Source organism: Taudactylus pleione, unplaced genomic scaffold (assembly GCF_031769625.1).
Source record: "Taudactylus pleione unplaced genomic scaffold, aTauple2 ptg000179l, whole genome shotgun sequence".
Classification (NCBI taxonomy): Eukaryota; Metazoa; Chordata; class Amphibia; order Anura; family Myobatrachidae; genus Taudactylus; species Taudactylus pleione.
The window spans coordinates 3791957-3936135 of record NW_028284581.1 but is presented as its reverse complement, the minus strand read 5'-3'; the positions used below and the strand labels follow the sequence as shown (position 1 = coordinate 3936135).

The 144179-nt window shown below is 43.5% G+C and overlaps 1 protein-coding gene across 2 annotated transcripts; it reads right to left on the bottom strand.

Annotated features, from left to right (window-relative positions):
* Positions 1–61121: 61121 nt before the first annotated feature.
* RNF144B (ring finger protein 144B) lies at positions 61122–126286 on the bottom strand. Of its 2 annotated transcripts, XM_088475955.1 has the most exons (9): positions 126010–126286; positions 113700–113767; positions 110167–110368; positions 97649–97753; positions 92725–92785; positions 86126–86330; positions 83383–83527; positions 69354–69443; positions 61122–62231 (listed from the first exon to the last, which is right to left on the bottom strand). In XM_088475955.1, exons 3-9 carry the CDS (start codon positions 110329–110331, stop codon positions 62097–62099), a joined length of 906 nt encoding a protein of 301 aa, XP_088332081.1. In that variant the 5' UTR covers positions 110332–110368; positions 113700–113767; positions 126010–126286; the 3' UTR covers positions 61122–62096. The 2 variants fall into 2 exon arrangements, with proteins under 2 accessions (XP_088332081.1, XP_088332079.1); XM_088475953.1 differs by lacking the exon at positions 113700–113767.
* Between the last annotated feature and the right edge of the window lie 17893 nt (positions 126287–144179).

The following is a 144179-nucleotide window of genomic DNA, read 5'->3' as shown; positions in this document are numbered from 1 at the left end:
CTCCCCCTTTCCTTCACCATTTTTGGTTAATTTTTACCCTCTTATTTTTTTATATATTTTTATGTGTTGTTTTTTGTTATCTCAATTATCGTAAAAATATTTTGGAGATATTTTAGTTTATTTTGTAAATTTATATCTGTAATTTTACATCAATATGCTGGATCTGGAATTTGAAAATGTTATATTTTAAATTTTTTATATGTGCAGTAAATTTTTGATGTATATTTCGGCTGTTTCAATTATTATTTTTGTAACCAATATTGTATATTGCTTTTTTTGGTTGTTTGATTTACTATCTTAATAATTAATAAAAATGTAAAGATTTTTAAAAAAAAATAACTAACTCTGGATTTAATATGAACCAGCATGAGTCATAAAGTTTAACACATATCTAACTTATAAGTGACAGTAAAATTAAGACTGTGAGCGGCCAACATTGTGACCAATCACAGAACATGTGTTAGAAACCATACATTTTAAAATAATACATTTAAAATAATCAGCACCAATATCTATGTAAAAAACATAAATACAACTACAAATATAAACATATAAAAATATCTAAAAATATCAATATTTGATGAGCAGCACATGGAATATTTAATATATGTTATGTAATGAATAAAAAAATCAAAGTGGATATAAGCTAATTTATACGTGAATAGCACTAACCAATGGCTATAACCACACTACCAATACTGACATCTAGTGGCAAAATACAACATTATATCAAGAAACAGAGCCACGAGTATTGGCTAAAACCATGCCAACTAGAAAACCAGTGATGGTAGAAGATATAGAAAAATATTAAACTAATTATAAATAGCACATTTTCACTGCAATATGACAAAATGAGTATAATATTCTAAGTGTATATTTGGATATAACCAAACCAAGATCACTATAAAACAACAACAAGAACTGAGACAACTAAAAAAATATATAAATGTAAGATTTTTTAAGTATTAAAGCAAATGACAAAAAAATTTTTTACAAAAAATTGATAAGGCCCAAGTTCTCATTAAGCCCTCTAGGAGATAAGGTGTCAAGGCGATAAATCCATTGGGATTCTAGCTGTAAAAGTCATCTACCCCTATCACCCCCTCTCAAAGTGAGTGGTACGAAGTCAATAATTTTGTAGTGTAATGTGGCCAAATTATGTTTTAACAGACTAAAGTGTCGTGTGACCGGCTGCTCACTAGAGCCTGTAGTCAATGCTGATCTAATAGCCGATCGATGTTGAGTCATACGGATTTTGAAGGTACATTACATTTTGCCTATATAATAAAGCCCACATGGGCAAATAATGACATAGACAACAAAGCTTGAATTACAAGAAAGAGGCCAAACGATTTTAAACTGTTTGCCAGAATGTGGATGTTTGATGGAATCACCTACTAATAAGTAGGAACATGTAGTACACCCCAAGCAACGAAAACAACCATTTTTACGACTTAAAAAGTGTTTAGTTTTAGCTTTGGAGAACCCTGTAATGTCTGTTTTCACAACCATGTCTCTGATGTTTCTGCTTCTAGTATAGCATGGCATCAGACGTACCTTGGAAAGGCATTTTAAATCAGGGTCAGTACTGACTATAGGCCACTATTTTTTTGCCTCCTTACGAGTGTGATTACTACTGGTATTATATTCATTGACCCGTGGGATGATAGACTTATCATTTTTCTTTTTAGTAATTGATTTCAGTAGAGACAACCTATTTTTAGCCATCGCCTTGTCTTTAGACTTCATAAGAATATCTTGGGGGTACCCACGTGCCAAAAATTTGTTAAACATAATGTCTAATTGTTTCAATGTTGTTTCATTATTACTATTACATTTAACCACTCTCAGAAACTGAGAGTATGGTAAGCCATAAATTGAAGACCTTGGATGAAAACTGTCAAAATGTAGAAAAGTATTGCAGTCAGTTGGCTTAGTATACAGCGCTGTTTGAATCATACCCTCATTGACCGTAATAAGAATGTCAAGAAAACAGATTTTTTGTTTGTCTGTCGTAATCGATAATTTAATGGGATTAGTTGATAAATTCTGTATTGAAATAACCTCCAATAAAATATCAAGATCACCCTGCCAAAATAATAGAATATCGTCAATATAACGAAAATAAAGAATAATATGACTGGCAATGTTAGAATCTTCAAAAAATAGACATTTCTCAACAAACCACATGTAGGTGTTCGCAAATGACGGAGCAACAGGTGACCCCATAGCACAACCCGTGCGCTGTCTAAAGAGCTGGCCGTTAAATAAAAAATAATTGTGTTTTAAAGTAAATTCCAAAAGATCAAGGAATAAATTGATATCTGGACCTGTATAATTACTGTTGGCTGTTATGAGATCATTAACAGCCATCAGACCTGCTTGATGGGGGATACAGGTATATAAGCTTGTAACATCTAATGTCACCAATGTTGTATCTGCAGATATCCTTTCTAACTCATTTAATTTAGACAAGAGTATATTAGAATCTTAAATAAGTAAATGTATTCTGCACACAAGGTTGGAGACATGCATCCAAGTAAATTGCCACTGACTCACACAGAGACCCACGGGCAGAGATGATAGGTCTGCCCGGTGGGTTCTGTGGGTCCTTATGCACCTTGGGTAAGATGTAAAACAACGGTATGATAGGATATTTCACTAATAATTTTGACGACAATTCAGCTGTTATAAATCCATCGACAACTGCTTGTTGTAAGATAAGGTTTAAATCATTTTTATAACTGATAGAGGGATCAAGATCTAACAATTCATAAGTATCTGAATCATTGAGTAATCTAACACATTCTTCTAAATATTTATCAGTGTCTTGTACTATGATGGAACCCCCTTTATCAGCTGCACGGATGATAATGTCCTGACGTTTGCTTAGTGATTTAAGAGCCTCTCGCTCTTCCAAAGGAAGATTGTGATGGTAAATACCGCGATAAGATTTGGCAGAGTCCTCCATCAATCGATGAAAGGTTTTTAAAGATGCATTATTCGATGAAGGATCAAAACAGGATTTATTGCCCAATTTCTGCAATTTAGCCGGTAGGGGATTGATGATTTCTGAAGATGGATTTTTAGCAAAGTGTTCCTTAAGTTTAAGGGATCTATGTAATTTATACATGTCAACCTTCCATCTAAAAGGGTTCACTTTATTGGTGGGGACAAAGGATAGACCTCTACTTAAAACATTTTGTTCCGCTACAGAGAGAGTCTTAGAAGACAAATTAAAGATTATGTCCTCCTGTATTTCAATGTTTGTTTTGCACTTTTTCCTTTTATTCTGCCCTCCTCTCCTGGTGTAGTGGTGCCTCGGAATGCTCCTCCAGTCCGGGTGCTGACCCCTAAAGGGATAATAGGTCGTTTAGGGCGAACATCTATTGAGCCAATTGAGGAAGCTGCAACAAATTGATTTGTCTTCAGATTCACTAGCAGATGTGCTAGTGAAACGTACTCTGTGCGGATGTTTTTTATAAAGCTAGAAGCTCTTTGTACATTGTTATTACCACCCAACCAAGTGTACACTCTGTGCTGTGCATAATCTGCTTGTACTTTTTTTAATTTATCCTTTTTATATTTCAGAAGGTCAGTCTTATATTGTTCAATCTGTTCAGTAAGTTTAGTAAGCCAATCAGTCTCCTTATCCGCTATTAATTTAGGCAAAACTTCCTTTTCTAATGCAATGATTTTATCCCTCGAGTTGTTTAGTTCCCGGGTAGACTCCTCTACTACAAGTAGAATAAGGTCCATAGAACATTTATTTAATATGGACACCCATCGTTTGCAAAAAGCCATGTTATAGCGCCCGATGGTAGGTGTATTATGAATCCGGAATCCCCGTGGTATTTGTTTGGAACGATGATAATCTGACAGGGTTCTGGCATGTAAAAGAAAATCTAATTCCCTTTTCTTTAATTTGAAAAGATCTCTGTAACTTTCAAAATTAGATTCAACAATTTCATCAATCGTAGTGGATTCTTTGTGTAGTATTAACTCAGCATCCTGGTCAGAAAAACTCAAAGTCTCATAATTATCACACTGTAGTAAAAAAGATGAAAAATCCCCTTCAGTATCAATTGTAGCCATGGTAGAAAAAAATGCTTTAACTAGTGCAGTTCAAACAAAATATGCAAAAAATGTGCAAGATATAAAGACTTAGTATGTGTATTGCATCAATACACTGACGGTGCAATATATAATTGTGCAAAAAAACAGTTCCTGTGCAAAATCCACACTTGTGCAAATTTCCAGAGAAAAATAATCACATCAAAAATTAAACAACTGGGTATGTTGCATGAGGTAATGCAAAAAATTCTTTATATATAGGAGTAGGTGCCTTGGATAAACACTCAGACTCACCAGAGTAACTGAGGTAAATATTGCAAGCTGAAACCCGGCACTCACCAGTCCTTTTAGATAATGAACTTGCTCTGGTGCCCTCCAATAGGGTGATATTTCCCCACAAATAATCCAATGTATCCAAAAAGCGTCACTCAGAGACTTGAATATAGCAAAGAAAGGACCCCCTCCGGGGTAACTTTATTCAGTCATGGTCGACGTTTCGGGGAGCTTGTCCCCTTTCTCAAGACAACAACAAAGTGAACAAGACAAACACCAAATATAAATATGCAATACACTCACCAATACCTCTAATCAGGTGTGCAGAGCTCCATCCACCGCCAGAAACACGCGTCACTTATAAGTTAGATATATGTATGCCATTTGATGTATGCATAAATTTATATGTTGTTTCTTGCCGTATGATCGGCAAGCTCCACGCTTTGTTGTTTACTAATGTTACTATGGTGATCTGGTTGTCATAGCTCCAGACGCCGGGAAGCGCGACGTCATGTCCGGTTCATGCTGTTTTGCTCTTCCGGGTGGTGACTCGTGTTTCTGGCGGTGGATGGAGCTCTGCACACCTGATTAGAGGTATTGGTGAGTGTTTTGTATATTTATATTTGGTGTTTGTCCTGTTCACTTTATTGTTGTCTTGAGAAAGGGGACAAGCTCCCCGAAACGTCGACCATGACTGAATAAAGTTACCCCGGAGGGGGTCCTTTCTTTGCTATATTCAAGTCTCTGAGTGCCGCTTTTTGGATACATTGGATTATTTGTGGGGAATTATCACCCTATTGGAGGGCACCAGAGCAAGTTCATTATCTAAAAGGACTGGTGAGTGCCGGGTTTCAGCTTGCTATATATATATATATGTATAATGCATCAAATGGCTGCACTCCGCCACTTGTATAATGCAGAAAAAGTTTTATTCCGACGACCGTTTTGGGCCCATCATCATTATATATATATATATATATATATATATATATATATAAGCGAATAAGCGTGTCTGTCTGTCTGTCCTTTAAGCATGGCCAGAGTTTTGGACCTATCTTCACCAAATTTGTCAGAGTGGTGTAGTTTGAGCAGGATTAGATTTTTGCCTAGGTTTGAACTTCGTCAGGGCCACACACTGTCACACAATCCCTAAAAATGGGGACAGTCTTAAATGACACAGGTTACGGGGCTGGCTTAAGTGGAAATTGGAATTCTGCCAAAAACCTGTGTGAAAGCTACAAAAGCATTCTTTTAACCTCACAGTCTGAGCAAGTGTTAAACTTTATGACTCATGCTGGTTCATATTAAATCCAGAGTTAGTTATTTTTTTTAAAAAATCTTTAAATTTTTATTAATTATTAAGATAGTAAATCAAACAACCAAAAAAAGCAATATACAATATTGGCTACAAAAATAATAATAGAAACAGCCGAAATATACATAAAAAATTTGCTGCACATATAAAAAATAAAAAATATAACATTTTCAAATTACAGATCCAGCATATTGATGCAACATCAGATATAAAATTACAAAATAAACTAAAATATCTCCAAAATATTTGACGATAATTGAGATAACAAAAAACAACACATAAAAATATATAAAAAAATAAGAGGGTAAAAATTAACCAAAAATGGTGAAGGAAAGGGGGAGGGAATGGAGGGTGTAAAACTCAACTGAGACCGGGAATGGGTAGAGACTGAGGACCTCATTCAGAGTCGGTCGTTGCGGCCGTACGGTCGTGCGGCCAACGACCGCAAATTGCGATCGTACGGCAGAACGATCGTAAACAAAGTGCTGCCCATTCATTAGCACTGCACCTCCTCTAGCTACCGACTGATCTGATCGAACGAACGAAACAATCGTAGTCAGGCGCTGTCTTTCGTTGTATGCTAATTATTTTCTGATGTTTGCGGCCGTATGTGTTGTATTGATGGTCACATGTCATGTTTTCATGGACTATCGATCAGCTTGTTATGAGCTTGTTGTCAATTATCTAATTAATAGTGTTTAACTCTTGCTGTTCTTTAAAACAAGTTTTTTATCATGTGTCAATAAACTTTATTGTTCATTTCGTTGTTGTTTTCTCTGTTCTCTTTTTTTCCACACAATTTAAAAAACAAAGTAAGGTTTATTATCTGTGAATGTACTGTTGATAAGTGTGTTATCTTTAAAAATACATGTGCATTTTGCGTTAGGATCATTTGCACTCTTATTTTTGCAATTGCACACTGTGTGTTGTAGCCAATCAAATGTGAGCTTATTTTTCGGGACACATGATTAAAGGATTGGCCAATAGTGGTTTTTTGGAGGAAACTGTAAATATTTTAGCCAATCATCTTTTTTGTACCCCATGTATATTTCATGTTTTCTGAAAAATCGGCAATTGCCATCATGAGACCCGCGGCCTTTATCAGGAGAGAGTTGCTTGTCCTGGTAAATATCCTGGACAGGCGGATTACGCACGCTGTTCCACCCATTTCCAACCGCATAAAGCGGGCGGCCTATGCGGAGGTGAGGCGAGCCCTCCGATCTGCGGGTTACAGGCGCAATTTTGCGCAATTAGAAAGGCGCTGGTCTGACCTGCGCCGCCGGTCACCTGCACTCCTGATGAATTTGCGGGCGCAACTACGCAGACGTAAGTATACGTTTGTTTAAAAGTAATAATTAGTGGACTGTTAAAAATGTATGTTCCGTTGCCAATTATTTTAGTCAATGTTAAAAAACCCTCCTGTATGTTGTCCCTATTGTTCTGAATGTGTAAAGTGTACTTGTATTGTGTAGCCAAAATTCAAAACTAATATTTCTTTTTTTTTATGTTTACATTTTAGAATCACAGCGGAGATGGAGAAGGGCACGCAGAATGCAAAGAAATGTAAGTGGCAACCTGCAGCCCTCACCTTTACCATCTCCTCAACCCAGCCCTCCCTCCCCACCACCATACTCCCCCAGTAACCCTCCCTCCCTCTTCCAATCCTCCCCGAGTATTCCTCCCTCCCCTGCCCACTCATCCCAAATTTCACAAATATCCCCTCCCTTGGATCTTTCCTGCTCCATTTCCCCTTCCACCATTCCCCCAACACCAGAATATTCCCCTTCTCCGGAAGCATCTCCGCCAACATCTGTGGTTGTGTCCGACCACTCTGAGGGTATGGGGTTTTTTTGTTTTTTTTGGGTGTTGTTGTTATCCATGTATTTGTACAAATTTGTTATGGGTTTTTTTTTTTTTTTTATTTCAGTATGGGGGTCCAAATCATTGCGCAGTAATGCTGTTTTTCACAATTACGACCTTAGGTTTTGTGCCTGGGCCTTTTTTTTTATTGTGGACCACAAAAATATAGGTTTGGTGGTTTTTTAAAAATGTTTTGTATTTTTAGGAAATAATGATTACATTCGGATTAGTATTTTACAATGTCAAAAAACATGTCACACAACTTGGCAAGGTGCTAGGAACCAGACTACCCTTGTTGATGTTGTGTACACTGTGTTTAAAATGTACTAATGTACTTAGGAAAAGTGATGTTTGCCATAGCAAAGAAACACATTGTATTTTAGGATTATCAAGAACATTCTAGAAGTGAATACGTGCATTGTGTTTTAAGGATATGGCCATCATGACTTAAGAATACACCTCCCATTATTTTTAACATCATCATAGTGGTTTTGGGCTTATGCCACATAGTTAGTGTTTCATATTATTTTTACAACATCAAAGTATAAACCTATTAATAATGTGTGGCTGATACTTTCAAACACACCGTAACATCATTGTGTTTAACCACTTTTTGGTACATTGAATAATGTATAATGTTCAACTGTTTGGATTTTTAATGAAGTATTTAATCCAAATTCAAATTTTTCTGTCCACAGATCTGACCCACATCCTTAGGCAAATCAGGGAGGAGCTACGAGACACAAGTGGCTAATTTAATGCAGGCCTACTGCTGCCTCCAAAGAATTGTGGGGAGTTTGGAGGATGTATAGTTTATTTGCTTTCCAATTTTTCCATTTTTCAAAAAAAATAAAAAATAAAGTTTTTGTGGTTCAAACATTTGTTCTCTTTTTTTGCCAAACATTAAAGGGTGTATTTCTGCATTTTAAAAACTTGGTGAACAAAGGTGGGTGCCTTTCCATAGTGTAAGAACTGCACAAATGTCTTAGTAAATGTTAAGACCATTTGCAGTAATGTTGTATATTTATTTTATTAGGGGTTGGCATACATTATCCACCTCAAAATGGATTTATTTTTTTTTTTTTTAAAACACCATTTGTATTTAATCGAAAAAAAATTTAAAATAACAAACATGTTGCCAACAGGCTTTTACTAGTAAAAATTATTTCATAACAGATTCACACATAACAAATGACCTCAGGGTTTTGCAAAAGAAAACATCTGGCTTAGTCAGACATAAACAACTATAGTAAAAAACAAACAGATTTTTGAATGGAAAACATACAAATTAATTTCCACAAAAGGCAAATTAACTAAACATGTTGGGGTATATCCGTGCAAAATGTGTTAGTTGTCCAAAAACATACAGGGTATTGCCAATGGGTTCCATTATTTTTGCAGGTTTTGGAAAGTGTTGTGATTTGATTGGTAGGAAAAGAAAACAAAAGAAAAAGGTACACATTAAAATACATTTGCAATAAGTGTTTTGCTAAAAAAAAAGAAAATATTCCTACCTAAAAAAACCTGAAACAACATAATCACGTCTGGCCCCCCCCGAAAGCATCACAACACCTTCCTCTGGGGGGCCATCCTCTGTCAAGGCCTCCTCTGGCTGCATGGGTACTCAAAACCATATCCAGCGAGTACATGAGTACACCACCAGAGTGATGGGGACACCGGAACCTGCCCTTTAAAAGGCCGATACAGCGCTCCACCACCTGCCTGGTGGCAGTAAATGTGGCATTATAGTGAGTTTGGGGCCCTGGTGTGGGAGTCAAATAAGGAGTCAGCAGCCAGGGCGTGCAAGGATATCCACTGTCACCTGATGGAAATGGGACACCAAAAGATACATACATTTACCATGAAAACATGTTTACACTATTACTAGAGCTACATACTGGATTTTTACTTACCAAGAAGCCACGTGACACCAGCTTGCAGTGTGCTTAATTTTGGATCACATACGCATCATGGCTGCAGCCTGGGAATTTGGCATTCAGGGAGAGGATCTGGAGGGAGGCATCACATATCACCATTACATTTAGGGAATGGAAATGTTTTTGGTTCCTATATATTTGTTCCCTGCATGCAGGGGGCTGAAGTGCTATGTGAGTGCCATCCACTACCCCTATGACATGTGGAAAGCCTGCAATTTCAAAAAACTTCTGCTTTACCACATCAAGGGCTTCCGTATCCAAAGGCATACTAATAAAATGTGCTAGATGAGTGAAAAATGCATCTAGCACACGCCTCAGGATCCATGAAAATGAGGGCTGGGAGAGGCCACCCACCAGCCCCACAGTGGTTTGGAAGGACCCTGAGGCGCAGAATTGTAACACCGCCAACAACTGTGTAAGTGGTGAGATTGCTGTTGGAATGTGAATCTGACTTTCTAGATCATTCTTTATTATTGAAAGAGTGTCTAGGATAATATTTGGAGGCAGGCGATAAGTGGTTACAACCACATCATCAGGCATTCCAAAAAGGGTGACACATGTTCTATATATCTTGGCCCTTGCACGCCTCCTATGCCTACACCCAGGAGGAGGCTGAGGAAGGTTGGTGGGGGTCAACTTGGCCACTATTAGCTGTCCAACATCGGTCTGTAAAGTTACATTTATATTTTAAAATGGTTCTACAGAGTGTTTTTTGATTATTTGTTCAAAAATACTTATGGAGCGTACACACGGTCAGATTTGTCAGATTTGTCAGATGAACGACTGAACGATTAAACGATTTGAACGATTTTACCAAAGTTTTGAACGATTTGAACGATTTTTGACTGCATTAAAATGAATGGAATCATCCAAGTCTGACTGCAAACCCATCAGATGTCAGATATCGTTATCTGACAAACGGGAACGTGCATCGTTGATCGTCCATCGTTCAGGCATGTCAGATATGAACGATTTTCCTTCAGATATGAACGACTGAACGATTTTTAAATCGTTATCGTTCATATCTGAAGGAAAAATCTGATTGTGTGTATGCACCATTAGCTTTATAATAATGGTGCATATTCTTACAGGGTCGGGCAGTGCCATCTTCGGAAATCCCTACATGTGTATTTGTTGTACGTTTGTTTTTTTTTGGGAAGAAAAAAAATTATAAGATTTTTTTAGTCCAAACCAATATTACTACTATTATTGTTAAAACAAAGCTTAACTTTTAAATTGGACAATATGAATTGTTGTTAAATGTACGAATTTACATTTACCAAATAGATAAAAAAAACATTATTAAAAGAAAAAAATATTAAAAAATAAAAAAACACATAATTGTAGGTTGGAATAAATAGACACTTACCTGATTCAAGTACAAAATGGACTGTTAAACACCTTTAATAAATTTTAAAATACATAAAAAAGAGTACAAAAAAAATTAATTTTTTTAGGATTGTAGAACAAAAATAAAATAAACAAAAAATGCAGTAGGCTGGCACACTTACTTGAGTCTTTTAATAACATTGCTTTTTTAAGGCTACAAAAGCCCGGGCACCCAAACAGAACAAGTAATCGGCACAAACACAACAATTAACGGGGTTTGGTAAATGTCTGCACCAAACAAATTTGAAAATAAAAAACCACCACCAAAACATAAAAAAAACACCTCCCAAAATAAAGCAACAAAAAAAACACCCACCAAAAATAAAGGAACACAAAAAACACCCACCAAAAATAAAGGAACACAAAAAACAACCACCAAAAATAAAGGAACTTAAAAAAAAAAAAGGAACAAAAAAAACACCCACAACCAAAAAAAAAACCCCACAAACAACACACACAAGCACCTCTCAAACAACTCACACAAGCACCTCTCAAACAACTCACACAAGCACCTCTCAGACAACTCACACAAGCACCTCTCAGACAACTCACACAAGCACCTCTCAAAAAACTCACACAAGCACCTCTCAAACAACTAACACAAGCACCTCTCAAACAACTTCAAACAATGTAACTACTATCAAACACTTCGTGCACCACAAATCACTCCAACTACAACCCACAAGTAAGGGAACATTTGGCTTTGCCTTAAAGAAAGAAAGCAAACCCCAATTATTGAAACATGCAGGAAAGGTGTGCATTTGTAGTTAGGTAAATAAGGATGCACGGGTAACCAATCCAGAGATGCGCTCACATCTAGCACAACCCACGCAGTGATTACGGAATGCAGGAAAGGTGTGCATTTGTAGTTAGGTAAATAAGGATGCACGGGTAACCAATCCAGAGATGTGCTCACATCTAGCACAACCCACGCAGTGATTACGGAATGCAGGAAAGGTGTGCATTTGTAGTTAGGCAAATAAGGATGCACGGGTAACCAATCCAGAGATGCGCTCACATCTCTTAAAAAGTCTGCACAAGCAGTATTCTTCATGCTCTCTCACAGGTTAGCAAAATGACAAGCGAGGAGCATGGTGAGCAGAGGCCAACTGAGGCAGGTAAGTGCGAATCACATTTTGTCAACAACACAAGAACTGTTCATATTTGCACAAAAAATTTTTTTTGTTTTAATCTAATTTCAACAATGTTGTAGGTGCTGGGAATCCAATTCCACCAGTAGAGGAGGAGGAGGCGGGCCCAAGCAGGCCAAGGCCAAGAAACCCTCTGTTTTCACGGATCGAGCTTGAGACATTGGTGACCATGACAATGGAGAACCTTGTCAATGCCCCAAGAAATATGGGGGCTGGAGCCAAAGACAGGATTTGGGAGGAGATATTCAGGGCTGTTAATGCTGTGGGGACAACCTACAGAACCATGAAAGTCGTTAAAAAACGGTAAGAAAATTATATTGTGAGTGTACTGAAGTCAAAAGCTTGATCTATTTAAATAAACTAACCCTTAAAATTTCAAATAACACATTGACAGATGGACGGATTTCAAGTACCAACTGAAGAGGAAGCTACGGAGTAGGGTGGACCATGCTGCAGGGACAGGTGGTGGTCCCATCCCTGAGGAGCCGGCCTTGACGAGGTTGGAGACGTTGGCTCAGGGATGTTTGACGGAAGAGGAGATAGTCGGCGTGTCCACTATGGACACTGACATGGCCGACTTCAACGCTCCACATGTGCAAGAAGGTAATTTTTTTGGGGTAGCCAAAAAGTATAAAGCTCAAACGTCTATGCGTTTTTTTTATGAAAACAAATAAAACATTTTTTATTTATATTCCAGAATCAGAGGACGTAGTGTCTGCTCCTGAGGTCAGGTCTGGATCCAGCACAGATGGGGACTCTGCAGGGGAGGATCCAAGTACTCCATCTGGGGACCCTGTGGAGTCTACTCCAGGGCAACCATCAGACCGAGCAGTGCCTCTCCTCACCAGGTTGGTTTCCCAAACTCAGGAGAACAGGTGTGTTCTTCTGAGGATGGAGACCACTATGGTGAGGGTGGCGGTGGCCTTGGAGACCATTGCTGGGGCCCTAGATCGTTTGGCCAATACCCAGGAGCAGGCCAACCCACCTGCCATGATGGAGCAAGACTCCCTTCCTACCAGGACCACCACCTCTGGTAGCCCAACAGCCACCCCCGCAAGTATGGAGAGCCCTATGCCTAGGCCAGAGGAAATCCCATCTACTTCTGGCCAGCCAGTCGGCTGTCCGTAGCTTACCTCTTCTTCCGAGCCGGCCCAAACGACGAAAGTAGCCCTGGATATCTCCTCCCTCACCTGTTGTCCAGTCCCCATATTTCTTGTCACCAATGTCTCAAGCTCTTTTTTTTTTTTACCAAAAAAAAAAAAATTGGTTTGTTTATATTTTTGTTTTAATTATATGCAAATGTTGCGGTCACAATTAATATTTTACTTGTGCTGAAAGGCAAATTTTAAATAAAAAAAAAATAATAACAACAAAAATGTCTATCTTTAACTATATCAATGTATACAAGGTTTAAAAAGTATGGTATCTGAAAAGGCTGCTACGCAAAACACAATGCTAGATGTTTTCCAAACTGTTTTCCAAAAAAAATGTTTAAAAAGCACAAAGAAACATTTTTGTTACAAATTCACTAATGCACACGCAAGTGAAATCAGTTACAAGGTAATTAGCAGTGTTAATAGTTACAATGCAGCAATCTTGCTTGGTTTGTGTGGTTCAAAATAGAAACATCGCAGGTAACATCAGATTAACGATTGTACTGTTGTGGCTTACGGACGTTTCTTGCCTACCTTAGCCTGGACGATCATCCTGTTCGTAGAGTGACGTTGTCATGCATCCGCAATTCATGGTCGTACGAAGCAGGTAATTTATGCACTCCCCTAAAACACCTGGAAACGCTGAAGAACGCCTCCGTTTGCAGACCACCACCCCCGTATACTCCCACAAACTGTCTTACCTGTCAATCAACTTTAGCAATCCACTTCCGTGTCGGAAGCCCTACGACCGTCAGTATTTTTCATCGGTAGAGCTCGTACGCACATGCGCACTGCTAGCCGTGCGCAGGCGCAGAAAGAAAAACATCGGATGCGTATGACCGTGCGGCCACAACGACCGACTCTGAATGAGGTCTTGAGATTGGAACCATGGGGACCAAATTGTCTGAAATTTAACAACCCCATTATTTTGCAAACTAGTGATGTACTCCATTGAGGCTATGAAATTAATCTTTGCCACAAGAGCAGATATTGGTGGTGGGTATTGGTCCTTCCAAAATTTGGCTATCAAAGACTTAGCTGCATTGCAAATGTGTAACTGCAGTTTGTCCTGAGATTTGGAAATGCCTGGCATAGGAGCATTTAACAGGGCAACTACGGGTTCCAATGTCACTCCAAAACCAAGTACATGACCTATCAAGGAACAAACCAGATCCCAAAATGGGACTATCGCAGGACAGGTCCACCATGTGTGGAAAAAAGTGCCTTCTGTCCCACATGACCTCCAACACAAATTAGTTGTTGCTGGAAAAATGGCGTGAAGCTTAGTAGGAACTAAATACCATTGGGAATAGACTTTATAACATGTTTCTCTGATAGATACATTAATGGAAGCCTTGGCTGTACGCAATCTGATCTCCTCCCACTGCTCATCTTCCATGGATACCGATAGGTCAGTTTCCCAAGCTCATTCGTGGGGTTCATGAGTTGGGGGATCGGGGGATAAAACTGAATGATATATTGTTGAAATATTACCCTTCCTAGTAGTTGAATAAAGATATAACTGTTGAAATGGGGTGGGCATACGTAGTGAGGAAGATTTGGTTTGAGAGCGGATAAAACGAAGGATCTGAAGATACTGGAATTGGCACGAGGAATGTAGATTGTATTGAGCCTGAATATCTATAAATGAGGAGGGGGCAAATAGACCTTTAATGTGAGTGAATCGATCTATACCCTTTTTATGCCACATAGTCGCAATTGTGTTGTCACATCCCGTAAAAAACAGAGGATGATTCCAAATCGGAGTCAGTGGAGAAGGGTAAGAGGATATGTTACGAGTATTGCAAAGTCTATCCCACAATCGTAAAGTAAAATTGATAGTAGGGGCCGAAAGAGCCGAGGCTGGTCTGCACGACTTGGGGAGCCATATCATAAAACCTAAACTCCCTTCTTTGATGAAAGAGTTTTCAATGTCCACCCTCTTTTTAAGTCCAGAGTTAGTTATTTTTAGTGACCATATGTATTAATCAGCCCTCTGTGTTTGCATGCAAGGGCGTACTGTAACTAGAACTTTGGGGTCCACATAGCAAGATCTTAAAAGGCCCCCTACACAGAGCCCATTCATGTTATGCTACACAGAACCCATTCAGGTTATGCCACACAGTAGTACCCCTTATACACATTATACAACGCAGTAGTAGTGACCCTTATACATTATGCCACACAATTATGCCCCTTACACATTACATCACACTTTAATGCCCTTTACAGATTATTCCACAGTAGTGCCACACATAACACATTATTCTACACAATAATAGTGCCCCTTACATATTATGCCGCACATTAATACCTCTTCTAACATTATGCCACACAGTAATGCCCCTTGCACATTATACCCCCCCAATTACTCACCTCCCCATCTTCCTCCAGCAGCCTCTTGGCTCCCCCTGTGTACCATCAGCAGCCAGCAGGTGTGGATTTGGAGCTAGGTCGCCAGCTAATTACAGCTGGTGCACCTGCAGGCAGAGGCAGACATGGACAGAAAGCACCAGCGTAATTTGAATCTGGTGCTGATCGCAAGCCACTCAGAGCTCACAGACCAACAGCCAATCAGGAGCTACCACTGCTGAGTGACTGCCGGTCTGGAAGCTCTGATTGCCTCACGGCTGGCGGCACTATGGGAGAATAGGCACAATGTGTCTTTCAGCTATGTCTGTCTGCCAGTGCGCCAGCTTTAATCAGCTGACGGGCCAGCACCGAATCAACACCGCAGACACCCGGGTCCCCCTCGGCAGCCCTGACTGGACCAGCCCACCTTGTATGTGTGATGGGTGCAGGGGGAATGGCAGGTCACAGAATGCAGCTCGGGCACCATAGCAGCTGCACCCCTTGCACCCACGGTAGTTACGCCACTGTTTGCATGCATGTTAGCAAAAAGTGGGGTCCTTTTCATGATCAATGGAATGGGGTTATAGGCAAGGACAAATAAAAGCTGCAGGTGTATGTCAGGGTCCAGTGTTCAACCCGGGTAACATCGGGTATCCCAGCTAGTATATATTATACAGTACTATGCAAAAGTTTTTGGCAGGTGTGGAAAAAATGCTTCAAAGTAAAAATGCTTCAAAATAGAAGTGTTATTTTTTTATTTTTTTATCAATTAACAAAATGCAAAGTGAATGTACAGAAGTGAAATCTAAATCAAATCAATATTTGGTGTGATCACCCTTTGCTTTCAAAATAGCATCAATTCTTCTTTGTACACTTGCACATAGTTTTTGAAAGATCTCGGCAGGGAGGTTGTTTCAAACATCTTGGAGAACTAACCACAGATCTTCTCTGTATGTAGTCTTGCTCAAATCCTTCTGTCTCTTCATGCAATCCCAGACAGACTCGATGATCATGAGATCAGGGCTCTATGGGGGCCATATCATCACTTCCAGGACTCCTTGTTCTTTACGCCGAAGATAGTTCTTAGTTACATTGGCTGTATGCTTGGGGTCGTCGTCCTGCTGCAGAATAAATTTGGAGACAATCAGGTGCCTCCCTGATGGTATTGCATGATGGATAAGTACCTGCCTTTATTTCTCAGCATTGAGGACACCATTAATCCTGACCAATCCCCAGCACAATTTGCTGAAATGCAGCCCCAAACTTGCAAGTAACCTCCACCATGCTTCACTGTTGCCTGCAGACACTCGTTATTGTACTGCTCTCCAACACTTTGGCAAACATTTTGTCCAGAGCACCGGCTGCCATTTTTCTGCACCCCAGGTCCTATGTTTTCGTGCATAGTTGAGTCACTTTACCTTCTTTCCATGTCGAAGGTATGGCTTTTTGCTGCAATTCTTCCATGAAGACCACTTCTGGCCAGACATCTCCGTATAGTAGATAGTTTTACCTTGGTCCCACTGGTTTCTGCCAGCTCTGAGCTGATGGCACTACTGGACATCATCTGATTTCGAAGGGAAGTAAGCACAATGTGTCTTTCATCTGATGCAGTTTCCTTGGTCGACCACTACATATATGGTCCTCAGCGTTGCCCCTTTCAGTTAATGACTGTGTTTCAACCTACATATGAAAATGAGCAATATCACCTATTTGTTATGATTGGTTAATCATACACCTGACTATATCATAGAAAATCCCTGACTTTGTGCAAGTGCACATAGAAGAATTCATGCTGTTTTGAAGACAAAGGGTGGTCAAACCAAATACTGATTTGATATAGATTTCTCTTCGGTTCATTCACTTTTCACTTGTGTTAATAGTTAATTTTCATCAATTAACATTCTATTTTTGAAAGCATTCTTACTTTGCAGCATTTTTTCCACTATGAAAATCCCTATGGATTCTACTGGAGAAGAGGATTTATGGGCTACAGAGATACTAGGTGACTATGTGAGATAGTGTGTGTACATGTGTGTGAGCGTGTATGTGTCAATAAACGGTGTGTGGGTCCTGTCTGTTTTTTATATTTTGTTTGCAGTGGAACTACAGGTACCAGCGGGCCCATAATGCCCTACATGCTGGTACTTATAGTTCTCCAAGTACCAGCATGCAGGGGAGGCTTGCTGGGACCTGCAGTTCCACAGCAAAAGACAATATTTTCAACACTTTCAAATGCACTACACTACATAATCAACCCGGCACCCACCGCTCAGGGGTGCCGGGATAGCCCCGGGCTATCAGCCTAGGCCTGGGGTGCCCTGGAGAGAGGGACCCCTTTATTTGGGGGGGTCCCCAGCTCCCCAGCGATCCCCAGCCTGGGCTGACTAGTGGTCAGGGTTGATGCTTCGGCTGGGGGTGAAAGGGCTCCCCTGCTGTCGCATTAGCCCCCCTCTAGGAAAAGTCTGGTGTTGGTTCTGGATAAAACAGGGAGACCCTATGCATTTTTTCCCCTGTACTTACATGCCCAGTGCTGGTTGCACTGAATACGTGGGACCCCTGTCTCCCGTATTTTGGCAACCAGGACTGGTTCTGATTAGCCCAGTGCTGGTAGTGCTTAATACGGGGGACCCCTATGTCATTTGTCCCCTGTATTTAGCACCACCAGGACTGGGTCTGCAAAGCCCGTGCTGGTTGTTCATTTTTTGGGGGGGGATGCCCTTTTTCTTTCATTAGACATAGGTTTTGATTTTTTAGGCATAGATGCATACATCTGTGTCTTGATACTTGCAGCGCGTATTTTGCCGATCCATTCCTACAAGCATAGTATGGAGATCTAAACAACATATATCGTTCAGGCATAAACATTGAACGATATGCCGCTGGATCATGTACGAGATTGGGAGATCTTGTCTGCTGTAGGAAAGTTCTGAAGATGCGATGTATGACCCGCGGGGAAGCGCATCATGATCGTGAGTGGACACTCACGATTTGGACATATTTTAAACGATTTGTCGTTCCGATGCATCGGAAAAGGGTGAATTGTGGAATATATTGTCTAGTGTGTATGTAGTGACAGTACTACCTGAATGACAGTTTATCAGCAGGATTTCACTATAGAAATCTTGGTGCTAAGTGCTCCCTGGCTGAGAGAGGTGAGCCTTCTGCCTCTCAGCCAATAAAGCCGGTCCCTCCATTCACTTCAAAGATGGCCGCTGCAATCCCATTTACGGCTCACAACGTAACCCCCCCCAATAAAGGGGTCCCCAGGGATCCCCAGCCTGGGTTGAATAGTGTCCAGGGGTAATGCTTTAACTGGGGGACCCAGTGAAAGGCCTCCCCTGGCTGTGGCATTACCCCCTTCCCTGCTAGAAAGGGTCAAGTGCTGGTTATGGTAAATACAGGGGAACCCTACTATTTTTTTCCCCTGTATTTCCAGAACCAGGAAAGGCTCAGAGCCCAGTGCTGGTTGTGCTGAACACAGGGGACTCCTATGTCGTTTGTCCCCTGTATTTTGGCAACCAGGACTAGCTCTGATTAGCATGGTGCTGGTTGTGCTTAATACGGGGGACCCCTACATCATTTGTCCCTTGTATTTAGCACAACCAGCACTGAGACTCCAAAGCCCGGGGCTGTGGGGGCAAGTCATTTTTTTTTATATTACATAAATGAATTTTTTAACAGATGCATGGATGGATCTCACTGATACATCCATGCATCTGTATCTTATTGATTTGATTTTCTCAGGTGCATGCCCAGTGCCAGTCAGCTCCTCTGTTGCCCGCTGATGCTCCTGTGCATGGCTCCATTGCTGCCACTGCTCTGCACCCCTGCTGCTGCCACTGCCCCACAAACCTGCAACCTGCCCCGCAGCTGTCTCTCCCTCTGCACCCCCAAAACACCTCCTGTGTGCTGTCTGCTCCTCCACCCACGCTAATGTACCTATTTGTTGTCCTTCTGCCTTGCAGGTGACCCAGTTTGCTCCTCAAAACCCTGATGGAAAATAAATTATAAAAAAGCAATGAAATTCCATAGACAATAAACCTTATGGTTTCACATGTCCCACTAAGGCTTCTTAGACATGATTTTCCTTGCGCAATACAGATATGGTATGCCATCATACCCTGTGGTTAACTGCAGATTCAGCCATCTCACAGAGTGAGATTGCTGTCACTCACAAAATGGTAAAGCTGCTAATTCACAGAATTGTGTGCTCATTGGAATACACACATGCAGTCTATGCAACTGAGGTCTGAGCAGTTATGTGGCACACACATCCCACTCAGTGCCAACACTCAGAAGCCTTAATGGGATATGTGAAACCATAAGGTTTTTGCCTATGGAATATACATATATAGATAGATAGATAGATATAAAGAAATATGTGGGTACGGCACCAATAATAAAGGTGAACAGTGTTATACAATTTAGTGTTTAAAATTGTAGCAAACTTAGCCATAAAATATTGTGGCATCAGCTCTAAGTCAATAATAAAATACTGGTAAAAGTATTGATAGACAATGGATTTAAACAGAATTGACTAAATAGCGACTAGTTTGCTCAGTAGAGGTGTAATCTATTAACTTTTACTACTGAATATGTCAGGAGGTATACATAAACCATTTGAGTAAAAAAGTGTATGTGCAACAAATAAATAAATATATATATATATATATATATATATGAGACAAATCAGCGGCACTTGGAGTCTGAAAAAATACTCATTTAATGTGTACAAAAACAGATGTCACCATCACCAATGTTTCGGGGCGATAAACCCCTTTGTCAAGGTGTAATAAGAAAAAAAGAGAAGAAGAAGAAGAAAGAAAAACAGCTTACCTTATACCAAGAGAAGCCCGCCAAAAGTGACAGGACGGACGCCGCCCGGGACCCCTCGCGTCGCTGCCGGAGTCCCGCACAACTGACGTCATCGCAACGAGCATCCCTGGTAACCTAGGCAACCAGATAGCAAGCGCTCTGATGCGGCTGGCCGTCCTGCACAAGGAAAACAAGGAAATGAGTGTAACAAAGCTGGAACATACACATAGATAAGATCTCAAGTGACACAAAAAATATTAAGAAACAAAGACAATGACAGCACCACCAATGACTGTTACTGAAAATAATAGCATATGAAATCCCCCTAAAGGGTAAATCAAGAAAAAAGAAAAAAATGCAAAAAAAGAGAAAGAAAAACGGGCCAATCCATTCAGCCATGTCCTAGTAAGACATCTGGGCCAGTGTATCCGATTTGATAACAGCCAGTCCCATAAATTTCATAGGGTGAGGGGACACGTAATGTACAGCAAAATAGTGCCCAATATTACCACCCGGCTGGTGTAAGAGATTCCTATATTAATTGAACATGCTCCAATTAATTCTTTCGTTAAGGCCTGAAGGACTGATTGTCCGTAAATTATGAATCCATCTTGCTTCTACCTGTAAAAGGCGAGCCGCCCTGTCACCTCCTCTGATATTTTTAACCACATGATCTATGGCCATATGTCTTAAATCACTTAAGGCATGTTTCATCTCGTGGAAGTGCCTGGCCACCGGTTGATCTGTGGTCTAGCCTGCTAAAGCTGCTTTAATTGCAGAGAGATGCAACGCCATACGCTCTCTCATTGTTCTGGTGGTCTTCCCGATGTAAAGAGGGTCACAAGGGCACCTTATTACATAAATGATAAAAGCGGAAGTGCATGTTAAGACATGTTTGATATGGTAAGTCCGTTGTGATTGAGGGTGGATAAATGAACTGCCTGTAAGCATGTGTTGACAAGTGGTACACTTTAAACACTTGTAGCAGCCCGGTTTTTTGTGCAGAAACGTCCCTTCAGAGTCACCTCTAGTCTTGTCGAAATCAGAGATGTCATTGTGGACCACCATATCTTTAATATTACGGCCTCTGGTGAAGCACGCCAGTGGTCTTTTATTCTTCAACACTGCAAGTTCTCTATCCGTGGTGACAATGGGCCAGAGGGCTTGACTGGCACGACGAATAACAGGGCTGCTGGTACTGTATTGGCTCTTCCACGGGTGGTTGATGATGGGTCCCTTACTTTAGGGACCAATAAGGTACTCCTGGGAATATTTAGAACCTCTTGTTTTTGACGGATGAGGTCGGACAAATCGTACCCCCTTTGTACAAATTTCTCCATGATACGATTTAGACCGATCTCAAATCATCTGGGATTTTGGAAGGCCCTTTTTCAAGGCTGGAAGATGGTGACTGCTGGCCTGTAATAAGGTGTTTTTATCGGTGGGTTTAGAAAAAACACTAGTACTAATACGTCCACTGTTGATGGAAACTTGAACATCCAGGTAGTTTAAGGTATGGAAGCTGTACTGGAACATGAGTCCAAGGAACTCTCTACTCCACCTGTCCATAGCATTAAAAGATCGTCAATATATCTAGCAAAAAGTAGAATATGTTTAGACACTTCTGAATCGTTGTAAAACAGACGTTCCTCTCTGAACATGAAAATGTTCGCGTAGGAGGGGGCGACATTACACCCCATTGCACAACCTGTGCGTTGTAGGAAGTAACATCCATCAAAGAGGAAATAGCTCCTAGTGAGCGTCAGTTCTAGGAGTCTCAAAAACAGAGTGTGATTGATATTAGGAACTTTCTCAGCTTGTAGGAACTCCTTCATAGCCTCCAGTCCATCCTTGTGGGGGATGGAAGTGTAGAGACTACAAATGTCCATGACGCAAATTAACGTATTGTTGGGGATTGTACCTAATCCCTCCAATAATTTCAAAAAGCTGGATGTGTCCTTAATATAAGTGGTTTGTTTCATTACAAAAGGCTGAATAATGTTGTCCAAGAATTGTGAGATGGGCTGATATAGAGAATCTCTGGCCTATATTATCGGGCGCCCCGGCGGTTTTTCTATTCGTTTGTGGATCTATGGAATGGTGAACAGAATGGGGGGTAGTAGGATGATCAGTAGTTAAAACTTTCACCAATGTGCTAGACAAAAGTCTGTCCACGTATGCCCGTGATAGCACTTCATCCAATTCCTTTTTGTAAATTGTTGTCGTATCTTCACTGAGCGACTGGTACTTGTCAACCACTGCCAATTGTTGATAAATTTCAGCCCTATAGTCCGATAAATCCTGAATAACAATCCCACCCCCCTTATCGGTGGGGCGGATGATGATGTCACGGTAGTCGCCCAAATTCCTCAGTGCTTCCCATTCAGCCTTAGAAAGATTGTAGTGTTTAGTGGAGGTAGCATTAGTATATCTATTCACAGAGTCATCCAATAGACGAGTAAATGTTCTAATCGAGGCGTTGGACGATTGAGGATCAAAGGAGGATCTAGATTTACTTTTAATAAATTCAGCATGCGGATCAGAGGAAGGTAACTCATGTTTATTACCAAAAAATTCCTGTAAACGCAACTTGCGAGCAAAACGGTGTAGAGCTATCTTCCACGTTAGTTCATCGTGGTGGCTGGTTGGAACGAATGAGAGTCCTTTGTTTAAAACCCATGTCTCCAACTCGGATAGTTGCCGGGAGGGGAGATTGAAGACTAAGTCTTCTTTTTGATCGTGGAGCCGGCTGAGCCTCTTGTGTTGACCCCCCTATGGGTGGGCGCCCCCTGTTTTTTGGTACCTTGGGGGTGTCTCGGGAATTACCGTGGGAACTCGAGGGACCTTCTGCCAGATCCTCTGAGTCAACCTAATTGAGATCGCGTCACACTAAAATATAGAAGCACCACACCCACTACAACATTCTCATCCACACAGACAAACACCACGTATAAAATTAAAGAACACATTTCATGCAACACTAACTACGTAATCTAACTCATACAATGCCCATGCAATCAACAATACATAGGCAGGACCACCAGACCACTAAAAACCAGAATTGCCGAACATCTGAGAAACATCACCAAACAAACAGAGAACCATAACATACCCGTACACTACAAAGAATACCACCATAGCAGCACACAAGGCACCATTTTCATAGGAATCAAACACATGCAAAAAAACTGGAGAGGCAGAGACCATAACAAAATCCTCAACAAGGAGGAACTTAGATGGATATTCACGCTGAAAACATTAACCCCCAGGGGACTCAACATTGACAACGAAGTCAAATCCATTATTACGAAGTAATCTCCAACCAGCCCACCCACGCTCTCCTCCAGCCCCAACCCCTATCACCTCACCTTTTATCACTCCTGTTAGTCCCTGCACACACCTGCACTGCATCACCATTCAGCAATTCTTTGCACACACCTACACCGCATTACCTTTCAAACACACCATTGGCCCAATATGATTACACGTATCACTCCAGCTAGTCCCTGCACACAACTGAACCGCATCACCATTCAGCAAGTACCTGCACACACCTGCACCGCATTACCTTTCAAAAAAAAAAACACCATTGGCCTAACCTGATTACACTTATCACTCCAGCTACTTCCTGCACACACCTGCACCGCATCACCATTCAGCAAGTCCCTGCACACACCTGCACTGCATTACCTTTGACAAAAAAAAAAAAACAGCAAGCCCCTACACACACCTGCATCACATTACCTCTCAAACACACCATTGACCTAATATGATTACAAGTATCACTCCAACTAGTCCCTGCACACGCCTGCACCGCATCATCAATCAGCAAGTCCCTGCACACACCTGCACCGCATTACCTCTCAAACACACCATTGGCCTAATATGGTTACACTTACCACTCCAGCTAGCTCCTGCACACACCTGCACCGCATCACCATTCAGCAAGTCCCTGCACACACCTGCACCATATTACCTATCAAACACACCAGTGGCCTAATCTGATTAAATTCATCACTCCAGCTAGTTCCGCACACACCTGCACCGCATCACCATTCAGCAAGTCCCTGCACACACCTGCACCACATTACCTATCAAACACACCAGTGGCCTAATCTGATTAAATTCATCACTCCAGCTAGTTCCCGCACACACCTGCACCGCATCACCATTCAGCAAGTCCCTGCACACACCTGCACCACATTACCTTTCAAACACACCATTGGCCCCATGAGTCACCTGATCACACCCCCACCCCTGGAAGTGACCTACATAAGAACCTCAGAAGCATTGATCCTCTCACACCTCCTTGAAGAAGGCACCTGTGCCGAAACGCGTTGGAGACCCTCACATCTAACCCGACACCGATCCAGGCTGACCTCCACTAAAGATCCCCATCCCCACCAGGGACCACCAGTGCAGAAAGCTCTCAGCCCACCCGCCTGCTGGTCCGCACCGCTCACACCTCCAGTGACCGGCTCCACCCCGGACCAGCCCCTCTCCCCCCCTGCTCCCAGGCGTGCTCAGCAACTCACTCCTGGCCAGGGGTGTCTCCACCGTCGATCCCCATTTCCACAAGGGACCGTCAGTGATAAGAGCATCCCGCACATCCGGCCGCAAGTCCGCCCAGATAACATCGCCAGTGACCAGCTCCATCCCGGTCACACTTTCCACATCCCCCCTCCTCCCTGGCTTTTTTTTAATCAGTATCCCAGGCAGACCACCCCCCAGGGGTGGTCCCAGCACACACACTGCAATCCAGCCTCCCAGCAGCTCACCCATCCACACCTCTTGCTCCGCACCACCAGCGGCACGACCAAGAGCCAATTTCAGCTGCATACTCCGGTCGCTGACCTCCGCAGAACAATCAGAACAGCCGTGCACTTGCAGCACACCAGCAACACGCTGATCCAGCTCACTAACAAACCTGCAGCTTCCAACCTATCTGCAACGGCCGCAACGTCGACCTACATCACCATAACAAAAAACCTACCGGTAGGTAAGTACTGCCAAGACTCACACCAACACGCGGGACGCCGCACAGGTGTTCCAACCCACTCTGCAAATCCCCCCACCCCCCGAGACTTCCTAGACTGTCGACCATAGGTCCAGCAGGGGTGACTTGCAAGGTCACTGAACCGCACGGGAAGGAGCCCCCTAAAAGGGTCCACCTACCTCCCCAGTCTCATCACCACTCATCACTGAACCCCACCCACCTGCCCGGGATCTTAACAGAGCAGCATTGTGACTACTCAATAAAAGATTTTGCCCAAAATTACTGTGTCTCGCTGGCCTCATTTTGATCCTATTCCATTCCCCTTTTCACATTACTCTAAACTACACTCCATACCCAATCACACCCTCCTCACTCCCAAAACATCACCACCACCAGAAGAAACATTCTAATTAACACCACTAACAAACACACACAAGTCATCACCATCACCATTACTAGCAGGAAGAGCGCACCTTACCCCCCCTACCCCCATACGTTTTCAGTGCGGGAAAGGTACTCCCACACAAAGGTGCAGCACCCCAAAACCACAACACACCACCCCCTGGTCAACGAGAGCGCAGTTCTACCGCCCATCTTCATTTGTCCAAGAATTGTGAGATGGGCTGATATAGAGAATCTCTGGCCGATATTATCGGGCGCCCCGGCGGTTTTTCTATTCGTTTGTGGATCTTTGGAACAGTGAACAGAATGGGGGTAGTAGGATGATCAGTAGTTAAAACTTTCACCAATGTGCTAGACAAAAGTCCGTCCACGTATGCCCCTGATAGCACTTCATCCAATTCCTTTTTGTAAATCGTTGTCTGATCTTTGACCGAGCGACTGGTACGTGTCAACCGCTGCCAATTGTTGATAAATTTCACAGTGCGAGAGTTATTGCAGGGACTTAACTAAATTTAAAAAGAACAAGTACTAGATCGTTAAAGGTGATTATGATGACAATCGCGTCTACCGGTGGCTGATGGGCGGGGAGACCAGAGCACAATCCCCAAAGACCATTTAGACCAAAAACAGGCTGGCATCAGCGGAAAGAGGGATTTAATCGCATCACCACATCTTCTAATAGTGAAAGCGATCTCAATCAGGTTGACTCAGAGGATCTGGCAGAAGGTCCCTCGAGTTCCCATGGTAATTCCCGAGACACCCCCAAGGTACCAAAAAACAGGGGGCGCCCACCCGTAGGGGGGTCAACACAAGAGGCTCAGCCGGCTCCACGATCAAAAAGAAGACTTAGTCTTCAATCTCCCCTCATGGCAACTATCCGAGTTGGAGACACGGGTTTTAAACAAAGGACTCTCATTCGTTCCAACCAGCCACCACGATGAACTAACGTGGAAGATAGCTCTACACTGTTTTGCTTGTAAATTGCGTTTACAGGAATTTTTTGGTAATAAACATGAGTTACCTTCCTCTGATCCGCATGCTGAATTTATTAAAAGTAAATCTAGATCCTCCTTTGATCCTCAATCGTCCAACGCCTCGATTAGAACATTTACTCGTCTATTGGATGACTCTGTGAATAGATATACTAATGCTACCTCCACTAAACACTACAATCTTTCTAAGGCTGAATGGGAAGCACTGAGGAATTTGGACGACTACCGTGACATCATCATCCGCCCCACCGATAAGGGGGGCGGGATTGTTATTCAGGATTTATCGGACTATAGGGCTGAAATTTATCAACAATTGGCAGTGGTTGACACGTACCAGTCGCTCAGTGAAGATTACGACAACAATTTACAAAAAGGAATTGGATGAAGTGCTATCACGGGCATACGTAGACAGACTTTTGTCTAGCACATTGGTGAAAGTTTTAACTACTGATCATCCTACTACCCCCATTCTGTTCACCGTTCCAAAGATCCACAAATGAATAGAAAAACCGCCGGGGCACCCGATAATATAGGCCAGAGATTCTCTATATCAGCCCATCTCACAATTCTTGGACAACATTATTCAGCCTTTTGTAATGAAACAAACCACTTATATTAAGGACACATCCAGCTTTTTAAAATTATTGGAGGGATTAGGTACAATCCCCAACAATACGTTAATTTGCGTCATGGACATTTGTAGTCTCTACACTTCCATCCCCCACAAGGATGGACTGGAGGCTATGAAGGAGTTCCTACAAGCTGAGAAAGTTCCTAATATCAATCGTACTCTGTTTTTGAGACTCCTAGAACTGACGCTCACTAGGAACTATTTCCTCTTTGATGGACGTTACTTCCTATAACGCACAAATTGTGCAATGGGGAGTAACGTCGCCCCCTCCTACGCGAACATTTTCATGTTCAGAGAGGAACATCTAATGTTTTACAACGATTCAGAAGTGTCTAAACATATTCTACTTTTTGCTAGATATATTGATATATTGACGATCTTTTCATGCTATGGACAGGTGGAGTAGAGAGTTTCTTGGTCCTCATGACACATATTAATTCAAGAATATCAACAATAAGACTCACGTTCCAGTACAGCTTCCATACCTTAAACTACCTGGATGTTCAAGTTTCCATCAACAGTGGACGTATTAGAACTAGTGTTTTTTCTAAACCCACCGATAAAAACACCTTATTACAGGCCAGCAGTCACCATCCTCCAGCCTTGAAAAAGGGCCTTCCAAAATCCGAGATGATCAGGGTGGCCAGAATCACCAGTGAGCCTGGAGAGGTTGAGATCGGTCTAAATCGTATCGTGGAGAAATTTGTACAAAGGGGGTACGATTTGGCCGACCTCATCCGTCAAAAACAAGAGGTTCTAAATATTCCCAGGAGTACCTTATTGGTCCCTAAAGTAAGGGACCCATCATCAACCATCCTGTGGAAGAGCCAATACAGTACCAGCAGCCCTGTTATTCGTCATGCCAGTCAAGCCCTCTGGCCCATTGTCACCACGGATAGAGAACTTGCAGTGTTGAAGAATAAGAGACCACTGGCGTGCTTCACCAGAGGCCGTAATACTAAAGATATGGTGGTCCACAATGACATCTCTGATTTCGACAAGACTAGAAGTGACGCTGAAGAGACGTTTCTGCACAAAAAACTGGGCTGCTACAAGTGTTTAAAGTGTACCACTTGTCAACACATGCTTACAGGCAGTTCATTTATCCACCCTCAATCACAACGGACTTACCATATCAAACATGTCTTAATATGCACTTCCGCTTTTATCATTTATGTAATAAGGTGCCCTTGTGACCTTCTTTACATAGGGAAGACCACCAGAACAATGAGAGAGCATATGGCGTTGCATCGCTCTGCAATTAAAGCAGCTTTAGCAGGCAAGACCACAGATCAACCGGTGGCCAGGCACTTCCACGAGATGAAACATGCCTTAAGTGATTTAAGACATATGGCCATAGATCATGTGGTTAAAAATATCAGAGGAGGTGACAGGGCGGCTCGCCTTTTACAGGTAGAAGCAAGATGGATTCATAATTTACGGACAATCAGTCCTTCAGGCCTTAACGAAAGAATTAATTGGAGCGTGTTCAATTAATATAGGAATCTCTTACACCAGCCGGGTGGTAATATTGGGCACTATTTTGCTGTACATTACGTGTCCCCTCACCCTATGAAATTTATGGGACTGGCTGTTATCAAATCGGATACACTGGCCCAGGTGTCTTACTAGGACATGGCTGAATGGATTGGCCCGTTTCCCTTTCTCTTTTTTTGCATTTTTTTCTTTTTTCTTGATTTACCCTTTAGGGGGATTTCATATGCTATTATTTTCAGTAACAGTAATGATGCATGTTTTTTTCATTGGTGGTGCTGTCATTGTCTTTGTTTCTTAATATTTTTTGTGTCACTTGAGATCTTATCTATGTGCATGTTCCAGCTTTGTAACACTCATTTCCTTGTTTTCCTTGTGCAGGACTGCCAGCCGCGTCAGAGCGCTTGCTATCTTGTTGCCTAGGTTACCAGGGATGCTCGTCGCGATGACGTCAGTTGTGCGGGACTCCGGCAGTGATGCGAGGGGTCCCGGGCGGCGTCCGTCCTGTCACTTCTGGTGGGCTTCTCTTGGTATAAGGTAAGCTGTTTTTCTTTCTTCTTCTTCTCTTTTTTTCTTATTACACCATGACAAAGGGGTTTATCGCCCCGAAACATTGGTGATGGTGACATGTGTTTTTGTACACATTAAATGAGTATTTTTTCAGACTCCAAGTGCCGCTGATTTGTCCCATATACCTTTCTACTATGGAGGGCACTGGAGCATTAATTTACTAAGGATAGCAGAGTGCCGGTCCGTTGGTCTCGTATATACATATATATAGTGAAGAAAACAGCGGCACTCCGGGATTTGTAGCAGTTAAATAAATATATTTGTATATGTCCAACGTTTCGGGGCCGTAACACCCCTTTATCAAGGTATACCTTGATAAAGGGGTGTTACGGCCCCGAAACGTTGGACATATACAAATATATTTATTTAACTGCTACAAATCCCGGAATGCCGCTGTTTTCTTCACTATATAACCTTCATGCACGGAGGGCACCCGGGTCTCGTTCACTCATTTGGTGGAGTACCGGTCTATTGGTACAATATATATATATATAAAAATCACAAATTATTTAGGAACAAAAATTAAAGCAAGTATATAGGTAAGCATCTAAAAAATAAACAGGTTTCCTTTAAAATATATTTCAAAAGATAATAAAGCATATAACTAAAACCCAGAGGCAATCAATAGCACACTTAAAAAACAAAAACATATATGTTATAAAAAATGGCAGCTTATCTGAATGTATGGAAAAGAGTATTTCTCTGCGAAGTTCATGAGGTAATGGACAACCACTTCCAACGCGTTTCGTCCTGGGACTTTATCAAGGGTCGCTATTTAGTCAATTCAGTTTACATCCATACATATATATATATATATATATATATATTTAAAAGGTCCGGCACTCTCAATATAAATGGGTTCATAGTACTGGGGTGCCTTTTAAGGAAACTTGCAGAGAAATTTCCATAAACATCAATTGTATTTCTTAATGAAAAGAAAAAAAGCACTCTCCAGATTTTCAGCAACATTAATCAGCTTTTAATTAAAAGCTGATTAATGTTGCTGAATATCTGGAGAGTGCTTTTTTAATGTTGCTGAAAATCTGGAGAGGGCTTTTTTTATTTTCATTAAGAAATACAATTGATATATATATATATATATATATATATATACAAAAAACAAATGTGAGCAAATGCGCTCTATACCCCTTACAAATATATAAGTACGTATGATTGCATATGGTGCATACAAAATGACCCAATTGGCTAAAAGATATATATTTACTGAAGAAAAACATACATGAATAAAGAGCAAACAATATTATCAAAGTATTGTAGTGGATGGTGAATGAATCGTCAGATTATACACATGCAGGTGAGTATGCAGTGTACAGCTGTATGGGGCAAGTCTCGAGGTGCGTGCCTCTCTGTAAGAGAATGAGTCCCCCACTGTTACAAAGTGGGATATGATGTGATAAAACAACACAATGCTGGGATCTGGAGATAATTTGGCTGGGAAGAGTTAATGTGTAAGGGGGGGAATAAGTTGTCCACGGCCCGGACTCGGTGTTAGTGTCCTACGCCTCCCACTGCTATCCAGGTATATACCCATACTGCTTACCCCAGAACATCACCCCGGGCATCTATACTCATCCTACATGCCGCTGTCCACTGACTTTATCGTGCGGGACGCTGCACCAACTTATTCCCCCCCCTTACACATTAACTCTTCCCAGCCAAATTATCTCCAGATCCCAGCAGTGTGTTGTTTTATCACATCATATCCCACTTTGTAACAGTGGGGGACTCATTCTCTTACAGAGAGGCACGCACCTCGAGACTTGCCCCATACAGCTGTACACTGCATACTCACCTGCATGTGTATAATCTGACGATTCATTCACCATCCACTACAATACTTTGATAATATTGTTTGCTCTTTATTCATGTATGTTTTTCTTCAGTAAATATATATCTTTTAGCCAATTGGGTCATTTTGTATGCACCATATGCAATCATACGTACTTATATATTTGTAAGGGGTATAGAGCGCATTTGCTCACATTTGTTTTTCTCTATATTAGAAAGGCTGGACACCCTTTCATTAGTGCAGCCATACCTCTTACCTTTGCACTAGTCCAGTGCGCAATAGATCTCCACTTGTACTGTATTGCTTGAGTGTCCAATTCTCTATTGCAGCAAAGACTACCTTACATATACCAACATTGATGGGACCCCTGACCAATAGAGACATAAGGGAAGGGAAGGCCGCCACATTATTCTCACAAGTAGGCCACAAGAACGTACACAATAACAATATAGATGATTTCTTTACTACCTTTACTAAATTAGAGAAAGTAGTCACGATAGAAAACAAGGTATGGTGGGACCTACAGACTTTGAATTGGTACTCAGAAAATAAGATTATACCCAAAGGGTTGAAAATCACAAAGGAACCATCCGTTCACCGTAATAATTTGACGTTTACAGAGGCATGGAATAATATACTCAAAGAATGCTCACACAGGTTATTATCATTATTGATCAAGACACACACGGACCACTTGAACAAACTTAAGCAAGATATACAACAATGGAGTGCACTCCTTACTCCGTATGAACAAGATGCTGAGTTTCTGACTCTGATCAAACTAACCACAGACAAACTTAATAAAAAAGAGGACAAAATTATCTCCATCAAAAAGAAGAAAATCCTTAGGGATAAATACGGTATTAGCCACACAACACTGAAACCTAAGAATTACCCCTCCACATATAAAAAGAAAAATAAAGATCAGAAGAAATCCACAGACAAAAACCACCAACACACACCTAGGATTGGCAAACCTCCCACTCTCAGAACTCCAATCTATAAAAAGTTGAACCTCACATATCAAGAATTTCAAACACAAATCCACAGCCACAAAACCAACACACAGGCATTAAAGAATAAGACCAACTCTAAGTCTCCGAGCATCACAATAGACTCAGAAGATAGTCTATCTAGCGAAGATTCATTCACAGTACATGATATAGATGAAGACCCAGAATACCAACTAGCTAGACTATCACTAGAACGTGGCTGGTTAGATACTGAACCCGAACTTCTAAATCTTACCATACACGACACATTTCAATCAAACCAATTGGACAGCACGTGCAAACCTCAGACTACAAATACAGAAGTACAAAGTACTTCGGATACGGCATCTGATACACCATGTGTAAACCCTCTTCTTTTTTTAGACCTACAATCCCAAGTACACATGATCCCCCCACAACCGAAATCTACAAAAAGAAAACTAGAAGAGGATGCAGGGGAGGCGAGACGAGCAAAAAAACCCGGACAACCACCAATACCACTAAAGGACAGGGTATTTTCAATCTGAGTAGTTTCCCGTTAACAGTTCATCACATTTCAGCATTAGACAAGGGACTTAAATTTGCGCCCACTAATCAACCAGACAAATTTAATACATATTTAGATATACACAAATTTGCAAGAAAACTGACTCTAAAAAAAATTTTTCACCAAAAACCATTACCCCAACACATACCAGCGGAAGATAACATCCGGCATACAGATTTAAAACCACCATCCAGATTCTATCCCATCCAAAGTACCGACAATCATATCACAACATTCACAAACATGTTAACTACAGATGTGGAGCAATTATGTGACCATACCGCCAAACGTAAACAACAATACAGGAATATGACTTTGAATGAAATAAAAGCTCTCAAAGAACTGAGCACCAACTCCAATATCTTAATCAAACCAGCGGATAAAGGGGGGGTATAGTAATCCTAGATAAAATACAGTATATCCAAGAGGCCCAGAGGATCTTGAATGATACCACAACATATAAAATATTACCTAAAGATCCCACAATGCAGTACCGACATGAACTCAAATCATTACTACAGGAAGGTTTAGAGAAAGGCATACTGACACAAAAGGAATACCAATACCTAGACATACCACATCCCATCATCCCAGTTTTTTACTATCTGCCTAAGGTACACAAGAACTCCAAGAAACCACCCGGCCGTCCCATTGTATCAGGTATCAACTCATTAACTTCCAACCTTTCCCAATACCTAGATATTTATTTGCAACCCTTTGTTAAAAAACAAAGGTCTTATCTACAAGACACCACGAATATTCTAAATATACTTAATACAATACATTGGGACAAAGAGCTTTGGCTAGCTACTAGCGACGTAACATCCCTCTATTCGGTTATAAGACACACACAAGGCCTACAAAGTATTAAATACTTTTTGGAACATGACTCATTGATGCCTATGGAACAGACTGATTTCATTTTGAACAGTATTGCATTCATCTTATCACACAATTACCTGTGGTTTGATGATCAATTTTATCTACAAACCACAGGGACAGCTATGGGGACGAGGTTTGCGCCTAGTTATGCCAACCTCTTTATGAGCCACTGGGAGGACAATAACATCTGGTCCGGGCATGACTTTGGCGCAAACCTCGTCCTCTGGAAACGCTATATAGACGATATATTCTTCATTTGGAGGGGAGACGAAACATCACTTTTATCATTTATTGACCACATTAACATCAATGACTGTAACTTAGAATTTACCACCAAATACAGTAAAACCAATGTGGAATTTCTCGACTTAAACATACTTATAGACAACAACTGTATCCACACAAACACCTATCACAAGCAGGTAGATGTTAATAGTTATATCTTAGCCACCAGCAACCACCACCCCAGCTGGCTTAATAGTATACCCACAGGACAATTCAAGCGATTGAGACGCAATTGCTCAAGAATTGCAGATTACGAAACACAAGGACAACATTTAAAATCACAATTACTATCCAAGAAGTATAATACCAACTTAGTAGAAGCAGCCTTTACAAATGTCAAGAAGACCGATAGGGAACCCCTCCTAGAATACAAAACACAAAACACAATAATGAGGATAATGATATATACTTTATTACCCAATATAGCAACCAAGCCAAACGCATTAAACAATTAATCTACAAACACTGGCCAATCCTCCTAGGAGATGAAACGCTGCAAAAGGCCTTACCATATAAACCGAAAGTAGTGTTCCGCAAAACATCTGACATTAGAAGCACTATCACTAGGAATCACATTCCCCCGAACAAGGAGGGAAATACGCAGAACACACTAACTAGAATGTGGAGCCAAAACATAGGGGCTATTTTAGGGGGATTTTTTTACTGTGGCACATGCAAAGCTTGCATTACGACCAAGCAAAGGAGCACCCAACCCATCAGGACCATAAATTCAACAAGTAACAATATGGTCTGGCACATCAAAGATAACATAAACTGCAACAGCAAAGGGGTTATTTATCTATTACAATGCCCCTGCCATAAGCAATATATTGGCAGAACAATTCGCTCACTTAAAATAAGGGTGAACGAACATCTTTACAACATAAAGAAAGGTTGTGAGGATCATCCCCTCTCGTTACATTTCAAGAGATTTCATGACTCAGATCCAACATGTCTGATGTTCACTGCACTTAAGTTAGTCAAACACAACTGGCGGGGGGGGTGATTATCTCAAAAAAATAAATAAGGAAGAACTTAGGACCATCATTAACATGGGCACTCTTCACCCTAGGGGTCTTAACCTGGACAACGAAATCAGGTCGATTGTATGCGATAATTGACCCAGACTATTATCACCATCCCCTTATGTTGTAAGGGTCTTGTTTTTCCACATGATTAAATAGTAAGCATAAGATTCCTTCTTTGCTTATATATATATATATATATATATACATATATATATATATATATATGTATTGAGTTGTTTTATTTTCTAGGCAATATTGGACCAATCACTTTATGCAGTGATAACCTTATATTTTTTAGATTATACTCAGTTAGTGTCTATGGGAGATTCACCTTAGATTGCTCTCTGCTATTCTTTATTCAGTCCCTATTCAGTGTTCATTACTTCACATGCGACACAGGCCATATATATACTATACATCCGTTATGTCTGTGATTTGCTTTGCAATCATGGTATATTGTCAATTCTACCAAGTGACGCTCATACACACTTAAGAGAACAGATTCAATTAGCAATCAAGTTACCACGCCCCATTACACCAGCACCAATCAATGGAGCTTGTGACTGGGACTGCATGTTTAAAAACACACCCTTGAGACTGGACATTAACCACATTGCCTTGAAGAAGACCCTCTGTGGGTCGAAACGCATTGGCACCAGAACCATAAACCTATTTAACCCACAAGCGAGGACTGGAGAGAAACACTGAATCCACAGTGTCGGCTGACACTTACTGCCAGGACACGTAACAAGGGGACACCAGACCAGAGAGGAGGATCCCAGAGATCATCGAGCCGGCAGGGGTAAGAGCGGAGTCCTGTCGAGGCAGGAGGAGGTGAGTGCCTTAGCAGGTCTGGAGAACGGGGACTGTTCCCACCAGAGCCATCTCCGTTCATCCGTCTCTGTTACACCACGCAGTCCCGCCCGACTGGACGCGCCGGTGGTCAAGGAGTCAGCCCGGTGCTCTCCGGTGAGGTCCACGGCCCGGACTCGGTGTTAGTGTCCTACGCCTCCCACTGCTATCCAGGTATATACCCATACTGCTTACCCCAGAACATCACCCCGGGCATCTATACTCATCCTACACGCCGCTGTCCACTGACTTTATCGTGCGGGACGCTGCACCAACTTATTCCCCCCCCTTACACATTAACTCTTCCCAGCCAAATTATCTCCAGATCCCAGCAGTGTGTTGTTTTATCACATCATATCCCACTTTGTAACAGTGGGGGACTCATTCTCTTACAGAGAGGCACGCACCTCGAGACTTGCCCCATACAGCTGTACACTGCATACTCACCTGCATGTGTATAATCTGACGATTCATTCACCATCCACTACAATACTTTGATAATATTGTTTGCTCTTTATTAATGTATGTTTTTCTTCAGTAAATATATATCTTTTAGCCAATTGGGTCATTTTGTATGCACCATATGCAATCATACGTACTTATATATTTGTAAGGGGTATAGAGCGCATTTGCTCACATTTGTTTTTCTCTATATTAGAAAGGCTGGACACCCTTTCATTAGTGCAGCCATACCTCTTACCTTTGCACTAGTCCAGTGCGCAATAGATCTCCACTTGTACTATATATATATATACAAGCAAAAAAATGAATGCACACAACCTTCTTTTTTCACCTTCAAGGTGCTCACTCTAAATGCTGCACAAAAAAATGCAGCCATCAATATAAATCCAGAATAAGGGGGCACACTTTCTCAAACAATTTATGAAGAAAACAGTTTCTTTTTAATATTAATCAAGGCTTAACATCTTCATCACCACCCAGTGTGAACAAAGTTTAACTCATGGCACATGTTGGTATTGTGCCACTAAGACAGCTTCAAAGCAGATGAATAATCATTCAATAATTTAACATGATAACATGGAATCAACATCATAAATCAGCAAAGTGATGATATGCATAAATATGTGATCCACAGTGCTTGTTCAAAAAGAGTCACTGATACTCATTTAGTCAGTCGACTTTGGTCCCCTTGGCATTGGGCCGTTAAAGACACACAACACAGCATCTCCACAGTCAGCTTCTAGAGTAAACCAAAGGTTACTTACCCCAAACAGCTACCTTTATGTGCTCCATGTTGCAATCAATCACACACACCTGTATGTGTTTTCATCAAGCCAACACCCGGCATGTGTTCCAGCCAAATGGCGCTAAAAGCCCTGCACTTCCGGGTGCCGGACAATTACATCATGCATTCCATTGCAGTCCACAGATGCGGACATGGAAGCAAACACACCAGCGTGACTAATAGCTTAGAACATGCATGCGCACTCTCCAAAGTTAGAATACCAGCTTAACATATGCAGCTAAATGTACTTTAAACATAACGTCTGTATACTCAAAACAGCCTGGAAAGTGCCATACATAAACCCATAGAGCATTTAGATGATGCCAGATCGTAGAGCACACAATTACTTTGCCTCTTGGGTAAGTAATCTTAAACAAGGTGCCAGATATACACAAACATATACGAACAAAATATCTGAAAAATAAATTAATTAATGAATAAATGAAGTGAAAACGGAAAAGCGAAATGTAAATACTCCACCGTATATTCCATAAAACAAATGAAATCAAAAAATTGTGTTTTTTGTTTTTTTTTTAAAAGGGATACTGCAAAAGTATGTGAACCACTTATCAAAAAAAATATTCTTGCAAAAAAAAACTTTTTTGCCACTCAAGTGGCCATAACTCAAAGAAAACACTTAAAGTTAATAATCTCGTTTAAGCCCCTTGGCAGGGCCGAATTAAGGCCCACATGGGCCTGGAGCTGATAATGTTCAAGGGCCTATACTGAGAAGGGAAAGAGCTGTGGCTATGGTCAGAGTCACCTTGGTGTATACACCCGCTAAACTGTGACCACAATGTCTCCCTAACTACATAGAAATAGATAAATTGCATAATTTCATTTTTTTTTGGGGGGGGGACAAGAAAAACTATTTAAATACTTAAAATTTATGGCCAGTTAGGCAGCTGGTAATCATTCTGTCATGTTGATGGGCCTATTTTTATTTGGAGGCCTGGAGCTGTAGCTCCATCCGCCCCATTGTTAATCTGGCCCTGCCCCTGGGGCAATCATGTCCAGTTTAAAGATCCAACGTGCCTCTCTTTGTAGCAACTTTTTGTCCCTATCTCAACCACTATCAGACTTAGGAACTTGGTCGATGAGCATAGATTTTAACATAGCCCCCTAATGCCCTCTTTGTAAGAAATGGCATGCAACTGGTTTGTCACTCTGGCCTTATTGCAGTGCCTGTCTAATTGAGCTCCTATGATTGGCCATCCGTTCACGGAAACCCCTAGATGTTTTGCCAATGTAATAGAGTCCACAGGGGCACATCAACAGATAGATGACAAATGATGATGTGCATGTGAGCCAGTGCTTTATACCAATCTTTGCTCCTGTATGTGGGTGGGCAAATTCCTTGCCTATAAGCATACACCCACAGGTGGTACAATCAAGACAATGGAAACATCCAACTTTTTTATGTTTCAACCAGTAGGAACCATCCTCTTTCTTGAAATTTTTAATGGGTTGCATTAATAACTGCTTTAATTTCGGCCCTCTTTTGAAAGCAACAAGAGGTGGTCTTCTCAGATTTTTCAACTGTGGATCACTTCCGATTATCTTCCAGTGTTTTTTAACAGCTCTAGTGAAGACGGGGGCTTTAGTGTTATACTGGGTGTTGACAATCATCCGACCATCCATCTTCTCACCTGTTAAAATTTGGGCTCTTCTACAAATTTTTCTAGCCCTTTGCAAGCATTTAGCAATCACTCTATGTCAGTATCCCCTCCGTAAAGCGTGTTGCCATTTCTTCAAGTTGAATCTCGGCTCTATCATCAAGAGTGTTATTGCGTATCATACACACAAATTGTGAAATGGGCAACCCTTCTTTTAGCGCCTTGGGGTGGTGACTAATTGCAAACAAAAAAGTGTTCTGGTTAGTTGACTTACGGAACAAGGTGGTACCCAGAGAATGTTCATGCTTGAAAATTGACACATCCAAAAACTCTATATTATTATTCTCAACCCTACTGGTGAATCTAATAGGGGTATCAAGAGAATTTAACTTGTCTACCAGTTGTGTGAGATGAAGCTGGGCCGCATTTGTCGAATGGTCTCAGGCCTAGAGATGATTAAGGCCTTCCCTTCCCTCTCTAAAGTAAATAAACGTGTCTCTGTTGCATCAGTCATTTTGTTTAATATTTTATCCAAAGGTATATTAAATGAAGTATTAATAAGTATATAGAGATTAATGTTTATTTTCTATGTAGGTGTGATTAACTGCGGAAATATGTATAGGTTAGAACTGTTGTAGTCATTTTGTTCTAGCAATAAGAGTCATGGTTTAAAATGTGTCAGTTTTAGCGTGAGCAGACTAGTGGACAGTAAGTCTCAGTAATTATAAACAAATGATCTGAGATAGCCTTTGTCTTCAATAGTCAGAGGTGAAGGCTAGATGACACCAATTATGACATGAGAACAGAAAGATAACACCAATAGTGTCAATATGTTGGTTAGGACATATAAACAATTAAAGCTTAGCATTTACAAATATTAAATAACTTAATATTCCCCATTGGATTAACTTGAGGAATAGATAGAAGAATAGTATAAAAACTCCCCAGAGAGAGAGGGAGGGGGGAGCACTCGGATGAAGGAGGAGAGAGCACACAAGGGTGCCATTGCCGTACATACGTATGAAATTGGCTGACTGGTATTTCTGCACTGGGTGTCAGTAAATTCATTTTACAAGTATTCCCTACTGCTGCTAATATAAACTATGTATTTTGTTGTAAGTCTGCGCTGGCAAAATTCATGTATGAGACTGGTGTCTTTAAGTAAAAGCATTTGTCATTTATTTTAGAATCTGTATTTGTGTGAATTATTTCATTATCCTTTATAACAAGTAAGGTTTGTAAGTAATCTAGAACACATCACGTTATCAATTTTGGAGGCCCTAGCGAGATGCACCAGTTAAAGCCCGCTATAGGTTGGTGAGTGAGGGAGGGAGAGGGAGAGTCTGCACGAGCAGTAAGTTGTTTTACTCAAAAATTTATTTTTTAAGTGCGATATTGTTTTTTCCGCTCCTCTTCCTCCCTTGGTCTTTGATGTAGGGTAAGTTAAACTGTGCTGTATTAAATTGCATTTGTTTATTCTTGTTAGAAGTTTTTTCCCTGTTATTTTAATAGTATAATAAAAAGTGTAGTTTTTCAGCCTGTTAGAAAATGGCACTGGAAGCAGAAGATTCTCCACTACTTCACAGTCTGGGCAGTGCGCCAGTAGATAAGAGAAAGTTATTATGTCCTGCGCAACACTTTCCACTGAAATCTGTTAAGTGTAAAATATTGCTATTTTTTAAAAATTTACTAACTGAGTGATTGTTTTTGCATTATTTTTTTGTTGGTGATATATCGATTTCTGAAATTATTATTAGGATTGCTGTGTTTAAGGAATTGCATTGATATCTTCTATTTCTTTTTCTGCTCACTCTGAAAAAAAAAATTGTGCAAACCAGTTTTTATTTTTTTACCCTCCCTGTTTTGTATGAGAAAGTGGTGTATGTTTGGTTGAGTGGTGTATGTTTGGTTGAGTGGCTGATCTTTACGACAGCAGAATTTGGTCAGAATTCTACTCAAATATCGCTTATGGCTTCTGTTTGGAGTTAGAATTAGCATAGGATTCTTTGTCACTAGTGAAAACACACACTGTAAGGCCGTAGACAGCAGTGTATGTAACATGGGTGAGTGATCCATTAAAATAAGGTTGCGCATACTGTCTCTTATCTTTCCTCATTCTCCCGCCTTTCTCTCTGTTGGTAGTGTCCCCTAATTAAGTGGTTAAGGTAGATGTGTTTTAATTGTTTGTATTTTGCTGTGTTATATTTAGCAGATAGTTTGATTAATATAGATCACTTAAGGTGTTTATTCCTGAATTTGAAATATTATTTTAAGATTTGTTTTGTGTCAGATACATGTTTAGGTTTTTTGTTGTTATTAAGTAATTATTTAGGGGTTGAGGTAATAGGCATTGGTGACATAGATGTTATTTTTTTATTTTCGTTATTGTCTTTTCTGAAAGGTATATAGTGATGTGAATCTGGTTATGTGAGCTTGCAGGAGTATTATCATTGGCAAAGGGAGAAGTCCACGTGGCTAGATTGTGTAAAATAAATCTGCAGACATTTAAAAAAAAACAACAAGATAATATTGATGTGAAGGTGCTAAACCCTAATAACGAAGACAGGGGGGCACAAGGTAGACGTGTATTTACAGGTGGTGTAACTGAAGTACTAAATCTAATAAACGAAGACAGTACGTAAAAGGTGTTTGACCTGATAACGAAGACAGTCAACACGAATAGGGTAGTTTTTTGTGTTTTTTATTTTGACAGATGTGTCACAATTTTAAAGTGGAAAAAAAAAAGGTTAGTCTCAATTGTTTTTTTAAAGGGCAACACCATCTAAGTATTTGTATGGGATTGAAGAAAGTTCATGTAAGTGATATAGAGTGTATGAGCAAGTGATTTGAATGTGCAGAGGTTGATTGTAGCCTGCAATAATGCTACAGAGTATAGGGGTAGAGCGTGTTAAGCACCTGGATGGTAATGGTTGTTTGAATGAAGGTGAGAAGGAATTGGTTTGGTGAAACTGTTAATGAAACGATGATAGTTTACCATAGATTGTATTGCATCCCACTAACAAAACTTATACTTAAGAGAGAATTAAAGTTTCTCATTGCAATTGTAAAGCTTATTTGAGGTGCTGGAAAGAAAGATAACACCGAATAGTGTCAATATTTTGGTTAGAACATATAAACAATTAAAGTTTAGCATGTACGAATATTAAATAAATTAATATTCCCCATTGGATTAACTGGAGGAATAGACGGAAGAATAGTATAAAAACTCCCCAGAGAGAGAGGGAGGGGGGAGCACTAGGAGGAAGGAGGAGAGAGCACACAACGAGGGTGCTGGTGCCATTGCTGTACATATGTATGAAATTGGCTGACTGGTATTTCTGCACTGGGTGTCACAAATTAATTTTACAAGATTTCCTACTGCTGCTAATATAATCTATGTCTTTTGTTGTAAGTCTGCACTGGCAAAATACATGTATGAGACTGCTGTCTTTAAGTAAAAGCATTGTCATTTATTTTAAAATCTGTATTTGTGTGAATTATTTCATTATCCTTTATAACAAGTAAGGTTTGTAAGTAATCTAGAAAACATTGCATGCAGAATGCCGGGACCATACTAGGGATAAATGTACTTGTGTTCATACTGCATCATGTACAAATTAACGTAAACCTGCGCCAAATTTGAACCCATAACGGTCCCAGCATTCTGCACACAAAATGAGTCGCAATATTGGAAGTGGTTATTTACCAAAATACACTCAATAACATCACAGATATTTTCAACTGGTGGACCCACAAATTCTGTTGCAGTCAAGATATCCCATACTGCTTGGATCCCTTGTTGATGAGTAATCACAGTATATAAGGACATCACGTCCATGGTTGCCAGATATAAATTATTTGTAATTTCAACTATTTCTCTTAACTTTTGTAAGAGATGTGGTGTATCTTTGATGTAACTTTCACTTTGAACTACCACTGGTTGTAACACCAAATCCACAAACTGTGCGAGTGGCTGCAAGACAGAATTACGAGCTGACACTATAGGGCGGCCCGGTTGTGCTGTTAAGGACTTATGTATTTTCAGTATACTGTAGAACATGGGACATACAGGGTGGTCGAAAAACAGAAACCTGACCAGATTCTCATCTATCCACCCCTGGGTCAATCCTACATCCAACAGTCTATCCACTTTGGTCTTAATAGAATACATAGGACTATGAACAACTTGTTGGTAAGTGACAGTATCAGCCAACTGCGTTCTAATGTCCAAATCATATTGATCCCAGTCCAAAACCACCACCGCGCCGCCCTTATCTGCTGCCCGGATCACGATCTCATCATTTTTCCATAATGACTCAATTGCATCACATTGTTTTAGTGTCAAATTGTGATAAACGTGAAGTTTTTTACTCTCATTCTTATAATCCTGCTCCACCATTCGTAAAAATTTCTTTGTGCTCGCATTAGAAGAAAAAGGGTCAAAGCTACTAGGATGTTTGGGTAATTGTAACAAATTTGTGGTATCGCTGGGAACAATGGCCCTCATTCAGAGCCGCACGCTATTTGCGGTCGTTCGTTTAAAAACAAGGGGTGGCTATTTAAATGATCCGTACGCACATTGCAGTGTGTTCACACCTCTAAGTCTGAACGAACGAGCAAAACATACGCTCGTTTATTTGTTAAAAACGCCCCCTGGCCGCACGCATCCTACGTCATGTCCGCTATTTATTAGATTAATCGAGTACATCGACCAGCGTATGAACTGCTCGCTATTCTTGTGGTTGGTGTTTGCTACCACAAATTTGCGTGCAGTTCTGGCTATAAAATAACCCAGTGACGTGGTCAATGACGCTGCTGTTTTAAATATACACACCCATAAAACGCCCGTTTTGACCTTTAAGCACGCCTGCGTTCGGATCTCCACTCCCCATTTTCAAGCACCTTCCCCTGTTACCACCCACATACGCCTCATTCTGTCACTCAAAATAGCAGGCACTCGCTATATAGCGTACAAAGGATTTTCGACCGCACTGACTGGTTCGCGCATGCGTACTAAAAAGCGTACGCATGCGCAGATGTGCAAACATCGCTCGGAACGAGCGTACTGCCGCTAACGAGCGGCTCTGAATGAGGACCAATGTCTTTAAAATCCTCTTTCAACCTTAATTTTCTACCCATTTTAAACAGGTCTACTAACAAAGTCAAATGCATTACCAATAAAGGTCGGAACAAATGTAAGTCCCAAGGCTAACAATGACTCTTCTGCCTGTGAGATTGTGTATTTTGTTAATTTTAAAACATTATTTCTCACCTTCTCCTTCTTCCTCTTTTTGAGCCCCCTCCTTGTGCGTGACCTCTTTCTCCCGTGTTCCAATTCTTCTGGGGCATCCACAGTCACCCCTAAAAAAGAATTGGGATCCCTAGGGGGCAATTGACTATTGCACTCTGCATCAGAGGAGTCTATAGAGAATGGTAATCTACGTCTATTCACCCTAAATCTTGGTTTGTACGATCTTGAACCATCCCCAGTTAGCCAAGGGTAAACCTTGTGGGTCACATAATCATTTTGAACCACCTCCAATTTATTCCTTTTAAAGGCCACCAGCTCCTTTCTATATCTATCAATGCTTACTGACAGCTTTTCTAACCACTTCTCCGACTAATCATCTATTAATTTTGATTGTGACTCATTTCTAAATTGTCCCAAATCAGACCTAGTTTTCTTCAGTTTGTTGCTCACTTTTTCTACCACCAAGAGGATTAAGTCCATCAAACATTTATTTAACACCCCACACTATTTACTACAAAAGGATGGACTCGTGCGTCCAATGGTGGGGATGTTATGGATTCTAAACCCTCTCGGTATCTTTTTTTGTCTGAAATAATCGGACAGGAATTGCCCATGGAGTACAAAATCCACTTCCCTTTTGCTTAATCGCAGCAACTTATGATATAAATCTAATGCAGTCTCCACTGGCAATTCTCCAAACTCTTCAACTTCAAACAAGACTTTTTCAGCATCTTCATCGGTAAGCTAACCTGGACAGGAGCGAAGATTGGTATAAAGCACTGACTCACATGCACATCATCATTTGTCATCTATGTGTTGATGTGCCCCTGCGGACTCTATTACATTTGCAAAACATCTAGGCGTTTCCATGAATGGATGGCCAATCATAGGAGCTCAATTAGACAGGCACTGCAAGAAGGCCAGAGTGACAAACCAGTTACAGGCCATTTTTTACAAAAAGGGCATCAGGTGGTTAAAATCTATGCTCATCGACCATGTCCCTAAGTCTGATAAGGGTGGTGATAGGGACAAAAAGTTGCTACAAAGAGTGGCACATTGGATCTTTAAACTGGACACGATTGCCCCAAGGGGCTTAAACGAGAATATTAACTTTAAGTGTTTACTTTGACTTATGGCCACTTGAGTGGCAAAAAAGTTTTGGTTTTTTTGCAAGAATATTTTTTTGATAAGTGGTACACATACTTTTGCAGTACTGTATTCCTTTTTTTTTTTTTAAATATATATTTTTTTATTTAAATTGTTTTATGGAATATATCGTGGAGTATTTAGATTTTGCTTTTCCGTTTTCACTTCATTTATTCATTCATTTATTTATTTTCAGATATTTTGTTAGTATATGTTTGTGTATATCTGGCACCTTGTTTAAGATTACTTACCCCAGAGGCAAAGTAATTGTGTGCTCTACGATCTGGCATCATCTAAATGCTCTATGGGTTTATATATGGCACTTTCCGGGCTGTTTTGAGTATACAGAGGTTATGTTTAAAGTACATTTAGCTGCATATGTTAAGCTGGTATTTTAGCTTTGGAGAGTGCGCATGCGTGTTCTAAGCAATCAATTAGTCACGCTGGTGTGTTTGCTTCCATGTCCACATCTGTGGACTGCAATGGAACATATGACATCATTGTCCGGCACCCGGAAGTGCAGGGCTTTTAGCGCCATTTGGCTGGAACGCACGCCGGGTGTTGGCTTGATGAAAACACATACAGGTGTGTGTGATTGATTGCAACATGGAGTACATAAAGGTAGCTGTTTGGGGTAAGTAACCATTGGTTTACTCTAGACGTGTTGTGTGTCTTTAATGGCCCAATACCAAGGGGGCCAAAGTCGACTGACTAAATGAGTATCAGTGACTCTTTTTGAACAAGCACTGTGGATCACATATTTATGCATATCATCACTTTGCTGATTTATGATGTTGATTCCATGTTATCATGTTAAATTATTGAATGATTATTCATCTGCATTGAAGCTGTCTTAGTGGCACAATACCAACATGTACCATGAGTTAAACTTTGTTCACACTGGGTGGTGATGAAGATGTTAAGCCGCGATTAATATTAAAAAGAAACTGTTTTCTTCATAAATTGTTTGAGAAAGTGTGCCCTCTTGTTCTGGACATTGTATATATATATATATATATATATATACAGTCAGGTGCATAAATATTGGGACATTGATAAAATTTTCATATTTTGGGCTCTATTCACCACCACAATGGCTTTGAAATGAAACAAACAAGATGTGCTTTAACTGCAGACTTTCAGATTTAATTTGAAGGTAATTACATCCAAATCAGGTGAATGGTGTAGGAATTACAACGGTTTCTATATGTGCCTCCCACTTTTTAAGGGGCCAAAAGTAATGGGACTATCAACTCAAAAGCTATTTCATGGACAGGTGTGGGCTATTCCCTCGTTATTTCATTATCAGTTAAGCAGGTAAAAGGTCTGGAGTTGATTCCAGGTGTGACATTTGCATTTGGAATCAGTTGCTGTCGACTCTCAATATGAGATCCAACGAGCTGCCACTATCAGTCAAGCAAGCCATCATTAGGCTGAAAAATCAAAACAAACCCATCAGAGAGATACCAAAAAACATTAGGTGTGGCCAAATCAACTGTTTGGAACATTTTTAAAAAGAAAGAACACACCGGAGAGCTCAGCAACACCAAAAGATCTGGAAGACCAGAGAAAACAACTGTGGTGGATGACAGAAGAATTATTTCCCTGGTGAAGAAAAACACCTTCACAACTGTTGGCCAAATCAAGAACACTCTCCAGGAGGTAGGTGTATATGTGTCAAAGTCAACAATCAAGAGAAGACTTCACAAGAGTGAATATAGAGGGTTCACCACAAGATGTAAACCATTGGTGAGCCTCAAAAACAGGAAGACCAGATTAGAGTTTGCCAAACAACATCTAAAAAAGCCATTACAGTTCTGGAACAACATCCTATGGACAGATGAGACAAAGATCAACTTGTGCCAGAGTGATGGGAAGAGAAGAGTATGGAGAAGGAAAGGAACTGCTCATGATCCAAAACATACCACCTCATCAGTGAAGCATGGTGGTGGTAGTGTTAATGGCGTGGGCATGTATGGCTGCCAATGGAACTGCTTCCCTTGTATTTATTGATGATGTGACTGCTGACAAAAGCAGCAGAATGAATTCTGAAGTGTTTCGGGCAATATTATATGCTAATATTCAGTGAAATGCTTCAGAACTCATTGGACGGCGCTTCACACTGCAGATGGACAATGACCCGAAGCATACTGCAAAAGCAACCAAAGAGTTTTGTAAGGCTAAAAAGTGGAATGTTATGCAAAGTCAATCCCCTGACCTGAATCCGATTGAGCATGCATTTCACTTGATGAAGACAAAACTGAAGGGAAAATGCCCCAAGAACAAGCAGGAACTGAAGACATTTGCAGTAGAGACCTGGCAGAGCATCACCAGGGCTGAAACCCAGCGTCTGGTGATGTCTATGCACTCCAGACTTCAGGCTGTAATTGCCTGCAAAGGATTTGCAACAAAGTATTAAAAAGTGAAAGTTAGATTTGGATGTAATTACCTTCAAATTAAATCTGAAAGTCTGCAGATAAAGCACATCTTGTTTGTTTCATTTCAAAGCCATTGTGGTGGTGAATAGAGGCCAAAATATGAAAATTCTGTCAATGTCCCAATATTTCTGCACCTGACTATATATATATATATATATATATATATATATATTTATATATATGTGGCAGTATCACCAGAGATGACATTGGTGAGCAGCTGATTCTGTGTGGGGCAGGACAGATCCACCCACAGAGTAGAAAAGCACTGTGGGAAGATGCCGATTGGCTGCCTTGTGGAGAGAGCTCAGGTGTGGGCTGATGAGAAGGCAGACCAGTCAGGCTGCTGCTGGAAACAGTCTATGTGAGACTGTGGCAGCCAGAGAACCCAGTGAAGCTAAGCGAGCCATTGGGGGCCAGGAGGCCTGTGTCTGGACCTTGCACGAGGCAAGGGGGGACCATAAACCTCTCAGACTGTGTGACATTGAAGCAGCGGGGCTGCAGGCTGAGGAAGCCAGGATCTACTGTATACCTGGCGGATACAGGGAAGGCACAAAGACTGTGAGAGACTTTATTGGCAGATTAGCTGCACCCTTATAGAGAGGGTTCAAAAAGTGAGTTAGACACCCTAAATAGGGGCTAGGTTGTTTATTATTTTGTGTTTGTTTCCTGACTTTCCATGCTGGAAAGTAAAGCATCATTTATTTACTTCAAAGCTGTGTGTGGACCCTCATTAAGCACCTAAACACTGCACCAATCCACCCTCTGCCGAGCTAATTACCCCCAAGATATCACTATATATATATATATATATATATATATATATACACATATAAGGTAAAAGTAATTCACCGTACTTTGCGACACTTACACATTCTTTCAGTACACTACAAGCAAAGGATTTGAACATCAGACCCCCAATACCATATTCATACACTCGGCTTGTGAGCTATTAGTCACTGTGTGGTTTGTAAGTACCTTAACCAGTTCAGCTAAGCAAGCTCCAGGTATGCCATGCTGAGAAGTGTGTTTTAAGGGCCTGTTTTAAGGGCCTGTTTCTTGTTGGTTTGCAAGGCTGCATTTGCACGCACCCGCTGACAAAATATGCTAATGAATGAATTGTGATTGACCATGACCTGCCGCACAAACTGCTAAACTTCCTGTCGCCAACTAGATCTTTGGCTACGTATACAATCGCAGGGGCTTAATTATGCACACTCCTGTAATGGCATTACAATGCACAGGCATGCCTGCGTTCACCCTCTCCACCCCCAAACGGTTACCTCCTGTCAATTACTGTGTAATGGACTGCGTGCTTACTGCAATCGATTCCGGATCGCAACGGTCGGATCGCACACTGCGATTCATACGCATGCGCAGAATGCAAACATTGGCCGGCTTCCTAACCAACCTGAATCAGGCCCTAAATCAAGGCTCGACAAATCCCGGTCGCCAGGTCGACATGGCAACTAAGATTTTAGTCCTGGCAACAGAGTTTTCCAAGACCCACCCCCGCTGCTGCAGGGAAGCTCCATTTGCCAGGCACCCACTGAAAGTTTACTAGCGGGCACCCGACTCCCCCCACGGGCACTATGGGAGAGACGTCATGATGTCTCTCCCATAGTAACGAGGAGCGGCGGACGCCAGAGCTCACTCCTGAGCTCCAGCGTGCAGCTCCCCCCACGGGCACTATGGGAGAGATGTCATGACATCTCTCCCATAGTTCCGAAGAATGGCAGACGGCAGCGGACGCAGGATCGTGGCTTCGGTAAGTATTCTGTTTTGGAGGGTAAGGGGTGTGTCTAATTGGTCAGTGCAGCATAGAGTAAATGAGCTAAGTATGCAGTGGTATATAATATATGAAATATTATAAACATAAAATGATAAAAAAATTAATTAATACCAACATCATAAATGAGTGTGCAATATAACATAGGTATATGAAAGTTAATCTTCATGTAAAGATAAATAAAACTGATATGCATAAAATTAAATAAAACAATAGAACAAATGTTGGCAAAGCGGATAGCGTTACAAAATGCAGCTATGAAAATCTCTATAGGTGAATAGAATAATAATGACTACTCCCTACTATTGCAAATTCTGGCCCTCATTCAGAGCCGTTCGCTATTTGCGGTCGTTCGTTCAAAAACAAGGGGTGGCTATTCAAATGATCCGTTCGCAAATTGCAGTCTGTTCACACCTCTAAGTCTGAACGAGCGAGCAAAACATACGCTCGTTTATTTGATAAAAACGCCCCCTGGCCGCTCGCACCATACGTCATGTCCGCTATTTATTTGATTAATCGAGTACATCGTACAGCATATGAACTGCTCGCTATTCTTGTGGTTGGTTTTTTCAACCGCTATTTTGCGAGCAGTTCTGAGTTTAAAAAAACCAAGTGACGTGGTCAATGACGCTGCTGGATTAATTATGCACACCCTTAAAACGCCCGTTTTGACCTTTAAGCACGCCTGCGTTCGAATTCCACTCCCCCGTTTTCAAGCACCTTCCCCTGTTACCACCCACATACGCCTCATTCTGTCACTCAAAATAGCAGGCACTCGCTATATAGCGTACAAACGATTTTCGGCCGCACTGACTGGTTCGCGCATGCGTACTAAAAACCGTACGCATGCGCAGATGTGCAAACATCGCTCGGAACGAGCGTACTGCCGCTAACGAGCGGCTCTGAATGAGGGCCTCTATCCGGATATCTCAATTCAATTTTTTTACCATATCTGTGAATACATTATTGATTAATATCTCTACCTTGCTGCACACCTATTTATTTATTTACATATTTACTCAATATCTTTTACCTATTTATCTATCTACCTGGCAATAAATTGCCCCCACACACTGGGCCTGATTCAGAGCCGGACGCTCTTTCAGAGCGCTCGCTCTGAATCAGTGCCCGCCTACTGTATTTTTAGAGCGGCCTCCTGGCTGCTCGCATAGCTGTGGGTAACCACCCACAGCTAGTGCGAGCGGCCAGGATGATGGTCGCGATGGTCAAGACCATCGCGACCATTGGACTTGCGATGAGACCCTTGTGGCAGGGTCTCGTTACCGCAAGTCCCAGTGGACTTCTTGCTCTTACAAGTGATGTCAGTGGGGCCGGCCCTAGACGGTAGGCATTCCCATGGTAATGCCTCCATCTGGGCAGCCACGGCCCAGGCCCGCCCACCAAAGGGGGCGTGCTGTCACTCAACATCGACAGCACGACCCCTTTGTAGCGAGACCCGGAGCGACAGCTTGCCCGTCGCTATAAGGGTCTCGTGCATGCGCACAACGGAGCTGCCTCCATTGTGCACATGCGCACTGGGCCAACATCGACCCGCTTGCGAGCGCTCGCGAGCGGGTTCTGAATTAGGCCCACTGTTTCTAAGTACAAACTGATTACTAACAGCTCCTGTATTTAATAATGAATGTGTATTCATAATGTGTATTCCATAATTGCTGTAAAATATACACTTATTGCCATCAAACAAGAAACGTAGTATTCAATGCCTAAAGGAAGAAGTTCGCAAATAGAGATCAATTATAGAGTAATTACAGCTTTTGACTGGATGACTAATTGAGTAGCTCACCACACAGCTAAATAGATGCTAGGCAACAGCTACTAAACACCACAGCGCTGACGAAACCCGCACAGCAACAAGTGGGTGAAACGCGTTGGTAACACCCCCACCTTCAATCGCTCCACGGACTCCAGTTACGGCCACTCCTATGGTGAACCAGCGTGCACGCTCACTGCAGAAGCACCCGCTACAGCTGCTACCACTTTCCACCTGAGGCAGCTCCGCAGTGTACTGGAGGACAAGTCACGGACCAGGAGGCTCCACACATTGCAGCCTCACAGACGTGTTACCCTGCACCAAGTTGACCACCGCACTGCACGAAGAGGTAGGAGGTGTGTGCACTAGGGATGGACATCGTTGGTCGATGTTTGCTGACCATCTAAGTTTTTCTTTCGGTGTTAGTGTTTTACCATTCGATGGCAGCATTCTGATTTTTGCTGCCATCGAATGGTAATCATTCAATGGTGTTTCGATGGTGGCTTCTTTTCTTTAAAAACTAAAAGCTCTGCCTCCCCTGGCTGCTGTGTGCTGTGTCTCCTGCTGATAACCTTTGTGGCTCATGTTGCTGGGGTCGTTGGAGGCTGTCTCTAACTGCCTAAGACCTGGTCCTCCCACCCCTCTCTGCTAGCTCTGATTGGCTCTCTGAGACAGTGAGAGCCTATCAGTGTGCAGCCCTGGGCCTGCAGCAGCCGTCACTCACAGACACACACAGAGGGACAGCTAAAAACATTTTCACAGCAGAGATGGAGAGTGATTTCCCTGCTGGTGCTGTAAGAGGATCGTTTTCTGTGTGTTATAAGTATATTTTATACATGTCTTTTACACATCACTTTCTTGTTGCTGTAAGTGCCCACAGCAGCAGCAATGCAGTGTTTCCCATTCTCCTCCTCATCCTAAATCAGCTCTGCCTGCCTGTGCCTTGCCTGGGTTTTTTTTTTTTATTACTTTGTGTCTGAGCCCCTCCCCTAACCCCGCCCCTTTACTAGTCATATGAATAGTTTTCACCATTAAATGCTTTTGATGCAATGGTTACCATCGCATTGAAAGATTCAATGGTGGAAGCACTGCCATCATATGATGGTGGGCTTCCGATGTCCATCCCTAGCGTGCACCCTTCCACACCAAACTGCATATTCATACTCACCAGTTTAGCCTATGAGCTGTAACTTGCTACTGTACATTGGGACATAACTACCTATTTTCAACTATCACCATTCAGGACCATGGGCCTGATTCAGAGCCGCTCGTAAGCGGCCGCTCATTTGCTCCAAGCGATGGTTGCCCAACTGCGCATGCGTACGGATCGTTATACGCATGCGCGAACCAGTCAGTGCGGCCAAAATTCATGTGCTCGCAAAATAGCGAATGCCTGATAATTTGAGTGACAGAAAGAGGAGTATGTGGGTGGTAACAGGAGAAGGTGCTTGAAAACGGGGAGTGGAGATCCGATCGCAGGCGTGCTTAAAGGTCAAAACGGGCGTTTTATGGGTGTGCATAATTAAAACAGCAGCGTCATTGTGCACGTCACTGGGTTATTTTATAGCCAGAACTGCTCGCAAAATTGTGGTAGCAAAAACCAACCACAAGAATAGCGAGCAGCTCATACCCTGGTCGATGTACTCGATTAATCTAATAAATAGCGGACATGACGTAGGATGCGAGCGGCCAGGGGGCGTAGTTTCCCAAAAAACGACCGCAAGTTTTGTTCGCTCGTTCAGACCTAGAGGCGTGAACAGACCGCAAAGAGCGAACGGTTCATTTGAATAGCCACCCCTTTTTTTTGAACGAACTACCGCAAATAGCGACCGGCTCTGAATCAGGCCCTATGTACCTTGGACATTGAACTGTTCACTGTATCCATTCATTTTCATAGTTGCATTTTGTAACACTATCCGCTTTGCTAACATTTGTTCTATTAATTGTTTTATTGTATTCACTGTGCATTTTATCCTATCATATTTAATTTTATGCATATCAGTTTTATTTATCTTTACATGAAGATTAACTTTCATATACCTATGTTATATTGCACACTCATTTATGATATTGGTATTAATTTTTTATCATTTTATGTGTACTTATTAAATATTTCATATATTATATACACTGTATACTTAGCTCACTTACTCTATGCTGCGCTGACCAATTAGACCCACCCCTTACCCTCTATCACATATTTTATTCTGGTGACCACGGGAAACTCACCGGTGTCTATAGCAGCAGCATATACCCACCTCACTTTTTACCTACATCCAACCCCCCAGTAGCACACAACACCACCCTCTACGTCTAAGAATTCTGTTTTGGTTTTTTTTGTGCTCGTGACACTATTACAGGGGGCTTACTACTGGGAGCACTATTACAGGGGGCTTACTACTGGGAGCACTATTAAAGGGGACTTACTATGGGTGGCACTATTAAAGGGGACTTACTATGGGGGGCACTATTAAAGGGGACTTACTATTGGGTGCACTATTAAAGGGGGCTTACTACTGGGAGCACTATTACAGGGGGCTTACTACTGGGACCACTATTAAAGGGGACTTACTACGGGGGGCACTATTACAGGGCGCTTACTACTGGGTGCACTATTAAAGGGGGCTTACAACTTGGGGCACTATTATAGGGGGCTTACTACTGCGGGCACTATTACAAGGGTATACACCACGATATCTGCATACACTGCAGCGAACAGACTCCGGGTTAAAAATCCAGAAACAATATCAGGAAAGAGTACCTTGGAGTGAGCATAAGGACACTTTTGTCTAAAACCTATGGATGCTTAAGCAAATTGGGGATTGTTATATACACGGACAATTGCTCCCCTGTGAGAAGGTTGTATGGTGTCGTTTTTAAATTTTGTTCTACATAAAACTTCTGTGGATAGAAGTTTCCTGCTATTGTTTCTGGATTTTTAACCCAGAGTCCGTTCGCTGCAGTGCATGTGGATATCGTGGGAGACATGTCAGCTGGGAATATGATTCTGAGATGTAAGTAGATTAATTCCATCTAATTTATCTTGGTGATATATTCTACAAATCCCTCTCTCCTTTGATTTGAGGGGAATACTACATATCAATAAGAAAGAGCTAGAAGAAGCAGAGTTATCTGGATAAATAGCATTGTCTTGTCTGGAATATAATAGACTGTGAAAGAGTCCATCAAGCGCCGGACCTGAGTTTCTTGTATTTTGTTGTTATATTGTCATTAGTGTGGGGGTACACTAAACAAGTTTACTGGGTTCTGGGCTGCTTGTTTGCGCAGGAAATAGGTATTTATCTTGTTTGAAATCTAAATTGCAGTGTAAATATAAAGCTGTGCAGTATTTGTGGGCTACATGCAAAAGCAGCCAATATTTACCCTACATGCAAAAAAAATGTATGTATTTGCACCTGGCTTGAAGGTACCGTATCCAAGACCCTGCTCTGTACCTGGATCGGGGACTGAGACCCAGGAAATTCACGGGTCATCGGTCTGAAAGCTAAAAACAATCAGCTAAAAACAATAATAATAAAAAAAAATACTTAAAGCAAATTAGACATTCCTTCAAAGTGAAAAATAGCATATTCAGATATTTGATACAGTAGAATTAACATCACAGTGGAGTGGAGCTTTTTGTGATGTATGTACCACAGACCATGCATCACAAAATGCTATTAGCATAATGGAACCAAATGGAGCCGAGTCATTTGCATTCACACATAGCAAAAACACGGGTTGCTGCACTATGGGCCTGATGCAGCTGGCATGCAAATGGGAAACCGGCTGCCTTAATACCGACAGCCGGCTTCCAGACTGTCATATCCCGGCGAGGGTGAAATGCCGGGCGTCTAGATGTAGACGCCTGACATTTTCCTGACACCAGGAGACAGGCGCCCAGCATCCTGATCGAAGGGATGCCGGGCGCCGCAAGCGGACAGCCGCAGGGGGGGCCCGCTTTTAGGTTTAGGGCACCCGGGGGGGACTTAGGGTTAGGCACCCCCCGGGAGGGTTAGGCTAGGGGGAGGGAGGGTTAGGCACCCCCGGGGGGGTACTTAGGGTTAGGCACCCAACCAGGGGACTTAGGTTTAGGCAGCGGGGAAGGGGGGGTTAGAGTTAGGCACTTACAGGGGGGATTAGGGTTAAGCACTTGGGGGGGAGGTTAGGGTTAGGCACCCCTAAGGAGGGTTAGGGGGTTAGGTTAGTTCATACTTACCTTAGGGACTATCGGAATTTCTAGCGCTGTCGGGCTTCCACTGCCGGGAACTCTGCTTCTGTCGGCCTGCCAATGCCGGGAATCTAACCGCCATGCGGCCGGCGGTATTTCACACCGATTCCATTCAGCTTTGGAAATAGAGTAATATATAGCAAGCAACTGTGAACCTTGATAAACCATGTTGCAATGCAAGGGGTGCAAATATATAACAAAAATTGCATGTAGGGTAAATACTGGTTGCTTTTGCAAGTATTCCACAAATGCTGGACAGCTTTATATTGACGTTGCAATTTAGATTTTAGTTTAGACACACTCCTCCCAAATCTAAAACTGAAGCTTGTCTGTGGCTCTGTAATACCCCTTTTACACCAGAGCTAAAACCCGGGTTATTGCAGGGTTACCCTGGGTAGCTCCTTGGTGTAAAAAGGGACAGGGTGGGACTCCCGGGTCGAGTGACCCGGCAATCCAACCAAGGTAACTTGCAGGGTTTAACACGCCGGGAATGACCCGTGAAATCCTGCAGTGTAAACGGTGCAATCCAGGGTCACGTTGACCTGCATGCGGGCCGATTGGCTGGCTTCAGTGGCGCTTGGAGATAACGTAGTCTCCAAGCGTCCCCTTCCACGCCGGAAGAGCCAGGACACTGCATATTCGGCTACAGTGTGAACGGCGCCGACTCAGGAATATCCTGAGCCACTTCCAGCTAAATTGCGGGTCAGACCCGGAATTTAGGTATAAAAGCAGTATAAGTAAGCATCACTCTGATTTCTGGTATTTTGTCTTGTGGCAAATGAGTACTGGAGCAATAGCTGTCTTTAGAAATAATATTTGCTGGTCTCTAACACTTTAGTTAGACTTGAAGGCTACTTCTGACTGGTCTTTAACCGATCTACAAAAGTCTACACAAGTCACAATCATCACCCTGGTTCTCTCTCTCAACAGGTATCTATACTCCACAACCAAACTGCTGAACAGTGGGTAGATACCTTCCCGAGCTGTGCAGTGGGTCTGTCTTCTCCTCGAGCATCTCTACATCTCCCAGTTCTAGCCATGCTGTGCTTGCACACATCCTCTCCCTACGGGATACATTCGGCATCCTGGCGGTCAGGATGCCGACGCTTACATTACCAGCCGCTGATCCTGACGCCGGTCACAATCCCGGCACCAGCATCCCAACCGCCGGGATATAGAAGTAGCGGGGTTGTGGGGAGGGTTAGGCACTGGGGGGGAGGGTTAGGTTAGGGTGTGGGGAGGGGGAGATTTTTAGGCTCTAGGGAGGGAGGTTAGGGTCAGGCACCGGGGACGGAGGGTTAGGGTAGGGAGAGGGATAGCATACCGACCAACAAGTGTCGGTATACTAACCTTGGGCCTGATTCAGACCCACTCGCGATCGGCTGTCCGCTCGCAAGTGGGTCGATGGTCTGCACTGAGCATGCGCACGACGGAGGGAGCTCCGTCGTGGGCATGCGCCAGACGCGACGAGCGAAGGACTTTCCTTCGCTCGTTGTCTGATCAAAGGGGGCGTGCTGTCGATGTTGATTGACAGCACGCCCCCTTTGGTGGGCGTGCCTCCCTGACGGGGGCGTTCCCAAGGGAACGCCTACCGTCAGAAGCCGGCCCACTGACATCACTTGTGATGTCAGTGGGAGTGATTTTGGCTCTGATAGAGCCAAAATCACTCCGGGCCTTGTGGTTGAAAACCTCAACCGCAGGCTCCGGCTCGCAGTGGCGATGGTCGCGATGGTCACGACCATCGCGGCCATCAAACTGCACGCTCGTATAGGCTGTGGGTGGTGACCCACAGCTATACGAGCGTCCAGGAGGACGCTCCATAATTATGGAGGGCGGCCCTCATTCAGAGCGTGCGCTCTGCTCACAGCGTACGGCTCTGAATGAGGGCCCTTGTCGGGATTCTGACCGCCGGGATCCTGAGCGCCGGCATCCCGTGCCCAACCCCGTGCCCAACCCTCGGGGAGTGGACATGGGCCCCCTCCTCCCTTAGGACCTGATTCAGACCCGCTCACTAGCAAGCGGCCCCTCGTTGCAGACGATGTTCGCTAATGTGCGCATGCGTGTAGGTTGCAGTTAGAGATGAGCGGTTCGGATTCTGTGGAATCCGAACCGCTCCGAACATTGGGGATCCGAGTCCACCCGAACGCTGTTCGGTTGTTCCCTGCCTGACTCGGATCCCCGTTCGAGGCCGAGCCACAGCCTCCTGATGTCGGATTCTAGCGAGAGAATCCGACGTCAGGGCTTCTTTAGTGTAGGGCAGACCGCTGTGATAGCGGTCTGCTCTACATAGAAGCAAACACACAGCCGCCAGCGACAGCTGTGTTTTTGTAATAGCAGCCAATGAGAGTCACACAGACTCTCATTGGCTGCTGCATGGAGGGAGCCAGTTGGAGCTCACTCATGAGCTCAGTCTTCCGACTCCCTCCGTGCGTTATACAGCAGAGCAGAGCGGACGGCGGCGGGAGCGGGGATTCAGGTAAGGGTTTTTTGGGGTTTTTTATGTGTGTGTGTGTGTAAGGGGGCATTATTGGGGGGCATACTACTACTGGGAGGCTGCTAATTGGGGGCCTGCTAGTGGGGGCATACTACTACTCTGGGTCTGCTAAGGGGGCCATACTACTACTGGTGGCCTGCTAAGGGGGGGCACTACTACTACTGGTGGCCTGCTAAGGGGGAACACTACTACTACTGGGGGCCTGCTAAGGGGGGACACTACTACCGGGGGATTGCTAAGGGGGGCACTACTACTACTGGGGGCCTGCTAATGGGGGGCATACTACTACTGGGGGCCTGCTAAGGGGGGGCATACTACTACTGGGGGCCTGCTAAGGGGGGGCATACTACTACTGAGGGCCTGCTAAGGGGGGCATACTACTACTGGGGGCCTGCTAATGGGGGGCATTCCACTACTGGGGGCACTGCTACTGGGGGGCATACTACTTGGGACATGCTAATGGGGGCCTGCTAATGGGGGCACTACTACTGGGGGCCTGCTAATGGGGGGGCATACTACTGGGGGCACTGCATAGTGGGGCCTACTACTAAGGGGACTGCATAGGGGGCACCACTACTGGGGCCATTGTGTAAGGGGACACCACTGCTGGGGGCATTGTATAAGTGGCACCACTACTGTGCGCATTGTATAAGGGGCATTACTACTGTGGGCTTTGTGTATAAGGGTCACAACTGTGGGCATTGTGTAAAAGGGTCACTACTGTGGGCATTGTGTAAAAGGGGCACTACTGTGGGCATTGTGTAAAAGGGGCACTACTGTGGGCATTGTCGTAACATAAATAAGAGACACTACTTTATGGTGTAATGTGAATCAGGGGCACTATGTGATGGAATGTGAATAAGACTGTGCACTGTGACTCCTTGGGCCGTAGCCCACTATGTAAACAAGTACTGTGATTCTGCTGGCCGTACCCCACTGGGTGGATGTACTACTTTTCATTTCTGCCACTGTTGTGTGGCAATGTTCCATAGATGTGCTTTAAATTGTGGTGTCTGTGCCGCTGCTTTGTCGCTTAATAACCAGTCAGCTCACTGCAACCTTTGGCCAATAATGTTGAAAACAATATTATAAGCTGTGAGGTGGTCTAAATTGACTGTAAATGACTGGAAATTAATGTTATTGAGGTTAATGATACTCTAAGAAGAAAAAAAGGACCAATTTATGTAATTTTAGCTTTGTCAATTTTTGTAAAAAAAAAAAAAATCCAAATCCAAAGCCAGTCACCGCAGTTTGGCAAATCAAATCCAAATCCGGACAACAAATTAGAACCAAATCCAAATCCGGCAAAAATGGTCCGGCGCACATCCCTAGTTGCAGTGCGTGTGTGCAAACTAGTACGAGCGATCGGATTTTGCTCGCTCGCTCTGCAAAGGCAGCCCAGTGGAATGAGTGACAGGAGAGGCCGTTTGTGGGTGGTAACTGGGACATGGCAGTAGTAACGGGGGAGTGTAGTTGCGGACGCAGGCGTGCCAGAGTGTTTTCACGCTGTTTCTGGGGCATGCATAATTAACAGGCAGCGTCATAGTACACGTCACCTGGTTAAATAATACACTGAAGTGCTCGCAGTGCTTCTGGTAGGGTACAGTCAACCGCAAGCGCTGCAGTCAGATCTGATTGAACCCGATGTACCGATGGTTGTATATACTTCCTGGAGATGACGTACGCTAGTTGGCGGCTAAAGACAAGCTGGTGGGCGTCTATAAACACAAAGTGATCGCTCGCCAAGACATAGTGGGTGTGCTTATGCCTTGCCGAGCGAGCAGCTGCCTTGACGTCACTTTGCAAAATTTACTGGGAGCGATCGGCCGCATCTAGCAAGCGGGTCTGAAACAGGGCCTTAATACGGCCCTGGTTAGCTTAGTGCTAGGAATCCCCAATAAGAAGATATTTTGTTAATAGGAAAATTGCCTGTCATCTTGACAAATAAAGCAGACTGCTAAAACCATGAATCAGGATGGCCGCTTTTTTAAAAAAAATCCGGCCTCCTGGCCGCTCACTAAGCTGTGGGTGACAACCCACAGCTTTTGCAAGCGGCCAGGTGATGGTCGCGATGGTCGAGACCATCGGGCAGCGACGAGACCCTTGTGGTAGGGTCTCGTCTGTCGCAAGCCCCAGTGACCTTCCGGCTCTAATAGAGCCGGAAGCTCACTACTGACATCACTTCAGGAACACCTCCATTTGTCCAGCCACCCCCCCCCCACCCCGCCTACAAAACGGGGTAAGCTGTCGATCAACATCGACAGCCGCCCCGTTTATAGCGAGCCCCAGAGCAAGAGAATTTCTCTCTCGCTACGGGCTTGCGCACGCTGCGCATGCGCAATGCACAACCATTGCCCCGCTTGCGAGCGCATAGCGCTTGCGAGCGGGTCTGCATCAGGCCCTCTGGTCCATGTTGCTATGGCAGGAGCATGCAATTACTGCATATTTGTTGGCTTTACTAGGGTCAGGCACCGGGGCGAGAGTGTTAGGATACCTACCGACATGTGTCTGTATCCTAACCCTGTCAGGATGTCGGCATCAGGATTTTGACCGCTGGGTTCCCAAGCGCCAGCATCCCGTGCCCATCCCCTACTATAATCATCCTGATGGACAAAACTTCTGTAAGGGGTCTGAACATCATATAAACCCACTAGTAAAAAATGGTTTGAATTCAGTGCACAACAAAGTACTTTTACGTCAATACCCAGTCTTAGCAGCATACAACTCATCTAATTTTTATGTGTATTATCTTTAGGCTTTATATTTATTGTGTTTATTTATACATTTTATTGATGTTCTTTATTCATGTATTTTTAATAAATTGTAATTAAACAGTTTGAGAAGAATTATCTAGTTGATGCTACTAAAGCTGGGTACAAAGCAATCAATGTGTGTACCCAGCGATGCGACCGGTGACCCCCCCGCATACGGGCCGACATTTCGGGCAGTCGGTACACACTTGATGATCCGGTGCCCGATCGCCTGATCAGCCGAATCGTCGGGTTGAGCTGGATGTAGGGCCAACCTGACGATGCAGTTGATGACCCCACAGGAGCTCACACTGCACAACATAGTGGGTACACACTAGACGATTTTGAGGATTTGTTGTTTTGATCCGTTGGAATTGGGCAAATCGCTCATAAAATCGTCTAGTGTGTACCCAGCTTAAGACCTATATATGTTGATATATGGTGGCCCTTACCTTCTTAACAGAATTGAATTGTTAGCTTTTTTTCAGGAGGGCAAATAAAGATAATTTTTATTCCCCAAACATTTTAATTCATTAATAAATGTTTTCCCAGATTTTGTAAGTACATTTTTTTATTAACAAATTTGTCATTTTGTTTAATTGATCTATATACATTACATAATTTTGTTTTCTTAAAAATATCTTCTATTTTTTTTTTATTAAATTACCCATGTACATTATGCAGTCAAAAATCTCTATACTCATTGCGCCCTTTGCAAACAAGGAATTTCTTCCCAACAAGGAAAACATTAATAACCATTATAGTAATTTATTAAAATTATAGTAAGACCAAAAAATTGGTTAAAAATAATTAAGCACTGAATAAATAAAGTTAACCTTAACAGTGCTATAATTTATTTGACCCAGTTTCTCCCCCCACCTCCCCAAAATATAAATATATTTAGATAGACGTACTGTGCTGTAAATAGGCATAAAAGCCAGCAAAAAAATTTAAATGAACACTAATGCAATTAAATTTGTACCATACATGTGCTGACTATTATATTTGTACTCATTTTGAATAGCTGTGTATGGCCGAAACACTTTAGGCGGTTTGCCAACATAGCATGTATGCCTCATAATTGCCTACTTCTCGGAAGGGTTTCCAGGAGGGTCCAGAGGAGGGGACAGCGAGGCGGGTGGTACAAGTACGTAATGATACAATTGCATCATCATGGCCCCATTCATGCTATACAATTCCTACATGCTATATATTCCTTGACTGGTAATACTGGGGGCGGGGACACGGAGACATTAATAAGTGCGAATTACTTCATCAAACCGGCCAGACTCGTGAAGTGGGCAATCAGCGGACGGCACCATCGGAATTCTCGGTATGGCATGCGTGCAAGTGTGTGTAAAAATAATTTTAGACAGCACTCATGTGTAAGCAGCATACTGACAGTGTAAAACATAGAAAAAAATGTCATATCAATTATTATAATGTTTAGCCAGGCCACTCAATCTATGCACACATGTGCAAGAAAGATGAACAACTACCGTGGGTAAAATCATGAAAAAATGAAATAAGTGTATCATCTAGTCTAAGTGCTGGGTATGGGTTTATTTATTTATTTTCATGCTTTTTCTTTTTTCCTTTGCAGGATTTGCAGACACAGCAGATAATACAGGGTGATGCCAAAAGCAGTAACGGTGATGTCACAATTGCGATGATACCTAAGCCAATGAGGATCCCCACAACCTGCATTAAACAAAAGAGAAAATAAAATACATTTTCAATCCGACAGAGGCACAACAATTAATTTATTTTATTCAGAATATATAATATATAATGCTGTAGAATTTCTAGTAACTTTGAAATGACACAACTTTCCATTCTAGACGACATTAGTCGAAGTCAAGTAACAAGTGAAATCATAATGACTGCAGAAATGTTTTGCCTAGTTGTACAGATATAAGCGGCAAGAAGCTATTAAAGATGGCCACACAAGACAATCCTGCCTCTCAGTGTAAGTGTGGGACGATCAGTGCTTCATTTGGTTACCCACACTCAGTGTCGGACTGGGGCATTAAGGGCCCACCAGGCAAATGCAAAGGCAGGGGTCCGTTAAAGGAGTGTGACCAACCATTAGGAGGGGTGTGACCATCCCATAAAGGGGACAGCATAATAATATGCAGTCTCAGATTCAAAGACACAGCATTGTGCCCAATTTAATCTAATAAATGTTATCTGTGCCCCCAATAGTCTAATCATAATCTGTGCCCCATTTAGACTAATAATAATAACCTTTGGTCTAATGACAATATGTACCTCACTGACACACACTCTAACACACAATGACGCAGACACTGTGCCTCTCTCTCACACACACACACACACACACACACACACACACACACACACACACACACACACACACTGTGCCTCTCACACACACAATGTACCTCATACACACACAGTCTGTACCTCTCACACACAAACACACACAATGTGCCTCTCTCACACACACTATGCCTCACACTCATAATGTGCCTCACACAAACACACTGTGTGCCACAATGACACTAACCTCTTCCCTGTCTGCTGCCTGCAGTCTCCTCTCCAGTGACAAGTAACTGACTAGCCTCCTATTTTTACTCCACCTTCTTCCATTCCCGACAGTCAGTGTATTTTGAGGGCGTGTAAGTGTACTGATTGGCTGAGTGACTGTGTGTGATGTGTCACTCAGCCAATCAGAGCACAGCAGACACTGCTGAGGAGTTCCTTCCCTGATCAGGAAGCTCCTCAGTGTTACAGACACAGCAGCTGCAGCAGTATGCACACAGAAATGTGAGTACATTAAAACTGGTGGCCCAGCTAGTCAGGCCAAGCCAGTCCAATAGTGCCATCCAAAACCTGCATGGACTCCACCTCCCCAATGATGGTGGGCAGAGATGCAAAGCAGCAGAAAGGCCCACCCACCAAACCAGTCCAAACACGGACACACTGGTGGTGAAATTAGACAAGAACCTCCCATTCAGCCTTTCCGATCATGCAACCAGATTATTTGCAAGCCTTTTAATGTAGCTAGAAGATGCCTACACACATTTGCTATAGATATTATTTAAAAATAATAAGATTAGTGATACAATGTCATTTAAGGATAGTGAGGCTGATTCAGAAGTGGATGGAATTGCAATGCCACAAACAAGCAGCTTTGCAATTCCGTCCTGATAAAATTCAAATGCTGCAGGAGGCATCTGAAGTGAAGAGACACCTCCTGTCAGCATCTGCTATCACAGCTCTGCGACTGAGGTTGCAGCCTGGAACCATCGTCGCAACCATCGGTCGTGATGTTGTGCGGCTCTGGCCAGCTGAGTAAGCCTGCTGACTAGCAGTCAGGGTTAATGCCTTGGCTGGGGAGCAAGGTGAAAGGGCTCCCCTGGATGTGGCCCCCCGCTAGAAAAAGTCTGGTGCTGGTTCTGGATATTTCCAGAACTAGGAACCGGATCGGTGCCCAGCGCTGGTTGCTCAAAGTACGGGGGACCCTAAGTCGTTTGTCCTCCGTATTTTGGCAACCAGGGCTGGTTCTGACACGATTTTTTTTATTTTTTTACACAGGTTTTTTATTATTTTTTTACCGCAGCAGCAAAAACGGGTCTATCTGATCCTGTCCGTGCTATGTGTCAATGACACAGACACAGATGCATGTAACACGGATCTCCTGGTCCGTGCGTGCATCTGTGTCATTGAAATACACAGCAGCACAGACAGGTTTCACTGATCCTGTCCGTGTTTCTGTGTCAATGACACAGATGCACGTAGCACGGGTCTTCCTGGTCCGTGCTACATGCATCTGTGTCATATCGCACTCGATCTTATGATTATGCAAATCATTAGATCGTGCACGATAGAGAGAGAGATAAAGGGGTCTATTTACGAAGCATTGGATGGAGATAAAGTGAACAGAGATAAAGTCCCAACCAATCAGCTCCTAACTGCCATGTCACAGGCTGTGTTTGAAAATGACAGTTAGGAGTAGGGATGTGCGCGGGACCATTTTTGCCGGATTTGGATTTGGTTCTAATTCGTCATCCGGCTTTGGATTTGGATTTGCCAAACTGCGGTGACTGGCTTTGGATTTGGATTTGCATTTTTTGCCAAAATTCGCAAAAAAATCTAAAATGACATAAATTGGGCTTTTTTTTCTTCCTAGAGTGTTATTTACCTCAATAACATTAATTTCCAGTCATTTACAGTCAATTTAGACCACCTCACAGCTTAAATGATTGTTTTCACCATTATTGGCCAAGGATTGCTTGTATAATACACTCACTGGGCTTATGCCCTTTCACGGAGCTTGTATTATACACACAGTGGGCTAAGCCCAGTCACGGAGCTTGTATAATACACACAGTGGGTAAGCCCAGTCACGGAGCTTGTATAATACACACAGTGGGCTAAGTCCAGTCACGGAGCTTGTATAATATAAAAACACACAGTGGGCTAAGTCCAGTCACGGAGCTTGTATAATACACTCAGTGGGCTAAGTCCAGTCACGGAGCTTGTATAATACACACAGTGGGCTAAGTCCAGTCACGGAGCTTGTATAATACACACACAGTGGGCTAAGCCCAGTCACTGAGCACACAGTGGCAAGAACTACTCTCTCTAACTGTAATCTAACTCTAACCTCACTTTTCCCCTCTCTATCACTAACTAAATAAGCGTGACTGTTCCGTCTGATACAGTCACGCGAAATGGCACCGACAGCCGGGTGCCGTGCCTTTTATAGAGGCCGAACGTCACCCGGCTCTCGCGAGGTCTCGCGAGTATCCGACACCGGCCGGGTGACGTTCGGCCTCGAGGTGGAATCCGAGTCAGGCAGGAACACCATTCGGGTGGACTCGGATTCCACCAGTTCGGAGCGGTTCGGATTCCTCAGAATCTGAACCGCTCATCACTAGTTAGGAGCTGATTGGTTGGGACTTTATCTCCATACACTTTATCTCCATCCAAGGCTTAAGCCCGCATACACACTAGACCAGGGCTCGACAAAACCCGGGGGCCAGGTCGCCACGGCGACCAGATTTGGCTGTCTGGCGACCCCATGCTACCGCTAGTGGTAGTGCAGACCGCGAGCGCGGTCCAGACTACAGAACAAACACACAGCCGCCAGCGGCAGTTGTGTGTTTATTTTAGCAGCCATTGAGAGTCAGACAGACTCTCATTGGCTGCTGCATCCACGGTGGGAGCCGGCTGGAGCTCACTCATGAGCTCAGCCTTCCGGCTCCCCACGCAGCGGGTGATGATGGGAGAGACGTCATGACATCTCTCCCATCCCATAGTGCAGAGCGAGAGGTGGCCCGGAGGAGTGGACAGCGTCGGTCGTCGGCAGGAGCGGGGATCAGATAAGTTGTTTCTTTTGGGGGGGGAGTTTTGTGTGTGTAAGAGGCACTGCATAGGGGGGGTGCTACAGGGGGCACTGCATAGGGGAGGTGGTTGCTACAGGGGGCACTGCATAGGGGGGTGGCCGCTACTGGGGACACTGTATGGGGGGGCCGCTACTGGAGCACTGTACAGGGTGGGGCTGCTACTAGGGGCAATGCATAGGGGGACTACTACTGGGATCACAGCATACTGGGGGCAATGCATAGTGGGGACTACTACTGGGGTCACTGCATAGGGGGGGGCTACTACTGGGGGCACTGTATAGCGGGGACTACTACTGGGGGCACTTTATAGGGGGAATACTACTGGGGTCACTGTATAGGGGGGACTACTACTGGGGTCACTGCATAGGGGGGGACTACTACTGGGGGCACTGCATAGGGGGGACTACTACTAGGGGCACTGTGTAGCGGGGACTACTACTGGGGGCACTTTATAGGGGGAATACTACTGGGGTCACTGTATAGGGGGGACTACTACTGGGGTCACTGCATAGGGGGGACTACTACTGGGGTCACTGCATAGGGGGGACTACTACTGGGGAAACTGCATAGGGGGGACCACTTCTGGGGGCACTACATAGGGGGACCACTACTGGGGGCACTGCATAGTGGGGACTACTACTGGGGGCAATGCATAGGGGGACCACTTCTGGGGGCACTGATTAAAGGGGCACTACATAGGGGGACCAATACTGGGGGCACTGTATATGAGGACCACTACTGTGGGCACTGCATAGGGGGGTGGCCGCTACTGGGGGCACTGTATGGGAGGGTGGCCGCTACTGGGGCACTGTATAAGGGGGGTGCTACTAGGGCACTGCAGACTACTACTGGGGGCACTGCATAGGGGAACCACTACTGGGGGCACTGTATAGGGGGGCTACTACTGGAGGCAATGCATAGGGGGGACCACTTCTGGGGGCACTGTATATGGGACACTACTGTGGGCACCGCATAGCGGACAACTACTGGGGGCTTTGCATAGGGGTGCCCAAAGCATATTCTTCCACCTGGGCCCACCACTCTCTAGTTCGGCCACTGCCGGTGGTGACTTTGCTTGCCTGGAATTTTAGGCTGCGGAGGGGTGGTCTTTCAAGGGGTTGGTTGCCTGGAGAGGGGGGTTAGCTGCTCAGTAATGTGGCTGTGGGAGGGTGGTTTACCTTGGGTACCCCATTAGTGGTGTGGCCATGGAGGTTGGTTGCCGGGGCATAGGTGCTCAGTAATGCTGCCCCAGAGGAAGGGGGGGTCTGGCTCCTACACTTTCATCCTGGCTCCTAGATTTTAGAAACATTTGTCAAGCCCTGCACTAGACAATTTTTATGAACGATATGGACGATAACTATATCGTGTAACGATATATCGTTCATATCGTTCAGTGTGTATGCAATGAGCGACCACAGATGCGTGCTCCCGCGGGTCATTAACGATGTCTTTTGTCGTCCGTACATGCAGGCCAATCTGACGATATCATCAAGAATTGTCTGTTCAGAGATGTGGCAGGATGACTTCACTGAAAGATATCTTTAAAGATGTCTTTCAGTGTGTGCACCCAATATCGTTTGTCCTGCACTACAGAGAGTTCAAGGGAAATCTTTCACCAATATCGCTCATACAGCACATCGTCTAGTCTGTATGTGCCTTTAGTAAATAGACCCCAAAGTACCAACCAATCAGCTTCTAACTGCCATTGTACAGGCTGTGTTTAGAAATTAACAGTTAGCAGCTGTCTGGTTGGCACCTTATCTCTCTACTTTATCTGTCTCCAAGGTTTGATACATCTCCCCCATAGTAAATAAGCCTATAAATTGGCTACTTATATGTTATAAACTGAGGCTCATGGCATTAAAATAAGTTAGTTTCAATAGGAAATGGAAAATTAGTTAATCTTGTCTAGATCTCCTCACTGGATAGACCTGTGCTTAGAAGGGTGACATAAAGCAATCACTTGGTAAATCCTGCAGACATAAGGATTATTCATTGTATGTGGAGGCATAGGGGGTCATTCAGACCCACTCGCAAGCGGCAGTACGCTTGCAAGTGGGTCGATGGTCCCCACTGCGCATGCGCACGATGGAGGGAGCTCCGTCGTGCGCATGCGTGAGACCCGGACTGCGACAGCCAAGCTGTCGCTCCGGGTCTCGCACCAAAGGGGGCGTGCTGTCGATGGTGACTGACAGCACGCCCCCTTTGGTGGGCGTGCTGGGGGCGTGGCAGCCAGACGGAGGCGTTCCCATGGGAACGCCTACCGTCTGAAGCCGGCCCCACTGACATCACTAGTGATGTCAGTGGGAGTGATTTTGGCTCTGATAGAGCCAAAATCACTCCAGGGCTTGCGGCTGGGAAACCCTACCGCAGGGTTTCCGTCGCAAGTCCGATGGTCGCGATGGTCAAGACCATCGCGACCATTTTTTTGGACGCTCGTATATGCTGTGGGTGGTCACCCACAGCTATACGAGCGTCCAGGAGGACGCTCCATTTTAATGGAGGAGGGCCCTGATTCAGAGCGAGCGCTCTGGTCAGAGCGAGCGGCTCTGAATCAGGGCCATAGAACGAGTACCATTTAAAGAATAGAATGAGCTCTATGCTTTGGTGATTAGGTAGAATGTCTGAAAAAATGTGCTCTCTGCACCCCTGTATCTTAGGGCCTGATTCACTACGGAACGCAACTGCGAATGCAATAGTAATTACGCACACAGTTCAACTGCGATAGTATGCTAATTCACTACGATTGCAATGCCGCCACAGCACTACATAAGGACGCCCACTTTACCTTACACACATCCGTAATGTTTAGCAAGACTGCGAAACCATCGCTACAATTGAGTACTATCACAGCCTCACGCATACTTGCACAACCCCAGATCTTACTCAGAAATTGCTAACTTACACGCACACTATCAGGCGTCAGGCTGCGTAGGGCATCGCAGTGGATATTTTATGCAACGGCGTTCAAACGCACTGGCATGCCTGCATTTGGCCTACCACCCCTCAGTCACCACCCACAAACGGCAATTCCTGTCAATCACTCTGCGATGGGTCTGCGTAGTAACAGCGATCGCAGTGGGCGGTTCGCGCACGCACACTTCAATGCAACAATCGGCTGATTGGATGCGTATTAGCAACTGCGTTCCTTGCTGAATCAGGCCCTTATTACAATAGTCTCATCCTACAAAAGGAAGTATTTTCTCTCCCCTGCCCCCAACCCGCTAACTTAGTGCATGAACTCGCAATTGTAGGGATCTCTATGCAATACCGATTTGTGTCCCCTGGTGGGAACCATCGGGATACGTGCGCAGTATATCTTGTATACATGCGCATATTTACAGTAAAACATCAGGCATCCACCACTGAATCAGGCCCTCTGTGTATATTTCTGCACAACTTCACTCAAACCTGCTCAACCCTTGCAGTTTTTTGCTTTGCTACATACCTGTGTTCTATTCCACATAACTGAGGCTCTTGAATGTCCAAGTTTGTTCCTACAGGGACCTTTGTCATAGTGTCGTAGAAATATATCATTCTGCAAAATATTTAAAAAAGAGGTGAACCCTTCCACTGAAGCATAGGATAAATATATACGTTATGTTATAATTAGCTTTTTAAGCTAGTAGCAATTGTGCAATTTCTAATGTGATTGGAAAATAAATGTATCGTTATATATTATTTGTTCTTTAAAGTCAGTTTACCAGTTTACCCTGTGTTCCTTCAAATGCATTTACAAAGAAAGTACATGTCACATTCAAGGTTTTTTAGAGTCAGGACCCGTGGACTGTGCTGATGGGCTGTAGCAAAATAGTGGTGATATAATCAGATGGCTACTCATGGGTGAGACCCACGTGGCAAACGCCTGGGGCTTTCGGAGCGGTCAGTGACATCTGTAAGGGTCCCAGTCTTCCCCTGGAACATATTAAGTGGAACGCACCCCTTACCCTGGATATAGGGATAAATTGGAACCAGTGTTTGAGAACTCAGGAGGTAGCACAGTGAGAATTCAGGCAATCTGTAGCCTGTTTGGAATCTGAGAGACTCAGCATGGACCCCAATAATCTAGGAGAGGACTCAAAGGGCAACAATCACCATCGATAGAGGTACCGATGGTATGGTGAGTAGTGAGTCCCAATGTAGGTCAGGAGCTGCAATGCTGAGTAAAAGCAATATGACGAAGGACAGGAGTAAGCTAAAGTACAGGGGGTTAAAGTCCACTTGAACCTGCATAGAGTAGGAGCGATATACTCAGGGGACTTGCTAGTAGCTGAGGTCACTGTGGCAAAAGACTTGGCTGTGGAAGCACTGGGAGAGTCTTCAAGATGCCCAGGATACTTCAGAATAAAAACAGGCTGGAATTGCAGAATAACTCACAGACTTGGACAATAGATGAACTGGATAAGAACGGGAAGTTGCAGACGTGGAACCGGGATAGACCTTGTGGTTTGAACCAAACTAGGATCAGAGGTTACAGCAGAGTAGCCGGAGTGGAAATGGAGGCTTGAACCGGACTGGGACTGGAGGTAACTGCAGAGTAGATGGAGTAGAACCAGGGACTTCAACCAGTCTGGGACCAAAGGCAAAGCAGCAGAGTTACCAGAGTGGACCCGGACTCTTGGACCGGATTGGGATCAGGGGTAGAGCAGCAGAGTAACTGGAATGAACCCGAGACTTGAACCGTATTGAAGGCGGAGGTAGAGCAGCAGAGTAACTAAACTGGACCCAGAGAGAGAGAGAGCAACAGTCAGCCTTGATGGAACCGCAGGCTTGTCCTGGAGTGGGACCGGAGAAAGCAGCAGCCAGCCAGAGTAGAGCCGCAGGCTTAAACCAGAGTGGGACTGGAGATACCAGTAGCAGCAGCAAGCTGGAGTGGGACCACAGGCTAAGACAGGAGTGAGACCGGTGAGAGTATCAGTAGTAGAGCCGGACTGGAAGCAGTACTTGAATACAGGCTGGTACAGGTGCAGGCAGGGAAGCAGCATACAGCGCAGGACTGAAGAGTTAATGTAGTAACTTAAAAGCAGCAACTTACAGGAGTACAGCAGCGCAGGTTCAGGCAGTGGATCAGAGGTAGCAATTACTATTGAGATCACTCGGATGAAGAGAACCACACTGTTTCGACAAGGTGTTTGTGTCAGGTGCAGGCTTAAATAGGGTTCTCTTGTCAGAGATAGGCTGAAGTGGTCATGTGAGTGCAGGTGACAGATAGAGACTGGATACTGGTGCTCATTTGACTAGAGACAACATGGCTGCAGCCATGAACCTCTGGAAATGGAATGACAGCGTCCTGGGACAGGATAGCTCACCTTGGTAAGGCACCTCCGTACAGTGTAAGAGTGACTAAGTCATGGTTTTTGTGACAGTAGAGCTCCATCCTGTTTCATTTCTTATTCTCTGTCTTTGAAAAGTAAGTTATTTTCTTTGTGCAGAATGCACAACCTCTAGACATTGGTTCTGCAGTTCAACAGTAGAATCCTTTTTTAACCAAAAAAGGAGGAACAGTGATCAGTACTTGCACATAGTGTCAGAGACTACAGCCTGTCCAATCATCAGCATCTAGACCGCAAGCGCAGTTATGCTTGGTGCTCTGGCGATATACAGAATAGGCTATTTTGGGCTATGCTTGTGTTCCACCACAGTTTTACTCTTACAAGAATTTTTTGGATAGGGGTTAATAGGGTTTCAGAAAGAAAATAACGAGATAAATTCCAAAAAACAAATTATTTATTGAACAGATCTATCTAGGAACAGTCAGTACAAATCCATTCACCTTGTATTATACTAAATCAAAAGCGATGTGAAGAGCCTGCGCGCCTGATCCAGCCAGCAACAGGGAGCGGATGACTACGCTGGAGCACAGGGGAGGGGCACCAGTACTGGGGGAACAGCATTAGGGGCATTACTGGGGGCACTGCATAAAGGGCTGAACTATGGGCGCTAGGCGCCATCTTTTAAATATGTTACCGGCGCTAGGCGCCGAATGTTTAATGTTTTATGCTGCCGTGACCCAGACCCTGTCCAATGGCCGCGGCAGCGTGTTAACCCCTCGGTGGGGGCTGTATGTCGGCGCCCAGCCCGGGATCATCTCTGGCGGTGGCGCGTCAATGAAGGCTTCACGCTGGGACCCGGGAGTGTGACTCCCGGCGTCCCAGCTCCACAGGGACGCCGCTGGTCCCTCCGTGCCGGCTGCTTACTGCGGCCAGGCAGCGGAGGGCAGGGCAGGATGCTGACCGCTGGGGACTGGGAGCAATGCTCCCGGTGCTCCAGGGCAGCAGAAGACCGCTGCAGCCGGGACACGATTGTCCCAGACTGCAGGGCTGGGTGGCGCACAGGGGGACCGGGCTAGCCGGCTCCCCAGGTGGTGCTGTGTGCTGACCGCTGGGGACCGGGAGCATCGCTCCCGGCGCCCCAGCTCCACAACGCAGCGTGGCCAGCAGTTTAACCCTCGGTACCCGCACGCTGCGGGTCGGGAGTGCTAGCTCCCGACACCCCAGTGCAGAGGAGAGGCCACACGCTGAGAGACCGGAGAAGCCGGCTCCCAGTGCAGCGGGGCTGTATGGGGGCAGTACAGAGCGCTCGCAGCCAAAGTCCTGTGGCTGCGGCGCTCAGGAGATTTAACTCCTGGTAACCCCCAGCGCTGAGAGAGCCCCAGCACTGAACCCTGCAGTCCAGGGCGGCAGGGATAAGGGAGCCCAGCGCTGAGCGCTGGGCAGTGTAATAAATAAATAAATATAAATGCATTTGAAATGATTTGTGCAGCACTGAGCCAGGACAGCAGGTCCTGGGCTACAGTGCTGCAGTGTGTACTGATGCAGGGCACAGGCTTTGGTGTATGTGTAAAAACATGAAATGTATATGTTTAATGTATAATTTAAGAAAAGTGCACTTACCTGTGGTCTGTGGAGGTCCAGGGGGATCCGGAGCTCTCTGTGGGCTGCTGGGTCCCCAGGCCTCTTCCCTAGGGGAATAAAATGTCCTCCTATGCAGCCTCATGCCTGGAAGTGGTATGAGGGGGTGCATAGGAAGCTGGCTAATGGAGCCAGCTAAGTGGGTTTAGGGAGCTTCAAATCGCTTCCCTTCCATGGTCAGGAAACCGTGCCCGGGGACCCTGCTTGCCCACCTCTGGAGCTCAGATTCGGGCAAGAGTAGCAAGCTTGGTCCCTTAGCAGATTCCTGGAAGTCCGTTTTCGGAGGGAAATCCTTATCTTCCCAGGCTGTGTCCAGACGGAGCGGAGCCGTGAGCGTTGCCCAGCTCAGAGGTTGAGCCCAGGCACAGGGGAGTCACCACTCCCCCTTGCCATAAGGGACAATGTTAAATGTGCATGTGGCCAGCACATGCACAGGTCATGCACTTATGATGATTGGTTGGGAACCACAGGGCGGGCTTACCCCCTGTGGAAATGTGTATTAGAGTGGCATAAAAGAAGGGCTTGTGCCTAGTAAGGTGGTAAAACCCTGTAACTTCTATGAGGAAAAGAGCTGCTGATAAGATTCCTGTATGTGGTACATCTTTGGAAATCCTTTGTGGAGAATTGCTGTTTGATTCTGTGTGATATTCCCCTTCAGACGGAAGGGAGGGTCTTCTTTAAGACATTGAGCAAATAAACACCGTTTGCCTTTACCAATTGCCTCAATCTTGCGACCAACAGAATTGCGCAAAAACGCTATTCCGTTCTCCTGCTGTTCTGGGTAAGAGCTCCGTGTCTCCAAGTTCAAGCCCTCTGCCAGCTACCGTGCAGACCTGGTCCATTGCGAGGGATCAGGTGGGAACAGCCGACACCAAACAGGAGGTGTGTCCGTAGTTAATCAAACGCATACGCAGCAGAAGCGGTTCCAGGTTCCAAGGCAGGAGCCTGAGTGTACCTAGTAAGCGGTTCCAAACGCCGATGGTAGAGTTTGGTGGTGGCAGCATCGTTAAACGCCCATGGCGCAGTGGGCGGAGTTAGTGACAGGCGGTCACTGACGGTGAGTGGGAGTCCAAAAGCGCTAACCCGTGACCAGGGACGGCCTAGGCGAAAGGCGTCCGATCACAGCCACTACTGGGGCACTGTGTAAGGGGCACTACTGGGGACATTGCATAATGGTCACAACTACAGGGGCATTGCATAAGCGGCACAACTACAGGGGAACTGCATAATGGGCACAACTACTGGGGGCAGAGCCGTAACTAGACTTTTTGGTGCCCTCTGTCAGAGAGAGCATTGGCGCCCCCCCCCATTTTTTAAATAGGAGCACCTGAAAAAGGGCCATGGCCTCAGGAAGGGCCAGGGAATAGATAGGAAAGGCCAGGAGATGCTGGGGATAAAAGAAGAGGAAGCTACAAGTGAGAATGATAATAAACAGGAAAATTGACAGGCCCAATCAGCGAACCCTGCCCAGCGGTGCCCTGTGCCATGGCACATGTCGCACTACCCTAGTTACGGTACCGACTGGGGGCATTGCATAATGGGCACTACTACTGTGGGCATTTCATAAGGGGCACTACTACAGTGGGCATCGCATATGGGGCACTACTGTGGGCATTGTATAAGGGGCACTACTGTGGGCATTGTGAATAAGGGTCACTATTGTGTATCGTAACGTGAATAAGGGACACTACTGTGTGGTGTACTGTGAATAAGATTGTGCTGTTGTGTGGAGTAATTTGAATTGGGGATACTATGTGTGATTTTGCCAGGACGGATTCCCACATCCCTTGCTGTAAGGTCACGCCCCCTTTTTTTGTATACCACACCCCCGTTTTAGGCTCGGTAGATCACAAAAGGTTTTAAGTTTTAAAAGTAGATAACTGAGTCCAAAAGTCTGGCCACCCCTGGTCTATAGCAATGAGTTATTTCTCCGGCGCCAGCCAAGGTATTTTAAAACCACAATAAAATGTATAACACCTTAGTTGGGCAATCCTCTTTACTTCAATAAAGAGCTATTTATAAATAAGAGAATATCTTTGTATAGGTATCATCAAACCAAGTGGTTTTATTTTAAAATACATATAAATCCGCACTGTCCTGGAGATATATTAATTCCTACAGTGGACACAGAGTAAACTAAATTTGACTTCACAATTCATAGAAAAAATAATTCAAATGGCATAATATACAATCATAAAAACTAATATAGATGTACAGTACTGTTCAAAGGTTTTAGGCAGTTGTGGAAAAAATGCTGCAAAATAAGAATGCTTTCAGAAAGTGCTATCAATTAACAAAATGCAAAGTGAATGAATAGATATCTAAATCAAATCAATATTTTGGGTGACCACCCTTTGGGCGGTATTCAATTGTTGTGCTCCGTATGTGCCGGTCAGAAACTATTCAATTGTTTCTCCTGTCGGCCACGATCAGCTGCCGGCGCACCATTTCAGCTCGCAGCCCCAGGAGGGTGCGAGCTGAAATGGGCGAAAAGTGACATGTTTGGGCACCCAAACATCACTTTTCGCAATCGCACCCAGCACTTTAATCAGGGGTAGATATTTTGCGCGGCTAAACCCGACCACTTTGGTCGCGATCAGCGCAAAAAACAGCAACAACTGAATAGCATCCCGCAATCTCCCTTCACTTTAGACGGGAGATCGGGCACGCTGTAACAATTGAATACCTTCAAAATAGCATCAATTCTTCTAGGTACACTTGCACAAAGTCATGGATTTTGTAGGATTATAGTCAGGTGTATGATTAACCAATCATACCAAATAGGTGATTGTGGTAGGAGTACAGAATATTGTTGCTGGAAGCCATATTGTTGTGTGATTTTATTAATGTATAAGGCAATCGATATCTGGGTAAGACATTAGAAGGGATAGTTAGGTTGAAATGTATACGTATATACATTGCACAAGATGTTCTCGACAGAAAGAACCCAAGGACAAGACAAAGTTCACTGTCTAAGTTAAGCACATAGGTCCTCATTCAGACTCGGTCACAAGCGCTGAGCGCAAGCCTCGGAGCAAGAGAGAAACTCTCTCGCTCCGGAGCTCACTACAAAAGGGCCAGCTGTCGATGTTGATCGACATCTCGGCCCGTTTTGTAGGTGGGGCAGGGGGGTGGTTTCACAAACGCCAGCAGTGATGTCAGTGGGGAGCTTCCTGCTCGATCAGAGCAGGAAGCTCCCTGGGGCTTGCGGCTGCCGAGACCCAACCTTAGGGTCTCGTCGCAAGCCCCGATGGTCGCGATGGTCTTGACCATCGCGACTGACTTATGTCAGTGGGATCACTTACAATTTTGCCTAAGAACACAGCCATGAATAAAGAATGGTACCAAAACATCCTCCAAGAGCCACTTCTCCCAACCATCCAAGAACAGTTTGGTGATGAACAATGCCTTTTCCAGCATGATGGAGCACCTTACCATAAGGCAAAAGTGATAACTAAATGGCTCGGCGAACAAAACATCAAAATTTTGGGTCCATCGCCAGGAAACTCCCCAGACCTTAATCCCATTGAGAACTTGTGGTCAATCCTCAAGAGGCGAGTGGATAAACAAAAACCCACAAATTCTGACAAACTCCAAGCATTTATTAGCAAAGAATGGGCGGTCATCAGTCAGTATGTGGCCCAGAAGTTGACTGACTTATGGGTCTCGCACCAAAGGGGGCGTGCTGTCGATTGTGATTGACAGCACGCCCCCTTTGGTGGGCGTGCCAGGGGCGTGGCTGCCCAGGCGGAGGCGTTCCCATGGGAACGCCTACCGTCTGGGGCCGGCCCCACTGACATCACTAGTGATGTCAGTGGGAGTGCTTTTGGCTCTGATAGAGCCAAAAACACTCCAGGGCTTGCGGTAGCGAGACCCTACCGCAAGGGTCTCGTCGCAAGCCCGATGGTTGAGATGGTCTTGACCATCACGACCATCATTTTGGCCGCTCGCTATAGCTGTGGGTGGTCACCCACAGCTATGCGAGCGGCCAGGAGGCCGCACCAAAACGTAGTTGAGACGGCCCTGATTCAGAGCGAGTGCTCTGTCAGAGCATCCGGCTCTGAATCAGGGCCTGAGAGCGACGAGACTTGCAATTTCTGCAGCTGGTCAGACCTGGTGTAAATTGTGTATGACAGGCCGATGTCCGTCGATGGTACCCATGTATATGCAGGAGTGTGAAGTAATACGGATGTGAGAAAGCAGCATTGGGTGTCTCTATGCCGCATGAGCTATGGCAGGCATTAAGATACATTTGTAGCTACGTTCCATACGAATCTCCAGATGCGTACGCAATAGTGATCCTTACTGAAGCAGACTCTGTGTTAAAAAGGGCATGCAGTCGGGAAGCCGGCGGACCTAATCCCGACAGCCGGCTTCCCGACTGCTTAATCCTGGCGAGAGTTAAATCACAGGCGTCTAAATCTAGACGCCTGTAATTTTACCGACGCCGGGAGAACGGCGCCCGGCATCCCGATCGAAGGGACGCCGGGCGCAGAGCGTGGATAGCCGCGCGGGGGTGAGGGTTAGGTTTAGGGTTCCCGGGGGGGGGGGACTTAGGGTTAGGCCCCCCCCCCGGAAGGTGAGGTTTAGGCTAGTGGAAGGGTTAGGGTTAGGCACCCCCGGGGGGAACTTATGGTTAGGCACCCCCCCGGGGGACTTAGGTTTAGGCGGCGGGGAAGGGGGGGGTTAGGTTTAGGCACTTAAAGGGGGGGATTAGGGTTAGGCACTGGGGGGGAAGGTTAGGGTTAGGGACCCCGAAGGGAGGGTTAGGGAGTAGAATTAGGTTAGTCAATACTTACCTTAGGACGTTCGGGAATTCCTCCTCTGCCAGGGTGCCGCTGTCAGGATTCCAACCGCCGGGCATGGGTCCGGCCGTAAATCATACCGATTCCGTTAAAAAGATAAACACTGCAATTGCATTGGGGGAAGTGTCTATCCCGGGGAGTTAAACCAATCGCGGTAGTGGAATGTGTAAATATCGGGACAGGTCCCATGAAGTGTTAACGGGGAATCATCTGTGTGACTGTGCAAACTGTGTGAACATTAAGACAGATCCGGAAGTGTTTAGGATTGAGAAGAATAATACTGTTAAATTTGTGATTATATTATGACGGGTTATTTGGGATAGTGAATGTGACTATTAAAACTATGGGCTGGATGTACTAAGCATAGCATCCGCGATGCAGTACATCCTGCCTGTCTTCGGGTACATCAGGGCCGGATTAAGACTTAAGGGGGCCCGGGCACTTAAGATAGGGGGGCCCTCCCCCTCTTGTCAGGACCTCCATGGGGCAACAGTATAAGTCCTACCTGTATCCCCATGTCTCTTTATAGCTCACAGCTCAACCCCTCCCCCATGTCTGTCTATAGCCTCAGCCCTGCCCCCCAGTGTCTTCCTATAGCCTCAGCTTCCCCCCGCCCTGTCTGTCCATAGCCTCAGCTCAAGCTGTGTCTTTGCAGCAATCCCATGTCTCTCTATAGCCCTCAGCTCAACCCCTGCGTTTCCCTATAATCTCAACCCTGCCCCTAGTGTCTCCCTATAGCCTCAACCCTGCCCCTAGTGTCTCCCTATAGCCTCAACTCTGCCACTAGTGTCTCCCTATAGCCTCTACTCTGCCCCTAGTGTTTCCCTATAGCCTCTACTCTGCCCCTAGTGTCTCCCTATAGCCTCAACCCTGCTCCTAGTGTTTCCGTATAGCCTCAACCCTGCTCCTTAGTGTCTCCCTGTAGCCTCAACCCTGCTCCTTAGTGTCTCCCTATAGCCTCAACTCTGCCACTAGTGTCTCCCTATAGCCTCTACTCTGCCCCTAGTGTCTCCCTATAGCCTCTACTCTGTCCCTAGTGCCTCCCTATAGCCTCAACCCTGCTCCTAGTGTCTCCCTATAGCCTCAACCCTGCTCCTTAGTGTCTCTCTGTAGCCTCAAACCTGCTCCTTAGTGTCTCCCTATAGCCTCAACCCTGCCACTAGTGTCTCCCTATTGCCTCAACTCTGCCCCAAGTGTCTCCCTATAGCCTCAACTCTGCCCCTAGTGTCTCCCTATAGCCTCAATACTGCCACTAGTGTCTGCCTATAGCCTCAACCCTGCCCTGTGTCTCCCTGTAGCCTCAACCCTGCTCCTAGTGTCTCCGTATAGCCTCAACTCTGCCCCTAGTGTTTCCCTATAGCCTCAACTCTGCCCCTAGTGTCTCCCTGTAGCCTCAACCCTGCTGTGTCTCCCTGTAGTCTCAGCCCTCCACCATATCTCTATAGCTGCAGCCCTGCCCCTGTCTCTCTATATATAGCCTCAGCCCTCCCCATGTATCTATCTATAGGTGCAGACCTGCCCCAAGTGTCTCCCTATAGCCACTGCCCTCCCCCATGTCTCTATCTATAGCCGCAGCCCTGCCCCCCTGTGTCTCTACAGCCTCCCCTTACTCACTTACCTGGATGATGAATCTTCTACTTGTTCCTCCAGAGTCCTCCTCATTGCAGCAATGGCGACAGCAGGCTCAGCTCCTCACAGTCAGTCTCTCTGTTCTTCTTCAGCGCGCTGATGTCATGATGTCACGTGTGCAATGCAGAAAAAAAAAACTTTATTGTTCCAGCCGGGTGATGTGATCCCAGCCCTGGCCGGTACTCAATCTCTGCGTCCTGCTGATTACTGCAGCGGGGCAGGCACAGGCCAGGACCAGTCACTCACAATCCCTGGACTGGCCCCGTCATGGGAGGGGAGCAGCAGTAGCTAGAGCTGGGGGGAGCAGCTCCGGCCAGGGGGCCCCCTGTGAGAGGGGGTCCCAGGGGTACTCGCCCCCTGAGCCCCCCCCTTAATCCGGCTCTGGGGTACATGCCACAGTATGTACAAAGAATATTGCAAAGGACAGCTCTCCGATATGAGCTGTCCTTTGCGATGGCTCCAGCCAGAGGGACTTCCGGGTTAAACACCCCCTAGGGGAAGTGTCCCGATAAGAAGCTCATAGGCTTCTATCAAGCTCATAGAAGCTCAGGCGAAGCTCAAGGGCTTTGTGTAACAAGAATGAATCAACAAAAATGTAAATTCTGACTAATGTGCTAAGGCATTAGTACTTGCAGCTCATTTACATGTGAAGCCAAACCATGCTTTAGCCATTTTGGTGTGCAGTTTGCATATTGAAAATACATTGTAAGCTATTGGAACTTCTTGCACAGCAATGATCTTCCTATAATCCATTGCAAAAAAAAATCAATTATACCTTATAAAAAAAGGCCCCTTATCATGCAATTCAGTGTGCAATTAGGTTGCAGTGCAGGAGCCAAAGAAAGTATGTAATTGTTTTATTTTCCTGCACATGAGGGGAAGGGCAACTTTTTGTTGCTTTGGATCATTAAAAAAGTTTGAATTCATTGACCTTATAAAATATGTTCTAGTTTTATAACAGCTGACTTCAAAAGAGAAAGAGGATACAGGAGACAACTGGTAAATACTTTACTTATTAGACATTTTGTTGCTAAGCATCATTAATAAATGTCAGTAATCCACAAATAGAAATCACATCACCTTTTCTCTCTATCTTACTCTTAGCCGCTATTCTGTCCTACTTCTTATTAATCTAAACACTTGAAAAGCAAATCATATACCAGATAAAGGAAAATTTATCTCCAGACAACTTTTATTCATTTCATCTCTCAGAATAAGGGATTTCCCTAGTGAGCAACTGACCAAAGCTACGCCCAAAACACAGGCACCATGTACTGGGGAAAGAATGGAAAGTCTATACTGATCAAACTGCAAGCAATGCCATCACAGAAGCAATTAATTTGTACTTTCCAATTTACATTGTGCAGTACTTTACAAGTACAAGTTCTTCAACGCCAAAACTACTACAAGGCAACTAGGGAGATGATACCCTGCAGAACATCCACTTCTCTATACCGGGGTAGCTAGAAAGCAGATACCCTTATTCCTTCCGCTCTGGCATGTTGCAGAGGATGATGTTTACGTGCTTCGTTAATATCTGGTGCCACAGGTAGTCCTGTAGTGAACATTGCTGTGGTCATCCATCTGTGTATCATCTCCCTAGTCACTTTGTAGGGGTCGGTATGAAATCCCGGCTGTCGGGATGCCGCTGGTTAGAATACTGACAGCGGCATCACGACAGCCAGAATCCCGACACCCATAGGATCGCACGGTGAGTTATTTCCTAACCCCTACCCTAACCCTCCCTCCTTGGTGCCCCTCCCTAACCTACCCCTCTAGTGCCTAAGCCTAACCTTCCCCTCCCCATACTCTAAACCTAACATTCCCTCCTCGTTGCCTAAACCTAACCTCCCCCTCCCCACACCCTAATCATAACACTCCCTACACAGTGCCTAACCCTCCCCCTAATGCCTAACCCTAACCTCCCCCTAAAACCCCAATACTTACTCGGGTTGGCAGCGGTCGGGATACTGGTGCCGGGATCCCGACCTGTTGGGATTTCGGCGCCAGTATTCAGACCGTCGGGATCCCGCACACCGGGATACCGACTACATGCCCTGCAGGAGTAGAAGTCAAGTTGAAGCTTACATTGTAATGACCTCAGACACTTTCCCCACCTGCACTGACAGGATTTCCCCCAAAAATATACAGGATATTTGCTATTTTGATCAGCAACTTTTTGGAGTAAAATGGGGTGTGCAGAAGCCTATATAGAGACATTTAATTCTTTAGAAACAGTGTTTCCCTATCACACAGAAGTGCTTTGAAGCAATGGTTCTCAAATCCTGTACTTATGGACCACTAACAGTGCATGTTTTCCATATCTCCCAGCTGGGCCCCATGTGTAGTCATTATTGGCTGACACAATGTAAAAAATCACAACTGATACTAACTACTACACTTGTAACTCTATGCCGATATCTGGAAAACATACTCTGTCAGCAGTCACTATACAATAGATGTTTTTTTTAAACTAATTTAGAGCATTTCAGCTGTAAAACAGTTTAATTTCTCAACACAACATTGCATCCCAGTGTTGTCTTGGGAAATTAAGCTATAAAATAAAACTAGCAGAAGAAACGGATTAGAAGTGGTAAAAAAGTGTTTACGTTCATCAGACGCCTCTATATATAAAATAAAGGGTACAGTACTTATTGACCCTCATTTAGAGTTGGACAAATTTGGATCCAAAGCGCAGATGTAAAATGCTACCGGAGAACAAGCAAAGTTACAGTACATGTCTGTTTTGAGCTGCATATATGTTGTGATATGTGGAATTCAAAATAAGCATGTAAATGTGTGAAGAGATGATTAAGGAGATATGCTTTAAGCATATCATGCTGCAGTGTAGTTGAGAATCTATTCATTATTAACAGTTTGTTTAGCTGTAAAAAGAAAAAAAACAAACGTGATCCAATCTTCAGCTCTCATAGACGCTGCATACTTGCTCCTTACATAGCCTTGGATGACAGGCATGTCATTAGCTAACCAATGCAGAACACCACTGTGATTGGTTTCTAGTGGTTAAACTCCATCTTTATTTAAAACCTTTTTTTTAAACAGCAAAGGTCCGTGCTGATAATCATCATAGTCAGCATGGATCTATGCTCCAGGAGTAAAGCACCCACAATAGATACATCTCCTGGCAGGTGTACATGTGGATGGCTCCACATCTAACTATAGAGAAACTATGTGAACATGCCATTGCTGTACTTGGCTACTCTTACATGCTCCTGCCCTCCACCATTCCATCTCTCCAGATGCGAGGAGGTATGCGCCAGGGATACGCAAAATCTTTAATATGAACACAAGAATATGCATTTTCTGTTGAGAATAGCCAGTTTGATAGACTATTATTATGCTACAAAAACAAGGATGGCATCCAGCATTAGCCATGATAATGTGAAGACTTAACGTGCATTAAGTTTTGACACACTTCAGGGCTTTTGGTGGGATAATTTTGTGTCTTTAGTCTATGCGCACTCCCGTTTTTTGCACTATCCTATTCCAAAAGACACGATGCGGCATAAATGCTGCAATTAATCCGGGGGCTCATTAAAAAAAAGTGCAAGTATATTTTTGTGTACATTTTTGGCCCTTATAAAACATTTAAAAATACACCTGGAGCAGCCACCTGCAATGTTTGAAACACATATCCCCCCAAAATACCTGACCCAATACTTTAAACCCATTTTCCAGCACTTTTAATTTTTTCATCCCAAAACTGACATGTCATTATTGGCTAATTTAAGGTCATAACATTTTTTTTTTGCCTATTTTGTCATTAGGGAGGGTGTCCAAGGGGTTCTGAACCAAGCCCCAACATCATCTTTAGCCAAAAATAGGGGTTTGCACAATTTTTCACCTGCTCTGAGATGGTGAAAACTTTTCACTGGTTCTTGTCTATGGAGAATTCGCACGAGCAAAAATTGTGGCAATAGGATTGCACGATACGCATTTTGTACGAAAAGTTAGCGCCGGTGAAAATTTTTCACAAAAAAACGCTACTTTTCCCGTCTAATTGGATACCGCTCTAACTGTGCCCCATATAATTTAAATATTTTTATAATCACCTAAAATAAACATTGAGAATGTTATAAAGCAAAGGTTCTTAATTAAGCCAAACACTCACATCAAGGTTTTGTAAACAGTACCAGCAGAACGTGTGCTTGCAGTTTTTGCACATCATTTGTGCACAACCTTCATTCCTCTCAATGTAAATATGACACGCAGGACACTGCTTGATACAAGCATCTGCATCTGCACTGACAAGGACTCTGAAAAAGAAGAATTAAAAAAGTGATGTTAAAGCAATGTGAAAAGTAAAACAGCCAAGGTAGTTATCACTTGGCAGCAGATCAGAATCATGCTTAAATTCAATGGGGGACATTTATGAAAGACTATGCAAAAAAAGCATGAGCTGTTGGCCCCAGCTAAAAATAATCCAAGGATTGTATTCATTTTCTAACCTGTGCTAAAGCAGAATTTGATCACATATTAAGAGTAAAAACTACATATATTTTGCACCTGTTTTCAGATATTTACCTAAATGAGTTGAACTCTAACTACAAATCTCAGCATGCTCTACTAATACAGGTACACCAATTATACACTCAGGCAAAAACCATAACTAGAAATTACGATATTATAAATTGTTTATATTTGGTAATGCGCATATGCCAGTCTGCTATGCTCTGTTCTGCTTTCATTATCCTATACAATCCACCACCGAACAATTTACAAATTAATTACTTGATCAAACAAAGTGCTTATTGAGTACAAATGGATTTGATAACAATTAAAAACCCAATACCACTGTCTTCTTAAATTTATATAAAGTCAAGTTTGTACTTGTGTGGTAATACAATCAGCCGCTTTCTATGTACAAAATAACTTATGTTCTCTTGCATATTCAATGAATTACAACAATATGTCTATGCATTCCAAACTAGAGCTGGATCGGATTCATCAGGAGATGTGGGAAAATCATTTTGATTGACTAGATACATTTATGGTCTCAAACTGGAAAGTCTGGTTGAGCTAAACCTTAATTACTGATTAAGCACATCAAACACTCTATACTAGACAAAATAATAGGTCTGTAGGATTCTCAGACGTTTATCTCTGTTACAAATACAAAATGTGTAATGATAAGAGCAAACAGTCTCCTATATACCTACAAGAATAAATCCAATCTACTTGGTTTTTATGGTCCTCTAAAGACATTTTTGTGTAAATGTTTAGAAGGGTTTTTAACCCTTTTAAATTCTATTATTTTCCGCATTCTCAGAATGACTTGTCCCTGACAGTGTAAGGAATAAATATACTTCTTTTGCAATTTTGGACATTTGCAGTCCTCTGTAACGTCTCTAGCCCCTAATTCAACATCGCATACTTACTGTCATGAGGTTTGAATGAAGTGAATAGTGCAAATCAGTAAATGGGAACACTGGAGCAGGGATAAGTGTTTTATGCATTCTGCTAGAGTGTGTCTCTTGAGCGGTTTGCTACAATACAGCAGTTATAATTGTAAGCTTTCCTGTGGGCCTATTTTGCACATTTAACCATGAAAAAAGGCCACACAGATAGACATAGCCTTCCCAGTCCATGAGGAGAATGAACCAAGGGACGCCAACACCCCCATCTCTCATCTAAACACCACTGCTTCCTTACATTGTTAGCAGCATAAAGGTGTTGTGTTTCATAGAATGCTCTATTTTTTTACAATTTTAATTTTTTTTTTTCAGCTTAGAATACCTGTTATTTCAAATTCAGCACATGTTAATGAACCGACATAGGTAAAATATATTTAATGTTTTGAACAAATAAAATAAAGAACAGAAGTCCATAATATATTGTATGTCGCATGATTTTCCTTCTTTTCAACAATAAATAACAACCCTAGAACAAGTCAGTGGAACAGATGGGCTTTGGCAGATGATTTTTGTTAATCACTTGTTAAATTCATGTATTTATATTCTACAGATGGAAAATGGTAATGCATGATTTATGCCATTTGTTCTGTTATAAAATAACATATTGACTTTTTATTTACAATAGTTAAACATTTTTTCTTTTCCAAAACCCAGTGCATAATCATTTTACATAACCAGTATAACCAATGCAGATGGATATACATCATTTTTGGATATGGCTACAAAAGAAATTCAAAAATGGTTACTATTGAGAAAATGGCATGTAGCAGCAGCAAGTCAGTAGGCCAATCCTCTACAAAACCACTCCATTACACCTGTCTGATTAGTTATGTTACTGTGTGCAGGTTCTTTCTAAATATTAGTCAGCAGTTAGTACATTCATTTCTAAAAGTTAATTTCTAAATAGTCCATTTAAAAAAACAAAATGTATATAAAGCACAAACAATTTAAGCAAAAAACACATAGGGGATGACTAATTTCTAGGAAAAATGCGCACATTGGCGAGACTTATGGTACAACAACTTTGCAGATTTTCCTATGCATTTCTATGGGGTGAGAAGGAAAATCAGTGATGTTGGTGGTCGTGAGTTTTCAAAGAAATGGTCCGAACACCATCTTCTAGCGGCCATCACTAATAATAGAATTGCATCAGTTTAATGTGGAATCAAAAGCAACACAAACTAAAAGGCATTGTATTTGTTGTGTGGATGCGTAATGAGAGATACGAAAGTAGAGCAATACAAACCAATTCCACCTTTTGCTGGATTAAATTTAAGGTGAAATAGTAACCAAAACACAGTGTATACCTGTGCAGTGAATATTTAATTTGTAAAGCTATAATCTCCAATTATATACAGAAATATTTAAATTCTCAACAATTCTTTATGATTATGAACAATTCTCACGAAACAATAACACTGGTTCAAAATCACAAATTACCCCTTTTCGAGTTGCACGATTGATGGCTGGTTTTCTTGGCACAAGTGCTCAGGATTCCAGGTCCTTTTACATGCAGAACAAAATTTTATAAGGCAAACATGGCAATCCACCGATACAGGCATACCGGAATCAGATGGTTGAACCTGGCATACAGTTTGGCAGTCTGCATTAGGGCACCACGTTCTGCAAGGGTCAAGATGAACTTCTGAAATAGAACAAAAAAACAAAAAAAGAGTTTTCAACATGTATTTGATAACCATGGAAAAATGTATTGTCTTCTATGTTTATTGCACCATAATTTAGCTATCAGTAGGTTTATCATAGTTTCTGATAAAGAGAGAAAACTAGTTCTATACGATTGAAAAACAATGTTGAGTGTCATAAGTCATTAGCTTGATGCATGTTTGCAAAGGAAATACCCTCACAGCATTTGTCACCTTATGTTTGATTTTTACATACACAGACACATAATTTAAACGCCTGCTCAGTTGTGATTTCAGGCCAGACATATCGAGCTGCTGATTGGTAAGGGTGTATAGCTTACCAATCGGCCACTCAGAAGGTGGCGTTGTAGCCTGTATGTAGCATTGGGCCATAACCAGGTCATGGAAGCCATCTACGTCTTTTATAAAATGATAAAATTGGAATAATTAAACAATTTGTAGTGTCATTTTAGAGAGACCTGGAATCTTGGGAATAATTTAGCTTTGTAGCATCTCCCTGACTATTGCTCATATAGATAAATGTACTCTTACTAACAAAATGCCGCAAACTTACAATTAGCCAAAGCAATATGCACTCTTAGCGACTGATTCACTAGCGATCACAACTGCAATTCCGCAAACAATCGGTCACACTGCAGGGTATGTATCGCGACTGCATTCGCAGAGGCTACGCGCACCAATCGCAGAGTGACTGACAGGAAGTACCATTAGGGGGTGGTGACGGGGGGGTGGCCGGAAAAATGCAGGCGTGCCAGTGCGTTTGAACACCGTTACAGGGGCATGCATAAATTATCCACTGCAATGCCGTACGCAGCTTGTGTACTCACTGCGTGCGATGAGTTTAGCAATTTCTAAGTAAGGTCAGATTTTGTGCAAGTGTGCGTGAGGCTGCGATGGTACTCGATGTTACCGATGGTTTCACAGTCTTGCTAAGGATTACGGTTGTGTGTAAGGTAAAGTGGGCGTCCTTATGTTGTGCTGCAACAGCATAGCGGATTAGCATACTATCGCAATGAGACTGCGTGCATAATCGCTATTGCATTCGCAGTTGCGATCCGTAATGAAGGACACCTGCTGGCACTTGTAGTTCCGCAAGTGCCAAAGGGCAGGCATGTATTCCACTGTAAAATACAATAGTTTATAACTATGTAACACATTATTACCCCGTACCCATAGCCCAGGGGTGCGGGGAAGAGCTTCAGCTCAAGCCTGGGGTTTTGAGAGAGGGGGGACTCCTTCTTGGGGGGCCCCACTTCCCGAGATCCCCGGCTTGGGCTAAGCGGCTTGGGATGTGAATGCTTTGGCCATGGAGCCCCGGTGATAGGGTCTCCTGGCTGTGGCATTACACCCGAGTCGGTTTGGGTTCGGTGCTGGTTTTAAATATAGGAGAACCCCTACGCATTTTTTCCCCCTATATTTAAAACAGCACTGGCCCTGCAGCCAGGTGCTGGTTCCTAAATTACGGGGGGACCCTACTCGTTTTGTACCCCGTAATTTTAGGAACCAGTACTTGCTGAGCAGTCTGCAGCTGGTTATACTTTGGGGGGGGAACCCTACGTAATTTTTTTTTTACATTTAACCCGTTTGTTACAGGTACAAACTTCACATATCTCACTGATATGTGAATGATGCTTGCTCGGGAGAGGTTTGCAGAGAGAAGACACTGCAATCTTGGGTGAGAAATCTCATCTAAACTTGCTACTCCGGGGAGAAATCTCGATCTGCTTCACCATCGGCCAACTCACTTTCAGCTAAACTCACTTCTTAGTAAATATGCAAGTTTAAAAACGGGAAAATCACCCGAGTTTCGGCGAGGCAAATTGCGTTTAAAAAAAACAAACTGGATCAGACTCAATTCTTAGTAAATTTACCCTTAGGTATCTGGATTTAGGTAGAAGTAATAGCTGACCCATACACTCCTCCTTGAGACTTCAACTGCCCTTGGAACAGGTATGACTGTTCATCAAAAGGTTTCTTTAGTCAGGTCAGGTCTACATATATAACCCGTCCTTAACAGAGGTACAGTTCCAGTAATGTTAAGAACATCCACATGTTCAGCTTCTCCAATAAAAGTTTATTCCACATACATATAAATTAAAAATATCCCCAAAGGGAAACTTTCATCACAGATGAACAGTCACAAATGGACAAAACTCCTGTTCCACTCCCAGGATGGGTGAGGATGGAAATGTCCGAGAGCAGATAGTAAAATACAAAGTTCAAATCACAGAGAGTTCCCCATCACCACCAACGCATTTCAGACCTCAGTCCTTCCTCAGGGTGTGAAAGGGAACACTCTGAAAATTTAATTTATACCCTCCCCCTAGGTAATATGACCATAGCAAATAAAGTGTAAATATTTAAAAATATCCTCACATTAATACATAGATAACCATTATTGCATAGTCATTATAATAAATCTATATGTAAAGTGCATCTGTGCTGTTAAAAAAACAATTCCCATCTAACTGCTGTTACATAATGATACAGACAATATAACATCTGATGATGGAAAAACACGAAGTATCCATTATGCTTAAGTTCTCCTATATTATCAATTCAGTGTCTCCAGTCCACCTTTGAAAGTAGGTCCATGACAGTAAAATCAGGTGCTCATCCATCCGCGAAACCGGAAGTCCGCACACAAGTTGTACTCCTTCCGGTATAGACTCCGGTCTGTTTCACTTCTGGTCTGTGGAACGCAAACATGAGGGTCGCGTGGTTTACAACAACGTCACATTCGATCAATACAAAGTTCAAATCACAAAATGTTCCCCATCACCACCAACGCATTTCAGATCTCAGTCCTTCCGCAGGGATTAAAGGGGACCATTAATATAGACAGTGTTTAAGCAAGAATGGAGATAAAAAAACATATATTTATTAAAATCACTGACCCCCAGGGGTCTGAATGTAGATTTTGGAGATGAAATGGTTTTTATGAGTATGTGATTTTATCCTCTGCTTTTAGGCTTATTTTTATTGTCATTTTTTTATTTGGTATTTTTATGTATATGTATATATTTTAACAACATCTATGTATGTGTACCATCTTTAATTACTTCTTTATATTTTATGGTTACCATGAAGAATTTTATCATTGGGAGATCACATCCTTGGGAAAAGTGAACAAACCGGCTGCTGCACACAGGATGTGTATAAGATGATATCTATGGAGAGGCACATCCAGGACACCGTCCACCACTAAAGATTGGATGTGACGTTGTTGTGAACCACGCAACCCCCATGTTTGCATTCCACAGACCAGAAGTAAAATGGACACACTTCCGGGAGTCTATACCTGAAAGAGTACAACTTGCGTGCAATTTGAGTGCGGATGGATGAGCGCCTGATTTTACTGTCATGAACCTACTTACAAAGGTGGACTGGAAACACTGAATTGATAATATAGGAAATTTTAGGAATAATGGATACTCTGGGTTTTACCATCATCAGGTGTTATAGAGTGTGTATCATTTAGTAAATGCAATGAGGTGGGAAATGTTTTTAACAGCACAGAAGCACTTTAGGGATATTTTTAATCTATATGTATGTATAATAAACCTTTGATTGGAGAAGCTGAACTTAAAGATGTTGCTAACATTACTGGCACTGCACCTCGTTAAGGACGGGTTATATATATATTTATATATATGGAGACCTGACCTGACTAAAGAAACCTTTTGATGAACAGTCATACCTGTTCCCAGCGGAGTTGAAGTCTCAAGGGGGAGTGTACGGGTCAGCTATTATTTCTACCTAAATCCAGATACCTTGAATTCAGAGGGAGGCAAAGATACCTTCCAGTACATATACAGATGTGCCCACATACATCTATCCTCCGTGCGTTACAAGTCGCGCCACACATAATGCGGGAGCTCAGTGTGACTCGGTAGCGCAGAACGTCTTTTTGTGCATCTTTATACATCTTATTCGCACAATGATGGGACTAGCAGCTTCTGCTGATTAAAATGATATGCAGCATGCCTATGTTCTGTGTGCGTCTGCGTGCTAAACACTACGTTACAGCATACTTGCCCACTCTCCCTCATTGTCAGGGAGACTCCCTGAAATAGTAGCAATCTCCCTGTCTCCCTGAAGAGTCTAGCAATCTCCCTCATTTCATCCTTACCCCCATTATGAAGCTGTTATATTAAAAAACAGATATATATACATTCAAATGGGATCATTAGTGTCATTTCCTTGCATTGGTTATTATAAGGCACAATGATCCCTATGAATTTCTGAAAAGTGTTAGTGTGTTTTCATCAACAAACAGATCTTACTAACTGCTTTTGGGCTGGTTTACATGTGGATGTAAGTCAGGTTTAGGACACGCGTCTCAGATTTATCAGTACATGCCCACTGTAACCCAAACTCATAGGTGCTGCTTTCACAATCTCCCTGAAATGCTTTTTCAAAAGTAGGCAAGTATGCGTTACAGTATTACAGCCACTGACACTGTAACATAGCGTTTCGCATGCAGATACACCCGTACTCGTTCACAGAACATAGGCAAGCATTTTAATCAGCAGAAGTTGAATGTGCTATTTAGCCGCATAGTTGTGCAAATAAGGCACATTTGAAGGTAAAAAGACACACAAAAAGAGGCTGTTTAACGTGCAAGGAGGCTTGATATATGTGGACCCATCTGTAGGTCTCCTATTTTAGGATGTATACTACATCAGGAAAATCATCAGAAATAGAGGTTTGTGTATCCTACTTTTTCAGACTGCACTTTTCTGGACTATTCATTTATGTGTCATTTGTGTGTACAATGCTGCAAACTACCCATCACCCTTTTTAGCACTTCATTTTTTTTTCCCTTTTCTCTATTAAATTTGCTTTTCATACATTTCTTAAGGCTCACCTCAGGTAATATGAACATGCAATGTAAACATGATGCAGATGTGATCCTTATCTACAGTAACTACATCTATTAATATTAATACCTGTGCACTTATGTTGTTAAAAGTCTGGAAAATACTTAACAAAATGAGACCAAAACCCATCAAAAAGAGAAAAACACTAGTATAAAGATTAATAGGGAAATGGCTATAAACAAATATCCAAGCTTTATTTCTCTCATAGTCCCCGCAGTATCAAGCCACAGGTGTAATGGTTGACATATTAAAAACAGCAGCTGATAACATTTATTAACACACATAGTTATTCATGTGGTCAAACAAACACTTAACTGCAGAAATAATTCCTCTAAGCAAATGGCTGTGCTTTACTTTCATGACCCAGACAGGCAACACAAAACAGCAAATTTACATTGTTCCAGGTTTTTTGCTCATGTCTAGGTAAATTAATAACTGGAGCAGACGTCATTGACATAGACACTGAAAGATAAAATGTTGCTAGGATTCCTGTTAGTGCAGACAAAACAGACAGGAGAATTTACAACCTCCACATTCTCTTTTATACATGACTGCCATATAGAGTGATCATTAAAATGCATATACAAAAGTTACATTGGAGGACCACAGTTCAACACCACTTTACATCTCTTCCTGCTCACATCAGTGTTGTTTTGTTTAAGAGAGGCACATTTGTTACCTGCTGTGTACACACCTGTATGGTAAAGACTTAAGGCCTGATCAGAGTTGCATGCAGTTTGGAATGCAGTATGATTTCATGTTTTTATGCATACTGTGCATGTGTTATGTCCTGCATACGTGACTTAGAGCAATTATGAGCTATGAGATGGACTCATCTCCATCGCTTATCACATACGGCAGAATGAGCGTTACTGGGTGACAATGGGGTGCTCGTATCTATCCACCTGACACAATGCCTATAATAACATGGGAACATCTGCATTCTCTGCATTGGGAAATCATGATACCTCTGAGTGGTGTATTGTTAAAAAGTACCTATCAGCTACATATATACTGTATATACAATGTATGCCATTTCCGGTACATCCATTTATAACCATTAAGCCTTAAGGTATAAGGGTCTTCCTGTAATTTGGAGCTTATACTTAACACGTACTAAAGCACTTTTAAAATGAACCCTGGTTATCCCTGCACTACCTCTAACGTTCCCAGCTATATATTTACCAAGGGTCTGCATGGTCACTATAGAAATAAAATTAAAGTAGCGGTAATATTAAATTTAACTCCTTTACATATTTTGGAATTTTGAGGATCATGAGTTTGAGGATAAAAGATTCCAACACTGTATTTCAATAACACTGCACTACTATGTTCAAAAGCGAATTAATCATTAACAATGATACATCAGTGTATTAAAGTAACCATAATTAAATGTAAATTTGTTCCATTGAAAAACTGTTGTATATGGAATACATACATGCATATATTTACTTCACAAATTAAATGTGTGCAAACAGTTTTTATATCATACCTCTTTCAAGCTTTAGCCGCTGATACAAGTGGAACTGATCAATGGATACTAGACAAGCAATCTGATACACAAAGGAAAAAATGTTGCATTAGATGCGTTTCTCAATCTTATTGAAGGGGGGGGCAACATGAAATTGGCGGCTGGCTTATACACACATACTCTGCAAATAATGCAACTAAAAGGCCTCTGCTTTTATCATTTTATTATACTTACTGAGTTTTTTTTACTCAAGGGAATCTAGTACACAAAGGGGTTAATTCAGTTAGCCACAGGAAGGTGAGTTGCAGATGCAAAAGCATAGAAACATTCAAGGCACCCGTTCGGCCTCCATAATTTTTTTAAGGCCCCCCTAAGCCAAAATAATTACCAAGCAGTCCAATTTTTTAAGTAGTTGGTTCAAAATAACGTAATATGTATTTAAAAAAGAAAGAGAAAAAAGAAGAAAAACTGTGCTATTCTTATCCACTGCTCCCTCCTTCTCTCTCCTATTGCTTCCCTCCGTCTCTCTCCCTTTGCCCCTCTCTGTCCCTCTCCCTTTGACCCCCTCTTTCTCTCTCCCACTGCCCCCTCCATGACTCACCATTTGCCCATCTCAATGCCCCCCTTACTTACCTTTAGTTGTGATCGCCAGCGCCATTCTACAGCATAAGATCAGATCAGACTCTTCTTGTCTGATCTCTCACAATGTACTGCATTGTAGGACTCCATTCAGCAACAGGCAGGATTCACTGCCTGTTGCTTTACAGTGACAGCATTTTCCTCCCTCATTGCAACCCTCCCCATCCACTCTACTCCGCGCCGCCAAACCCTATCCCACCCGTGCAAAAAAATTAAATATATATGTTCTACAAAAAAAAAAAACAATGACTTGGCTCTTTAGGCCATCGGCTTCCTTGGCACCTCGATGACAGTGCCGCGGCTCCCTAGGGTTTGGGAACAACTGTCATAAATTGTGGCTTCAGTCGTGCCAAACAGCCCCTCTTGGCATGCCGGGTCCCTTGCAACACATCGCACCGAGGGTCTTTTTTGCTCAAAAACGTGCATCTTATTCACACTGATAAAACAACTGGAAGCAACAAAACTACTTTGCTAGATTACACTGAATAATTTGATGTGTGACATTTGTACATCTGGCTACGAATAAATCTGTATAATGTGTGCCACGATGCAGCAGCCGCGGCTTTTTCTCACGCCAAGTTCTCTTATCCTTCATCAGTGACTTTGTACATGATTAAAGTAATCCCTGTGTGGTCAATGTCACAGCCCAGCGGATGCAGTACACTTTGAGTGGTGTATGCCTGTGTCTGTGTCGCTAATAAGGTACGCAATTTAAAGAAAGAGACACTACACCTCTCGGGGCGGCTCAGTTGCGCCGGGCATCTCGCGACATATGGCGTATTGAGATTAGGTACATGAGTACACATCTGTATAGCAGCAGTTACTCGCGGGGCAAGCTGCCTCCTGGCTAATTAAATCAACCCCAAAATGATTAGTTAAAAGTGGGGAGTGGTAATTGTAAATGTCCTAAGTGTTATTTTTCAAACATATAACTGAAAAAAATTAATAGAAATACCAAACTAATATTCATTTTATGTATGCACACATTAACATTCTAGAGTATATTTGCTACAATGTAATTTAGTATGGTATGTGAGAGATTTCATCACATTACATGTAAAATACTCTGTGTACTGTATGTACAGACATTTATTTTTATTAGGGAGTTCCCTATTCTCTGACATGTCACAAACCTGGCAGTAAACATTTTGATGGCTCACCTCTGTAAAAATATGTTAAAACTAACAAACGTACAGTACATTCTGTGATCAAGGCTGGTAAAGTATTGGAAACTCTTTTTTTTCTGCAGTTTTAAGGTGCTAACATGTCCTTTTTCATATTGGGTATACTTATGTTTTTCGTTTTATGGTTTTAAAACATAAAGTTGCAGATTTTGTACATACGCAAACTATGATTCAATGCCGGTGTTTTTCTGTTTAAAATAAACAATATACCAAAGTGTGTCAGCCAGCTGCCTAATCCATTTTTTCCACAAACAGCTATTTAATAATCTGATCCACTTTTATATCAAAAATGACTCTCTCATATTTCAATGTGTACATAAACCACATTATGCTAATTTGCGAATATTCATTTCTAAAAAACAAATAAAAATGCCCGTCCCAGGGAAAACAACATTGTCCTTTTACCATTGTCTTATTAGTTTTGTCATTCATGTGAAAACAAATCTTTAATCTGTACATGTTCCTGCTAGGACTAAAGGTAGGCACTCTGGACCTGATTCAAACCCGGTCGCTAAGTAGCGGTCGCTCTGAGCGATTTTTCGCCAGTCTGCGCATGCGTATAATTCGCAGTGTGCGTGCACAAGCCAGTCTTTGCGATCTGTTTTTGGTTGCTCGTAAGCCACTATCAGGTTGCTACTTTGAGTGACAGATAGCGCCGTTTGTGGGTGGTAACTGGGGAAGGTGCCATTTAAAGGGCGTGCATAATTAGCAAAGTAGCGTCATTGTACACGTCACCTGCATGTATTTCAGCCCACACTGATGCTGTGCTTGTGGCGGGTTAAGGCAACCTCAAGGGCTGCGAGCAGCTCCGATGGCTCTCAACGGTCCCGATTAATCCTACATTTCCCAGAGATGATGTGTGTTGTGAGTGGCAAGGGGGCGTCTTTATACACTTGCAAGCGCACTTTGCCGTAGCTCGCTAAAACATAGTGGGCGTCCTTACGCAACGCAGTGCGAGCACTTAATTTAAATTTCCGGCCCCTTTTTGGCAGCGAGCGGCCGCAACTTGCGAGCAGGTCTGAATAAGCTCCTCTGTGCCAAGCATGTTTTACTGACTGACACCATGCTAATACTTATTTCACTATTAGGCAGTGTATGCTGAAAGAATAGAGGTTTCATACTGCACAATTTACATCAATGTTATAACATACAATTCATTAATTCAAAATATTTATCTACATGCCAAGGTAGAAAATAATTTTAAGTATAATTAGGTTTTAGTTCTGTTGTTAATGTGGCAAAGTGTTATAGGACTAGATTGTTCCTAGTATACAAAATTCTGTAACGTTAAGAGCTTTCATTCCCACCTCCAAAGTACTACACTTGTCTGCACCCAATTCCATCTCTTATTTCTCTATACATCAGTAAGTTGACTCTTCACTCCTCTCAAAGCCGCCTCCAATCTGCACCATTCTCATGCAAATGTAGGGGCCTAGTTACAAAAAAAAAAAAACAACAATCCCCCCTAATTATCATTCCTTATTGTTACATATCACGGTAATAGCGATTTTAAAAAAAAAAATTTTGCGGATATGCATCAAAGATTTCTTGACATGACAGCAACTCAATACGGAGCTGTCCATGCGAAAAGCTTGGCAATGAAGTGATAGCTAAATTAGAAAACCTACTCAAGCATCTTGTTCATGACGGAACTCTTTCATAACTATTTCAAACCTTAGCACTAGTTAGCTGTTTCCAAAAGTTAGCGCTTGTTACCTTTTATATCCAATTAACTATTTAGGCTGGCAAATTAGTATAGTGTTGCTCCAATACCTCACAAATGGTGAATGTAATATACATACAGTATAATGTAGGGTAAACGTGGAGTTACCAGATCAGAAACGTAAACCCAGACAGTTTTGAATTACACAGGCTTTATTGCCACTAATTTATATGCCTGCTAAATGTGAAGAGCTTTAAAATCAGGCATGTAGCATGCATATTAACTAATTATTCTGCCGCTGTGTAGCATGTGTAATTAATATTTCCCAAGATATATATGGCTGATCTGGTGACACTAGTAGAATGTATTTTGAAAACCACATAATTATTATAATTCAATAAACTGAAAATGTGTTACAGTACCCATGCATTATAAGAAAAAGGATGACATTACGATAATGAGTGAAGTTTGAAATTGTAAGTTATGAACTGATGTATTGATTTTCTGATCATTACACTTGAAAACATTTAAGGTGCCCTTCCACTAGACGATTAAATTGAGCAATTGAACGATAACGATCGTTCAATCGTTCATAAATCTTTTGCAAAAATGTCTAAAACGACCAGCGATGCGCGTGCCCGCTGGTCGTTTAGACATCTGTCATCGTGCAAACATGCTGGTCATACTGACGATAACGTCAGGTTGAGCATGTTTGCAGATGATTGATGAGCCTGGACTGAACGACTGCTCGTTCAGTGTAGGCTCATCACAGACTGACAAACGACTGCACGATTACAATGTCGTAATCGTGCAGTCGTTTTCAAAGATCTCGATGTATGCATAGGATAGATTGCTAGGAAAATAAGGATAGTTGATGGTAAGGGGGAACAGGATATACCAGGATATAATCAAATAAAATGTACTGTACGTCACAAATTGATACCACAGACTGCTAAAAATGTAAGAAGTAAACAGATTTGCTTCATGCAAGTTGTTACAAAGTCACTGATTTTAAAACTTAAAACAAAATGGTCTAACAAGACCAACATTTCCAAGATACCCATTTTTGAAGACATTTATAAACAAATTCCACTGCATGCAGATTCACTGTTGTAAACAGTATGCGTAGTATAACCACACCAAGCTAGCCTGCACATTAGGAATTATTAAGCTAAACAGTAGCTGTTATGTGCAGTCTAGTTTAAAAGTTCATAGCTGTGGCAGACTGGGATATTTTGACTTGGATAGAAATATCACATACTGACTGAGCTGATGCAAAGTAAACACTACCAGAGGCAAAACATAAAAAAAGAGGAACAAGACCTCCATTGCTGCTGGATTTCACAGCTATGGGAGATTGATGCCAGGTGCTTGTTAGTGGTAAGTAAATAATCTAAAAAAGAAACGTAGTCAAAATGGAGGCATTGATCAAAAAAGGAAGTAGTTCAGTCGTCCATACCTCTGCTTCCTGAAGGATACCCCGGTTTGAGCACAGCGTGTCTGGACAGGTGATTGGAGAACCAATTCCATCACGAACTGCCAACTGTACATACTGCCTGAGGCACTAAGAAAGGACACAAAGCACACAGTCACAACAAGTACCAATGTAATATTACTTTCTGAATTAAGCTAAAGGCATCCCATCTGCCCATCATGTATCCGTTCAATAAATCAAGGCTTTAAGCATCTTATGGCTTCCCGATTTGTCTGGGGCAGATGTCCTAACCTCTGGAAAGTGATATATTAGAGAGTGGTAAACTACCAACCAATCAGCTTCTTACTGTAATTTTTCAAACACAGCCTGTAACATGACAGTTAGGAGCTGAGTGACTGGTAGTTTATCGCTTTCCAATTTATCACTTTCCACAGCTTAGTATATCTACTGAATTCTTCCAGCATTCTCTGCCATGCAGTTGGCAAGCCAGAGAGTTGTCAAGCCTGACTGTGAAAGGTACTGCATCATTTATTGTAGACATGTGCCCACAATGATAACTATCCATCTGTTTATAAACAAGTGAAAATAATTTGTTTGCAGAAAACATTTCTAATGTCGAGTATGCATAAGATTAGCACATCAAGTCCTGAAATATTCTGATCTAATCAGGCTAGAAGATGTTCTATCCTTCCTCACTACAGGTGTATATCCACTACACAAGTGTAGAATGACTGTACTGATCCTGAGTAAGCTGCATCTACAGTAAGTGACAGCATCACCCCCAGCCCTCTACTTGTAAGAGCAGCCGAAATCACTGTTATGTGCATGTATGTTGTTATGTGCATATGTTTTAATAAAATTAAACTGTTACAGTGTGTGTGTGTCTTGTATTTATTTTAATATTTCTTTTGCAGATGAACTACAGGTACCAGCGGGTCCTTAATGCCCCGCATGCTGCTACTTGTGGTTCTCCAAGTACCAGTGTGCGGGGGAGGCTTGCTGGGACCTGTAGTTTTCCAGCAAAATATTAGTTCATCTATATTTTACACACACTATACACAATCAACCTGGCACCCACTGGCCAGGGGTGCCGGGGATAGCCCAGGCCTGGGGTGCCCTGCTGAGGGGGGCCCTTTTATTGGGGAGTCCCCACCTCCCCAGGGATTCCTGGCCTGGGCTGACTAGCAGTCAGGTGTAGTGCTTTGGCCGGGGGACCAGATGAAAGGGTTCCCCTGGCTGTGGTATTATACCCCTGCTAGAAAGAGTCCGGTGCTGGTTATGGAAAATACAGGGGGTCCCTACTAATTTTGTCCCCTGTATTTCCAAAACCAGGACTGGCTTGCTGAGCCCAGTGCTGGCTGTGCTAAATACAGGGGACCCCCACATCTTTTGTCCCCCGTATTTTCACAATCAGGAATGGTTCTGTAAAGTCCGGGGCTGGTTGTGCTTTTTTTTGGGGGGGGGGCCCCACCTAATATTTTATTTTACACTTTACAAGCTTTTTACCCAGATGCATACACGGATCTCACTGATCTGTCCATGCATCTGTGTCAATAGTACAGCCCCCTATTTAAATTTTGAGGATATCTGTAAGATGGTCGTCAGGTGTTTGGGACAGCAAAAGATATAGCATTAACGATCTAACGATTTGGAAAACATTACCGACGAACGATATATCATTTGGTCGTTGGTAAACTTTCACAGTGTGTATGCCAGCTTGAGACCTGTAAATTATGAAGGAGAGGCCTGAATGACGTGTCGCCAAAACACAAAGTTGACATATATCAACTGGAAGATGACAGACTTAGCATAGTAAACATAAAACTGTTATACTTTCACATAGGCAATGCTAGCATGGGAGCAGAAAGCTGTCAAGTCAAACTAACTACACCATAAGTATACACAAAACACATAGTATATCATTCTTCTGAAGGGCATGTGTATGTAAAACAAATATATTGTTAAATACAATAAGTCTCAGAACACAAAATTATAACCTCTTCACAATAACGCTGACAATTAATTACACTTGCACATGCCACACACAGGGGTTGAATCTGAATAGTTTAGTTGTGAATTTATATCTAACTTCTGAGGCAACCTAGATTATCTACATGTTATGAATATTTATGCATTTAATAATGTGTCAATAGTAATTAGTGTATCACTGAATCTCAGTAACATTGTTTGCTAAAAAAAAAAAATTCTCAAAGCTTGGAAACCCTGATTTGAAATTACATCAACATTTAAAAAGAACTCTAGTAGCAAACATTTTTGTAGAAATCAAGGTGCTTGCACAAAACTGGAATAACCAGGGAGTTTCTGTTTTGTAATCCCAAAGTTCATATTACTCAACCCTGCCTATTAGTGCAGGTTAGGAGGGCACATAGTAAAAAATGTATGTACTGTATAAAACTGCATACAGAATATTAAGTAGTAGTACATTCAGATGTCAAGATATATAGAATATGAAAAGAAATGCATATAGCATACGGAGCAAGAAGTGGTACAGTGCAGTTGTCAATACCGACAGGATTAGATCAAATACTAAGATATGCTCCTGGCCATATAGTTAAGATTATACTTACAGAATAAAAGAAATATTTAAAGCAGCAATCTCATAAAAAATTAAATAAAGTGTGGGTTTTTTTTGTTTGTTTGTTTTTTTACATAAATGACTGTGGCAGGCCATACTAAGAATTCTGATATTTACAATTTCTGTTTAGGTTTTTTTTTTTAATTATTATTATTATTATTATTACTATTGCTATTATTATTATTTACAGGTTATCAATGACTTATATATCTACATAATGTCATGGACTACCAAGGCAACCACAGTCACATGACACATGATCCGAGAACTATCTGCAGTGTGACATACATCCTTCTTCCCCTTCGCCCAGGCCTGGCAACAGGGGGGGATTAAGGGCACAGCTGTACCGGACCAAGAGGTTTCAGGAGCCCCACAGATAAATCTAACTGTACCCTCTGCCTGCGCCACTGCAATGATCAGCAGGGTGCAGGCATGTAAGAGGTCCATCCGGGGAGACACTGTAGCTTGAACTTCAGGCACCAGCAGCGCAATGAAGTGCTTCATATTTATTGCGGCTCAGAGTGCGTAACGTTGTGATATTATGAAGAGTCTCAACACTGAAAGGCAGAACATACCAGCTCAAGGTGAATACTCCTCTGCATCGGCAGCATACATGCCAAGTTATCAGAAGGTTATCCTCAGCATTTATTTGCACCAGCCTTAGCAGGTACAAAAGATACTTCTCCTAACAGGCATATATGCTCATAATTGCTGGTCTGGATGTCTACAGTGACAATTTCAACAGTGACTATGTAGACAAGAGAATGCCTGCGCCAGTATCCTGACAAGGTCGTAAAAGCTACTTAAAGCATTTAAGGGTGCGGCATTATAACCTTAAACATGCTCCTAAAGCGGCATGTTTAAAGTTATAATGCTCGCACAGTTATAAAGCTTTCTCGTGTCTACTTAACCACTGTCGACTTAGGACTTTTTGCCATCATCGCCGTTTAAGGGGGGGATAAAGTATCGGGTGCATGCCCGCTTAACCACGCATTCAATTAGGATTCGGCGAAAACGGGACCCGGCGGAAAGGTAAGTAGCGGAAAGTCCTGTCAATTTTCAGGAAATAATCCTGGCACCCCCCCCCCCTAAAGATAGTCTGACATGGGGGATCACTATGGGTACCCCCGATTTGGCCTGCTGAAGGCAAGTCGGGTTTTTAAATAGTAGCGGCAGGTGCATAAAGAGGTAGTGAAGAATAGCATTTATCTTTTTATGGGGGGGGGGAAATAACTATTCCCATCAAATTTGGGGTACATGAAAATGGGTGCAAGCATATTTTTAAGTCCCTAAAGTTATTTTTTATAATTCTTCAAAAATGCACCTGCCGCTACCAGCCGCATCCTAGAAAAACACCTGCCGCATACATGGGAACCCTCACTGAATCAATTTCGCTACTTTAAAACTTTGGGCCTGATTCAGAGCTGGACGCTCTGAACGAGCGCCCGCTCTGAATCAGGGCGTGTTTTTTTTTTTTCAAAGCGGCCTTTTGGACGCTCGCATAGCTGTGGGTTACCACCCACAGCTTATGCGAGCGTCCATGATGATGGTCGCGATGGTCTTGACCATCGGGCTTGCGACGAGACCCAGTGTAGGATCTCGTCGCTTGCGGTTAACGAGACCCTGGTAGGGTCTCGTTAACCGCAAGCCCTGGAGTGATTTTGGCTCTATCAGAGCCAAAATCACTCCCACTGACATCACTAGTGATGTCAGTGGGGCCGGACCCAGACGGTAGGCGTTCCCATGGGAACGCCTCCGTCTGGCAGCCACGCCCCCGGCACGCCCACCAAAGGGGGCGTGCTGTCACTCACCATTGACAGCACGCCCCCTTTGGTGCGAGGCCCATAACGACGGCTACCCCGTCGTTATTCGGGTCTTGCGCATGCGCACGACGGAGCTCCCTCCGTCGTGCGCATGCGCACTAGGGCACCATCGACCCGCTTGCGAGCGCTCAGCGTTCACGAGCGGGTCTGAATCAGGCCCTTTGTTCCCCAATATTTTTTTTTGCCCCCAAAAGATTAATTTTAAGTGACACTCCCAGGGCTGCAGACTATTTTTTTAAGCCTGCACCCCTAAACCCCAATTCGCACCGGCAAAAAGTCTTTGAAATTGAATATGGGGATAATTGAAATAGGCGAAATTTACGTCATTACAGAGTTTTCGCCCCATACTGAATATGCCCCATATAACTATTGACATAATGATCGTATCTTACTGGTCTGTGTGCGTCACATATCAATGAACTTAAATTTTAAAAATGTGGCAAAGCCCCTTCCCACCTCTCCATTTGTAAGATTTGATAAATGCAAAATCCGTGCAAGCCTGAATTTGTGTCTTATGCATAATTTCACTTTCTAAGCATGCGAAAACTAAAATCACATACTATACAGAAACTGGCGTTGTACTCACTTTAGATCAGCCCATTTGTAGATAAGTAGGTATTTAAACTGTTCTTGATAACACATATCATGTTGCAAGGATGTTGCATTCTATAATGCATTTACAAACTATTTACATAGGGCAAGTTCTCTAGTTCTTTAAATTAAAAGATGCTATTATAAAATTAGTGAACCAGTGCAGGAAGCTTGCCCTCTGTTCAACATGAGTATGCAATTTGGATTATACTGTAGTGGGACTGTTGGAGGAAGTCTTAAGGGCAGACTGTTTTTGTTAACTTACATTTAACACAAAAGGGATCTTCAGTAGTTATTTATCAAGTATGCCAACTCTCCAGAGGGCAGACAGCATGGCGTGCAGATGGGAGGTAAAAGGATGCATAACTAATCAAGTACTCAGCAGTCTGTGACACCGTTCATCTGCTAATTATGGACATCTGTATCCTCATTGGCTAATGCTGCATAGCATGTATTAAGATTGCCTAGGGCTGCATACCATGCTCCGTTAGCTCCAATATGGATTCAGTAAAGCATCTTTATGCATTAAGCAGCCCTTATGTGTCCAGAAACACTACTCATTGCAAAAAATATATATAGAGCCCCTTGCTTAATTATGTGAGTTGCCAAACTACGCAAATCCACTTTATGGAAAATGCCAGAACATTCCGATGACCAGCCTGTGCATGCGTATAAGCCGCACTGCGTGTGGGCAGCAATCAAATTGCGAGTACGGACACACAGAGGAATCCAGCAATCGCACAGTGAGTGAGAGATTGTCAGTGTTTGGGGGTGGTGACTGGGGGTGGTTTGAAAAATGCATACGCATTTCATGGGCGTGCATGAATTAGCCACTGCAATTGCATACGCAGCTCTGATTGTCAGAAAAGCTCCCAAGGCCGCAGCAGGTCAGACCTGTAACAAGGTTAAGATGGCTGCTCCATGTGTGTCTATGTTACCGATAGTTACGGAGGTATGCGTCGTCGCACGCAGGTAAGAAGGCAGCGGTGAGCGTCTTTATGCTCGGGTGATCGTTGCAGACATTAGCATATTTTTGCAGCTGCGTAGCAGACGAAAACGCAGCTGCGATCGCATTAGCCCTCAGTGTACAGTGTCGCAACTTCAACCCTTGCTTTCTCCTGTCTGTCAGAGCGAAGAAGCAGCTATTCAAGTACAACAATTACTGAAAGTATCCACAAATATAGTTGTACTCCAAGTTGAGACTATGGCCCTCATTCAGAGCCGGACGCTCTGAGCAGAGCGCACGCTCTGAATGAGGGCCGTCCTCCATAAAAACGGAGCATCCTCCTGGACGCTCGTATAGCTGTGGGTCACCACCCACAGCCTATACGAGCGTGCAGGTTGATGGTCGTGATGGTCTTGACCATCACGACCATCGCCACTGCGAGCCGGAGCCTGCGGTTGAGTTTCTCAACCGCAAGGCCCGGAGTGATTTTGGCTCTATCAGAGCCAAAATCACTCCCACTGACATCACTAGTGATGTCAGTGGGCCGGCTTCTGACGGTAGGCGTTCCCTTGGGAACGCCCCCGTCTGGGAGGCACGCCCCGGCACGCCCACCAAAGGGGGCGTGCTGTCAATCAACATCGACAGCACGCCCCCTTTGATCAGACACAACGAGCGAAGGAAAGTCCTTCGCTCGTCGCGTCTGGCGCATGCGCACGACGGAGCTCCCTCCGTCGTGCGCATGCTCAGTGCACACCATCGACCCACTTGCGAGCGGACAGCCGCTCGCGAGTGGGTCTGAATCAGGCCCTATGTGCAAAGATTTGTTTTGACTGAAATTAAGATGTGAAAAAAATATCCATAACGAAAAATACATGAAACTCCAAAATATTGCACAACATTGCATAATTATGAATATGCCTTATTTATACCTAATCCTTAGGTCTAGACTCGCATTCAAGGCCTCTCTAGTTTAAGAGAAACTCTAGAAAAAATATGAGTCTAAATCATTACTGACGAGCTCTCTCTGAAGTACATTCATTCAATATGTTCCATTAAGTTTTCCTGCAGCAGTTTGTATGAATCTTGGCAGCTGCACTAATTGCACAAATACCTCGTTATGAGTATACATATAAAAAGAAATGAAAATTGAATGTGACATCAAAATGAAAATGACACACAATTGTGAGAGTTTTCAAGTTGTAATCAGAGCCAGCATTGGGGAGACACAAACTATACACATTAGCAATTCCATGTATCGCACATGCAAATACAATACACAGGGAAGGTAACATTTTATTCCATATATATATATATATATATATATATATTAGGGATGTGCAGGCTCGGATAGGTTCGAGTTTGCACGTGGAGTTCGGATTTTTCCCTCCAAAAAAACGGAACTCAGAACGAGGCAAAACGTTCTGAGTTCCGTTTTTTTGGAGGGAAAAATCCGAACTCCACGTGCAAACTCGAACCTATCCGAGCCTGCACATCCCTAATATATATATATATATATATATATATATATATATATATACCTGATTTTTTTCTCATTATCTATAAAATAGCACCTTAAGAATATAAAATAAGATCACACTAATATCGGACACAGGCTTTTCCACTCAGTCAGTCGGGCATATAAAATAAGGTGCGCATATTTTACAGTGAAAATTACTGTGGTCATCGGGTATGTGCGCTCCCAATATCCAAACTATCCTAATGAAAAAAAAATAGTTGCAGTAATTTTTACCACACAAACCCACAGAATAAAAAATACTAACATATACCTGTCATTGGTCCCTGATTGGAGGATTCCTTGGCAGAGGCATGTCCATGGAATTTGCAGGTCTGTGGCAGAAATTCTAGCAGCAGCTGGGTGGGCGGTGTGTGCAGTAGGGGGCGATGCTGGGAGGCTGAGGGTAGCAGTAAATGTGTAGACTGTACCGGAGAACTGTGTTTCGCTAGGCAGAGGGGCTCTGCATGCGGGAGCAAAGGTGTAAGGACACAGGAAATAATGGACAAGTAGGTGGCTTGCTGTAAAATAGCAGTGGTCGGGGAGACTGTGGTAAGACGGCTCTTCGCCAAGAAGGCCTGCTATCCAGTGGTGGGTCTGTAACCTCACACTGTAACATACCTAGCTGCTACTGCATACAGTGACATCACCTAGCCCGGCCCGGTGTCACTCCGATCCCTATCCCTGACTTACAATATATCATAGTGCTCTCTTTGTTGTGTGCATCTAATGTATGCGGATTGCAAGTGCAGGTATCTGGATCTGTTGCTGCTCCTTAGCAATAAGTGTGACTTTACTGTGCGGGCTGTAAGAGGTCAGGTACTAGGTTACATTGATCTGGGCTTAAAAAATTGTGCGAAGAAATATTGCGCTGCAGTTGCAAAAGTCTTGCAAACCAACTCAGCTTCTTCCTTGAGGCCATTTTTTTCACACACACACGATATATATATATATATATATTTTGATATGGTCAATCACCAGAGCAAGTATGTGCAACAACAACATTTTAATGCTTACATATCCATTTTGGATATGTTGACGCTTCCGGTCAAACATGATCTTTATCAAGACAACAGCAGCATAACTGTCAATAGAGCAGCATCGATGCTTGTCTTGATAAAGGTCATGTTTGACCGAAACGTTGCCAGTTTTTGGACTAATTAGACAAATTCAAAAAGTCCAATTGCCTAATTAGTCATTAGACGGGCTCTGAACCAGGTGCCGACAGTTTTAACTTTAAATAGTGATTTTTCCATTTTTGCACCTGTTCTGCGTCTGTGAGAAAAAAAAAATACGTTAATTCCTATAGAAATTACTGTGACTGAATTTTTCTGAGGCAATTGAATAGGAAGAATCTTGCGGCAGCGGATAAAAGCCTGCACCACGGGGGTTTTAAAAATATCGCTCACAGGGGCATATGTATCAAAGTTTGATGTGAGATAAAATTGTGAGATATATATCACCAACCAATCAGCTCCTAACTATCATTTTGTAAACACAGCCTGCTAAATGTAAATTAGAAGCTGATTGGTTGGTCATATATAGCTCACAAATTTATCTCACATCAAGCTTTAATGCATACAGTATGCACCAGAATCCGATATGCCTCATTGAATACTAAGGGCTCGATCCAATTAGATGCAATGTACTCGTGTGTGCAAGTTATTGCGACAGTGGCCGTGCTTGACGGCCGCCCGGATTCGCCTGAAAGTGCTCGCTGCCCCATAGGGCGAGCAAATTCAGGCAAATTCAGTGGCGAGTCGGGCTGCGAAGGGTGCGATGTGCCGGGCCATTGCCGGCGTTTTAACGCCGTTGCCACGGCACATCGCACCTAATTAGATCGAGCCCTAAGATTGGAGACTTCACAATACTTAGGGGGACTGTATCAAGCCTCCTAAAGACTGAAGAAGTGGACAAGTAGAGATGTTGCCTATAACAACCAATCAGCTTGTAGCTAGCATTTATCAAGTACATTCTGTAAAATATTGCATAGAAGCTGATTGGTTGCTAATGGAAACTTTGTCCATTTTTTTACTGTTTAGAAGGCTCCCCCATAGATTGAATTATAATATTTTAATTTCAGGGGTCATTTTAAAAGAGCAGAATTCATATGCTCATTAATATTCACATTATTTAGAAACTAGGTAAAATTAGACATATACAGCAAGCAATGAAGTACTAGTGGCCTTTATGAGCATAGAGGGACACTTTTTCCTCCCAGCTCCATTATGAAGCCCCTAAAACCAGTCAGATGTTTGCACCAGACAACAGGATATTCAGACACTAAAAGTAGACCGCAAAATGGGCCTGATTCAGAGTTGTACGCATTTAGCAACGCTGCTAAACTATGCTAGTGCCAAAGAAGGCGCCTTGTGTACATAGATGCCTCCTGCCAGCTTTTGTGGGCTGTTGCTGCATCCGAGGACGCAGCCATTGCATAATTTACATGAACATCGGCTATCTGAGTAACCCTCAGGTTTCACTCAGCTGGGGCCAGTGAAGCTGCATCGGAAGATACAGTTACTGGCCTCGGCACGTCCAGAAAACAGGGCTAACACGCCCATTTTCTGGAACGCTGCCCGTTGCACCCCCCTTCCACACCTTCAAAGGGCCGCAGCATGTCAATCATGCTGCGGTGTAGGGGGGACTGCGAGCGATCTCTCAGACACTGATTGTCACAGTACAGATCCTGTGCATGCGCAAATCGCCACCATCGGAGTAGTACACTAACCATCGGGTTTGCTCACAACTCTGAAACAGGGCCAATGTTCCGAACCAAGGTAATTATCTATTATGTAGCAAGTTAGGCTAGATGGTGACATCTTCTTACCAGCTTGACTGCCTGCTCGAAAACTTCATACTGTTGCTCCAAATCTGATGTTTATTGCAACAGGCAATATCTATCCTCTTTGTGGGACCAATGCTGAAAATATAATGTTGCTAACCAATGCTGTAGAGTTAATAAAGCTGTAAAATGAGTCCTCCTATTTACTAGGATAATTTAACACACATACACATTCCTATTTATAAGCAGATTTTATGGGGTGCTCAAACTAATATTAACTTCATATTTAAAATTTTACATCATATGACTTCTATATTCCATTACTGCTGCTGTTTTATGTTGCCCAAGTTGTATATTGTACACTGAGCATGAATATAAATCTGAACTGTAGGTCATGCCTCCTGTCAAGAACACATCATGCATAATGCACAAGACAATTAACAGGAAAAAAAACATATAGGTTGGAATCCAATTCTCATCAATTGACAGGAAATGCCATCGGAATGCCATACCTTACGGACACCAACATCACCAATTTATCTCTCACATGCCAGTTGCGCAGAAAACATAATGATGTTGGCTACCATATTTCTCAGGGATGCGCGCAGTATAACATTGTGGCCACACATCGCTGAGAATTGAGTACACCCCATGAAGCCCAACATACTTTTAGAAATCTTGAAACCATCACAGTCTATGGCTGCACTGCTAATAGTTTTGAATAAATGTGTTGTTTTGCAGTTTGTCAGGATGCAATAAAACACTAGAAAAACATATGGATAAAAAGACCATTCATTCTGCCAACATTTTATACATGGTGGAAGAAAAAGGCTTGATTCATAGACAGAAAATCATATGGGATATGCATAGTATGTTTGGCTTCTACTGAACCCTCTCAGAGTCAGAAGCTGGTATTTTGCAGACTGCTCTGAAACACAGACGGAAAGACTCTGGTAAATGTATCTAAATTAAATATTGGTTCTTTTCCAAAGAAATAACTGCCAACAATGGCCCTCATTCAGAGCCGCACGCTATTTGCGGTCGTTCGTTTAAAATCAAGGGGTGGCTATGTAAATGATCCGTACGCACATTGCAGTGTGTTCACACCTCTAAGTCTGAACGAACGAGCAAAACATACGCTCGTTTATTTGTTAAAAACGCCCCCTGGCCGCACGCATCCTACGTCATGTCCGCTATTTATTAGATTAATCGAGTACATCGACCAGCGTATGAACTGCTCGCTATTCTTGTGGTTGGTGTTTGCTACCACAAATTTGCGTGCAGTTCTGGCTATAAAATAACCCAGTAACGTGGTCAATGACGCTGCTGTTTTAAATATACACACCCATAAAACGCCCGTTTTGACCTTTAAGCACGCCTGCGTTCGGATCTCCACTCCCCATTTTCAAGCACCTTCCCCTGTTACCACCCACATACGCCTCATTCTGTCACTCAAAATAGCAGGCACTCGCTATATAGCGTACAAAGGATTTTCGGCCGCACTGACTGGTTCGCGCATGCGTACTAAAAAGCGTACGCATGCGCAGATGTGCAAACATCGCTCGGAACGAGCGTACTGCCGCTAACGAGCGGCTCTGAATGAGGGCCAATGTTCTGTTGTCCAGGTTATAGGGGATTTTATGAGAAAATAAAATCGATCATACTCTTTATATCAGAAAGTGGATTTCACCTCATTGACCAGAGAGACAGTTTTGTGATTCATCCTTTTCTCTGGAATAACTGATTCTTTATCAACACAAGCAACTGTTATATTGGGGTTTTTTGTGCAGTGTACAAGGAAAACTCTATTAGTGCAAATCCAGATATTTAATCCAATATTTTGTTATACCAAATATACTATTCTCAATATATTTTATATATTATATATTAGTAACATCATAAAACAACGGTATATACTTTATTTTTACAGGTTTTTTCATTTTATACATTTATTTTATTTCCTTTTTTAGCCAGAGAGACACTGATAATAACAGAACAATCTCATGTGTCTTTCCTATTCAACAAATATGAATAGTAGATAATGGCTTCTTTTGTATCCAATTTAAAATGGTGTATCTTCAAAATAGCATTAGGTTATGATATTGAAGAGGTGCTATTTTTGCTAGCTGCATGCTCATTTAAAATATATTTGGCTAAAGACGAGTCTGGAAACTATAAATGATAGCCAATGCAACGTTGCTGTGCAGTATTTTCTTTTTTACCATTATCAAATTATCTGACACATGTGATTACTATTATTTGATAGCTATAATTATCTGACTTCTTACCGTTGTGCAGAAGATGCAGCCACATCCCCGAAGGGTGGTCATCATATCAAGAGGATGTTCACACAGACACAGCTTGCATGTAATCAAGGGTTCCAGAGCCAGCTCTCCGGGGGTAGAATTGCCACTCATCATGGCATGATGGCAGATTTTACCTGCTGAAGTCATGCTTGTCTTAGGATGTCAACATTTTTACAACAAATAACTGAAAGATATAAAATTTAAGACAATAAAAAAAATGTACTAACATATGAGTATGAATCAACAAAGTCCCAAAATGAATTCTATACATGAGTAAGCATTAACTAATTAACTGTTTAATTAATTTTAAATTGTATATATGACATATATCTACTGTGGGTTTTCATCTTGTGTGAAATCATCATATGTGTTCAATGCTCAAAAAGCACTGAGAGTCAGCCCTTGTCAGTGGCCTTTTTTGATGGAGAGGAGACTTTTTTTTTGTCTTTAAAAGTCACTATAATACTTATGCATATTTCATATATAATTAAATTCTTTAACATTACCTGTCTCCACCATGTATGCGGGGAGATTGCTGCATTGACCCACTACCCTTTCTGTGAAGGAGTACATTTCTTTCTCCCTTCCATAGTCATCTACAAGTGATAATCAGCTTGAGTCCCACATGTCTGGGAGACGAGGTTCATACAAAGAGATTGCATTGAGAGTCTGCTATCAGGACTACATCATGGGACGGGTTGGGTACGGGTTCCCAGCTATCGGGATGCCGGCTGTCAGAATACCAATAGCAGGATCCCGGCGGTCACAATCCCGACACTGAAAGGTACTGTAAGTTCCCTATATCTAACCCTTACCCCTACCCCTCCCACCCTGGTGCCTGAGCCTAACCTTCCCCCCTAGTGCCTAAACCTAACCTCATCCTACCCACACCCTAACCCTAACCCTCCTGGGACTTAGGCTCCCGAGCCCCTAACCAAACCCTCGTTCGGTATGCCGGGCGTTGGGCTCCCGGTGTAGGGATAATGATAGGCATCGGTATTTCGACATCTATCATTAGACCCCTGCCGGGATTTGACAGTCGAGTAGCCGGCGGTCGGCATTTCGACCGTCGGCATCCTGACTGCATCCCGATTACATCCCCATGGGACTGGCAGTATGTATTATTTATATAATGTTGGAGTTTTCTTTATTCAAAATCTTGAACACATCCCTCCCTGTTAGTGCAAACTGGCAGATTCACATAAATGGGCGTGGCATGCTATGATTTCTCATTTGAGTTTTCTCTACTATGGGCCCCCATTAAGGGTCTGATTCAGCAAGGATCGCACACAGGGCCTGATTCAGACTTGGGAATAGAGTGAGATATATCTCTCAACTGATCATCTAGGTGAAACCATGCTGCACTGCAGGTAGGGAAGATTTAAAATGTGCAGAGAGATTTAGATTTTGAGAAAAGTAATTCCAAACTGACATCTAAATTGTAGAGTAATAATAAAACTGTGCAGTATTTGTGGGCTACATGCAAAATCAGCCAGTATTTACCCCACATGTAAAAAAAAATTATGTATTTACACCCCTTGCATTGCAATATGGTTTGTTCAGGTTCACAGTTGAGAGAGATATCTCTCTCTATTCCCAAGTCTGAATCAGGCCCGCAGTCTCACTGTGATGCTATGCTAATCCACTGCGATCGTTATGCCGTCTCAGCACAATATAAGGGCGCCCACCTTACCTTATGCATATTCGTAATACTTAGCAAGACTGCAAAACCATCGGTAACATTGAGTACCATTGCATCCTCATGCACACTTGCACAAGCTCTGACCTTACTCAGAAATTGCTAACCGCATCGCACGCTGTGAGTACACAAGCTGTGTATGGCATCGAAGTGGATAATTTATGCACACCCCTGCAACGGCGTTCAAACGCACTGGCAAGCCTGCGTTTCGCGACCCCCCCATCACTGCCCACAAACAGCACTTCCTGTCAATCACTTTGCAATAGGTCTGCGTAGTTACTGCGATCGCAGACTCGCATACGCATGCGCAGAACGCAACAATCGGGCCGATTGCGTGTGTAATGACAGTTGCGATCCTTGCTGAATCAGGCCTTAAGAACGTACCATGTTACCAGCCACGTATTTAGTTTAGTATCGCAGTGATACTAACGAATATGTCACTGGTACTCAACATTACTTACCTCTCCGTCGAGGTCCAGCGACGATCCCCCTCCTCAACGATGTCCTCCGCGCTGTTGCTGGCAGCCTCTTGCTGCCAGCTACGGGTTGCTGTGTCACGGAAAGGCTGCTGCCAGGTCCCCATTGCAGACAAAAGGGACTATATCATGTATCAAAGCTTAAAGTACCAACCAATCAGCTCCTAACTGTCGTTTTTCAACCACAGCCAGTAAACTGACAGTTACAGAAGGAGCTGATTGGTTGGTTCTTTCCAAGGCTTAGTATTTATCTCTCTCCACTTTAATTATCTCCAAGCATCTCCCCCAAACAACAGAAATCTAAGGTTACTTCTGTTTATTAAATATTGAAAGGAGGACATACAACCTTTAGCGAGTGCTAAAGGTCTCGATGATAAATGGGACCCTATACAGTATATGGAGGTGTGTTGACAAGACTCCAACACACTTTTACGTTTAGCAAAGTGTAAAATCAAGGTGACAGTTTTACCTTAATACTTCATATAACAAAACAAACCCGCAAACAAAAGAAAAACACTATATACAGCACAACTAAAATATCAGTTAATATTTTATTCATGAATTTAGTTAAAGTACTATATACAAATAAAGGTGAATATTACCTGGGCAATTGAAAACAACTAAGTTGCCACTTGCTACAAATAAGTGTAATGGTGGAACTAGTCCATGCCATGCAATTTACATAGGCTAAACAAAGTCACTGTAATAAAAAAAAGATCCATTGGGAAGGGCCAATAAGGAATTATAATTGTGTATAATGCAACTCTACGGAACACTGAGGCACATTACATAATCTGCTTCTGGAACTGTAAGATATATATAAATGTTTAGATTTTTGGGTTATGTAGTCATTTCAATTTACATGGAAACTATAATGTAAATTGAAAGTATAAAAGGGGTCAGGGTGTTTGTATTGCGCAGAGAGCCTGTTTCAGAGGTGGACACTAATTTCGTCGCCACTGCAGTGAAAATATGCAAATGCAGCTGCTGCCGGGACGTGTACAGAGACCTGGGGCGTCTCTAAACCGCTTGCGTACAAAGATGCGCCATCACACACCATCAAACAGCAGAGCAACCCTATGGCAGCACAGAATGTCCATCGGAAGTAACCAGCCAGAGCCAATGCAACTGCGTACCCAGACGCATTTGCTGGCAAAGACTCCCCAACGAAACGGTCTAGACACACCTGCATTCATTTAACCACCCCGTTACCTCTCATAGCCGCTCACTAACTGTCACTCTGCGTCTAGATTCTAACTGCGACCGCTATCGGTAATCAATCCCGGCTAATGCGCAGTGCAACTCACACGCATGTGCAGTACTAAAAAAAATGACTCAACTCCGCAAACATCAGCATTGCGTCCACCTCTGCATTAGGCCCAGAACTCATAAAAACCTCTGCTTGCACCTGGAGCGACAAGAAGTGGAAGTGAGCTGTTAACAGGTACAGTACATACACATAATTTCCAATATAAAATTGTTACAAAGAGCGATAAATATTCATAGTTGGCTGCCTTTTTTAATACATTTCCGTGAATAAATCCCTACTCCCTACACATAGGGCCTGATTCAGACCCAGTCGCTATGCTACGCTCTCTCACAGCAAAAAAGAGGCCGGGTATGCAAATATGCGATCGCACTGTCTGGCTGAAGGACGCCCTCTGTCTTACAGTGCGACGGCAGAGCGAACGCACGCTGTAGTATAAAGCCGCCCACCTCTCACTCGTAGCACACATCATCTCCAGGAAGTGAGCGATTAATCGAGTACATCGAATGGCTTTATTGCTGCACGCAGCTCTTGTGGTAGACCTTACCCCACCGCAACAGTGCGATCAGTTCAGCCTGAAATACACCCAAGTCACGTGTACAATGACGCTACTTTGCTAGTTATGCACTCCCATTAAACTCCGTTTTGACGCCCAGACCCGCCTGCGTTCGCAGCACCACTCCCCCGTTCCCAAGCACCTTCCCCTGTTACCATCCACAAACGGCACATTCGGTCACTCAAAGCAGCGGCCCCATCGCAGTGACTAGTTCGCGCTCGCGCACTGCGATGCATACACATGCGCAGACAGGCAACCATCGGTCAAAGCGAGCGAGCGCAACTTAGCGACCGGGTCTGAATCAGGCCCATAGTACATTATAAAAACAGTGTGCCCAAACTATCATCATCCTAAATGATCAATAAAGGTACGAATGAATGCAAAATGATGATGTGCTTATTTATGATCTTCATCATTTAGCCTAACTGAAGATCCTTCCTTGCTTTTCCATTCTGCTGTACTGACACTGTTCTGGTTATGCGTCACCTCTATATATATGCACACACACATTTATATACACATATATGTGCCCTTGTATGTATGATGAAGGGCACGTGCACAAGTACATACATATACTTTTGAACAAACATATACTTTTGCATGTACCTGTCACTCGTATTAATATAGTTCTACATGGACAGACATCCTCATTCACATTTATCCAGTTATTAGTTACAGATGGTTATTATTAACAATAATTGTACATTATGAATGGGGTATATTTTATTATTAATGTATATTTTGAATGATTGCTTCTCTTTATTAAAGATTGCTCATTTCATCTTCAGAAGGCAACTGTTATATTTTTCAGGGTTTTTTTTACAAACCGAGGCACAGACCAGTTAGAAAAGTCCCATAGTGCCTCACTTTGATGCATAATTGTCACAAGAGGAAGCATTTAACAACAATCCATAAAAAAAAGTATATAGCTGCAAAGTCTCTTGTGTACACATGGACTAAATTAGGAGGAAGTCACTTTGATGTACAGTAAATAGCATGTGTCTTACTCCCATGCCTGCTATTTACCATGGGATATTTTTCAACAGTATGAAAATCTCAGTGTAAAGGCCCTCATACACGGGGCGATATAGCAGGCGATCCGACTGATTGGTGCAATTTGCCTGCTATATCACACCATGTATGGCCCTGATATCGGACCGAGCGCGCTACCGCTGGTTCGCACATCGCACCCCCTGATCTTTCTGCAGGACCATGAGATCAGGGGATGCAATGTGCGATCCCATGGACTGCTATGCGGATGAGACAGGGGGGAGCCGGCATATGAGGAGGTCGGCCACCCGATCGCACTGTGTGTGCGGACCGCCCAATATGTCGGACGACGGATCCCCTATCGCCTTGCACGGCGCAATCGCACAGTGTATGGGGGCCTTTAGATTGATTAAAAAAAATTGTAAATAGATGATGAGTACATAAAACATGTTTATTCACAAATAAATACATAACTAATCGACAACAAATAAAAAGGAAACCAGAGTAGGTTTATGACTGGGACACCATGCATGGGGAAAAACCACCACTTTTTTTGTTATTTTTAAATTTTTAGGATATATTTTAAATATAGAAAATTCTAATAAAAAACATGCTCTTGGTTTATGGGATAAAGCCAGTTTCACTTTATCACCAGGAATTAACATTTTTAGAATAAGCAGTCTCTTACTATGGTTGACCATAGGGGAATATTCATTGTTCCCTACCTACTAACATTGCATAGTTTTGCCACTTTTTTCTGGACAAAAATACAGGTCTTTCATGCTGTATTATGACTGTTTTGCAGTGACCCTATAGTAGCAATCCTACAGGCTCCCAACCCACTCTTACACAGCAACATCACTGATTTTTTTCTGATGAAAAACACACTGGCGGGACCAGCTCAAGTTAACTGACAGACACAGAGAAATAGAAAAATTATGATTTAAAACTATTTCCTATCAGAATAAGTGGTAATGTCAAGCGGGGACATATAGGCAGATGTTCTGACTGGCACCACCCGACTAATACCAAATACAAAAAAACAATACATTAAAAGGGGTGGGTGTAGTGTCCTGGAGCCTAGGAGAATAAGGGACTTCCCAAAAAGTGTGTGTGTTTCTCCAGCGCTGGATATGATTTATTTATTTTTTTATATGTGCTCATAATTACTGTCATTTAGCCTCATACTGTGTTGTGGGGCTTTACTGATCTAATTTATTTTCAAGTATTTTTATTATTTTTTTTAAACTTGGACTAGAGCAAATCTAAACTTGAAATAAGGGAGCTATTGCAGAGCGTGTTTTTACACAATAAAAGTTTGGGTGATGCAGATTAATACGGGGGCTGATTGAAAAGTAATGAGACTGATTTTTATTCAGAATCAGATGACTCCACAGGATCCGAAAATGTTTATTTTTGAAAGTAGCGTCCTTCACATTCAATAAGTTTTTTGCAGCATTTCAGCAACGATTCAAAGACGTGCAGTAGACTGTTTTGTGACATCGCTTTTAGTGTTACAGCTGTGGCATTTTTCACTTCATCATCTGTTGAAAACTTTTTTCTGCGCAGTTGTTTTTCAGGGTTGTGAATGCCCAGAAATCACATGGCGCTAAGTCCGGGCTATATGGAGGGTGTTCCAGTGCTGTCCTATTAATTTCAGGTAGTGCTGCCAATGCAACAGCAGCAACATGTGGCCGGGCATTGTCTTGGAGCAAAAATCACTGTTTCTTCAGCAATGTGGTCTTTTCTTCCTCATGGCTCCACGCAAATGGGTTTCAGGACATTTGCACGGTAGTCACCAGTGTCTGTCCACGGGGAACCCAGTGCTGTAAGATCATACCGTGCACAGCAAATAACAGCAGAAGCATGACTTTACACGCTGAAGGAATCACACAGAATTTTCTGGACAGAGACGAATTCACGTGTTTCCATAGAATGGACTGTTGTTTGGATTCCGGATAATAATAACAAATCCAAGATTCGTCACACGTCATAATCAATGTTAGGAAATCGGATATCCTCCAACATTCGAACGGTGTTCTTGCACGATTTAATTTGTCGTCGCATCTGCTCTTCTGTGAGATTTCTGGGTACCCACCTGGCACACAAGCGATGCATTTTCAGTTCCTTGGTCACAATATGCTGAACCCGTTCGAATGAGATGACAAGTGAAGCCGAAAGTTTGCGCAAAGTTACCCTTCTGTCATTTTGCAACATCTCCGCAGCTTTGGCAATGATGACATTTGTAACTGCGGTGGAAGGTCTCCCAGAACGCGCTGTCAGTCACTCGCGTAATACCCTCTTTGAAGTGCTTCCACCATCGAAATACTGCAGCGCGGCTAATTGTTTCTCCACCGTATGCTTACCGTAACATTTCATGAGTTTCATTTTCGCTTTTTTCCAAGTTTAACACAAATTGTATTCACACATCTCTGACATAATCTCACAGACACGTCTTCCTCATCCACCATAACGAAACATACGAAGATCTTCCACTCGCTGTGACCAAACAAAGAAGACTATGGCAGCCCAACTGCAGGTTCAGACACATCAATGTATGAGCTCCACTATAAATAGCATAGCGTTACAACATCTACCTATAGGACAGAAAAACATAGACAGTCTCATTACTTTTCAATCAGCCCTCGTACATGCTTTTCAGTCGCATAGCCAATTACGACTGAAGAGATATAAATGAGCTGTGGACGGTATTCTCACTTAAGAAAAATTCAGTATATTGACGTAAATGTGGCTTCATAGAGTTGAACATATTCAAATCTTTAGCACTATGTAGACGTAGGTGCAAGTGGGGAGTGATGATGATAGTAGCAGACCAAGCAGTAACTGACTGAGGCCAAAAATCGGCCCCGACGTTGTTAGTGTGCGTGCACGGAAAAGGTGCATGGCAAATCATCACAGGGGATGTAGCTATGCATCATGAGGGCAAGTCGTATGTTATGGTGGCGTGTGCTTTCACTGCCTGTCTCTCTGCATGCTGCCCAAGCAGAGCACCAGGAGGTGCAGCTGCATGGCCAGGATTTCAGGCGGCCGTACCGGCCCAACTTGCCTAATGGTCCTACAGAATCGTGCCCCCACGCCCCCTGCACCGCCCACTTTCTATGCCGTCACGCCCTGTCTGTGCTGACCTGGAGGAGGGGGCAGCAATGTCGGTAAGTATGAGAAGCACTTATGTCGGATTCCCGTCCAACTCTGCATCAGGCCCAATGAGTGTTATAAGCCCTTGGACTCGGTTACAGTTATTTTTTTCAATTCAAAAGAAATGGGAAGGTATATATTATAGGAAACAATTTTCCTGTATTAGACGACCGGCTTATGATATCACTTGCACAGTGGCCTGCCACTTAGGTACATATATAAAGTGAAAAAGTAAAGGTAAGCACAAAAGGTACTTTGTGCTTTCATCAAAACTTACCTAAATGCTTTTTATACTGAACTCTGTCAGAGCTGTTAAGAAAAATTAACTGTGTCAACACATGATCTTCAAACACAATCAGACTGTTATTTTAAGGACTCATTTAAACCAGGATATAACATCATACTTGCCAACTCTCCCTCATTGTCAGGGAGACTCCCTGAAATAGTAGCAATCTCCCTGACTCCCTGAAGAGTCTAGCAATCTCCCTGATTGCACCTTAAGGTGCGTATACACTGATAGCGGAACGACAGTACAATTACGACATCGTAATCGTACCGTTGTTCCCCTGCAGTGCCTATACTGAACGATTAGTCATTCAGTGTAGGCACCCTCCATCATCCCTGAACACGGCCAATCTGTCGTTATAGGCAGATTCACCAGCATGTTCAGCCGATGATTGCTGTTGGAAACAACCAGCAGGAACGCGCATCGCTGGTCGTTTTTGACATCATAGTGCACGATTAATGAGCGATTGCACGATATCGTAATCGTGCAATCACTCATTAATATCTGCTAGTGGATACGCAGCTTAACCCCCACTATGAAGCTGTTATATTAAGAAAAAACAGAGATATATACATTCAAATGGGATCATTAGTATAATTACCCTGCATTGGTTATAAGGCACAATGTTCCCTATGGCTACATGCTTTTTCTGAAAAGTATCAGTGTGTTTTCATCAACAAATAGATCTTACTAACTGCTTTGGGGCTCATTTATATTTGGATGTAAGAAGGTTTTATGACACGCCTCTCAGATGTAGCAGTACACGCCCACTTTACCACCGCACCAATAGGTGTTTATTCACAATCTCCCTGAAATGCTTTTTCAAAAGTAGGCAAGTATGTATAGCATGTACCTAACAAACAGTGCACTCAGGACCATGTCTCTGCTGCTTGCAAAGTACAACAGTTTTCTTAGTATCTGCTATAGTGTGAACGGGTGAGGTGACCTGACCATCAATAATACTTAGGTCACCATGTGCTTTTAAAGTAGTGAAGTTGCAGCCTGCACATCCTGGCCAAACTGCTTCTAAAGGAGACCATAAAATCTAGTGTGAGTGAGCATAAAGTATACTGAAAGTCTGAGAAATAGTTCAGTAAGAGACCAGAATCTGAAAAATGTCTTGCTGATCCTCAGTGAATGGAAACTTAGGGTAATAATCTGAGCAGCCAGAGACACTAATGTATAATGATTGAAGCAGATGTACAAAATTCCAGAATAAGAAATGGACATGCCAATTTGCCACATTTTCACTCCATAATGAGAAACTGATATCTGCTCAGCTACAATGTGCTATTATAGTAAATCAGTCATTTTCTCTGTATCTGATACACGGCAAGGCACGTTTATTTTGAAATGTCACAGCATTATTAAGTCACAGGTGCATCTCTTTCTGTAACTCGCTCATCCACATTTCAAAGTGACATATATGTTCTATTAAGTCACAATAAGGAATATTATATTCACTCCTAAACACCCTAGGCATACCATAATATGCCATGGGCACTTGGGGATTTTCCCATTTCCTTAACAGCTGTTTTTTGTTGTTGTTAAGCAGTGAAACAAACAGTAGCTATGAAGTCATGGCAAAAGGAAAGTAAAGAAAGAATATCCTTTTTCCAAGCTGAGGTTTACATATAAAACTATGATTTAACAAATGATGCAACGGTCATCCCAATTTCACTAATTCTCAGAGCACACGATATAGAGTGTACATTCCATGCAATCTTCCGAACGATGGCACATATACTGTGTGTGGGGATTGTATCTAATTAATTGTTGCTCCTGTACACACCATACAATCACCATGTAGAACAGTGGCAAATATCTGAGGCACGATTGTCCGATATATTGTGTGGTCGTGTGGTTCCGCGTACACACTACACGATGTGCACCACATTCGTTCATTGTATCGTCCAATCTGACGTGCAGCACAGTAGATGGGACGATGCGATGAACGACAGCTGGGACCGACAATTGGGCCTACACACTGTACGATGTGTACAATATATTGTTCCGATCCGCGTCAGAACAGTATATTGGATGATATATCTTATAGTGTGTACTATGTTTAGGACATAATTAACAATCTAGTCATCACAAAAAAATTTGATAAATCTAATCTCTCGTGATACAAAAAAGATTTAACTTTTTCATTATTTATTCAACAAAATCATGCCAACATGACAGAGCCATGTGTGAAAAGGCAAGTACACCCCATGATTCTGTATCTTGTACTGTGTCTTTTAGCTGCAATAACTTGAATTATGAGTTTATCAATCTCTTTAAGGAATTTTGACCAACTCCTTCTTACAACGCTGCTTCAGTTAATTGATCACTGATGGCATTATTGTGTGCAAAGTACGTTTAAGGTCCTGACATAGCATCTAAATGGGACTGAGGTCTGGACTTTGAATTAGCTATACCAAAACCTCGATAATTGCCTTCTTTAGCCATTTTGCTGTATATAATGCTTAAGATCATTGTCTTTTTGCATGATCCAATTTCTGACAAGCTTCAGTTGTCGGTCAGATATCCTCACAAGTTCCTTGATAATATCCTTGCATAAACAAATTTTCATGGTGAATTTAACAATTGCAAGATATCCATCACATGTGGCTGTTATACGGCAGTTGGTAGAGGTATTTGTGAGTATGCACTGACTTGATGTTGTTCATTAAGTCCAAAGAACTCCACTTTGGTTTTGTCTGTCCAGAGGACATTTTTCCAGAATTCTTGCGTTTCATTCAGATGCAAATTTAAAACAAAAACAATTTTATATGTTTTGTATGAATAGAGGCTTTTTCCTGGCTACCCTTCCTTGAAAGCCATGAATGTTTAATATTTTTCCTATAACAGAGTCTGAACTTTAAATATGACCACCTTTACAGAGGCCTATAGATCTACAGTAGCTTTTGGGTTCTTTGCAATTTCTCAGAGCATCATACAGTCTTATTTTGTGTGAGTGTGACGGGATGCCCCCTCCAGGAAAGATTGGCAACTGCCCTCAGTGATCTCCATTTGTAGATAATCTTCTCACTATAAAATGATGGACTAAAAATTATTTCTAAATGGTTATATAACTATTTCCAAGCTGATGAACAGCTTCTTCTCTAAAGGTGGGTACACATTAGACGATATGTCGCTCGATCCAACGGATCGGGCCAATATATTGTCCACGTCGAAAAAATGTGCACCCGCTACGTCGGACCATGCGCGCACCCGCAGCTCGTCCATTGTGGTCGTTCCGTCAGCCTGCATGTAGGGCCGATGGAACGACCCAGCTGAAGACGCCAGGCAGGTGATTGGAGCCGGAGCCCAACATATCAGGCGGTCAGGTACCAGATCGTGTAATGTGTACTGGCCGCCCAATATTTCGGCAGGTCGGCAGTTGCACCGCTGGCCTGAATCCTCTAACTGCCAAAGGTTCTGCTTTTATATAGAGGTGGCAGCACTTTATGATAATCAAACAATAAGGTTGAATTGATTAGCAGCATCTGGCTTACATCTTTTATTGATATGGAAGCAGTAAACGAGAGTGACTTTTACACAAGTGTCACATATCAAATGCATCAGCTTCTTCGTGGTATCTTATTTTTGGTTGAACATATAAACACAAAATAAAATAAATGATGGGTTATGTGGTGGAATTCAATTGTTTTTTGCGCGCCTATGAATAATTGGAGCCCAACGGAGAAATTCAATTGTTGCTCCAATCGGGCGCGAGTGCTGTGGTCGCCTATTACTTATCGTGTTACATATCCAATTAGTCAGCACTGTCTCTGAGTGCGTCCTAGTTGTATTGCATTGCGACAGACTTATTTTAGGCCAAAAAAGATGTCCAGCACTAGCAGAGTCTCACAGGGCCAGGCTCGCCAAGAGGGGCTGTTTGACACGGCTGCAGCAAAAACGAGTGAGGACACATCTGTATGCAGTTGTGATTGCATTAGCTTAAATCTCTTAATCAGGCTCTTATATAGTAACACATTTCCACACCTCCAGAGATCGAAAGAGGTGTGTTTTACACCACTCCAGTCAGAATTCTCAATCCATGCATTTCAATATAGAACCAAAAAAGTAAAAGAAAAATGAAAAAGGGTACACTGTGCAAAAAAATATACTATGTAAACTGACTGACATCATACACCTACTGTACTTGAAAATTCTTAGTAAGGATCTTTTTGAGCCCTTACTGGCATGGTGATCTGAGGCCTGCGTGTAGCAGCTTGGTCATGGAAACCCAATCTATGAAGCTCCCTTTGAACAGTTCTTGTGCTGATGTAACATCCAGGGCCATTTGGAACTCAGAAGTGTATGTTGCAACTGAGTACAGACGATTTTTCCAGTTGTACTGCTCCTAGACGTTACCACTTAGCAATAACAGCACTTACAGGTGATCGTCACTCGCTAAAGGGATTATGTCATCCTTTTACTATTAAACAAACAGCGGTAATCTAAGCGATAGGCTGCCAGCAGCTGAGTGGAGGGCATCACTGGACCTCACCAGCAAAGTAAAAAATTATTAATACCAGTGGCACATTCGTTTGTATCACTGCCAAACAAAATATGCAGCTGGTATTAAAGTTTGTTGATAAATGGGGCCCTTTCAGCATAATGGCCAAATCATATTCCCTTTTCTTACAAAAGGGAAGGGAATGGAAAAAGGAAAGAAAAATAAACAATGAATAATTCTGCTGCCTCACCAGCTAATGCATTTTAATCAGTGGACATTTCACTTACTCTCCCTAGGCTCACAGAATATCATAAAGTAAAAATGATAAATTTGCTTTAGACGCATCTTATGTTTTTGGAAATAAGACAGCAATCTCATATAGTGTACACTGCGCCAAAATATAAAAGCAACATAAAAATGTTTTGTACCCTTAACTAAATTAAAATGATCCTAACTAACTGCTGTTGAGCAATACTTTGTAACTATGAAAACTGTGCATCATTAATCCTAGCACTGCTGGCCTAAATGACTAACACAACAATACAATAAGTTATTATGTGAGAGAGAGAGAGAGAGAGAGAGAGAGAGAGAGAGAGAGAGAGAGAGAGAGAGAGAGAGAGAGAGAGAGAAACAGTGGAGCTCATTCAGACCCGTTCGCTGATTGCAGCCGCTCGCTCCCAGCGTATTTCAATTATGCAAAGTGACGTCAAGGCAGCAGCTCGCGCGGCAAGGTATGTCTTGGCGAGCGATCACTTTGTCAATGTAGACGCCCATTAGCTTGTATTTAGACGCCCACTAGCACACGTCATCTCCAGGAAGTGTGTTAAAACATGGGTACATCGAGATCCATCGGAAGCGATCGCAGCGCTTGTGGTTGACTCTACCCTCCCGCAAGCACTGCGAGCAGTTCAGGCTAAATAACAACCAAGTGATGTGTTCAATGACGCTACTTTGCTAATTATGCACACCCATTAAACTCCATTATGACGGCCAGACACGCCTGCGTTCAAACATCCACTCCACCGTTCACAAGCGCCTTCCCCTGTTACCACCCACAAACGGCACATTCTGTCACTCAAAGTAGTGGGCAGTCTGTGTACTACGAGCGCACGATTCCCCATCGCTAAGACTGGCTTGCACACGTGCATTGCGAATTATACGCATTCGCAGACGGGCGACTATCGGTCAGTGCAAGCGGCCGCAGTTTAGCGAGCAGGTCTGAATCAGGTCCAGTGTGCGGTGCATGTAGAGTTGAACGGAAGTACAGGTTGTGTTTATACAAAATGCTGCATCCAATGTGGAACACAAGAAAGACACATATGCGCCTGTCATGAGGTGGATCACTTGTTGGTGCTCGACTCCTGATGAAAACTACGAACTGATGATAATGAAGATGATCTGTGGAACCATACACATATGATACCTTTGTTGAGCTTCCCGCATCTTCAATATGGCCAGCTCTGCAAGCTAAGCAAAATGTGCCTCGTTTCAGGGTCCAACTCTACCTGTGTGTATGTGTGTATGAATATCTTCACTATAGAGGCTTCCACTTCCTAGACCTCTCGCCCCCCTGCCCCCATGCACACACACGCACAAGCCAGACACACAGAAGTACAGTACATGAAACACCAGCGTCTGTAGTCAGTGTACCCTTGCAGAGTACTTTTGCTGCATTAGTGCTACGAATAAGACACTTATTTTGAGGAATCAGTGGTACGCTTGCCGCCACTAAATCGCAAAGTCTGTGGGGCATGAAAACAGGACTATTTGGCATGATTTGAGCAAAGGTGTAGGTGGACACATCTGTATCTTTTCAAGCTACTCTCTGATAACTATTGTCATATGATGAAGGCATTAGCAGCTCTAACTTAATGTAAAGCCCTACTGGAGAGTACAGAGGAGACCTCTTCTGATCACTCCACATTTTTTTTATTCAGTGTGGGAGCATGGGCGAACCCTGGCCACGCACGTGCGTGGACTACAGCCAGAACAGGAGCCACAAGTAGTGCTGCCTCAAAAAAAGTCTCCTGCCAAATCAATCAATTCCAGGCCAGCTTCTGATTGGAGGCACTGTCCCATCCTGACTTCTATAAAAATAGTTATGGAAAAACGTGTCTCGTCGCTGCGATAAATGACAATAAGAGATGGGAGTTAGTGGGTGGAATTCTGTTGCGGCTGTTTGAAATTTTTTAGCTTTTCACAGGAACTGCTGATGGGATTATTGTACCTCACTCAGAGGGAGAAAACAGTAGCATCTATTTTCCTCAATCTGTAGCAATGTGTTTTCTCTACAGACAGGAGATAATTACAATTAACCAACAATCATCTGCTTTAGTTCTTACGCTGTCGCATCTGTATTAAATATCAAGTTATGTTATGTTCAAAGACAAGTTAGTGTGTTTTGCCTAACAAAAGTCCAGCACATACAATACACATTTCTCAGCATACTTTCTAGGCATGAGCCAACACCTCCATGCACACTACCTACTATTCTATGGGGAGGGAGCATTTTTCAATACATTTAAGCAAAAACATATGTATAAAATACGTTTATAAGAAATACTTATTCACATTTTGTGTAAAAAATTTGAAAGCAAATTTTCACTGTCATATACATAATAATTAGTCAATATCGTGGCCTGTATTTTCCATAGTATCGCTATAGAAACAAAATCTAATAATACATGTGTGTACTGTAACAGATACTACAGACATTACACAGCTACAGTACATCAGACATGTTATGCAATGAGGTCTCTGCATCAGTATTGTACAGTATGGGATTAAACACACGCAGCACCAGCATCAATCAGTAAAAGTCATGTACTCTGCCCTCAGCCTGATCTGATGATGCACGAAGTGGCCCATTCACACACCCGCAACTGTTGCCTGGAGAAGCTGACAGGTCTGACAACATCTGTATAAGGTGAAAGCAGACTGCTTACCTTGGAATATAAATTCCTGTCTTGCAGAAGTTGTCGCTTCTCGTCCCTACAGAGGAGCTGCTGGGCTCTGGAGCGCTGCTACTAATACATGGCTGCAGTCATAGAGAATTCCCCTCTGCTGCTTTCTACCTTTCCAGGCAAAAGTCTCCCAGCCGCAGCTGCCTGAGATAATCTCCTCCCTCTATTCAGAGCAAGTTGCCATTATCTTGAAGGCACGTCACAGCTTGTGTACTGTATGCAGCAGGCAGCAGCAATATGAGAGAACTGCATGTAATTGTACAGGAAGCCTGTATGTACACTGCACTTCCTACTTCCCATCTGGGCTCCTCTATTCATTTGCTGCAGGTGATTACATCAACTCCCATTTAAGCGTTTTAGGAAATACCCTCAGTCACTCTTTTTTTCTCAGCATTCCTTATACATTACAAATACAATATGTAATTTATTACTGAAGAAGGAAAGCTGTGCAGTAGAATTACAATGCATACTCAGGTCTTGCTATATAATGCAGTTTGATGTTCAAAAATGTCAGTATTAGATCTGGAGGATGTTGAGAGAACTACAGAATGAAAGCAGGTTTACATGCCCACATTGTCATCTTTCTCCTATACCCCTCAATAGTTCATTCCCCAACAGCATCCATCAGCATAAGAAATACATAGAAATAAAACACTATTATGATTATTATTATAGTCACTATGATGGTCATAGTGAGCCATAATTTAGTGTTTATAAAATGTAAAATAAAAATATTAATATACAATAATAAAATTAATGTAAATCCTGTCCTGGGAAGATGAAAAGCAGGGTGCATGCCTTGTCTGGAGTCATAGATCCACCAAAGATGGAGAGTGAAAGCCCCCATACATCAGCAATCCCCAGACTCTGGATTTCATTGATTTGCCTATCATGATCAGCAAATCAGGGTTTTTTACATGTAGAATTTTACCAATTCCCCTTTGGATCGGCGACCAACGATAGCTGGCAGTTGGCATTTCCGATCGCTGATTGGCGGTTCCGGTCCGATCAGAGGATCGGGGAATCATCCGACAGATGTATGGAACCCTTTACAGGTTACCTTAACTTAAAGTACAGATTTAATTATTATTTACTGTATGTGAGACACAAAGTTAATTCGAAAACTCCTGTGTTCTGTAAAACAGGGGTTCCCAAACTTTTTTCAATCACGGCGCCCTAGAGCATCAGCATTGTTTTCACGGCACCCCTAAGCCAAAAGTTTGTTATTGAGAAATTCAGAAAATAATGTAGTAAGTAGTAAAGTGAAGTAAATTGTTGTGACCTGTCATCCTTAGGCTCAATTATGTGATGGGGACAGGTTTGCGCCTCTGTTTGTCCACATATTTACATAACATTGACCATAAAGAATTTGAATTGGTGCTGGACCACCAACCTGAGGCACCTCTGCAAGTGTCCAGAGGCACCCCAGTGTGCCGCGGTGCACAGTTTGGGAATCACTGCTGTAGAACACTGATTGTTGGTGCTGTGAAAAGAGGAGGAGGAAATTATACTGGCAAATGATAATCCCTGGAGTTGTAAATCTTCAAATCCGACATATGTGCTTCTCATACTTACCGACATTTCTGCCCCCTCCTCCAGGTCAGCACAGACAGGGCGTGTCGGCGGGGAATGTGGGCGGTGCAAGGGGCCTGGTGGCACGATTCCATCATTGTGGCCCCACCCCAGTAACAAGTACTGTGCCGGTCCCTCACCTTTAGGGCATGACGTCTTGCAGAGGGGGTCAGGGCCGTCAGCAACGGGAAGTACACTGAGAACGCTCCGAACGGCTGCACAGAATGGCACCCTGCTAGCCAGTAGCAAGCCCTGGAGTGATTTTGGCTCTATCAGAGCCAAAATCACTCCCACTGACATCACTAGTGATGTCAGTGGGGCCGGACCCAGACGGTAGGCGTTCCCACGGGAACGCCTCCGTCTGGGCAGCCACGCCCACCAAAGGGGGCGTGCTGTCACTCACCATCGACAGCACGCCCCCTTTGGTGCAAGACCCCGAGCGACAGCTTCCCCGTCGCTCGGCGGGTCTCGCGCATGCGCACGACGGAGCAGCCTCCATTGTGCGCATACGCATTTGGGTACCATCGACCCGCTTGCGAGCGTCCTGCGCTCGCGAGCGGGTATGAATGAAACCTTCTGTACCATCATCAAGTACCATTTCATAATACCATCTTCCAGTGACAAAGCTGCGTCTAAAGTCAGAGTTTGTACTCAGTACCATCATCAAGTACTGTCTCGTGTTTGTCTTCCCTGTGCCAGCATTACCTCAGGATCTGCACCAAGCGCACTGTAAATGCAGTTAAGTTCAATTAGTGCTAAGCCACTATGTCTCACCTGTGATTGTGTACCTCTTTTCCCACTTGTACCGGATACCTGACTAAAGGGCCACGACCTGCCTGCTGGGTGCAACTAAAACCCAAATCCCAATTGGAGAGGTCACTGATGAACACCTCCCAGCAGGTTAGACTCCATGCCTTTGGTCAGGTCTCGCCAACATTCGGTACTTGTGGATGAGGAGGACGTATAGCCAGGCCCCTCCAGTTTATTTCCCAACCCAGGACCTTAAATATTCTAGTTATTAAGTTTTATTATGTGATGCAGTGGAAGGCCCAGAACAGTCTCCCTGGGTCAAAGTTCTTTCCAGCGCACTCCGCCATTAGGTCCGGCCGGGACCCCAACCACTCCATTAGGCATCCCAGATCAATTGCCACCCCTCTGTGAAATTTTCAACCAAATACATCCAGTGAAAGGCCCAGAACAGGCTCCACGGGTCAAAGTTCTGCCCATTCTACACCAATGGGAGGCCCAACCAGGACCTCAACCCCCTAGTATGTTTTCTGGGATCGAATTTTACCACTCGGTAAAGTTTTCATCCAAATCTCAGAACAGACTCCAAGGGTCAAAGTTCTGTCCAGCGTGCACCAACAGGAGGTCTGACTGGGACCCTAACCCCCTAGTATGTCTTCTGGGATCCAAAGTTACCACTCTGTGAAGTTTTTTACCAAATTATGTGATGTCTTCCAAATCCATCCAGTGGAAGGCTCAGAGGTTCCCTGGGACAAAGTTCTGTCCAGCGCACTCCGCCATGAGGTCCTACTGGGATCCCAACCACTCCATTAGACATCCCAGACCAATTGCCACTGCTCTGTGAAGTTTCATCCAAATCCATCCAGTGGAAGGCCCAGAATAGGCTCCCCATGTCAAAGTTCTGTCCAGCATCCCCAGGTCAAAGTTCTGCCCAGTGTACACTAACGGGAGGTCCGACTAGGACCACAACCCCCTAGTATATCTTCTGGGATTTTACCACTCTGTGAATTTTTCGTCCAAGTCCATCCAGTGGAAGGCTCAGAATAGGCTCCCCGGGTCAAAGTTCTGCCCAGCGTACACCAACGGGAGGTCTGACCGGGACCCTAACCCTCCTGAAACCTGGCCAGGATCCAACTGCACCACCTTGCATTGGTTTCATCCCTATCGGTGCAGGGGTGCCCGAATGCATAACCGGACAAACAGACAAACAAACTGGACAGACAGACAAACAAACAAACAGTCCAATTATTTTTTTATATAAGAGTCTTCTCTCTCTCTCTCTCTCTCTCTCTCTCTCTCTCTCTCTCTCTCTCTCTCGATCTTTCATTACTGTAACTAAAATGGCAGCTTGAACATCCACTGAGGCCAATGTGTAGCTAGTGAAATGCCACATACATTCAAAATAATACAAATTATAATCTGTGATTATCAGTTGAAATAAACAGTAAACTCTGGGAGACAACAATTATTTGTTCAAAAAATTACTGGAACGTTTAAAACATATACATTATCCCATATATATCATCCCATACATGCAACAGCTAAGGGAACTACATATAAAATGCATAGTATTTATCATAGAGTAGAGAATGAATCCACATTCATGGGACTAAGGGCCTGATTCAGAGCCGGACGCTCTGAACGAGCGCCCGCTCTGAATCAGGGCGTTTTTTGTTTTTTTTTGGTGCGAGCGACCATCGGGCTTGCGACGAGACCCTGCGGTAGGGTCTCGCTGCCGCAATCCCTGGAGTGATTTTGGTTCTATCAGAGCCAAAATCACTCCCACTGACATCACTAGTGATGTCAGTGGGGCCGGACCCAGACGGTAGGCGTTCCCATGGGAACGCCTCCGTCTGGGCAGCCACGCCCTGGCACGCCCACCAAAGGGGGCGTGCTGTCACTCACCATCGACAGCACTCCGTCGTGCGCATGCGCATTTGGGTACCATCGACCCGCTTGTGAGCGTCCTGCGCTCGCAAGCGGGTCTGAATGAGACCCTAAATCCGACGGATCTCTGTACACAGGCGCAAATGGTGGGTTTTTGAATTTTGCAAGATCTGTCTTTCCCAAATGTGGTTGTTGCAGGGTGCTAATTGGGTGGAACCACCATGACTTAGCTGATAGTCATGGGCTTCTATATAAACCTCAGTACGATTCTGAGTTGTGCGTACGGGGAAGGGAAGCATGTTTCTGGTGGATCTCTTGCCCATAGCATGGGGCTGATCAAAGTGCCTATGCTTAATGATGGTGGTTGTGGCAAATGAGCACCACAGCTTTCCGCTTGCAGACGGAAGGATCCCTGTATTAGCTGGACAGACTCTTGCATTAACATATGTAATAAATTTTACTTCTGCAGCTGCCCGCGAATACAGCCACTTTGCTTGAGACTCAGAATCAGTCCCTACAATTGTATGTATAATGTTTGTCTATATGTATAGAGTGGGTGCTGGAGTGTGTGCACTGACATAGAGGATCACCGATATACAGATGCTCAATAAAATAATTGCATACAGTCATATTTACTATAGTTGATCCATCACAATGGTCCTGTGTTTTTTGGTGTGTGGCCGTTGGAGTTGGAGGGACCGGTTACATAGTGCATCTCTATGGCCTTGTTCCCACCATTAACTGCAGTTGGCGTTGGAGGTCGGCACTGCAGTTGGAGGGATCTGTCAGCAGGTGGTGTGTGTGTGCCATCCGGCTCCACTGCGCTTTTGCTAGACCAATGTATAATAGATGAGTAGGAAACAATAGTAGTTCTGATTTTATTGGTTGGCTGTCATGTGTGGTTTGTTTTTTTCACTTTCGTATTTTAGTGTTAAGTTGCCCAGACTACTGTGATATATCCCATGCGTATATACAGTATGTTTATAACTGGCCACAATTTGTAGCCTATATGGACTATAGATTATATTATCCAAGTGAGTAAACCTCCACCAGCTCCATTACACCCTAGGGAATAGACCTTGTCGCTATAGTGGAGAGTTCATATTGATTTTGCAGATCCATTAATGGATCATATGTTTCTGACTGTGGTATATGCACGTCCCTCTACCACATTGGGCTGATTCTGAGGTGCATGTACAGTAATTCGAATGCAATGCAGATGGTCACCTAGTTGAGCTACTATTTGCAACTGCGCATGACTGGCAGGTAGCTAGAAGTGAAAGCAAAAAAATCAGTCTCATGGTCGTGTTATGGGAGTGTCGCGGGTGGGTCAGCGAAAGCAGATAACTGAAAGTCATTGGATGCACAGCCACTTCCACAGAGGCCATGTTCATATGGAAAAAGCACCTGCCATAGGGCTGGCGCAACTGTCCATGGTACACACGATGGTGTACCCATGATGGTGTGTCAACAGTCAACCACGGTTACAGCGTGCAGAGATGGTGAGAGTGGACGTTTCAGGGATTGCATATTCAGGTTCACGCTAGTACACAAGGGGATGGCTGAAACTAACATTTCAATATTATCGCTCCCGCAACGCTGGGAGCAGATACAAAAGCAAATGCAGCAGCACCCACCCCTGAATCTGCCCCAGAATAATGAATTTCCTATTTATTTTTTTGAAATGCTAAATATGCTACTACTGGGCACACACTAGAAGTTACAGTAGGTTCCTTAAGATTTTCCTGGGATTTATTGAAACCAAATTTACATTAAGAAACCCATAACAAGTCATTCAAAAATATGTACCAAACAATAACTACATTTTTTAATGTTGGTCAGGGTTTGTTGATTTGGGCTGGGGCCACTTATGCTAGCTGCTTGGGCTGGAGTGTGAATGAAGCTGGGTGGCTTTATAATGCTATTCCTCATGCAGGTCACTGGGAGTATACAGGTAAATCTGGGACAGACTGCAATAATACACTAGAGCCTGTTGCAGAAGCACAATTGAAGCAGGCTGCTGGAGATACTGGAACTGAGTGCTATTACACAACTGAAGCAGGCTGCTGGAGATACTGGAACTGGGTTCTACTGCCCAAAAGAAGCAGGCTGCAGGAAGTTCAGAACTACATAGGTGCCGGGAGCACAATTGACGCAGGCTGCTGGAGATACTGGAACTGAGTGCTATTACGCAACTGAAGCAGGCTGCTGGAGATATTGGAACTGGGTTCTACTGCTCAATAGAAGCAGGCTGCACAAACTTCAGAACTAGGTGCCGGGAGCACAATTGAAGCAGGCTGTTGGAGATATTGTAATTGAGTGCTATTACACAATAGAAGCAGGCTGCAGGAACTTCAGAACTAGGGGCCTGATTCAGAGCCGCTCGTAAGTGGCCGCTCGTTCGTTCCGAGCGATGTTTGCACAACTGCTCTTGCGTACGGATTGTAATACGCATGCGCAAACCAGTCAGTGCGGCCGAAAATTGTTTGTTCGCTAAATAGTGAATGCCTGCTATTTTGAGTGACAGGAGGAGGCGTATGTGGGTGGTAACAGGGGAAGGTGCTTGAAAACCGGGGAGTGGAGATCAGAACGCAGGCGTGCTTAAAGGTCAAAACGGGCATTTTATGGGTGTGCATAATTAATACAGCAGCGTCATTTACCACGTCACTGGGTTATTTTATAGTCAGAACTGCTCGCAAGATTGTGGTAGGAAAAACCAACCACAAGAATAGCGAGCAGTTCATACGCTGGTCGATGTACTCGATTACTCTAATAAATAGCGGACATGACGTAGGATGCGAGCGGCCAGGGGGCGTATTTTACCAAAAAACGACCGCAAGTTTTGTTCGCTCGTTCAGACCTAGAGGCGTGAACAGACCGCAAAGAGCAAACGGTTCAATTGAATAGCCACCCCTTTTTTCTGAACGAGCGAGCGCAAATAGCGTCCAGCTCTGAATCAGGCCCTAGGTGCCGGGAGCACAATTGAAGCAAGCCGCTAGAGATTCTGGAACTGAGTGCTGTTGAACAATAGAAGCAGGCTGCAGGAACTTCTGAACTAGGTACCGGGAGCACAAATGAAGCAGGCTGCAGGAGTGTATAAGAACTAAGGGTCTCATTCAGACCCGCTCGCGAGCGCAGGACGATGGTACCCAAGCCGTCGTTATGGGTCTCTCACTAAAGGGGGCGTGCTGTCGATGGTGACTGACAGCACGCCCCCTTTAGTGGGCGTGCCAGGGCGCGGTTGCCAGACAGAGGCGTTCCCATGGGAACGCCTACCGTCTGGGTCCGGCCCCACTGACATCATTAGTGATGTCAGTGGGAGTGATTTTGGCTCTGATAGAGCCAAAATCACTCCTGGGCTTGCGGAAGCGAGACCCTACCGCAGGGTCTCGCCGCAAGTCCGATGTTCGCGATGGTCTTGACCATCGCGACCATCATCATGGACGCTCGCATAAGCAGTGGGTGGTCACCCACAGCTATACGAGCGTCCAAGAGGCCGCTCCATTTTCAGGTAGGAGGGCCCTGATTCAGAGCGAGCGCTCTGGTCAGAGCGTCCGGCTCTGAATCAGGCCCTAAATGCTTGGAAGCAATACTGGTGCAGGAAATTGAAACATGCTGGAGCAGAATTCTGTGAGCAATATGCTTGGAAGCAATACTGGTGCAGGAAATTGAAACATGCTGGAGCAGAATGCTGTGAGCAATACTGAAGCAAATGCAGAATGCTGTGAAGCAAATACTGTAGCAAGTCATTGGAAAAAGGTGCAGAACAAATACTGGAGCAGGTAACTGAATGCAGGAATACAAAACAGAACAAGGAGTCAATGTACTGGTCTTCATATATGCGTATACGCATTGGCTGCGTATCTTTCAGTGGACCTTCTACGTGAGCAAAGTCCGTGGACGGCAGGCTGGCAGGATTTCCCGACTCCTGTACCCAGCTCTGCCTACGACCTGCCATTCCGACTAGGAACTCCACTCAACTCAGAACTCTCAGATCTCCAGGGAGAAAAGTAGCACTGGCAATTTGCTGTCAGCAGTTCCTGGTTCAAATAGGGCATCCTTAGAATTGATAGGCTGACTGAATTATGTTTCTGGAGTCGCTGGAGACTAGTTTTCAGGGTGGATCATGTGATACTGTCCAAGTTGGCAGCGCCCATGATGCAGAACAGCAGGAACTGCACGTTTACAGATAAGTGAACACAGATCTCAAGGACACCGTAGGCAGCAGACAGGAACAGAGATGGCAGTAACGTGGCATCACCGAACCCGGTGACAGGGACCCAGACCCCAATGTATGACAGGAGTTTGTAGCTGCATTTGTATAAAGTTGCTGATGGGCGACCACCAACAGACGCTGCTGCGTGCGTTTTTGCATGCGACTCAGAATCTAATTGTTTTCAAAAGGTATGCAGTCGGGAAGCCGGCGGACCTAATACCAACAGGCGGCTTCCCGACTGCTTAATCCCAGCAAGGCACTACTGACAGGCGTCGAAGTCCCGACACCTTTCATTAGACCTACGCCGGGAGCCCGACACCCGCCTTACCGATCAAAGATAAGCCGGGCACCGGGCACTGACAGCCGCGGGGGGGGGGAAGGTTAGGTTTAGGGCTCCCAGGGGGGACTTAGGGTTAGACACCCCCCGGGAGGTTAGGTTTAGGCGGCGGGGAAGGGGGGGTTAGGTTTAGGCACTTAGAGGGGGGTTAGGGTTAGGCACTTGGGGGGGAGGTTAGGGTTAGGCACCCCTAAGGGCGGGTTAGGGGGTAGAATTAGGTTAGTTAGTACTTACCTTAGGACGAACGGGATTTCCTCCTTTGTCGGGCAGCCGTTGTCAGGATTTGAACCGGGGCGGCCGGCGGTAAATCATACTGATTCCTTTTCAATATAATCAAAAGTATTTTCTATGTAATTTTCCTTTAGCTTTATAGTTGCTGCTACTTTTACCATTTGACTTTAAACTTGTATATGGGCTGCTTTTTACAATTTACAATTGAACCAATACAGTTGGCTTTAATTCTCAGCTACAGTATTTACTACTGAATTGTAAAGCCAGCGTGAGTTGTTACTATAAATGTGTTAAACTCAGTTCTCCCTGTTTAATGAAAGGGCCCCTGGAAGTTTCTGCATTTTTCTCTAAAGTATCTAGCAGGGTCACACTACAGAATCTGGAGGGCTGCATTTATCAACAAAGTTGTTGTTAAAAAAAATGAATTTTATCTAAATAAAGGAAAGTACATTGTATATTGCACATGAAAGTATATTGTCCTAATAAACGGTAAAAGTCAAACTGTATAATAAACAAGTTTTCCAGCAGAGAGTGAGAGCGATAGTGATATATCAATAGATCGTTCGATAAATCAACAGATAGAGGGCCTGATTCAAAGATGTATGCTAATGACTCCTAATTAATTGAATTAGTACGCAGCGTCTGTGCAAAAATACGCAAATGTCGCAGCCACCGAGATTTGTATTGAGACGCTCACTGGTGGCATCTCAAATTTATTTTATTTATTTATTTATTAAAGGTTTCTTATATAGCGCTGCATATTCCGTTGCGCTTTACAATTGGAAATCCAAGTGACTCTATACAAATACGCAGCTCGTTCACAGATCAGACGATTATCAGACTTCTGAGAACCCTGTGGTCGCGAAGAATGGCCGCTGGAACAGAAATGCCAGACACATCTTTACTCCATACGTGTTCACAGTCGCAGGCAGAGACACACCCTGAAAACGGTCACTTTTGAGTCAACGCATTGGCATTGCATCTATCTCTGTATAAGTGCCAGAGATAGATGGATGGTAGGTAGATAGATAGACAGACAGATAGATAGATAGATAGATAGATAGATAGATAGATGATAGATAGACGATGTACACACGGTTTGTCTTCTCCTTCATAGGGCTGGTGTAATGTCTGATAATGCATCTTCTCACATACAGCAGTGGATTAGCGCCGCAGTGGCTAGGCATCTCTGTACGAATACCATTGGCTGCAGCATTAGCATAAAGACATAGGGCCTGATTCAGCAGAGAACGCAAGTGAGAGAACGTGCGCACTTGGACAATGTTTTGTCACCGCGCATGGGTATACATTGCACTGCATGTGCGCGAACTAGCTGGTGCGATCGGGTAAGGGTACGCAAACTACACGCAGTGTGTATGCAGACCCTTCCGATACTGATTCACAGGAAGTGCTGTTTGTGGGTGGTGATGGGAGGTGGTTGGGCGAACACAGGCGTGCCTGTGCATTGGGATGCCGTTATAGGGCGTGCATAATTAAGGCCGTGGAGAGGCATATGCAGCCAGACGACTCGATGCTCGCAGGAAGTGACCAAAATCCTGCACGACATCAGGTCAACCTCTATTGTGCGCATGGTTCCGATGGTTCTCGATGTTTCCGCTGTCTTGCGGATTACTTTGAGTAAAGGGAAGTGGGTGGCATTGTGTAATGCTGGGCGTCTGCATCTTATGCTGCGGTTGCCGTGCGTATGCATTGATTAGCATATACACGCAGTGGCCGAGTGCGTGCTTTCTCTCACTTGTGTTCCTTGCTGAATCAGGCCCATAACCACGGCTGCAATAGCATGCTCCTCTGAATCAGGACTATTTGCTGATTGTTCTCAGGCACATTGGTAAACCCAGTTTAATGCTGGGTACACACTGGCCGATATATTGTGTGTGCGTTGGCCATTGTGTACAGACAATGGGCCTGATTCAGAGCCGTTCGCTATTTGTGGTCGTTCGTTCAAAAACAATGGGTGGCTATTCAAATGATCCCTTCGCAAATTGCAGTCTGTTCCCACCTCTAAGTCTGAACGAGCGTGCAAAACATACGCTCGTTTATTTGATAAAAACGCCCCCTGGCCGCTCGCACCATACATCATGTCCGCTATTTATTAGATTAATCGACTACATCGTACAGCGTATGAACTGCTCGCTATTCTTGTGGTTGGTTTTTTCAACCGCTATTTTGCGAGCAGTTCTGAGTTAAAAAAAACCAAGTGACGTGGTCAATGACGCTGCTGTATTAATTAGGCACTCCCTTAAAACGCCCATTTTGACCTTTAAGCACGCCTGCATTCGAATTCCACTCCCCGGTTTTCAAGCACCTTCCCCTGTTACCACCCACATACGCCTCATTCTGTCACTCAAAATAGCAGGCACTCGCTATATAGCATACAAACGATTTTCGGCCGCACTGACTGGTTCGCGCATGCGTACTAAAAACCGTACGCATGCGCAGATGTGCGAACATCGCTCGGAACGAGCGTACTGCCGCTAGCGAGCGGCTCTGAATCAGGCCCAATATGTCTGTGAACGACATTGGACCAATGATTGGTAAGTGTGTATGCACTTACCAATTGTCAGATAGGATGGCGAATCCATCATCCTAGTGTGTACCAAGCTTAAGATGACGATAACTAGACTAAAGGCCCCCATACATCAGAGATTGATTGCAGCAATCGTGCAATTTACAATCGATTGTGTATAAAAATATTTCCCTTTTTCAATCGATTGTGGCAATTCTGCAATCTGCAATCGATTGAAAAAGGGAAAGATTTTTATACACAATCGATTGCAAATTGCACGATTGCTGCAATCAATCTCTGATGTATGGGGGCCTTTACTTACAATATGGACACTAATGTTTGTTACCAAATTGGACACTAATTCTGGGCCTGTTCCAGAGACTTACGCTAATGCACTGGCAGCTGCGATCTTGCACGCAGCTGCTGTGCGAAAATATGCTAATGCAGTGGTTCCCAAACTCGGTCCTCAAGGCATACTAACAATCAAAGTGTTGAAAGGATATCCATGCTTAAGCACAGGTGACTTAATTAGTACCTCTAATCAGTTTAATTATAACATCTGTGCACCAGGCTTGCCGACATTCTGGCAGCCCCCTCCGGGAGGGGGCAGCCAGGTCGGACAAGCAGGAAGGAGTGACGCGTATAGAGGGGGCGTGGCCGGGGATACTACCCTGCAATGGAGACGGGGCAGGGGGCGTGACCGCAAAATCGTGTCATTTTGGCCCCGCCCCCGCTCCACAATACCAAGGTTTTCGGCATTGTAAAGCAGGGGGCAGGGTCAGGATGACACGATTCAGCGGTGGGTCTGGGGGGACGGCAGCTGGCTGGGAGGCTTACCTTTTCCAGGGGGGCGGGAGCGGCACCCGATTTTCGGGAGGTTCCCGACCAAATCGGCAGAGTAGGTAAGTATGCTGTGCACAAGCATGGACATCCTTAAAAACTGTTAGGGCGTCTTGAGGATCGAGTTTTGAGATGTCCACCAATGGCTTCACAGATCCAAGCAAGTTTGTACAGATATGCAGCCGCTGTCGCAGATCATTCAATAATCGGCCATCATCGCAAAAGTACCTTGGCTCATGCGCAGTGTGACCATGATGCATGCACAGTCAACTAACATCACTGAACTGTGTAAATATCAGAATAGCATACTTCTCTGAATCAGGCCCTCTCTTTTTCCCTTTCTGATCTTCCTATTTCTGCACTGGAAGCAAGGTCAGATTGTGCTGGACAGTGTTGTTTTACTTTATTTATTTTTTAATACATGCCCTGGCCAGCGCTGATCAATTGCCAGCCCACATCGCATGTCTACTAGAGCCTGAGAGCTGGATCGAGGACTCGCCTCCTGTCCTCACAGCTTAGCCTCTTAGTGATGGTGGCTGCCTGAGACTGACGCCAGGGCTGTGCACAACACCAGTCAATTCTTCTCCCACTGAACCAGGCCATGGAAAAGGGTGCATACCCTCCCTACATAACTCTCCTGGGGTCTCTCTAGGCTTTGGCAATAGGTAGGATGAGGCAGGGCTGTCTTAACAGCATTATAGGCACTGGGCAAGGCAATTCATTGGGGGCCCTACTCACTCATTCACAGAAATAAAAACGGTCAATACAATTAAACCTTTACATTTAGTGGTACTTTCAACAAAATCAATGATTAAACATAAAAAAGATTATGTGGATTATGGATCAACCCCCCTCTACTCTTCTTCAGCTCGCAGTGCAGTTCCTGCTCTGCACTGCAGATGTGATTAAACTATGGGGGGCTCCTGAGAGAGGTGGGCTCGGAGGAACAGGCCCCCCTTTAATCCGGCTCTTTGGCTGCAGGGTAGGAGGCAGGTAGGGAATGCAGCCTAGCTGCTCTGATTGTGTGTAATTCACAATCAGTGCAGCCGGGAGCATCTTTCTCTGCCTGCCTCTCAGCCAGCTGCCCTATGCACTGAACGAATGGCCTAAACACTCCATGTAGATGCCCCCTGGCCCAGCCAGCCCCTACTCAAAGGCCCCTAGAGTTATGGGCCCCTGGACATCTGCCCAGTGAGCCCATACGTTATGATGACCCTGAGATGAGGCAGGCACCTCTTCCAGACACACCAGATCGTCTCACAGATCCCAGCAGCAGCAGATGAGGGACTGCTCAGGAAGCTGATGTGGCTGTGCGCAGTGCTGCAGTGAGTGTCTGGAGCCGAGCATGCCAGGTAGGGAACAGTAGTAACCCCAGATCAGTGCTCCCATCCTAGTTTCTCCCTGTTCTCCAGCTCAGTGTCTCCCACCATCTTACTGACCACCTCATCCCAGTGTCTCCCTCCTTCCCTCCCCAACCAACCCATTGCCCCATCCCACCTAGCACCCGCAGACAGTCCAGTCACAGTGTCCCCCCTCACTCAGCTTAGTGTCCCCCCTTATCCTGCCTAGTGTTTCCCCTCCCCTCCCAACCACATCTCACTGCCCCCTTCCCATCCAGACCAGTGCCCCACTATCACAATGTCACCCCCATCTAAAGCTTGAAGAGATAAAGTACCAACCAATGAGCTCCTAACTGTCTTTTTACAGGCTGTATTTGAAACATGACAGGAGCTGATTGGTTGGTACTTTGGGGTCTATGTAGTAAGCCTTGGAGAGCGATAAAGTGGATGGAGATAAAGGATCAACCAATCAGCTCCTGTTACTTTACAGGCTATGGGGTCTATGTACTAAGCTTTGGAGAAAGATAAAATGGATTGAGATAAAGTACAAACCAATCAGCTTCTGTCACTTAGGCTGTGTTTTTAAAATGACAGTTAGGAGCTGATTGGTTGGTACCTTTGGTCTTAAGGGCCCATTTATCAACAAGTTTTATCATACGCAACGAGTTTTAAAACTCATTGCTTATGGTAAATGGTGCTTAAGCCATTCAGCTCCCAACTGTCATTTTAGTGACAGTAAGGAGCTGATTGGCTGGAGCACCATTATCATACACAACAAGTCTTAAAACTCATTGCATATGATAAAACTAATTGATAAATGGGCCCCTAAGATACAAAGCAAAAAGGACCCGGCGCTAACGGTGGTGTATATGGAAGAAGTATCAAAATATGCTGCACACCTATATGAGAGGGTTCACCAAGTTACTCACAATGAAAATGACACAACAAAAAATGTATAATGTGGTGCTTAATAGACACAAAACAATGTCGTAGTACAATATCCTATTTTAATCACAGTGTCACAATAAATAAAATACAGTCTAAAAATGATAACAGGACATGAACATATAAAAGAGATAAATAATCTTCTCTATATATACAAGGGGGTCCTGCAAGCAATTCAGAAATCTGACGAAGGGCATCCATTTAAATGAATCAATGGAAAGCCTTAAAGTGGCACATTTAGAACAGGTCTGGCTGCCACTCTACATGAGGGTTGCAGGTAGCAGGGGGGTAATATCTGAGGCTTTTCAGCACACCTCTGGTCTTATACATTATCCTTCAAGGATACAGCACTTTGCAGTTCATAACTTCTTCTGCTATGTCTTCACTACCTGACTGGTTCTGCTCTGTCTACACTACCTGACCAGTTCTGCTGTCTCCTCACTGCCTGGGCTGTTCTGCTGTGTCTATTCTAGCTGACCTACACGGCCTGACCTGTTCAGCTCTGTCTATGCTACCTGACCAGTTCTGCTGTCTCTGCACAGTCTGGCCTGTCCTGCTGTCTCTGTACTACCTGGCCTGTTCTGCACTCTACACATGGCCTGACCTGTTCTGCTGTCTCTGCGCTGGCTGACATGTTTTATGCTGCTGTCTCTGCACTATTTGACCTGTTCTACTATCCCTGCGCAACCATTCTACTCTGATCTGCCTATATTACCTGACCTGTTCTGCACTTCCTGACTTATAATTTTCTTGTGCCTCTGCGCTACTGTACCTAGGGCCTGATTCAGCAAGGATCGCTATTGCGATTACGCATGCAGGCGGACGATTGTTGCATACTGTGCATGCGTATGCATCGGCTTCACTGCAATCACACTGCGATCGCAGAGACCACCCAGACCTATCGCAGAGTGATTGATAGGAAGTGACCATTTGGAGGTGTTGACAGGGGGGTGGTCAGAGAAACGCAGGTGTGTTAGTGCGTTTAAACGTTGTTACAGAGGCGTTCATAAATTAGCCACTGTGATGGCATACGCAGCTTAAGCTTTCACTGCTTGCGATGAGGTTAGCAAATTCTGAGTAAGGTCAGACTAGTTGTAATTGTGCTTGAGGCTCCGATGGTACTCAATGTTACCGATGGGTTTGCAGACTTGCAAGGTATTAGGTATTACGGATGTGAGTAAGGGGAAGTGGGCGTCCTTACTCCTTATGTTCGGCTGTGACGGCATTGCAATTGCAAACATTAGCATATTTCGCAGTGGGTCTAATTGCAGCTGCGATCACTAATAGCGATCCGTAATGAATCAGGACCCAAGTCTGCTCTGTCTGATGTGGCTTCAACTGACCTGTTTTATCTCTGTACTACTTCACCTGTTCTGCCACCTCTCCATTGCCTGTTCTGTTCTGCTAATGTGGCACTAACTATTAGATTTTTAACCAGTTAAGATTTTTACTCCTGTTCACATTTGATCTCTGGGACAGAGCACCTGAATAATCCCATGAAGACTGGTTGCAATATCCACCAATATAACATGCCCATGATAGGTAGATATAATAATAACTACTGCCAGGTGGGTGACAGTACTTAATAAGTGCTCATCAATTTGATGGCCCTTGTCATAGGAGAATCGGCACAAGAATTATCATCAGTACGGACTAAAGTACAACAATTTGAGAAGCTTCATAAGAGCATGTTGATGAAAGATGCCACATGGCTTGCATTATACAAAAAAATAATTGATTTCATTAAAAAAAAAAAAAAAAACTTGAAAAAATTAATAATGATTATCTGGAACTGAAAGTCTATAAATGGCTGATTGGAACATTGAGTGATAGACCCAGAGGGCCTAGATTCAGACGTCTCCCTTTCTGACAGAATATTGAATCAGATTCCATCAGTGACTCCATATGCAGGGGAAGCTAAAAGTGACGCAATTACCTCCATGTGCAGCAGCCAGAAACCAGACAGGGCCAACGTGAGCAAAAAGAAAGGTCACCAAAAGAGAATGTGACATTTTACTTATCTAAGAGAATTCTGACTACAGTACTCAATAGGGGGTTATCATTTGTTCCTACTAATAGTTAATGAATTGGTCTGGAAGATTGCTATTACACGCTTGAATCGACAATTGAACTTTACAGCAGCAAAGAACCTTTACAGGTTGCTCTGGACTCTGGATACGGTATGCAGTCGGGATGCCGACGGTCTAAATCCCAACCGTCGGCATCCCAACTGTCTAATCCCGACAAGGGTCTAATGACAGGCGTCGAAATCCCGACGCCTGTCATTTTACCTACGCCGGGAGCCCGACGTCTGGCATCCCAATCGAAGGTAAGCCAGGCACGGACAGCCGCACGGGGGGGGGAGGGTTAGGTTAGGGGCTCCCAGGAGGGACAGGGTTAGGCAGCCCCCCTGGGAAGGTTAGGTTTAGGCAGCAGGGAAGGGGGGGTTAGGTTTAGGAACTTAGAGGGGGGTGAGGGTTAGGCACTTGGGGGGGAGGTTTGGGTTAGGCACCCCTAAGGGAGGGTTAGGGGGGGGGTTAGGTTAGATGGTACTCACCTTAGCTGCTGTAGAGATCTTCACCTCTGCCGGACTCCCACTGTCGGGATTTGAACCGTACCAATCCCCTGGATACAGATCTTTCAAGAAAAAGTCTCAGTTTGACCCAATATCTAATATCACCTAAAAAATGGGAATTATTAAAGTCCTTGATTCTTAAGTATGGAAACAGCGTAAAAGAAAATCTTCAATACACTCCAATCTATCTGGGGAGAAGTGGAGAGCTCTAAGACAACTAGGGTCATACAAAGACATTGTCATACACCCTGCTGACAAGGACGAAGCTGTGGTAATTTGGGATCATGAGGAATATAGATTTAAAGTCTATTCACAAATGGCAAACAATGATCTCAATAAACCGCTTGGGAGGCCTATCATATCTGCCTGGGATTAGGGCCGGCCCGAGCCAAATTTTTTAGGTAAGCAAATATTTTTTAGGTGCCTGAAAAATATAAAGGGGCGTGGTCTAGTGGTAAAGTCACGCCTCCCATTTGGGATCATGAAGAATATAAATTTAAAGTCTATTCACAACTGGTGCATGCCCAGTTGCCTGGGAGCTGCTAGGTATGTCCCCAGTCCCTCTCTCCAGTCAACAGATGACTATGAAAAGAAGTTTATACATAGATATTACTCCCAACAGCTTTTTTCCAATAAACATGTTAATGCTTGGTCTTTAAAAAGATATATTAATGTATAGTGTGTGTGTATATATATATATATACATATATATAGTGTGTGTGTGTAAATATATACTCTATATATATATGTATATATATATATACAGTGTATGTAATGTATATATACAGTATACGGAATCGGCATGAAATACCACCGCCGGTTCTCATACCGATGCCGTAAGCCCGACAGGAGGACATCCTAACAGAGGCATGTAAGTATCCTATCCCTCCCCTCTCCCCCTCTAATCCTAACCCTCCCTTGGTGGTGCCTAACCT

Bases quoted from the DNA above. Each gene is read 5' to 3' on its own strand.
- RNF144B (XM_088475955.1), bottom strand. From the start codon at position 110,331: ATGACTTCAGCAGGTAAAATCTGCCATCATGCCATGATGAGTGGCAAT. The intron at 92,786-97,648 runs GTATGGACGACT...TTTGTGTATCAG, and splicing joins GTATCCTTCAGGAAGCAGAG to ATTGCTTGTCTAGTATCCAT. The intron at 69,444-83,382 runs GTGAGTGTTTGG...AATATTTTGCAG, and splicing joins ACTGTTTACAAAACCTTGAT to AATGATATATTTCTACGACA.